The sequence below is a fragment of the Lotus japonicus genome, chromosome 1 (genome assembly GCF_012489685.1).
Source record: "Lotus japonicus ecotype B-129 chromosome 1, LjGifu_v1.2".
Lineage (NCBI taxonomy): Eukaryota > Viridiplantae > Streptophyta > Magnoliopsida > Fabales > Fabaceae > Lotus > Lotus japonicus.
The window spans coordinates 109,532,034-109,668,279 of NC_080041.1; the positions used below are offsets into that span (position 1 = coordinate 109,532,034).

General features: G+C 35.0%; 9 protein-coding genes and 2 long non-coding RNA genes across 37 annotated transcripts in view; 4 read left to right on the forward strand and 7 right to left on the reverse strand.

Annotated features, from left to right (window-relative positions):
• LOC130729112 (endoglucanase 24-like) overlaps positions 1–3,367 on the reverse strand; it is a 4,050-nt gene extending 683 nt beyond the window's left edge. Inside the window, exons 1-4 of the mRNA XM_057580744.1 lie at positions 2,770–3,367; positions 1,412–1,711; positions 693–854; positions 1–293 (exon numbers count right to left, since the gene is read on the reverse strand). The exon at positions 1–293 is cut by the window's left edge and continues 683 nt beyond it. Coding sequence (XP_057436727.1) covers positions 1–293; positions 693–854; positions 1,412–1,711; positions 2,770–3,192 — 1,178 coding nt within the window. The 5' untranslated portion in view covers positions 3,193–3,367. The remainder of the gene's footprint in view (positions 294–692; positions 855–1,411; positions 1,712–2,769) is intronic.
• A 25,120-nt stretch (positions 3,368–28,487) lies between these two features.
• LOC130718756 (protein FAR1-RELATED SEQUENCE 5-like) lies at positions 28,488–32,117 on the reverse strand. The gene is made up of 4 exons (XM_057569381.1): positions 32,096–32,117; positions 31,177–31,241; positions 28,671–31,088; positions 28,488–28,541 (listed from the first exon to the last, which is right to left on the reverse strand). Exons 1-4 carry the CDS (start codon positions 32,115–32,117, stop codon positions 28,488–28,490), a joined length of 2,559 nt encoding a protein of 852 aa, XP_057425364.1.
• A 560-nt stretch (positions 32,118–32,677) lies between these two features.
• On the reverse strand, positions 32,678–44,978 carry LOC130729113 (zinc finger CCCH domain-containing protein 19). Its single transcript, XM_057580745.1, has 10 exons — positions 43,817–44,978; positions 43,636–43,715; positions 42,342–42,526; positions 40,208–41,132; positions 39,982–40,109; positions 39,369–39,428; positions 39,236–39,286; positions 36,618–36,688; positions 34,980–35,134; positions 32,678–34,896 (listed from the first exon to the last, which is right to left on the reverse strand). The coding sequence occupies exons 1-10, from the start codon at positions 44,725–44,727 to the stop codon at positions 32,939–32,941; spliced, it is 4,524 nt and encodes a 1,507-aa protein (XP_057436728.1). The 5' UTR covers positions 44,728–44,978; the 3' UTR covers positions 32,678–32,938.
• A 6,438-nt stretch (positions 44,979–51,416) lies between these two features.
• Positions 51,417–52,457, reverse strand: LOC130729115 (uncharacterized). Its single transcript, XR_009015870.1, has 3 exons — positions 52,332–52,457; positions 51,864–51,962; positions 51,417–51,573 (listed from the first exon to the last, which is right to left on the reverse strand). It is a non-coding gene; the product is annotated as an uncharacterized LOC130729115 (long non-coding RNA).
• A 4,428-nt stretch (positions 52,458–56,885) lies between these two features.
• On the reverse strand, positions 56,886–59,615 carry LOC130729114 (codeine O-demethylase-like). The gene is made up of 4 exons (XM_057580746.1): positions 59,318–59,615; positions 58,724–58,971; positions 57,914–58,241; positions 56,886–57,406 (listed from the first exon to the last, which is right to left on the reverse strand). The coding sequence occupies exons 1-4, from the start codon at positions 59,576–59,578 to the stop codon at positions 57,155–57,157; spliced, it is 1,089 nt and encodes a 362-aa protein (XP_057436729.1). The 5' UTR covers positions 59,579–59,615; the 3' UTR covers positions 56,886–57,154.
• Positions 59,616–67,588: 7,973 nt separating this feature from the next.
• Positions 67,589–69,712, forward strand: LOC130718765 (uncharacterized). The gene has a single exon (XM_057569393.1). The coding sequence runs from the start codon at positions 67,589–67,591 to the stop codon at positions 69,710–69,712; it is 2,124 nt and encodes a 707-aa protein (XP_057425376.1).
• A 5,665-nt stretch (positions 69,713–75,377) lies between these two features.
• LOC130732418 (uncharacterized) lies at positions 75,378–76,409 on the forward strand. Its single transcript, XM_057584470.1, has 2 exons — positions 75,378–75,477; positions 75,650–76,409. Exons 1-2 carry the CDS (start codon positions 75,421–75,423, stop codon positions 76,085–76,087), a joined length of 495 nt encoding a protein of 164 aa, XP_057440453.1. The 5' UTR covers positions 75,378–75,420; the 3' UTR covers positions 76,088–76,409.
• A 10,170-nt stretch (positions 76,410–86,579) lies between these two features.
• Positions 86,580–87,317, forward strand: LOC130718830 (uncharacterized). The gene has a single exon (XM_057569460.1). The coding sequence runs from the start codon at positions 86,580–86,582 to the stop codon at positions 87,315–87,317; it is 738 nt and encodes a 245-aa protein (XP_057425443.1).
• Positions 87,318–95,479: 8,162 nt separating this feature from the next.
• On the reverse strand, positions 95,480–98,407 carry LOC130729116 (protein SRG1-like). Its single transcript, XM_057580747.1, has 4 exons — positions 98,083–98,407; positions 97,525–97,772; positions 96,358–96,685; positions 95,480–95,943 (listed from the first exon to the last, which is right to left on the reverse strand). The coding sequence occupies exons 1-4, from the start codon at positions 98,338–98,340 to the stop codon at positions 95,701–95,703; spliced, it is 1,077 nt and encodes a 358-aa protein (XP_057436730.1). The 5' UTR covers positions 98,341–98,407; the 3' UTR covers positions 95,480–95,700.
• A 17,319-nt stretch (positions 98,408–115,726) lies between these two features.
• Positions 115,727–124,479, forward strand: LOC130729118 (uncharacterized). 27 transcript variants are annotated; one of them, XR_009015882.1, is made up of 12 exons: positions 115,732–116,964; positions 117,080–118,428; positions 118,950–119,799; positions 119,896–120,005; positions 120,202–120,321; positions 121,839–121,953; positions 122,091–122,288; positions 122,404–122,543; positions 122,768–123,165; positions 123,259–123,325; positions 123,809–123,867; positions 124,044–124,479. It is a non-coding gene; the product is annotated as an uncharacterized LOC130729118 (long non-coding RNA). The 27 variants fall into 27 exon arrangements; XR_009015886.1 differs by having other exon boundaries at positions 115,729–116,073; positions 116,897–116,964; positions 118,950–120,321; XR_009015889.1 differs by having other exon boundaries at positions 115,729–116,004; positions 116,897–116,964; positions 118,950–120,321.
• A 4,669-nt stretch (positions 124,480–129,148) lies between these two features.
• LOC130729117 (serpin-ZX-like) lies at positions 129,149–131,899 on the reverse strand. Its single transcript, XM_057580748.1, has 4 exons — positions 131,791–131,899; positions 130,981–131,382; positions 130,055–130,870; positions 129,149–129,633 (listed from the first exon to the last, which is right to left on the reverse strand). The coding sequence occupies exons 2-4, from the start codon at positions 131,362–131,364 to the stop codon at positions 129,508–129,510; spliced, it is 1,326 nt and encodes a 441-aa protein (XP_057436731.1). The 5' UTR covers positions 131,365–131,382; positions 131,791–131,899; the 3' UTR covers positions 129,149–129,507.
• Positions 131,900–136,246: the final 4,347 nt, after the last annotated feature.

Genomic DNA, 136,246 nt, shown 5'->3' on the forward strand with positions numbered 1-136,246 from the left:
CCTAAGATGTAATCAACTTGCTGTTTAGCACGTTGGCGAAGTGTTTGTGGACTAACAAGGACATTCCCACAATTGACGGTTTGTGAGGTGCGGGAAAGGTAATTTGCATACACCAATTGAAGGAAAACAATTGAAGTTGCGTGCTGTAAGTTGCTGCCTCCGGGCTTGTATATGAGCCCACCAGGAGAGTACTCTATGTGTGAACTTGATGATTCAGGTATCAATGTGCATAAGAAGCTCTCTGCTGAGGTCTTGTAAGATTCAAGAGAGTATACTTTCCCTTCTAAGACTTCCTGAAAATTAGATATCATCAGAAAGATGTAAAAAACTATCTCTTGTTTTTTTCTTCATAGACGTATGGTATTAATGTCAGTAGTACATATTTATTGTAATTAATATTGGAGTAAATGGAGCCATTAAATGAATAGTTGTTACTCTTTGAAATTGTAACAGTCACCAACATCCAAATATTCAAATGTATTTTATGTGGAGAGTAAGTAAAAAAAAAATATTCAGGAGCAAAACACTTCATCTTACTCTGTTTTTCATATAGTCCACCACTTTCAACAATTTTTTTTGGGTGTTTTTAGTCTATACCACCAAGAAAATGATGATGTGTATATATTGTATTCACATAAGTTTGTATGTTATTTAGAGTGGATGAATTGCATATATAGACAGGAAATGCTGACCTTGGAGACAAGAACATTAAGGCCAGCATGCTTGTTTTCCCAGCCAAACTCATTTATACTTTCTTCCGCACCCATCGTTTGGCCATTGCTTTGAATGTAATTGAGGAAATTGTCACCTTGTGTAGCCCTTCTTAACCATGCTGCTCCCCATAACAATTCGTCCTGTAATAGTGAAAGTTAATAACAGTTGACATGTCAAAAAAATCCAAATGAGTTCCAGCTTACATGAATTAATTGCTATGTACTATAACTCTATAAGACAAATACTCCTTGCACCCCTAATTTAGATAATGTATAACATTGTTAACAACTAACATGATATTTTATTTCCTAATTAAGGAATTGAATAATTTGATTTGATGGTGATTGATGCATAATCACATTCACATGCCATTTTGACACAGTCCCAAAACTCTTGAGATGCATCTCAGTTTAACTCTTTCATCAATGTGTCTTGTTCACGTGAATGAATCAGTTGATTAATTAATGTTGCTATGCATTAACTATGCTAAAAGTCTAAAGCAAATAGTGAAGAAAGGTATCATTGTCCATGTATCGTTTTCAACTTTTCATAGTCCCCTGAATTGTAATTTCAGAACTATATCCTCGGATGGTATGATTATTGATGTACAGTCCCATGTGATGACAATATGGAAAAAGAAAAAGGTATAGGTATCTAGAAATGGATGATTGAAAGCAAGCAAGGAATTAGTACTAACCTGGTATCCACCAAAATCACAATAAAAAGGGCAGACAGCATTGTGAACATCAGCATTGTCACTGTAGGCACCCCTATAGTTATCAGCGTATTGAAAGGCCTTAATAGCATTACGGAGCAAGGTCTCTGAATAACCGGGATCAGATGACTTGAATGCCATGGATGCAGCTGCCAGTGCAGCTGCAGTTTCGCCGGCGATATCAGAAGCAGGGTTGGGTGCATCAACCACATAAGCTGTCCTGCTTGTGTCCATGTCTTCAGGCCTCTCCCAACAGTTGTGGTCTGCAATTGGATCACCCACCTACATTGTTCATATCATAATCATAATATATTAGGATAAATAAATCATGTAAAATTAAAAGTAACATTTCAACTAATGTTAACATCTAATATTTAATTTATACGCATGAGAAGTATTATAATAAATAGATATAATTAATAATATAAAAAAGTCAATAATGTAATAAAATTATTAACAAATAATTAGTATTGCAATTAATAATATATTGATTCATCCACATCATTCCACCCACATTTTAAAAGAGATAAAATCAAATGTGAGATGTGATAGAAAAAAAAAATTGAATAAAAAATGAGTAAAAATGGATGTCAGAAAAAATTAAATGATGTGTAAATAAATTAAAACCTTTTCAAAAATAATAATTATACTTAGACATAATGCCAACACAAACACCTCCCAATTTTTTCTCTTCTCTTTTCATTTCGTCCCCAGATATTTTTCCTCCTATAAACAATGTAATGATTGGATAAAATATGTGATGATGTGCACATCCTCATTCAGTTAGTAACGAATCACAAACAATTTCAAAAAAAAAAATCACAAACCAATGGTGAAAAAAAGAAAATGTAAAGTCACGGCATGTTCATGATGAATCAACTGAAAAAAATTGAATGTAGAAAATGGCAAACCAATGCAGGACAGTTACATTTCATATTTTCATTCAACACTACAAAAGTGCTCACCACAGCATTGGAATTACGCGTAGAAATATAAAATATTAGAAGAAATAATATAATATTAGATCAAATATTCCCAATTAAACAATATAAAATGATAAATGTGGTAATGAAAAACATTATTTATTTTTTGGTGCTAATGAAAAACATGAATCATTTTATATATCATTAATTAAAAAATTGATTCCATTGATAACACGAGTGAAAAGTCGAAAGCCCCCGTGACCCATCGATTCTTTCCTTTTCTTCATTACTTGCAAACAAACAACCACCCACAGCACTTCAAGTTCAATCACTAGTACTAATTAAGCAAATTAACAATGGATTAATTAGCATAAATTAATTAAATTAGGATAAGTGATTTTTGATTTGGTTAATTACCTGAACGAAGATGCGGTTGGGATGAGAAATGGTTTTGAGCAAATAATCAGTACTCCAACGAATAGCCACCAATGCGTTTCTAAGCTCTTGAGGAGGCATTATATCTCCGAATTCAATGACGCTCCACGACAGCATTGTCGTGGAAAACGCCATCGGAAACCCGAATTTGACGTTATCACCGGCGTCGTAGTAACCGCCGGTGAGGTCGACTTTGTGAGTCCAACCGTCGCTGAGTCCGGAATTCCCCCGCCAGTTCATCCTCTGGTCCTGCGGCAGAAACCCCGATCGCTGCCCCTCGAAGAAGAGGATCGCCTTGGACAATGCATCACCGTAATCGTGCCTACCGGCGGTGGTATGAAAAGTGAGCAGGGACAGGAAAAACGTGATGATGCAGAGGAGAAAAGTGCACTTGAGGAGTGCCATTAATTTGGTTGAATGAAGATGATGATGAATCTTAGTAGCCAGTGGAGAGAGTTGGAGTTATTTATAACGTAAAGAGAGAGAAGAGAAGAGAGAGTGAGTCACGGGGTGAAAGACTTGAAAGCGAAGTTTTAAAGAGAAAACAAACACAGCACAAGCACAGCACAGAAAGAGAGATAGAGAGGAGGGTGACGGTTAATATAGTGAGTGGATTAATGCTAACCTTAACAACACTCAATTTCACACCTGTATATATACCCCTTTTATTTATGTTTTGATTATCATATTACCTCATACATTGCCTAAGGATAAATATGAGAGCTTTTATTAACTTTTTAAAACCAATATATTAATTCATTTCATTACTGTTTTCTTAGTAAATTTGGTTGGTTGACTTAAAAGACAACTGGATTGGATAAATGTGGGTGTAATTATATTCTGCTGTAACTATTTATTGCGTCAACAGAATTGGATAGCAAATTTTTTGTTTATTGTCCTATTTTATTTATCACGTATAAAATTTATTATGAGTGAGGAGCTAAATTATAACTTATCCTGATAAGATAGGATAACTAATTTTTGAGTATTGACTTTTTGTAATTTCAGTGTTCATGCTACCTCATACATTGACTAAGATGAGGGATATGAGGTTTTACTAACTTTTTAAACCAATTTATTATTTATTTGCTTTATGGAACGTATTTTATCTTTTTTTCATTTATTAGTTCCACAAGGACGGAATACTTATAAAATATCATTTAATGCTTTCTTAGAAAACTAAGTAGACAAATATATAAAACAATTTTTTTCTTCTAAGTGCACAGCTAATAAAGAACAAATGTAGTAATTAATTTCATTACAATGTTTCTTAATAAATGTAATTATATCCTATTGTAATCCGTTATTTGTTACGCTAGGATAATACAATTTTGAATCTTATCATGAGATGAGAGCTGGATTAGAACTTACCATATCAATATAAGACAACTAATTTACAAATAATAATTAAATCATTATCTATATTTTTTACAATTTATAATATATTAATTAGTAAGTTTAAAAATATTAATTTTAATAATATATTAGTTCTATTATGTATCAATTGCAAGTTGATATTGTCACGTTAAAATTATTTAATTACATATATAAATTAAATTACAACATAATTAATTTATAAACGGTGAAAATATTAATTTTACTCTTATAAAAATATTTTTTTCGTTATCGCTAACATTATTCAGTTACTAATATTTCAATAATAAAAATAAACTAATTATTCACTAATATTAAAATAGATTTGTAACAAAAAATTAATAAAATAGACTAATCACATATAAATATTGACTTAATAATAATATTCTCTTATCATTTACTACTACTTACTAGGATGACAACTCCAAAAAAGCGGACTTCTATATTAAAAAAACTCATTCGTGAGAATTTTTGGAAAAAAGAGGGGATATTGGAAGCTATTTCTCTACAAATATAATTTTTATAATTTAAATATAGAATATTTTTAAATTTAATTTAATTTTATTATTTTTCACTTGCTACTATTAAGTCAAAATCAATTGATGACCAACATAATTTTAATTTAAATAAACTAATCAATAAAATATAATAAAATTTTTCTGCTAATTTTAAAAACATAAACTCATATATAAAAATGGAAAAAATAAATATAATAATTTAATTAATTATTTAAAAAATTAAATTTTGAAAATCTAAATTTATTTCATAAAAAAAATCATTAATTTCTCATTCAATGTATCATATTATGTCGTCATCGTGTCCACTCAAACACCGAGTATAATAATTAATAAGAGTGCATCATATTCTTATCCTAACTCGTCATCATTGAATTTTCTATCTTATCATGTTCTTATCATATCCACTAAACAAATCATAAGTCTAGCTCCTTACTAGATTCTAAAAGTAGTATTCATTATTATTCCCCCTTTATTCATTATATTTTTGCGATTGCAATATTTTAATTACCACTAATAACTAATACTTTCTCCACTACTCAATACATTAGTTAATACACACTAAACTTAAATGTAGAATTTTTAAAACTAATCAATTAATTAATCTCTTTAGTGTACATGTTTTCTTAGCGTGCATTTATATTTTTATGGATCGAGTTCAAAGCGGACTCAATTCAAGTCAACTTGTAAAAAAAAAATCTACGTGGTAAATTTTAACATCTCCATTTATCTTCTGAGATATGTAACATTACGTTTGTATTGGCTCCAAGCAAAAACAACATACACTTAATCACCATAATTGTTAGAAAAGATAAACCTATAATTAAGGGATGGAGGAGTTAAAAAAAGTGTGAAAGTGACTATTACTGGTATTTTTTAAGCAAGTGAGTCTGTCAGTAAGGTCACATGCGAACAACACCTCACCTGCGTGAGTGAGTGCAAAATGCTGATGCTTGAGCATTAGAGAAGTAACAAACAAATGTGGGGCTTTTGTTTCTCGTGGGTCCATTTCTATTCCTTTTCTTTTTTTTATGTTTTTTTTTAATTTGTGAGGGTTTGATTCTCAAACAGTAGTAATCTAGTATTTTTGTAAAAAAAAAAAGTAATTAATCTAGTATTTTCTTAATTAAAATTAAAACGAGAATCTTGAATGCACACAAAAAATTAAGCATATAGGGTGTCACTTTGACTAGCTTGCTTACTTGGTTTTCTTACTTCAACTCCGATGAGCTGGTAAAACTGACGTCTAACTTGTTTTGTTTTATGTACTGCATTCAGTCAGTTTTGCACATATTGCATGCACACAAAGTGTGAAATGTGTTGATCAGTTTTGCAAAAAGTTCATCCACATCGTCATCCTAGTGGCAAAAAATGCCTAGAATGGTATGTCTTATTTTAAATATTAATTTAGTAATAATAAAAATGATGATGACATTTTATTTTCCTCATTCTAATGAGTTACTATGATTCATAAATATTTAAATAGTATAGACATGCACACATATTATTTTTTCTCTTTATCTCTCATTTTTTATCACATTGTTGAACCAAGATTTTAAGGCCACAATTGTCGACACCAGTGTTAGAAGGACTATTCTTCGACAGGAAGAACCATGACGGAGCTCGAAGCCCAGTAGGCAACACTTCCCTCCAAAGTCAGGGGAACAAAGGAAAATTCGACAAACCAGCAAACGCGACGAAGGAGGCAGTTACCAAGTGGTGGGCAATTATCAGCACGTGCGCATACCCACGATGCCACAAACAGCGGTGGTTACCCACGACTCAAGGCTACCCACGTCGCAAACAAACCGATCAAAGACACGTGCGCAAAGCCACCGGCTAAACGTGGGGTAAGGCGCCAAAATTCAAACCCACGAAGCCATCATGCATTGAAGAAAAAAACCGCCAAGAACGTGGAGGAAGAAACAACACTATAAATAGAAGAAGCAGCAGCAGAAAGAGGGGTTCCAACTCAAACTCTGAAAATTCACCAAAAAGCTCTAAATGTCCGCGTCAATGAGACTCAAGGAGCAAAACGTGATGATGGAGGATGATAGCAATTCCGCAAGTGTACGGATTGATCGAAGTAATACAAAAGATTGTCGAACCACAGAGATAGTTGTTCATCAATTGCTTCTAAGAGTTTTGTGTTCAGAATGTGAAAAATAAAGCAATATAAGTTTGAGGGTTTGTTGTGTTTAACACACTTGTGATGAAGAGCAAGAATTATAATTCAGATAAAGAAGTACCCTGGACAAAGCTCCACTTAGTCCAATTATGGTTCTCAAATCAAATTCTTATATGAAGTTCAGAATCCTTATCCATGATGTTATAGCCTCTACCTCTACTTGTTAATTCCTTAATCAAGTAAATCATTCAATTTCATTTGCCAAACCTAATGCCTTAGTGCCTAGTCAATTCAATTGAAGAATGAAGTTTATAAGTTCAGGCCAACACAATAAGTTTCTACCCTTATTCCTAAGTGATAGCAAACAAATCAATCTAATCTCAAGTCCCTTAATCCTCACCAACTTCCATTGTGCAAGAAGAAAGCAAAACACTTGTGTGCACTCAAGAGAATATTGATTCAGAGAAAAGATACATGGAAAAGAAACTTTATTCATATAAGAAAATAAGAAGTTTAAACCATAATCAGAACTAAGGTTCACTTCACCCAAAGTACAAAGAGAAACTAGCCAAGCATGGCTAGGGAATTCATAATGCAAACTAAATGAACAAAAACCTGAAAGAAGAGGGCCAAGAAGCCTCCCACAAGCTCCAAGGAACTAAAACTCTAAGTTTTGTTCAAAAAAGTACAAGATACCTAAAAGAAATAACAAAATCCCTATTTATAGAGTTTCCAGCGGTAATCCACGCATGTGCGGGGTCTCCACCACGCACATGCGTGTAGGATCACGCGCTTACCACTACGCCAAAACCAATTGGTGTTAGTGAGGGCGCAACGTTATTTCTTATAGCGTAGCAGACAGCGCCCCGTTTCGAATGCTACCTGCAGGCAGGATGCTGGCCCACCTGGACCCAACAATCCCCCCCCCCCAGCACCTGCCAGCCAAACTAGCTGCACAGCATGCCTTCCGTGGGATTCGAACACGGGACCTGGCTCTGATACCACTTGTAGGATCACGCGCTTACCACTACGCCAAAACCAATTGGTGTTAGTGAGGGCGCAACGTTATTTCTTATAGCGTAGCAGACAGCGCCCCGTTTCGAATGCTACCTGCAGGCAGGATGCTGGCCCACCTGGACCCAACAATGCGTGGGCAAGACGCTCAAAATCGCACAATTCGTAGCATCAGATTTTGCCACCACGCATGTGCGGGGTCTCCACCACGCACATGCGTGGCCAATCTGTCAATTTTCAGCTTTTAAGTCTGTTTACCACGCATGTGCGTGGCCATAACGGCGCACATGCGTGGTCTTCACGTTCCAGCCCCTTCCTCATACAGAACCACCACGCATGTGCGTGGCCTGAGGGGCGCACATGCGTGGTCTTCAGCAGTTTTTCAGCAGCTTTGTAACCTCCTTTTCAACAATCATCATTGCTCATTATTTTGCCTTCAACCATCATCATTAGCCATCAAGAGTCTATCAAACCTGAAAAGCATCTCAAAAACTCTATGATAACAACCATGTAACTCCTGAAAACTTCTCATTAATGGATATTTCCTCAATCCCACATTCAATCCAGCAAACAAAAACCCCCAAAAGCTCATCAACACTCATGAATTCAAAGGACTTCAGCTCAAAACTGACCATAGGAATTACTCTCTAACTAAACTAATAAAAAGACTAAATAAATTGATTAAAAACACCTAAACTAATGCAGATGCAATTATGAAATAAAAAGGGACTCAACTTGACTTAAAACTCAATAAAGGACTCAAAAAGGAAAAGAAAGAAACAAGAAGGACTCGATAAACATAGAATAAACCTCGGGTCATCAGAGGAGTATGTTGCAGAACCAACACTTTAGTTTCCTTGCATTTCAGCTTGTTGATCTCCAGTTCTTTTGTGTAGTTTGTTTTGTCGAAATCTGCGGTTCACGTAGTTTTCATGTTATTTTAGTTTATTTGACTGTTTTGTAATTGACTCATGTTTAATGAAATCTAGTTTCACCCGAGTTGCTCTTTGTTGTCGAAAACACAGTCATTCACACACAACACTTTGGCAAAGCGTTTTCTCAAAAGGACTCTGAAATCTAAACTTCCTTTAGTCGAACTAAGAGGATATTTGTTTACCAAAAATCCGTGTAAACACACATCACATATTACATTTATTATTTTTTCTTCTCTATTCATCTCCCTCTAAGTGTCTACTACTAATAAATGTGTCTGAATCATAATTTTTTAATATATCAGGGAGGGATATGTAATGTGTTGAAATTGTTGTGTAAAAATTGGTATTACTAGTAATTTTTCTTATTGTTTCGAGTTTAACTCTTACCTACGGTTAGGGTTATATTTATTTACACAATCATTTCATGTCACATGAGCTTAAACAATTACACAATTTATTATTTTATTTTATTATAGTTTTCTTTTTGATGTGGTGCACAATCATTTAGATGTCACTATAAAAGAAAAGAAAGTTACACTAAGTGAAAGTGCACAAACATAATTTACTATTTTAACTGAGGATATTGGGAATTTTAGATCAAGTTATAGCCAGATGGGTTTAGTTTGAGGATTGAGATTCGGGCTTGCGTGGCTTGCAGATTCTTCGGTGAGAGAGTGGGGGTTTGCAAGTGAATGTGAATAGAGAGGAACTTTTTGAAGTGGTTATTGAATTGGAATTTATTTTTTTATGTTCAAGACTTAATTGGAAGTTGAGAAGGTAGTGGAATAGTGGATTGATTCCAAAAAGATACATGGTTAAGGACAAAAGAATAAATAATATACCTATCTCTCTATTCAAGCTAGTGAAAAGAGACACACAGTGCTCATTTTTTTTCTTTATCTTGTTATTTAATACATATGCATCAAGCCTGATTGGTTAATTTACACTAAAATAACTATTAGTGAGAATAAAAGGCACTGGCCTCATAAAATTGGGGGGAATTGGTTCTTGCCATTCGGTGCCTGCACTCAAAGAATTCTATCCTCCTGCTTTAACATTCCTTCAATCTTTAAATATTGGCCGCAAATTGGATAAATTATGTACCATTACTAAAGATCTCGTGAATAACACATAGTATATCTTAATTTTTAATTTTTGTTATTATAACTCATATATATTTTAAAATGAACTACAATATAACAAACACATTTTGATTATATAGTCGATGAGTGACTATGGATTTAATTATACTTTTAGCAACCCATTATTAAGTACATTTATAATTCAAATTATATCTGATCGTGTATTCTGTATTCTTTTTGGCCTGGCCTGACCTAGCCTACTACAGGCCCAGGTCGTCAGGGCAGGCCAGGTTAAATTGGTCAATAGATAAGGCTTAAGATTTTTTAAAAGCCTATTTAGTTAAAAAGGTTAGACTCTTCTCTAAGTTTATCTATAACCCTACTCTTTAGGTTTAGATTTTCTGTAAATTTGACAATTATTATTGGAGATATATTTTATTGTCTTGATAAAGTATTCTCTCAACTAGAAGTTGTAATCTCTCATCCTACGATCAACGCATTAAACAGTAGGGTATTGACCAATAAGTTTTTGTCCATTCATAAGAGTGGGGAATCAAACCCTTATCACTTGATTAAGGGAATCACTTGATTAAGGGACGAAGCGCTGAACCACGCACTTTAACTACTACATATTGAAGAGTAGATTATGAATTTATTATTTTCTTTGTTCTCATAATAAACTCACATTCAATATTCTTTCTTCTCCAATTGGAATTGGATTGTGTGTATCACAAACCAACAACGAAAATGAGATTATCATATACATATTACGAGTTTAACCAATTCAACATGTGATTCATTGGTTCGACCACTAACACATTATCCCAAGTGGTATGACCGAGCCAAATACCGATTCTAAACAATGGATAGAATTACTAAAGTAGATATTATATCAAAAAAAAAAACTTGTCTGCTATGTCACACATTTTTATCAACCAATAGGCGTCTGAATTGTAAAGTTACACAAGAACGGGGTTAGCTAGTTCCAGTATTTTAAAAAATTATATTTAAAAAAATCATTTTTGGTTTTTTAACAAGAGAAAATTATTCATCACCCAGAATCCACCCACCACCATCACCACATGCCCAGGTCAGGCCAAGCCAAATTGGTAAATAGGTAAGGCTTAGAATTTTTGAAAAACCTATTTAGTTAAAAATGTTAGGCTCAAGCCATCCAATAAGTCTTATAAGCCTTATAGGCTAGCCTATTTAAGTAAGTATGATTAGCATTTTTATGGTACATTGTAAGTATGATTAGTATAAATATATTTTACCATTGATGATGTCTATATATTAGAAATTTATCATAATATCTTGATATTATATACTTATTGACAATTTTATATATTTAAGCAAATTGACTAATATAATGATTAAGTATATATAGAAATAGATATATGACGTCTTTAAATACCTTAAGTGTGATTTTAAATTGGCTCTCCAACTCTAAAAAACCAACATAATCTCGTTTGGTTTCATCTCTACCTAATAGCTTATAATTTTATAAGTTTGGTTGTTGAAAAAATTATTTTAGTATAATTTAACTCTTTAGCTTATAAGTTTGATAGCTTCTTTATAGATAAGTTTGTTAGCAAACGTAAACTCTTGTTGTTAAACGGGCCTTTAAATAAGCTACCATGTCAGACCATGCTTTCGGGAATGTCATGCCAGGCTCGAAAAAAAGCCTTTGACAGGCCACAAACCAGACTCAGGCCTTAAGATTTTTAAATAGGCTAGGCCTATTTACGCAAAGCCTACCTGGGCCCAGTCTATTCCCACCCCTAATCACCAACTTATCTCCATTACCCATAACCCACCACCAACCTCCCCCCCCCCCCACATCATCGATCTCCATGCCACCCCCAACCCACCCACCGTCATCACCCATAACCCATCCACCACCATCACCAACCTCTCTCCACGCCACCACTAACCAAGAACCCACCACCATCACCCAAAAATACCACCAACACCAACCTCTCCACGCCCCAACCCACCCACCATCATCATCCAATCATTTATTCCCCTTCATCAAAAAAAAAAAATAACAATAAAAAGGAAGCACGAATCTGCAAAGAGAAATTTGTTGTTCTTCTCTCTATCGTCACTCTTTCTCGCTTTTGATCTCTCTGTTCCCAGGGTTCATGATTCCGACCATGGGTGGAGGAGGATTCTTAGTTGGGTGTTGTGGCCAAATCAAAGGTTGAGAGAAGGAAGGAAAGGAGACTTTGATTTAGTGGTTAGAGATTTCAGATTGAGTAAAGAAAAGGTGGTGGCAGTGGGTTCTAGAGGAAGAGGAGATGACAGCGACGCAAGACTTTGAAGAGGTGGCGGCGGTCGCGATTTGGGATCAAAAGTGAGACAGGGGTGCTAGGGTTTTAGATGATAAAGGAAGTAGTGATGGAGATGGTGGTGTCGCGGTTTGGCTTTGAAGGATGAGGTGGAGGACAATGGCTGTGGGAGAAGAGAGGAAGAACAATGAACATGAACCAAAATATTAACTTAATTTAAAAAAATAAAAAATAAAAAACGAAAAACTCACACTAGGAGTTAAAAGAGGGTTGTGCGGTTTTGCCTACCGTGGGTCAGTTTGTAACTGACCCACCGTGGTGCAGTTTTATTGTGATCGTTCGATTGGAGTTAAAATGATCCAACGGTTAATGTGTGCCACCGGTTAATGGAGATAATGAGATTTTGGAAACTAACATTTATTTGCAATCTGAGACTAAGTTGAAGGTGAAATGCCTGATGGGTTCCCTTCCCTTTCCCTTTTTTCCAGATGTTTCCATACTTGTCCTCCGAATTACTTGTTGTCCTCTCAAAATCGTCATCTGGGTATTTGATTGCAGTTGACCGGCGCTCACGTTCGCCGTCGTTCCCGCCGTTCTGTTTCACAAACGTCTCGAACCCTAAACGGGTTCTCCATCTGTGACAAATGATAGAGCTTTGCTGATGCCAACCGTCGCTAATCCATTCCAACCTCTTAAAAAATTGTCGATTCAGTCAGAATCATAGCCACGAGCATGAATATTGTGGAGTAAAGTGAAGGGACTCTCGCAGGAGGTACTGTGCATTCCCTGCGTTATATGTAGCAGTTGTATGTTGCCCAGATCTGTTAAAATGATTGGGGAATTTAGGTTGTAGGTTATTCATTCAAATGGGCAAGTAAATTGTGTGTTTTTCATGCGATCCTTTTGTATTTAGAGTTGAGTTAGCCTGAGAGTTGATATTGAGAGTTATCTTGTTGTTGAAGGTTGTAACTTTGAGGCTTTTAACTGGGAACCAATTTATGGTAATGGGTCAATAGGCCTGAGGAATTTCACTACATCAGTAGGTTGATGCTATAGAGTTTGAATGTACATTGCAGTAGATGAGATCCTGAGAAAGCACAGAACTATTTGCTTCATATGAGCCATGGTTTGTTGCCATGAATTCGAATTTATAAACAATTATTGTCCTTATGATGCCAATAATGTTACTAATATTACTTGTTGTTGATTTAGAAGGCAATTAAATTGTTTTTGTTGATATATTACAAAATAGAATGGGAAGTACAAAGTAGCAGAAGTACAATGCCTCTTATTGTTGATTCATATTGGATCTGCTATGAAGATTTGATGAAGAGCAAGTTCTACATTTTCCTAAGTGAGTTTGATGTTGCAAGAGCCAGGTTGGAAGCCGCCCCATAGATTGTGGAAGCAAGATCCAGTGAGTGTTTTGTTGAATTGAAAATGAATTTTGTTTGAAGAACAGGTGAAGGACATGCATTAGTTGAGTTGAACCAAATTCTGGGTAATATTTGGAGCCAAATTTTGGACACAAATTCTGTTGCTTGAATGGGACACAATAATAAGAGTTAATCTGTCCCCCTCTCCCTAAAGAGGTTTTTTGCAAACCTGTACATGTAATTGGAAACTATATTGAAGAACAAATTGTAGTAGTTGTGCTTAATAAACTTTATGTTAAGGGTTAATCCCCTTCACCTGCTTCGTTAATCTTTTTAAAGAAATGAGAGTGATTTTGTCTATATAGGGTGAAGGATTTGGAGTAAGAAACGGCCTTATGATGAGATCTAAGATAAGAATTGGTGTTACACACACCTATCGTGTCGTGCACAAGTTTTGCCTATTTTTTAGAACTCCCGATCCCCATTCTTACCCCATAATTTCCATTGTACCCAGGAAGAAAATTATATCAATTGTACCTCAGTGCAGAGGAACCCAGTTATATGTAATCAATTTTAGTAGGTAATAAGAAATTAATCGTGCAAACCGTTAATAAGAAAACCAAGTAATAGCATGCAACTTTGGTAGATGAAAATAAGCTGCAAAGTTGTTGAAAAAAAATCCTCATGTGCTGCCTCCCCAAACATGTTAATTGTAAATGACCAATATATAGAAAATAGTAATAGAAAATGAACCCCTTTAACAAAGCCCATTAACAATGGTTTAGTTTAAGAAACTGATCTGCATTGGGTGAAAATAAGATTGGATAGTTGTAAGGGGAAAAGCAGGTTTGTGCTTTGCTCAAAAGCAGCAAGTAGTTAAAATACAAAAATCTACAATACTTGAACATAGAGTTACATATTAAACAGCCCTTGAACACATAAAGTAGTATTTCATTTTGCAAAGTGGTAGTATTTGTAGTTCAAACCACAATTATAAATTCATCCGGCATACTCAAAACGAACAATTGAATTATTTTGCACAAAAGTGAAGAACAGTTTATCCCCTACAGACAGCTTTAAAGCCTTGCACAGCCCATGCCATCCCTGAGTTAAATAGGCTTCATGCTTGTTTCTCTTAGCTCGACGAAGGTTACAATCTTCAACCAAATCTGTGTTCAGAACCCTCACTGTTAACCTTGTCTGTCCACTTTGTGCCAGTTGCTCTACCACCGGTGCCGGTAAAAACTGCATGGAAAAAATGTCATTTTTTAATATCAGCAGAACCCGATAAAGGCCATGAAGACAAGGAAAATTGATTAGTGCGACGCCTGAAAATAGAAAATGAAAATAATGGAAATATGATTATTGTGATGCACTTACCAAAGGGTCCCTACCCTCAACTATCCTTCGTGTTACCACCTTATCCCAATTTATGCCTCCACCGTTAGGAGGTGCCACGTCTTCATTAACAAGTTGTTCCGGTTCAGAATCTGAATCGAGGTTAATTACTTCTGGTACTGTGCCATGCTGCTTTGGGTATTCTATCTCTCTTTCATCCTTGCCAAGTATGCGGAAGTAAAAAGTTAGTGGTTCTACATACTTAAACTTAACATATGATTTTCCTTTCAATGAGTAATATTGACCAAAGTCTTCAAAACCTTTGATAAATGCAGGTTTGTCTTTCTTAAATCCCACGGTCACTTGCACAGCAAATCCAGTTGGGTCAATGGCAAAAGCATTATCACGACCAGCAATTACATCCTCCCAATATGAATAAAACCTTCTACTAAGGTATACAAAGTCCTACAACCAGCATGGAAGCACAAAATTTCAGTGGAGGGGTCAAAATGCGCAATGATATAAAACATTATTCATACAATATATCATGTATCTCATAAAAACAATTAAATCAATGTACGAACACTGCTTTGTTTTTTTAAATTAAGATATGGCTCTCTATGTTCACAATTTAAGATTGTAAAAGGAATACAAGGATGAATTTAGTGTCATCAATGATGTTACTCAAGTAAACTTTACGAAAACAACAGTATTTACATTTCATTTATTTAGTAAAGATAGATAGTACTATGGTTTATTCTCTTTTTTACTATAACTGGCATATGTTAATCAAGTAAAGTATATGCACATGAAGTTACATTAATTTGCAAACATGTACTACCAACACAGGCACTACTACCATTAATCCTCTGGTTCAAGTGAAAAGTGAAAGCCCTGGTATAAAAAAAAAGAGAGAACTTCAATTGTTTTCATGGTAACTAAGTAATCAAATGTTGTATTTATGTGTTGATGTGGGCTTCTGTTGATGTGTGGGTATTACATGGAAGTAAATATTTACATTAATTCATCAAATTCAATGGGTATAATCCAGGACAACTTATAGTGTGTAGTCAGATAGGGCACAGGGCAACTCATATTTATATGTAGGGTAAAATTAACTAATTTGTTGAATTGGGCGGGGGGTGCTTTCGGCTGTTTTGAATAGGGGTTGTATTTTTTGGGAAGGCCGAATAGAATATATATGTAAATAAATAGGTGAGGGGACCACAATGGGTGCCTTGTCCCAGTAACAAACAGAAAAAGCATACCAGAACAACAAATAAACATGTAGAACATGTTGAAAAAAGGACAAAGCATACCAGACCCAAAATAATGCATGGAATATACCTGATTTGGTTTCCATATCACTCCAAATTGGTCGCTGTATGCAGGTTCAGGTCCAGTGCGTGGAGTTCCCATCTACTGTGATGATGCTTTGCTTTTCTGCATAAAAAGGACAAATAAATAAATAACAGGTCATATGAATGTAGTTTTGTTCTGGTATAGTAATTTAAAACCTGGATACAAATTCAATCAACACAGAACGAGCAATTACGACGAGTACCTGAAATAACAAAAGCAAAGGTGTCTGGAAATTGTTGCGGTAAAGTGCGAAAATGGTTCCGGTTAGGTCGGAGCCCTTCGCATGAAGTGGTTTTATGGTTGGGAGGTAGAAGACAGCTTAAGCACTACGGTAGAACAAAGGGGGACAAACGGAGGAAGAGAGAACACAGAAATGCAGATGAAGAAGTTGAAGAGAGGAAGGTGAGCAACATCGGCGGCTAGGGTTAAGAAAGAAGACAGGATGTTTGGTTTTATATCTGGTGAGCTAACCTAGTCATGTTAGTGTTAGAACCGGGTGGACCCGGTCTAGTCCCTGAATTTCCCTTTTTAAACCGGTTTGAACGGTATTCTGATTTAAATTTCATTATGTAATTTAAATATTAATTCAATCTCAATTTAATTAATTAATTTTGTTTTATATATTAATGTAATTGAACATTTAATGTTTTGTTATAGATATTATTTACAATGATTTTTAGTTGTACCATTTATTAGTATTATAATTTAAATTGAAATAAGGAACCAACGGGTGGTTGGTTAAAGTGGTACATGGTTTATTCCCCTTAAGCAAGGTCTCGGGTTCGAGTCTTGTGGATGGAAAAAATCTCCGCTGGGAGAGTTAGCCCCACCATGATGTGGATGTTCCCGGCTCGAACAGGATTGCCTCCGAAGGAGGACACCTATCTTACACAAAAAAAAAAATTTGAAATAAGGTGAAAATAAGTAGTGTATTGATGTATATGTATACAAATGTGATATGGGCCCCATTTTTATAAGAATTTGAAATTTTTTACAATTAGTTATAAATGTAAAATTTATTTTAATATATATTTTTATTAATGTAAAAGTAGTAAATTTAAAATATTATTATTATTATTCAAAATTTGTTCTCAAGTTATAATTAATATTTAAAACTTAATAAATATTAAAAATTATTTTAAAATATGGGAAATTGAAAAGTTTTTATTTTAACGTAGGAAATTGAAAAGTTTAACAATTAATAATTAATATAATGAATAATAAAGTAGATGTAGTTTAATTTTTTAGTTTTGTATTTTATTATCTAATGTATTTAATACAAATGTAAGGTAATCAATGCAAAAAAGTTCAAGTCTCCTTTACATATATATATATAGATATAGATATAGATATAGATAAAGATAGATAGATATTTTTTTTTGGGAAAACCAAATATATATATATATATATAATTACTTTGGGAAATAAGAGCCCCAAGTACAATATAGATAGATATATATTGATAGAAATTTTTTTATTTTAAAAGTATTTTATCTAAATTATTTATTAATAAATATTACTTTTTTGTTTTGATTTTTTAAATTTGTCAAATGCAAAGCTCAAGTTAATTTTAAGTCTATGAATGTTGTTATTTAATACTCCCTCCGTTCCCTATTATAAGTCACATTTTTTGAAAAATTTTTGTTACAAAATATAAGTCACTTTCTAATATCAAGGAAGCATTAAATAATTTTTTCCAAGTTCACCCTCATATTTAATATGAAAGAGATGATAAACTTTAGAAGTATTAACTTGGAGAGAGAAAATCATAGGAAAGTAAATAAGGGTAATTTAGGAAAGTAAATCATTTTTTTTTACAAATTTATTACTAATAACTACTTTTCTTAATCTAAGAGAATTGGTTATTTGTGACTTATATATAGGAACGGAGGGAGTATAAGTAGTTGAATAGGTTTTTATAATACAATTTTTTTCAGTTTTAAGTTTATTAAATTTTTATTTTTTAATGTATTTAATATAAAAATACTTAGCTCAAGTTAACTTTACTAATATATATAGATATAGATAGTTAGATTTTTTTTTTTGGAAAAACCAAATATATATATATATAAATAATTACTTTGGGAAATAAGAGCTAGTATCATGTTAGTGATGCTGATCATGAACCAGGATAGGTGGAAGTGCAGTCAAGTACGGTGGAAGTATCTTTCCGCTCTCCGAAGCACATGTCGAGACCTAGTATCATGTCAGTGATGCTGATCATGAACCAGGACATGTGGAAGTGCAGTCAAGTACGGTGGAAGTATCTTTCCGCTCTCTGAAGCACATGTCGAGAGCTAGTATCATGTTAGTGATGCTGATCATGAACCAGGACAGGTGGAAGTGCAGTCAAGTACGGTGGAAGTATCTTTCCGCTCTCCGAAGCACATGTCGAGAGCTAGTATCATGTTAGTGATGCTGATCATGAACCAGGACAGGTGGAAGTGCAGTCAAGTACGGTGGAAGTATCTTTCCGCTCTCCGAAGCACATGTCGAGAGCTAGTATCATGTTAGTGATGCTGATCATGAACCAGGACAGGTGGAAGTGCAGTCAAGTACGGTGGAAGTATCTTTCCGCTCTCCGAAGCACATGTCGAGACCTAGTATCATGTTAGTGATACTGATCATGAACCAGGACAGGTGGAAGTGCAGTCAAGTACGGTGGAAGTATCTTTCCGCTCTCCGAAGCACATGTCGAGAGCTAGTATCATGTTAGTGATGCTGATCATGAACCAGGACAGGTGGAAGTGCAGTCAAGTACGGTGGAAGTATCTTTCCGCTCTCCGAAGCACATGTCGAGAGCTAGTATCATGTTAGTGACGCACTGCTCAGTCGCTAGTATTATATTGCCACACCTCTCACGTGTCGTCCACCTCTATTTTCTCTCTATTTCTCTTTTCTCTATCAATCAAATCATATTTCACATCTTTACTTTCTCTCTATTTCATTCATATCTCTCTCCTCCTCCACCTCTTTATGTAGATCATCTTAGAGGTTTGTACATAATATTATTCATAAAGTATGGTTGAAGTAGTTTTCTACTATAAAAATCACATATTTAAGTTGTGTAATTTTAGTAGACCACTTACTTTGACCGGTTATAATAAGTCCACACAATTTATTGTATTTTTTAAATATGATAAAAATGTTATTATATAATAATTTTAAATAATTGAATGTTATTGACTCGTTATAATAAGTTAAAACAAGTGGTGTAAAATTATACCTCTTAAAAAGATGTATACAATTGTTGTCACCTATTTTTAAAAGTAACAATTGTGATAAACTGATAATGATTTTGAAATTAATCCACAGGTTGTAAGCCCAGGTTTCGTTAGGGAATTAATATAGTGGTTAATATGCAACTAAAGGCATGTAACTAAGTTTGAAGTCACGCATGTCCCAATTGTTAAGTATGCAGTATTTTTAAATTTGTAACTAAGGGATTGCAACTTAGTTTAGCAAACGCAGGTCTCACATGTCCATCCCATCTATGTCAATCTTCCTGTCCCCTTTTACGTGATATGTCGGGTTGGCAGTATGTCAGGACTTGACGAGAGACGCGATTCAGTAGCAGAAAGATTGCAAAAATCTGGCGGGAGTGAAGGAAAGAGATGATTACTTCAAATAGAAGCTTTGGGGGACGGAATTGCAGGTGGGTGATATTACAAAAAAGAATAACTAACAAAATATCCCAACGTTTACACTATACTATATTGGGGAAATGTGACAACGGTCACTATTGAAGTCACAGACGAGGTGACTATACGGCACCTTCCACCTTGTTCACTGAAGCTAGGAACTGTACGAGGGTCTTAAAAAAGTCTTCTAAAATGATATGCATTCAGTATATAACCCGTGGCCCACACCAAAGCATCACACCTTCATCAGTATTATCAATTGGTCGAGTTTATATTGTAATAGGCAAATAATTTGATAATAATTTTATGAGTAATGTTTAATACACACCTCTCTTTTGAGGTGGAGAGGTGGAAGGGTGAGAGAGATAGGAATAAAAGAAAAAGTAAGAGAGAGAAAATATGAGATGTGATAGATGATAAGATGAGAGTGATAGAAATAAAAAGAGGTGGAAATGAAGTGTTTAAAAAATGTGTTATGTAGATATCATTACTCATAATTTTATCAACCAAAATGATTCATGAACCACTAATTAGTGAAAACACTTTATTTACACCTTTTATTTTTTTCTATCTCTTTCTACGAGTCACATCACATCATATATTACACTCTATATCACTTTTTAAACACTTTATTTCCACCTCTGTTTATTTGTATCTCTTTCTTCTTATAATCTATCACATCTCATACTTTTTCTCTCTTACTTTTTCTTTTCTTCCTATCTCTCTCATCCTTCTACCTCGTCCACCTCAAGAAGAGGTGTCAACACAACATTATTCGTGGTTGGTTTAGAGGTTTAGGCATTATTCATTGGTTAATGAATCATTTTATTAATTTTATTCTAGAAGGTATATGCACATGTTTTTAAAGAATGTTGAATGCAGCATGGTATGTAAGCCCATTTACGGATAAAACACATATATAATAAATAAATTGTGAAATCCAATACTCTCAAATATTCTTCATTAGGGTTACCATTTTAGACTCTTTTAGACTGCCTCATGGAAGCTACAGTTGAACAATTAGAATGTGCCAGTTGAATGACTTTGGAGTCAATAAAGTAGATGCACATCATTGAGTACATATGGAAATAAATTTGAGTACACATGGAGATGACAATATAATATGAAAATGGGAATTTTGTGTTGTCAGAAAGACCAAATGGTTCACGTGCCACATTCCATCATTTGGATTATAATGCATGAATGCTTATTTGAAAGGTGGTTGAGAGAATCAGACAAAGTTTAATGGCTAAGTTTAATTGACATATCTTCATATTTAATAATATAAGGTTTACCCACCAACCTCAGTGCAAATGCAATAATATCCAACGCTGTAGTATATTTACGTGATCTATATCATTCATTTTCTCCCTGCGTTTTATATCAGATCTCCTGTGTAATTCAAAGAGAGCTACTTGCATATCATGGCTGGAAAGAACAAATGCTATGTTGTCTACAGAGGAAGGAATGCTGGGATTTACAAAGATTGGATTGACTGCCAGGAACAGGTTGTTCGTTTTAGTGGATGTGCGTATGAAGGTTTCAACAATTTCGAGGAAGCAGAAGCTGCGTGGTTAAAGTTTTCATCTGCTGCAAATGGAGAAGACGACTTCGAGCCAATGGAACCACCGCCGGTGGTAGGACTGCCAGAGGCTGAAGCGTGGATTGCAGGTGGGGGTCCAAGTTCAAGTAACAACATCCCTTTCGCAGCTCTTTCATTGAATGGTAATGTGTGCCCTTACATTTGTGCATGTTTTTAAGTTCATTGTCTGCACACAGTCCATGACCAATGCTATATCTTTCATGTTCAAATTTGTGTTTCCTTTTTACTAGATGAAAGCATGAATGACGAGTTTGATGTCTGGGATGAGGTGGATGTCACGGGCCCAGAAGACTATGTTGTTCAATTTAGCCTTGAAGCTTTGCTTGTAAACGTTTGTCAGGCCATGGAGCTACCTCCACCTGTGTGGGGACTGTGTGACACAAAACAATTTGCAGGAGTTGCTCACCACAGGTACACTGTTGCTGTGGCGAGAGGAAGGTTATACAGGCCTACAATGGTGACTGGAAAGTACAACATTGCACATGAAGATGCTCGCGATAGTGCAGCGAAGCTCATGCTCAAAATATTGCTTGATCAGTCAGGAAAGCGGGTAAAAGACTACAACTACCATGCATTGGATGCCATTCTCAGCGAGTTGAAGGTGAAGGAAATGCAAATTGAAGAATATAAAGTGGACCAGCAAGAGAAGGACAAGCAAATGGCAAACATGGCTGCTCAGTCGGTTAAGAAGGACGAACAGATCACCATAATGGCTGAAGAGATCGCACTTCTTGAGCACAAGGTTAGAGCAATGAAGGGGGTCCTGGGATGAGCTCTGTATGGTGTGTGTGCAACCAAACAAGGTGGTCAGTTTGTAATATTGTTAAACCTATTATCCTAGATAGTTAGGTGTCATCTTACAAGCTGTAATTGTGATAGGTGTATCCCTGATGATGGATGGTGCATGTGTTTTTAATTCTCTTAGTTATGCTTCATGAACGTTTAAGTTAGGACCTAAGTTAGGACCTTTTCATCAATTCTGTGTATGTTCTGTTTGACTATATGTGAGTTCTGGGTAGCCTAACCATTGCTCCAGTGTGTTTAATCCGTGTAGTGTAATATATACGTGTGTTATTAAACTGTTTGCTTCCAGTTATGATGAGTACTTCAAAATAGAGTTTTCCCTAGCAGGGTTCATCACAACTGCATGAAGATATGCATTCAATGTGGACTTGCAAAGGCACTAATTAATCTATTTAATAATACACAAATATTTGCATATTAGTTTGGCAAAAATAAAACTCTTTTGAAGGTTCATACTTTAGAATGCTATTGTGTGCTATTGCCAAATATTACTTTGTGTGCTAATGAAAATTATGGAATGGTTATCTATGTGATCCCACATTTTTTAAGCCATACTACAGTAACTACACTACCTAAGTGCCTTAAATGAGAATGGTCTTAAATACGCTGAACAAAATTAAAGTAGAATTAATATATATATATATACTTAATATATACACTATGAGTAGAATACGTATGATTTGTAAAAAGCATTTCTAATCAAAGGATTACTCCGATTCAAAATAAAAGCATTCATAAAATGATGAGAATAACTCAAACCATTAATTTAATTTTTTTTTAAATAATGTAAAACAAGATAAATTACTTTAAGACTATCCGGCATTTCCCTGTGTAGGGTTGGCCATCAACTAAGATTTATTGACCTCAGGGTGGTCCGAACTCGACTTATAGTGATGTGAGAGTTAAATGTAGAACCTGAAGGTAGTTGTGTCAACCCTTAATACACTATGAGTAGAATCCGTATTATTTGTTAGAAGCATTTCTATTCAACGGATTACTCCTATTCAAAATAAAAGCATTCATAATATTATGAGATAAAAGATTACTCCTGTTCGACTTATAGTGAGGTGAGAGTTAAACCTATAACCTAAAATTAGTTGTGTCTAACCCTAAACCAAAGCAATCAATTATATATAGCTACCAGCCAGGACAAAAACAATTACCAAAGCAATCAAATATATATAGCTAATCAAGGTTCTAACTTGTTAGTGAATGAAACTTTCAATATAATTAAGCATGTAAGGACCGAACAATAAACCCTTAATTTCAAGACTACTAAATGATATTTATGCAAAACTACTAACATTACATAAACATATTATTTGACATGTGAGTATTGTTATTAGATACAAAAGCTTATTAAAATGATTTTCCAAAGTACTCGTCAGTGAATCAACACCTAGCACTAATAGTAGGCCTCTAATAGTAAGTTCATAACATATTAACTATGGACATAATGGACATAAAAACCCATGTTGGCAGCTCCTGATTGGATGTTGGGAAGATAATGGGTGATATGTAGCCTTGATATGTGTTATGTAGGACATAAACTCACCATGGGTCATAAAAAGATGGCATTGGGTTATCCTACACCGCCTGGTACATGATGATGGGCAGCCAAAATGTCTCCTTGATACCAATTAGAGCAGGGGCATTAAATGCTTAATGGAGATATCTAAGTAAATTAATATAATATCTAATATCTCATTCGTGTGAGTATGAGCTGATGATGACATAATAAAATATTGTTTTGTTTCAAAGCCAAATAGAGGGTTACCATAAAGAGAGGCTCACCACCTTCATACAACATTCACCGTTACTGCAACTTTCCTGCTTCAATCGCTACTGCTCATGGTATACCTCTCACGCTCAGATTCCATGGAAACCTATGAAATGGGGATGGGATCCAACGACCAGGACATGGACGTGGGTTGGGGGTAAGCCATTTTTTACTCACACACTGATATACAAAGCTGGAACATGCTACACCATGCGTTCATGAGCTTACAGCGTCATCTATCAACCTTTTTTTTGCAGTATTCCTCCCCCAAATGATGAACCTAACGATGATAACCTTGAAATGGATGCTACTCCCATGAACCAACCGAGTGTAAGAAATCTTTACCAGTTCCTTATGGCTTTATGGTCTATTATGTATATACCAACACCATTCAGATATGCAAACTTGCTGTACATGTATAAATGGAAACACACAAACATAGTAAGAGTTTGGGTTCTCTTTATGTGCAGAACAAGTCATCCCCGGTCGTTGGAAATGGAGATGAAACTGCGCCTGAGCATACTGTTGAAAACCCTCCACCAACTCTTATTGCGGAGATGATTCAGGTGAATACACAACGTTAATGTTCATTTCATAAAAATATAGTTTGTGCTCCTTATTTGGGTTGCATATTTGACTTATTTATTAAACACTACCTTTATGTATTTGTCACAGAATCTAAATAGAAGGATGATAGATATAGAAGATGTAACCATGGAGACTATGACCATCACGAGGTCCATTCAGGATGCTCTTGAGGACCACATCTTCAAAACCGAACAGGATGTCAAACATGGACCTGGTAACTGTACCAAGTGTGGTGTCAAATTTAACAACGTTGGGGATGGGAGGAGGGCAAACATGCTGGCTGAAGATGTGACCCCTGCAACTGCTAAAACGAAAACAAAGTTTCCCAAAATCAACATTGTGGTTTCTGATAGCTCTGAGGATCAGCCAAAAGTGCAACTCGGTGGTTCTGTTACACATGGGAAGTCCGGTGAACTCAACTTCTGCAAGAGAGCCGCCAAAACCGTCCCCATACCTGACCCTTATTTTAGTGAAGTGGAGAACTTGGATGGAGCAAAGTCATGGAGAAAAATTTCTAGAGGCGTTGAAATAAGGGTACATTCTACACCGTTCCTCTATTTTTCAATCACTTGCTGTACATATAACATTTATAAATAGTGAAATCTAAATAATGTTTTATTTTTAACTAATTGTATGTCAAAGACACCTGGAGACCATGAAGCTGGACTAGATGCCCATCACATAACTAGAAAGTTGACCTTCACTCCCCTAAGAGAAGGTGCAGGCACATCATCAAAGCTCCAAAGGACTGCCACCACAATCAACATATCAGAGGCCAAACCACAAGGCAAGTCATCTAAGGGAAAAGGTTTGGCTGGGGAAGAGAGTGGAAGGAAAGGAAAGAATCAAATGACCACCCTACCAAAGGTCAAATTATATTAAAAGTCAAACTCTTTTTATGAATTATAGGTTAAATGAAAATATTGCACTGTAACCATATTGAAGTTTAATATAAAAATTATGCTTCATATTTGAACAGTATGTAAGGTGCAAATTCAAGCCAACATCTGATATGAAACTAACCTTAGGGAGCTGCAAACATGTGCTTATATATTCAGTCCCGATAAGTCTCCTAGGTACGATTTAGCCATCATGTAAAGAGTATTGTTAATTACACTTCTTTACAAAATACTGTAATTTAATTTGATATGTAATTAAATGTAATGTGATATAACTTGTTGTCAGTGAGAGCCTTTTCAAGTTAGGAAACACCACATATGTCAGAAGAGACTTTGATTGCTTGAGCCCTCCGAAAATTGTGGGAGAGGAGGTGCGTGGTCGCAATAATGCTTTCTAATTACTTTATTAAGGTGACACTCAATGAAGGCATTGAAACAATTTTATATGACTCTAACATTTGACCTCCTTGTTTAGGTGATCAACATGAGTGCTCTAGCCATAACATGGCATCAGCAGAACAAGGAAATCGATAGCATCTGGTGCCTGCCACCTTCTTTTGCGGTAAAAGATCCTACCCTTCAATTCCATTACGATTATACATGATATAATTTATTTCGACTACTTTCACTTAGTATTGCTATCGAGTATTTTTAGGTTGCTACTATTTAACTGAGTTTGGGTTTCTTTCAACCAATTAATAAAAGCGTATAATAGGAATTTTGTATTGATGATCCAGGAGGACATCGGTATGGGTACTGAAATAGAAGCTCTAACTGACAAATATGCCCTGTCATGGATGCACCCTTTCGAAAACCTTTCCCATGTAAGCTGCGTGGTCTCCATTTGGTTTACATATTCTCAAGTTGTATATAAGGTTTTTCATATGTTTACAGTTTCTTTTTGTGTTTGTTGAATGTTACAGGTTTATGTCCCTATTGAAGAGTTAGGCAGCCATTGGCATCTTATGGTAGTAGCTGTGAAGGAGCGTAAGATCTACAAGTTTGACTCTAACGCAAGCATACATTTGACTAGAGGCAGGGAAGACACATATAAGGCCGTGGTGGGTGTTAGCATATTTAAATGTTTGGCCTAACATTAATAATTTAAAGGATTTATAGTGTATGTCAATCTTCTAAACTAACTTCATGAATTTTGTATTTGCAGGCTAGGGCTCTTAGTGGAATTCTACAAACAGTGTACTACCCTGCAGACTACTTGAAGGGTGCAACAAACTGGGGAGATTGGCCTATTATAGAGGCCAGAGGAATCCCTAATTGTGGATCAAGGTTTGTGACAATTGCATGGTTATAAAATGCTTCATGTTAAGGTTGCACATGATGATACTTGTTTGAAAGTTCCTTTCCATTGTGCAGCGAGGATTCTGCTTTGTGGGTGCTATCTTGGATGAACATGGAAATTTACTTTACACCGAATGTTGTTGGAGTGGTAAACTCTGCGCAAACCCACTTATAATAAACGAAATGCATGGAAACTTCACTTATTGAAGTTGGTATTGATGTTGTTTTGAATTGTTTGCAGTTGAAGGAGAGGATGATTAGGATGAGGGTCGGTTTGAAAGTGATCACAGGTGAGCATAACGAACTCAGGGATGAAGTCCAAACAGGAGCGGATCTGCACTGGATGCACATGATGCTCACCAGCACCGTTTGAGGGAGAAGCCATGAGCAGCAAATGTGCACAGTGAATGCTTAAATGACTATATTTTGAACTGCTGTATATATAACTATGTTTGCAGTACTAGCCATGTAATTGTCATGGATTGTGTGATAAACATCGTGGTACTAGGATGAAATGCTGCCCCACATAATTTGCTCTCTGCTTGAGTGTACTCGCATTTATGGAGCCATGGGATGTGTAAATTTTGTTGTCTACCCAGAAAAACCAGAAACATGTGTGGGGCAGAAATTTTGTAAAGCTTTAAGTCGCCTAGAGTAAGTTGTTGTATGGGAAATTACCACTGTGATTTGCTGCCATAGGTTGGGATGTAGTCTATTTCATGATGATGATCCTTTTGTGTAAGACACTTGCTATGTATAATTATGTTTAATTACGTGTTGATGTACTAAGTATGTTTATGAACATGCATTTCTTTTGTGGAACTTGCTGCCAACTGTATGGAATTCACGTGGCCACCATTTTGATATTTATAAGTTACCAATGTGAATTAGCCTGAAAGTCAATTATTTACTTAAAGCATTCTGAAAAAAAGGTTCATATTACATAAATAACCCAATTATGTACTCGACATCCAAACCAAAAGACACAAATCAACAAGAGCAATACAGACCCATAATGCAATAGAGATGTATAGTGTACTGCCAATGGCAAAACCACCATGCAAATAACCTTTTTCCTAGTGTACTGCCAATGTACTGTAGGAGCAATGGAATAAATTCACCAACATTTTCCTACAACACGACTCACTACCCTGTAAGAACCACAACATGCCATACAAATCAAAACTGCAAAATTTGACACCAGTGTTCAAACAAGAGGAGATACAGAGTTGTCTTCAACATCATAAACATGTAAATGTACCAAAATTCAGACCAAGGATATAGTATCAAGTCCCCCAAATCCTGAATTCACTAGACTACATTTCATTCAAAGTTCTTCATTCATAGAAAGAAGAAAAAATCCACCCACTTCATCACATAGAAATATTATAGAATGACTGAAACTAGCCACTGAAACTGCATGAACAAAGGAAACATTGAATGCCTCCCAAAATATTTTTCATAAACAGTTGCTAAATCACAAAGTGTACGGTTATAACCGGTTGAACACATACATTACATACAGAGCCTAAATACAGTTTAATGGCTGTAAAACTACCAACACCATTTTCAGGACTGTTGTCAACTTTAAATAAGATTCTAATTAAGGTTTTACAAAACAAGAGGATGCTTAAAGAATATCCATCCAAGTTAGGACTTTTGGACGCGCAGTTAATCTTCCTCTGGCAAACCACCATAATCAACAAAACCCGCAACAAATAAATTCTGCATAAATAAATCAAAGATTAATCATCCATAATGCTATTGCACAATTACTTAGACTTTTGAGGTAAAATTATAACAATTGAAACGTACCTGTTATAATCACTAAGTCACAAAATCTGAACTGCCAACCTCATTGCCAGGATGATTATTAGATGTCCCAGCATGGGAAGTGTCAACACCATGACGACCGCCAGTCAGGCCTTGAGGACATGACTTTTTGTTGTGTCCAGCCACCTTACATCGACTACATTTATTCGGGCGCCTGCCTTTCGCCTTTGACGGGCGTGTAATATCATCTCTAACAGCTGGTGTAGGCTTGCCCAGCCGGACAGAACCCACCCCGCCAACAGCACCATTAGGAGGAGCTGAAAATTCATACTTCAATTTTAAAAATTGAACACGCTTAGCAATCATGGCTCGGGTCTCATGAATCTCTTCATCATTTACTAGAGATAAATTGCACATATAGTGACAATGATCCACCATAGACGAGTATTGACACAAATTGTGAGAATCCCAATACAATGTGTCATCATTAAATGCAGCCCGAATTCCATGCTTTGCAGATTTGGTCCACCTATCAAGCACCAGACACTTGGGCATTTCCCTAATACCCAAATACACCAGCACAGCAACTAGATGATCACAGGGAAGCCCATGGGTCTCCATCTTATAACATGAACAAGTAAATTGAACGGTGGATTCATGATATGACACATGCCAAGTTTTGTCCTTTGCAGGATAGTTTGTCACTATGTAATTTGTGCATGTCATATTTTCCTCAAAGCCTAACACAATCATTGTTCCAAGCCTTTCAAGTACCATCCTGAATTTTAAAAATACACCCTTAGTAAACTGGGCTGCAGTAGACTTCTCTAAGTCTCTAACTTTTGTTTTCGGCACAATTTTCCCATACGAAGAGTTAAAGTCAGACTCTATTTCCTTATACCGCAGATAGTTCAAACAACGATGAAAGTGCTGTACAAATTCAGTAAGGTTATAACGCTTTTTCACAAACTTACCAATCTGAGAATGCAATGCTTCACATCGGGATGTTGTCCTAAATCCAGCAAAGAACCGACCCTTCATGTGTGCGGCAGCCCACATCATCCTCCTTTCATATAATTCCTGAACCCAAACATTTTCTTCAAGCCTAAACTTTGCAACAATCGCAGCCCATTGATCTTCAAACTCAGACACATCAAACTCCGTAAACATGCATTTCCTTAGCTCAGTAATGAATTCAGGTATATGCACATGTTTTCTAGCATTATCAAGGATGTGCCATGCACATAATCTATGGTGGGCATTTGGATACACTTGCTTTATGGCCGCTTTCATTGCTCTGTCACCATCAGTAATAACAGACATAGGTGCTTTTCCTTTCATAGCTTCTAAAAACCTCTCAAGTAACCACACATACGTTTCTATCTTCTCATTCGAAACCAGAGCAGTAGCAAAAATTGTGCTTTTGTTGTGATGATTGACTCCACAAAATACAACAAAGGGGCATTTGTATCGATTCTTTCCATACGTGGCATCAAAGGCGACAACATCACCAAATATTTGATAGTTTAGCTGACTTATCCCATCACTCCAGAAAAGGCGATCAAGATTTCCATCTTCATTAGCAATGTGCCGACAATACAGTAATGGATCTTTGCTTCCCATCCCACGAATATAACTTATTGCAAATTCCGCATCACTTTTCGATGGCTCATCCTTCTTCTTCTTTCTCCTCTGTCTTCCTTGAACATTGTACATATTTTCTTTCGAAAATCTAACCTTTTGAAATACCCCAGTTTGGTTGGCAAATGTGCTGTGGATATGAGGAGTACTTACACCAGCCCGTGACATGTTGTTCATATGCAGAATATCTGACTCATTCATTTTCCTGTGGGCTGCTATCATGCCACACATTTTATCCTCTTCCAACACATGATTATGCACATCGGTAAACAGTTTTGCATACCACCGACCATTTGAAGTATCCACATGTACCCGGAATTTCGCCGTGCACCCACACCTGAAATCTGACCTTGGTTCACGCTGACGCTTATCCATAGTCAAACCCCTGTCTTCACGCAAGCCTTCTTTATGACAAACGAAATTGCGCTGTATAAGTAATCCCTCCTTGTTGTGAATCTTTCTGCTTTTCCTCACGGCAAACCCATTTACTCGTCCATACCAGTGGTAGAAAAGATAAGCCACCTCACTATCCAGAAACTCATAATTCATCAAGTCAAGGGGAACCAACTGTTTTAGATCAATGCCAAGTATATCTTGCAAGTTATCAATCTTCACCATACCTTGAACAGCATTAGGCAATGACACATTTATGTCCTCAACATCGGCGTTATCATCTTCTTCAGCATCACTGTTCATCTCATCTCCATAACCATAGAAATGATCTGACAAATTTGAGGAATCTGAATCACTGTATGGTGACTCATTCATATCAGGCTGGTCATAATCTGAGTATTGATCCTCTTCATTATAATCTGACCCGTACTGTGTACCATCATCAGTTGTCATTTCATCATTGCCCTGTAGATAAATACCGTAGATTGGTTGAATAATCATCAAGTTTAAATTAAGGCTTTATCACTCAATACACAACATCAACTTAACAAACCTGAATTGAATTTTCTTCATCACTCAAATCCATTCCTCCTCTAATGCCCTTTTCAAAACCACTCCCTGTTAGGAAACAGAATATATGTCATCAGCAGATTCCCAAAAGCTTTGAACAGCAACAGTTATTTCCACTACTTAGTAAACATAATTGGAATCTTTAGTTGGACTACAATAGGGTAAATGTATCAGGGGACTGTAATGCTATATATAAATAAATAAAAATACACCAATAAACAGTAACAGAAAAAATTGTTTATTTGGTTTCAAGTAAGACTAAACATAGATATTTATAACAAAAATAAAGCCACAAATAAGAACCCAACAAACCCTAAACATGGAAACACAAACAAGACATTGCAGTTTTAATAACGAATGCTAAATTGTCAAAAGGGGACCCTTATACACTGATACATCATAAGCCCAATTCATTTAATTCACTTGTTAAACAACATATTGGGGATTTCAGACTGGGGGGTTTTCAGGATTGTCAGGGTTATGAATTTGATCATCAATAAGCAATCAGGGGCACAAATGTGTTGACACAAATGTTGCTTAATCTACAGAAAGATGCATCACAGAGACACAAATGCCTGGACTGGGGTTTCGGGAACGACAATATGCACATCAACATCTAATTCAAATTAGGGCTTTTCTTAAACATCAATAACTTCAAATTAGTTTCAAATTGCAATCATTAACTTCAACTAGCAATCAATCGTACAAGACAATAATAAACAAGTACATACCCAGATTTATCCTTCGACGCGATTACTGGCTCGGTGCCTCCTCCACTTCGACAAACGCACAACCCACGCAACCGACTGTGTTTCTCACCGACGAAATCTCTGACAAAGCCGTCGTTACACGAGGACACAACCTAAGAACGATCGATTTTTTCCACCATCAAGAACAAAAACCAGCAAGATCAGAAGCTTTCATTTTCGTCTGAGCTGAGAGGTATTTTCACTTTTGTTTTAAGCTGAGGTATTTTGACTTCTATTTTGCCTTTTATTGTTGTTTTATTTAATGATAATGTGGTTACTTTAAGACAAGGAGACCTAATCAGACAACTGTGGGGTGAAATGCAAAATTAGTGTTTTATGACCGGTCAACACACTTTATCAACCTACAACAACAGGTCAAGTCAAACTGCACCACCGTGGGTCAGTTAGAAAACATCCCACGGTAGGCGCAGCCGGGTTGTGCACATTCGCACTAGTTTTTCTTTATGTACCGTAGGGCGACCCCGCCAAAACGCAAGTATCTGGTGACTTTGATAAACTTCCGGTAACAAAACTCCAAACATAAGTAATATTAACTGAAAAAGTTACCAAACACATCGAAGAAACTTGAGTTAAGGAAACTTAAGTTTAAAACAAACAGCAAGGTTGACCAAAAAGGTATTATCTTCTAACAACATAGTTTATTACTCCTAATCATTTCCCGCACCAAGATTAAGCATTGAAAAATGGAAAATTTGAACAAATAAAAAACAACTATAACCTCAACTTTGTTTCGCCATTATTATTCTAAAGTCTTCTCAACTTCTGCAAGGCTGTAACTAAATCCCCTGAAAGTCAACTCCAAGTTACTCAGGAATACAAGGCCAAAAAAAGGTAATTAATCCAGAAAAATAACTGAGATGCTACAATGCACAAGTTCTACACACATGACGCATCATTGTAAAATGTTAAGCCATGCAATGGGAAAATACTGTACAGTAAGAGATGTTTCCCTGCAACTACTTGGCCCTACAACTCTTAATTGTGTATATAATAACAGGAAGCCCCTTTCTTGCAACGTCCACTCTCATGAAACCTGCAGACTCCTCTTTGTCCCCCGCCAGGAGGCCTGGAAGAACCCCCTCCTCTACCTCCGCCGCCGCCAAATGATGACTGCCTGTTCCAAGATTTACCTCCATAGCCAGAATCTCCACCATGGACACCACGATCACCTTGGTTGGGGATGCCTGGATTACCAGCTGATGCACCCCAACCAGGATTGGCACTTCCAGGTGCAAGCCCTTGACCAGGCACAACCCAACCTGCATTTGCATTTACATGTGGAAGTCCTTGACCAGGAGCAACCCAGCCAGCTGCATTAACTGGAGGTTGCCCTTGAGTAGGAACAGCCCATCCTGGATTTGCATTTCCAGGCACTGGCACTTGTGCAGGCATCGTCCAGTTTACGTTCATATTGCCAGGTAGAGCCCCACCCCAGCCAGTATTCTGATTTCCTGGCATGCCCATGCCCCAAGGTATATTTGGTGGTGCTGCTGCCGCTGCAATGTTTGGTTGACTACTTGAAGTTGGTGGTCTCCAAGGCTCAGGTGTGGTCATACCCGGGAAGCCAGGCATGGGTAAATTCCCAGCTGGATTTCCTGAGGTAAATGAGGCAGAGTTCTGGAAAGATGAAACATCACCCCAAGGGCCATGAGAAGCTGGTTGGACAGGCATGGTAGTAGAATTATTTGGTTCTACCATTTGAGATGGAGCACTACCCCAGGCCTGTTGTTCTGGCTTTGGAACTAACGCAGAACCCCACCCTTGAGCTTGAGCTTGAGCTTGAGCATGAGAGTTATGGCTACTCATAACCTGGTTTTGCATATTTGCACCTGCAGGCAGAACATGAGCCACCGCTGTTGCCTGAGGATGTACTTGAGTTGTACCTGTAGAGCTTAACATCCCCTGTTCTGATTTAGAAATTGAAGTCATACCAGGTTGTGAACTTGAACCATTTTCTGCATTTTGGGCAATCTTCTGTGGAAGCATTACCATGGAGGCTTGCACACCTTCACGACCACCTGAAAATGAATTTCCTGAGAGAGACCCGGCCAACTGGACAGGTGTTGGTGACCATTGATTTTCAAAAGCCTGCCCCTTAGTCCCACCTGGAGTAGTCTGGGGAGTAGGCGAAGGAAGATTGGTTGATTCATTTCTAACACCGGCATCAGAACCCCAACCATTTCCAGGATTCATGGGGACCTCAACTGCCAATTGAGAAGTTCTACTTGCCAAAGAACCTAGAGTACTATTTTGTGCTGCCAAATGAGACTTCCCAGAGTATGAGGCTGAGTAATGTAAATCATGCACTGCTTGAGCCATAGGAGGAGTTTTGTTCACCATTGATGGTTCCTTTGAAAACTTCCCTGCTAAGGCATCTTTTAAGAGTATAGATTCGTCTTGTTTCTCAGCGGCTTTCCAAATCTTCAAATCAGCTGGGAAGTACCCAGTGTTATTCCATTTGCGAAGCTGCACAATGGAAAACGGTCCTTGAACTTTTCCAGATGGATCCTGATAATGCCACATCTTTTCAGTTTCATTAATTTTCACATCTGGGGGAGCTGTTCCGGTGGAAGATGGTGCTGCAGAAGCTTCTAACAAAGCAGTAGAAAAAGATTCAGATGTTACCAATGGCTGGGTGTTTTTAGCACCACTCTCGAAGCTTGAAGATTGTTTTTGCCTCTCCCAACTACTAGAGAGCTGTGATTCCCTATCTCTTCCCTGGTGCAATTGAGCATCATTTAGTGCCTCACTAGCAATAGAAGCATCATCACCTTTGATTGAAAACCCCTTACTAGACAAATTTCTGCTCAGTTCCTGATTCACATTAGAATAACTCCTCGTTCCACTCCAAGAATCACTTGAACCACTTCTAGGAGAAGCAATTTCTCTCCCCCTCCTTCCAAATGCAGACCCTCTAGGTTTCATATAGTTATCTGCAGGGATAGAAATGAAATTATTATCAATTATTAGAAAAAAAAACAAAAAAATAGTTAAATTCAAACTGTATTAGTACTACCTTGTCTTTTATCCTCCATTTCATCTTCATCTTCTTCAGACTCATAACTTGGATCCATTTTTGGATCCACGTGTATTTCTGGAATTTCCTCCAATCTACGTTGTCGTTCTTCAGGTGTTTTCAGAAGCTGCAATTTCTCGACACATTCTCTGAGCGTGAGAGGAAGTTATGGATCAACATTAAATAGTACTGAATACTTAGGCAATTTCAAATATCGCAAAAAAATAAAATGGCAATTATTCATCTCAGCCCCAAGACTGGTGTTAGATAACATGAAAATCATCAATGAAAAATCTGTCTTTTAATATGCACAGAAACTGTTAAAATTACTACACAAGCCTAAAAACATTACTGAAATAACTTTCTAGCTACAGATGAATTTTGCCCAGCAATCTATTTAATCAACTAAATGCGATCATATGATCCCTAAGCATATTTAAAACACCATACGCAATTGGGTAAACAATTTTATTTATTTGTGGTCACGCTTCAACAAAAAGGGCCCCGCGCTGGTATAAGGCAGTTGACATTTTAAAATTCATACATGAACTTTTTCATGATAAGGAGAAATTTTTTAGTACTCCTATAATATCTGCTCCTTGTATAACTACCTTTGATTAACAGTTTTCTTCTGTTTTACACTGAAGAAAAAGTAAATAAGGGGAAGGCCATACAAAGGCTAGGTGTCATTGTAACAATGAGAGGAGATTGTACTATTGATAGAACACCAGTTGGAAATATATTGAAATAAGATTAAATCCCACCAAATTGCAGAAATTACAGCAATCACGAGGTGTCCCAGAGTCCTATGACTCCTACAGAGGGTATTTTCTACCCAAACTTAACAGCACATTTTTTCACACATCACAATCCATATAAGCTGACAAATAACTGCCCTAGCTGCTATCATAAACTCCCCATAACTGCAATCATAGCAATTATTAACAACACACGCAACTATCACACACAACTATAACCTACATTCCTAATACACATTTAGCTATTGATTCCCACATCAACTATATAGGAACACTGGAAGAAAAAAAACCATCACTAGAAGCAGGAAATGCAAAAAGTAACTTCAAGGCTTATAAGGAGTGAATTATTGGAAATCAACCCTGCTGAGGCGCTAAACAACTCTGACTAAGACTACAACTGAGTTGTTGGTAAGTGGACAGCATAACCTATTTATAAGATGTATGTGCAGTTGATATATGACAAATTCAATATTCTCAGGTTAGATATGTTAAGAATAAGTTCACAAGTTTAAATTTTCCATACATAGCTCTCAAATATATAATCTAGGTTTCCAAGAATTTCAGAAATCAGAGTGAAACTGGCCAGACACATCTCAAAAGATTTTCAAGAAGATCATATTTTAAGAATTATCAATACCCATCCCAATTCATATGGAGCTGTAGCAACTATAAATTGATAAAAAGGATCTAACAGAAACAATCCATAGATTTCTATTCCATATCCTGATAATGTAATAGCTGCATGTTGCCAAAACAAATCAACTTAGGGTGCATAGAAATCCAACTATATCAAGGAAACAAAAAGCAATAAGCACCAAAACACTGCAAGTGCCAGATAGATGTGTATCGTATTTAAGTTTTCCTGAAGAAAAAAGGATATTCTTTTCTGCGCCCTTTCTCACTAGCTCTATCACGAAGATGACTTAACCGCACTGTCTCTGTTTCTAGCCACTGAAATAGAAAAATGAACATTTGAATTAGATGACAATAACCAAAAAATGGGTTATAAATTTCATATGAAAAGTATTTTATTTTAAGAGTGATGGCTATTGAATCAAGATTTGAATCGTGAATCGGAAGGCATATTTTCCAAATCATGAATCAAAGCTTTTTATGCTTCGTAAGATACATGATACAAAAGAATGAAGTTATAAATGGAAACATAAGATGATATATCATATAATAAATCTTAAAATGATACAAGATCCAAGCCATAAATCAAAATATGAAGAAAAATAGTGGGCGCTTGCACAAAGTTTAACAAGAAAAGTAGAAAATATCAATAAGTACAAAATGGAAATTATTTTCCTACTTATTCAGATCCTAGTAAATAATAATAATCTGACTAATTGAATAATTCATCATCCCCCCAAGGTTAACACCAGTGTTGTTAATGGCGCAATGGCGGATAGCGTTGTGTAGCGGCAAGCCCAAAAAGCGCTATAGCATGTAGCGCTATGGCCGCTACGCTGTCGAAGGAGGAGAAGGAAGGAGGAAGAAGGAGGCTGGAAGGAGGAGGAAACAGTGTTTCATCGAGAAAAAAAAGGAGGAGATAGCAGAAGCTCCAGGTTGAAGAAGGATGACCTAATGTAATGGTAAGAGAACCCCAAAATGCCCTTAAAAAGTTTGACCTAATGAATAAAACGGGGTAATTTGGGGTTTTGCTTGGATGCGTAGGGTTTTTAATTGCAGAGGCTCCCGAGAGTGAAACACAACGTTTCATTAAATGGTAGGAAAACCCCAAAATGCTCTTAAAAAGTTTAACCTAATGACATAGCTTGCTCTTGACAACCCTGGTTAACGCCCGCAACAATGACAAAAAGTGCACAACAGCAGGAAATAAATATCACCGTAGGAAACACGTTCTTAGTAGATTGAGAGAAGTCTCAAGAAGCTAATGCTGTTAATGGCAGATGGCGGATCACAACAAAGCAAAAAACCCGCCATATTTGACAAATAATTATGGCGGATTATGGTGGGATATCGGCCATGGAAGAGAGCCAAAAACCATCCATGAGATCCCACAATGGCAGATATTTGACTGGGAGAAGCACTGCAGGCGTTTGGTCCAATTCTTGTTGGATCCTAACATAGCCTGGCTCCATGGCCCCCCCATATAGATAGAATGAAAAATGATCTTCTCCCCTCCACTATAATTAATATAAGAAATCCGAAAGGAATTTTCAATTCCAAAGGATTACCCTTTTGTTTGAGCAGGGGGCTTCATGTCCTGTGTTGACAAAGATCAGATAGGATCCAGCTGTGATCCTCGATCTCTTCCTTAATATTGATCAACGTTCTATTGATATTTCAATTGAAGATCGAGTCAAGGGAGAATGCTGCTTTAAAAAAGAAACTCATAAATAAAGAGAAAACTAATTCCATGAATTAGGAGACCTAATCGGAGCCCCAAATCCATCTCTCATTAGCGAAAGCTACCTACCTAGTTTTGCTGAAGCTCTGCTAGGGGGACCAGAACCGTTAAAAAAACAAAGGAGACATTTCTTTGGTGGGCTAGAACTGTCATGAATCGATAGTAGTGAGGACCAAAGTAGGGTTTGATTTTTATGAGAAGATGACATGGGTCTGCTGGAAGAATATTAGTTGCCTATTTCTGACTTTTTTTTATTAAAAACTATAAAAAAAAGCCCAAAAAAACACCAGAAACCTATACAGGTCACGCAACCCGACCCAACTAAGGTGCAATCTGCACGCAACTTGGAATAATAAGATTCAGCAGCGAATCATGAATCCCTAGGATTCAGCTCCGATTCGGAGATACAAATTGAGATTCGTGTTCATTTTAGATTCACACAGCGATACATATAGCTGCCTCAAGAATTTGTACCTTGTGATATGTATCGTAAGAAACTGATACTAGTAAATTATTGGGAAATAAAATGGGGATTTATTGATAACATAACGAGAAATTAAATTAACAATTTAAACTAAATGGGTTATCAATTAACTTTCAATGTGAAATAATCCTTCATTGGCTTCCAAAGCAGAAATGTCATAGTAAAAGAGTTAATATTATGAACAAAAGTTTCCTGAATACCATTCAAAGCATTGACAGATTATAACCAGAGATGACAAATGGATTTTTTTAACTACGCTTAGAATATAATGCCCCATCTCCCATATGTGATTAGACACTAACTGAAGGAATGTAATCAGACAGAAGCCAATATAATTCATAAGAGTTAAGACTTCCGTCAAAAAGGAAAATTCACCTATCAATTTAACCCTTGTTAAATAGGAAATGAATTGATCAATCTAATTTGCATTAACATTTCTACTGAAGACTTTACATCAATAAAATTTTATTAGTCAATGGAAGGTAAGTTCGTCACAAATTTCACATTATTTCCTTCAATAAATAAATAAAATCCAAGTAACAAGGACAAACTGTAATAAATTACAAATTTTGTAAGACGTAAATGTAGATACCTAATGAGGATTGAGGAATCAGTAAAGGTATATAGAGAAACAACTCACATCTTTTACTCTAACTGCCTGAAGTGTCAATGCTTTATCCTGAATGTCACCCTGCATGTACAAACGTGTGTCCTCAGTGCAAACTAAGACATTTGAGGCCTAAAAGTATGATTTTATTGAAACACATAATTACCACAGTCAGCCGACTTATGAGCCCGCACTTTATGCTTTGACGGAGACGCTTGCATTCATCCTAACAAAAAAAAAATCAATATATTATGCAAGAAAATACATTAATCTAAAGCATAAGTTTAAATTGTATAAATCATCAATGATGAGAAAATTTAAAATACAAAAATAATTTATTTTCAACATCATAGGATTAAGAGTAAACCCTTAAATTAGTTAGCCAAGACTATCCACAAAAGTCCTCCACAGATTTGTTGTTACTAAATTAGTCCCCCAAAAATATAAAATGTCACCACATTTGTCCTTATAGCCGGCTAAAGTGTTCGCATAAGATTAGGTATCTTTGAGGGGCTAATTGGGTCAAAAAATATTAGAGGATACTATAGTGACTGCAAGTCCCAAGCTGCCTTCAGATTGTTTTTTGAGCAATTGATTTAATCAGTAAGGGGTGAAGTTGATTACCAAAAGATAATCTAAGATGCACATTTTCACTGTAAGTTTTAATGGAGGGGAAATACTAATTTCAAAAGGAATTACTGTGAAAATCAACTTTCACCGAATATCAAGACAAAAAGGAGGGAGACAAAATGCAAAACAAAAATGCTGTGTTGAATCACCTCTGTGAACTCCTGATTTGAGATAATATCGATAGATACAATCTCTGTCTTGTTTAAATTTAAGATTTCTAGCATGATATCTGTCATCCTTTTGCCAACTTTATATGGCTCTGGTGCTTTGCATGTACCTGACCATGAAAAAAATTAAAAAGAAAACCATAGTGCAAAGTTTATTTTATATTGCATACAACGACAGAGTGAAACTTAATGTTTTCCAAGTATTTACCTACAACCTGAACCAGCCTATACAAGTCTTGCTTCTGAGCACTACCAGAAATTCTTATTCTCACAAAAGAACCAACAGCTTTATCCTGAAAATTTTCTGTATCTTCAAGTAGATCTTCCACCAAATTACGTCTTAGATAAATTAAACTAATATTATGATTATCAATGGCTGCATAATCATCAATATTAGAATGAAGTCCTCTCTCATCACCCTTTTTACGACTTCTACGTTTCTTATCTTTTCCAGATTTCAGATATGAATCTACATTGCCATCACCTTCCAAATGACTAACTTCTGTATCAACAACACTCCCCTGTAGATCTTCAGCCTGAGAATCCTCTTTTAGAAGGAAATGGGATTCAAGAAGCTTTAACATTTCAAAATGTCCAACTCTTGGTTTACCAAACAAATTCTGAAGCCTTACATCACAAATGATTTGACTTTTTCGGCGAGGATCTCTGAGCTTATTTCTTTTAATATACTCTAGCAAAAGAGCCTGTACATCAAACTGAGACAGAACAGATATATCTCCATCTCTCATGTGCATAACAAACTCCAAAAGCTCCCTTGAAGCCCACTCAAAGCTTTCATCTGCAGATGGTCTGTCAGCACCAAGCACTGTTACTGCACTGTATGAACTACCTTCTTTGGAACGGGACTTCGCCTTTTTCTTGGCCTTTCTTTTTTTAGAACGACTCAAATCTACTTTCTCATAGGAGCTATCCGAATCGGACCCTCTATCATTACTGGCATCAAAAAGTTCATCTCGTGATTCCTCTTTAGAAAGGAGCATATCAGATCCCTTCCAAGGGTTTTTAGCTTGAATGACTTCATCATAAGTTAAAGAAAGCTTTCCTTTTAGATCAATGTAGTAGTCCTTGAAAAGATACTCCCAGCTATTTTTGTCATCAAAATCAACTTGTCCCTGCACAAGTATGAAAAAAAATCAAATGTAGTCAAAAGTAGGTTCCCCTGATAAAGGCCAATATGGTCACAAACTTGCATTTATTTTATAGTAGTCTCATTTATTTGATAGTTACTCTATTTGTAGTTATTGTTAGTGAGGGATAATTTGATGTATTCGAAAAGGATGAAGCTTATTTGGATGCAAAAAGCAAAATGAAAGAGAAGCCTTGCAATAATCATTTACAAAATAGTTCTCACTTCTTCATCAAGAATCTAGACTATTTCTTTTCTGGGAAGGGAAAAACATTTAGGCACTCTTTAGAAGCAGAAGCACCACTATTTTTCCCTCAAACTTAATTCTGCAAGCTGAAAAGTAATTCTGGCATCATCTTGTGTTGTTAGGCAAACGAAAGCCAAAATTACGCTGTGCCTGAAAAATGCCTGCTATGTTGGGATTGACACGACTAGTCAACAAAGTTACTTCTCATTCATCCAAATTTATTCTGCTCCATCAATAACTCTCCCAAATTTCACCTAAAGAATCAATATTTTTCACTAGCATGTGTTTTTTAACTTGCCACCTCTATATATTGTTTAGCTTGGCAACTTCTAGTGTTAAGTATTGGCAAGTTAGTAAGATAGGCAGTTCATAATATTTTGTTAAAAGGTAAAACCTACAATTATATCTCCTTCCTGCCCCCCTTCTGTGAGAAATACAAAACAAAGGCTAAAAGTGGTTCCAAGAGGACACATCATTCAGGCAGCTTTCCTTCATTTCTTCATTTTTTAAAAGACTGATCCATTGTAAGTTTGTATCATATCCATACATAGAGCGGCTAGCATTTGATCAATTGAAACGGGCATGTGGCAAGAATGTGAATTGAATACTAAATCAACTGGCTAGAAAGTAGTTGTGTATCTGTTGGTGTGTAGAGAGAGAGAGACAGAGTAGTGAACAAGATGCCATAATCATGACACATCTCATCATATTGAAGAAGATACCCTAGACTAACTGAAGCACAACAGACACCACCTCAAAAGAAGTTAGCAACAAGATAAGTAAATATACAAACTTTACAAACCACAACCAGTACTACCTCAAAACTGACTGAAGCACTGCAGAAGAACACTTCATCATTCCGAAACACACATACACTTACATCATTTTAGAATAACATTTTTACAAGAAAGCATATGACAAGAAAAAAGGGTAGGGACAGAAGACTACCATGTTGTTCCCCTGCTCATTCTGTTCAATCAACGTTACAGTTCTCATGCATGTCTCACAAAAGCCCTTGTTCCCCCTAACACATAGGATAGCAGCATCTTTGATACAACCCTTGCACAAAGAGAATGTACATGTATAGCACATATAGTAAGCATTCTTCTCACAGATGCTGCAAAGATGCCAACCTGGGATCATAATTATCAAAGATACGGAAAGTCAGATACAGGAAAACAATGTAAATATTATTATGTTTTCGCAGACTGAATAGCTTGCCATTCAGAAGAGAAATAAAATAAGCATGCACCTTTGTTAAAGAGAATTGAGGGCAAGGTGGATTCCCAAGGGAGGTGATATATTTGGATGTATCATTATGAAAGAATAAGGACAACAGTTGATCTATTAGGTAGTAAGTTATAAGAGAATAGTAAGATAAATAGGGTGAAATCAGAATAGAGGCATTCATTCTACAGTTTATAGCTTTTGATCTAAAAGTAGAGATCCTTTGTGAAGGGGAAACCCTTGGGCAGAATTCTATTCTCCCTTCCTGTTCAGTTCCAAGAAACAGTTTTTTTTCACCTTTTGGTTCTTTCCAGCAATTTTTCATTTCTCTCTCCAGGGAACCTAATAAGAGGTGATTTTGGTTCTATTGGTAATCGGTTCTTCAAAGCGTAACAACTTTAAAGGCAGGGATGATCATGTCACAAACTACCAAACTGGTGTAAAGAAGATATTCGGAATAGATAGTAAGCGAAGAAACTGACCACAGATGCTATTGGAAAAATAAAATGTTATTTTACTCCGGAAACTTCAATGTCACAAAGGTGGATCAAATGGAAGACAGTCTACCTAAAAGGCTAGAGGAAGGCCTAAAAACAGTAAGAGAGACCATTTGATATGATTCACAGTTCCATTAAGAAAACTTCAACCTAAATTATTTTACTAAATATTTTTTTTATAGAACTCAATACAATAGATCTATATAGGCAACCACACACAGTACGATAATGCTTTCACTCTCTTCAAGTACTATCAACTTTTCAAGTAGCCATCTTCAAACCACCCAGAGAAATTTGGGCATTTTAAATATGTTGAAGCCACTTCCAACATTCAAATCATACACATTACCTACATGTCATTGTTACTCAAACTGACTCTGAATTTTATCTCAACATTGAGACTGGAGCACAGACATCGAAAAGTAAAAAATGAAGTTGAACAAACCCACAAAAGAAGTAACCAAATGATGATGATGATGATGAAAAGAACATATACAACACAGAATGAGGAAGCATACCACAATTCCATTTTCCCTTGGCTCGAAAGAAGGCCTCATCACGATTAATGCATGAAGGATGGTAAGCCTTGGGGCATCCCCTAATGAACAAAAAAAAAAGGGCAATGAATTTTCCAAACAAGCATAATAATGGATACAGTTATAAATCTTATTTTCAGGCGCATAATGATCCCAGTCTCACCTCCGGTCACAAAGCACAAGCTCGCCCCCATCGAAGCAAATGAAACAAACGTCCTCTTCCATCTTTTTCTTCAATGAAACTCTTCCTGTAGACTTAGGATTCTTCCCACTCCCACGCTTCCTCTTCCCACCACTAACACTCACGCTCTGCTCCTCCATCGCATCAATCTCCTCGACCTCGGTGAACTCTGTAGCCTCTGCAGCACCACCATCAACACCAGCTTCTTCTTCTTCTTCTTGTACTTCTTCCTCGTCTCCTTCTTCTTCTTCTCCTTCTTGCTGCTCTTCTTCTTCTCCATCTTCTTCTAGCTGTTCCTCTTCTTCTCCTTCTACCAGTTGCTGCTCTTCTTCGTCTCCTTCTGCTTCTCCTTCTTGTTGATGTTCTTCTTCTCCTTGTTGTGGCTCTACTTCATCTCCTTCTTCTTCTTCACCTTGTTGCTGTTCTTCTCCTTCTCCTCCCAGCTGTTCTTCTTCTTCTTCTTCCATCAAAGCAGCTTCAATAGCCTCCTCGTCCCTGACCTGCTCCTCCCCAATAGCCAAATTGGCTTCCTCTTCCACCCTTCCAGTCTCCACAGCCATGGAATCATCCACATCCACATCGGTTCCTTCATTCCCCTTATCCTCCTCAATTTCATCTTCCATCTCCACGCCAGCCCCATCCAACGGAGAGCCATCACGCGCCGCGTCCACCACTAGCATTTCACCACCCTCACCGGACACAGCAGCAGCCGCCTCATCCATCATCGCATCGGCGGCAACCACTTCAGCAGCAACCGCGGTCTCCTCGTCATTATTCTCTCCGGCGATCACAGGCTCGGCATTGGTGGAGAGGAGTGGAGGTTCATCGGAGTGTTGTTGATGGAGTGAAGGAGGAGATTCGTTGGGGGAAGGTTCTTCGTCTTCAACGTCCATTTGGGGGAATTGAAATCCCTAGGAATTGGAATTGAGAGATTGAATAATTAAATTGCAGTTACAGTTGAAGAGAAGAGAAGAGAAAGGGTGGGGTGGGGTTTGGTGTGGTGCTTGCTTATGCCTTACAGTGCTCGTCTCTTCTCTTGTTTCGGTGTTGGGTGTGTAATGATGTCTCTACCGAAGAGAAAAGAGAAAAAACGAACCAAACTGCTATTCGTTCTCGTTCAGTGCTGAGAATGACGAACAATGTTTGTTTGTTTTGTTTTGAAGGTTGTGCCCTAGTGTGGTCACTCAGCCTCAGACCACCCCACCTCTATTTTATGGGCCTGCTGGGCTTTCAACCAGGGAGATCCATTTTTCACCTCATATTTCACACAGCCATAGTTTTGTTTCAGTTTTGTTATCAGCCCATAAAATATTGATCATAGTCCAAAAATATATATTGACCAAAAACAAAATATGTAATTAAAATAACAATCAAATTGTCAAACAAATAGGGCTTGAGTTGAATTTTAAATTTTTTTTTTACCTCGCAAAGATAAATTGTACCATTCAGGAATTGATCCCTGGACCTCCTAAACTCAACACATATATCTTCTAACTCTTATTACTTGGGTTGTCATTCGGGAACAATTTTAATATTTTTTTTTGGTAATAAACGGAAAACTAAACGAAGCTAAAGAAGAATATCCTGACACAGCAGGGGCACAATATCCGGCAGAGGTAACCGCCACACCTTCCATTGACAGCGGAGTCTAGTAGCAACTAGTGTTTTTTACCCGCGCGTTGCACGGGAAATATGTCTATTTTATTTGATACATTAATTAATACTTTGATTATTAAAAATATATTAAACAACGAATGAAATAAAAAAGTCAGAATTGATGAGTAGAGTGGACATAAAGACTTCTCTTCTAAGCCCGATTGAGACCAAGAGGAACTCGTTTCACATTCTTCGTAAATATGAAGACGATAACGCAAATCATAGATATAAGGAATTATCAACATATTAATCTTAAAAAAATTAATGTGATAGTAGCACAAATCAAGATTGTGTAAGATATATCATAATGTATAACATTATTGTGTTTATTCCAACAAAGTAGGGATGACAATGGGTAGGTACTATAATATCATCTCCATACCCGCGTTTTTAAAAATTACATGTACCCGTCTCTATACTCACGTGGATAGCAACTCGAAGCTCTCCACCTTTAGACAATTCAATGTCATTACAGGAAGCTATCCATCTTTGCCAAAATCTAAATCTATATGGATGACAATGGGTCTCAAAATCATAGGGTACCCGCAAAAAATACCCACTATGGGTAGGGTAAAAACCCGCTAAATGGGTATGAGGTTGAGTATAGATAATTACCCGCAAAAAATAGTGGGTATGGGTGCGGGTATGGGCACTATAGTACCCAATCGGCCCATATCCGCAAACATATGTTATCATTATTATTATAATAATTATTATTATTATTATAATAATAATTAATAATAATTATTATTATTATTATTATTATTAGGCTTAATTGCACTTTTCATCCCTCATGTTAGACTCTTGTGCAATTTTGATCCCCTTTGTTTAAAATGAGCAATTTTGGTACACCAAAGATCAAAACGTGACAATTAAGTCTTTCTGTTAGCTTCCGTCAAACTGTTAACAGAAATTGATGATGTGTCAAGTATATTAATATTTTATTACCATTTTAATATTTATTTTTCTTTTATTTTTAATAATACTTACAAGTCATCATCTTCTCCTTCCTTCACTCTCTCTATACTCTATCTCACCCCATCTCCTTAGCCCGGCCACTCTCACCACCGCCCCTCCTCCTCCAACTCCTCCTCCTTAGCATCATCAAGGCTAGCCACTTTCACCAACAAATTGATACCAACATCAAGGCCACTAATAAGAAGAGAAAATAGAAAAGAAACTCAGATCAACAACAAAATTCATTGTCCAGTTTATTTTCAGAAAAATCAGATCGACATCAACAGTTAAAGATGCAGGCTGAGATTCAAAACAAACACAAAAATCCTAGTTTCTTTCCAACCGCAAAACCCCCCAATCTCTACTCCTCTCCTCCTTTATCCTCTGATTCCTCTCCTCCCTCTTCACCATCGCCTCCCTCAACCATCAACACAAATTCTGGATGTCGAAATTGAACTCGAGCAGGTTGTTGGAGAGAAAGATAGAAGTGAGAGTTTCAATCATCTCCCCCGTCACCCAAATGTTCTAGGTGCCGGAACCTCGCAAGGGTGGTGGAACCGCTTCAGATCACTCAAACCCTCACCACAACCTCCTTCGCTGCCCTTTGCCACGGAGCCGACACAACCTCCACCGATCCAAGCCCAGAAACACCAGCCTCCACGATCCAGGCCCGGAAACGTCGGTGTTCCACCGACAACAACTGCAGAAACAAAACCCCCAAAACTCAATCCAAACTGAAGATGAAGAAGATGAACAGGTGAGAGGGAGGGAGAATTGAAGAAGAAGACAACCTCCATACCCTTCCCCTCTCGATCCCATGCAAAAGCATCCAGATCTAAACCAGAGATAAAGAAGAAGGCGTTGAAGACGAACAGATCTGCAACGCTCGACCCAGATCCGCTGGGAACCACCGTTAGAAGGGGGAGTCGTGGAGGAGGGGGAAGAGGGAAAGGATTTTGTGGAAAGGTAGGGGGAATATGATGGAAGGCACATATGGAGTCATGGAGGTGAAATGGTGGTCTGATGATGGAGTCATGAAGGTGGTGGTGGAAGAACGTGATGATGGAGTCATGAAGGTGATGGAGGCAGCAATATAATTTAGGGATTTTCAATTTTGTAATTAAGGTTTTAATTAGTTTTTCTTTTCTTCCTGAAAATGGGTTTTAATTAGTAAGTTTTAATTATATTCTGTTTATAAAAATTATGTCAGCCAAGTGGAGTTCACATCAATTAATGAGGATCCATGTCATAAGATGAGCGCCACGTAGGATAATTCCGTTTAAAATTGGACGGAGGTTAACAGAAGGACTCAATTGTCACATTTTGTTCTTTCGTGTACTAAAATTGCTCGTTTTAAACAAAGGGGGTCAAAATTGCACAAGAGTCTAACATCAGGGACGAAAAGTGCAATTAAGCCTTATTATTATTATTATTATTATTATTATTTGGGAATATATTAATAAATTAACTTAAGTTATAGCTTTCAAACTCACTCCTTTTAAAAAAAAGTTTGGGATATATTAATTAATACTCTAAAAATAAATAATAAATAAATTAAGATAAAATTAAGAAATAAACCACCTAAATCCTAATCAAATCTAAAATTTAAAAATGTATTTTTTTTACTCTAAAAATAAATCAAAAATAAATTAAGATAAAATCAAGAAATAAACAACATAAATCCTAATCAAATCTAAAATTTTAAAATGTATTTTTTTATGAGAATTAATCTGATAATGACACGTGTTATTTTTTTTTCCAATTAGTGAATATTCTGCACCCTAGAAGATTTTCTTTTCCTCAATCCTTTTGCTTTTGATTAAGAAGAGAAAAGCAGGAATCCTTGAAGCATATGACATCTTACAATTAGTTGAAGAACAAAATCAATTCATGAAGAAGATTGAAACAGAAACCCAAAATGAAGTCTTGAATAACAAAATACCCTCCTTCACCAATTTGAAAGGACTGTGGTGAAAGAATTGTATTTAGTTTATTTGTGAATCTTGGGGTGGAACCCTTGTGAAACAAAAAATCAAAGGCACATTTCAGTTAAGAGAAACAAAAAATGTTGTATTGCCCCATATGTGCGCACCCCAACAAATTATCTATATATGTGAGAAAAAAACAAAATAATTCTCCCACCCAAAATAATTGTGGTTACTTCACCAATAAATTTATACTAACAATCAATTTAAATTGAACTTAAGGAAATATATAGAGTAAAGTAAGATAAGTCACCCAATTGGCATACTAAAACATGAGAATATGCAAAACTAATGAGTTTGAGGAAAACATGAACCAACCTTAAGAATGGGCTAAACATACTCATGAAGATTAAATGTGAGCTCTTCATATGCTTTCATCAATTTGACTGACCTGTGCATCATTAAAAAAATTAGTAAGTTGTGCATCATTCACATACAGTGCAAATAGTATGCTTATACACACAGCTCAAACATGATGAATAAAAACGGGCAAAATTTGAGAAATGAATATAAATTCAGGCTATCCTAAGTTTCGTAAATTTCTATAAATTATACCAAAATCTGGTTTAAAATGGCTTCACAGGCATGAATTTCTACAAACTATACTAAAATCTGGTTTAAAAAAATACAAAAGCGGAAGAAGAACAATAGAAAAAACATTACATCAGAATCAAAACATTACGTCTTCAACAATGATTCATTAAAGGGTCTATGCAAAAATTTGTAAACTTTTGGATCAAAACACACTAAATATGTGAAATTTAAGAATCCAGGATTGAATTACGAACAAAGGATAAACTGAAATGGCACAAACCATCAATCACAACATGATAAACTCTTCTTCACGTAACATCATCATACGGCATACCTCTGTCCTGATCGCGACATGTGGCAGAGGTAGAAATAGCAGCTATCAAATCTCTGCGTGTCCATGGTAGCTTTGTGGACCCTCAGCACCAAATCAACTCTGTTTTCTTAGAATTAGCATTAAATAAATAATAAGATAAATTAATATAAAATCAAGAAATAAACAACCTAAATCCTAATCAAATCTAAACTTTAAAAAGGTAATAAATAAAGATAGATAAAAACTACCAAAATCTAGCAAATCACAATAAAAAACTCATAAAATCCTGAATTTAATAAAAATATGAAAATTCAATAAAAATACCATAAAAATTCATTTATACTCTAAAAGTAACTCAAAAATAAAATAAAATATTTCATGAAATTAAAATTAAATAAATAATAAATAAGGATAGATAAAAACTATTAGAATCTAGCAAATCACAATAAAAACTCATAAAATCCTGCATCAATTAAAAATCCGAAAATTCAATAAAAATTAATTATTATACTCTATAAATAAATGTAAAATAAAATAAAATATTTTCTAGAAGTAAAATTAAATAAATAATAAGATAAATTAAAATAAAATTAATAAATAAACAACCTAAATCTCAATCAAATATAATATTAAAAAATGTATTAAATAAAGATAGATAAAAACTAACAAAATCTAGCAAATCACAATAAAAACTCATAAAATCCCGAATTAATAAAAAATTCAAAAATTCAATAAAAATTAATCAATATATTCTAAAAATAAATTTAAAATAAATTAAAAGACCAAATCTTATCTTTTAAAATAATATCAATCAATTATTTTAGAATATATAAAATTAAAACATATATCAATTGAAAATTATATCTTCTAAAATAATATCAATTAATTAGGTTAGAATATATAAAATTAAAACATATATCAATTGAAAATTATATCCTCTAACAAATTGACACATGGAATAATTTTTATGAGAATTAATCTGGTGCTGACACGTCACTAAGAATTAATCTGGTGCTTACACGTCACTATGGAAGTTCTTCTTTTCTAATATACTAGTGTTTTTTTTACCCGTGCGTTGCACGGGGAATATATTTATTGTATTTGATACATCGATCATATTTTAAATTATAAAAAAATTTAAGATACTAAAAATGTAAGAAAAATCTTAATGAAACAGATGATAAACACATATTAATCATGGAAATAAAAAGAATGTGTCTATTGTATTTGATACATCGATCATATTTTAAATTATAAAAAATTTAACATACTAAGAATGTAAGAACAATTATAATAAAGCAGATGATAAACACATATTAATCATGAGAAAAAAAGAATGTGATAGTAGCACAAATTAGGGTTGTGAAAGATAAATCATAAAATATGACATCATTTTGTTTATTTGAAGTCATAAAATAGCAATATATCAGATTTTGTACAAAATTTACGAACCTTAAACCGACAAAAATAATTTTGCATAGATTTCAAATTAGCCAACATAGATTTGTTTTGGCAATAAATTTTAGGTGCAGAAATTTCTCCTCTCCATTTATAACCGAATGCATTCAGTTGGTATCCCATTTGATTTTATTTGAAATTTAACATAATATCAATCAATTAGTTTAGAATATAATGATTGTTTAAAAAAATATAGTGATACTTTTTATATAAAATAAAATCTCACGTTACATATACATAAAGAAATCTCTAAAGTTGAAAAGAAGATTTTAATATTTTATGAAAAAGTTTCTCATATTTAAAATTTTTAAATGAGTCAACATAGATTTGTTTTGGTAATAAATTTTTGGTGCAGAAATTTCTCCTCTCCATTTATAACTGAATGCATTCGGTTGGTATCTCATTTGATTTTATTTGTAATTTAACACAATATTAGAGTATAATGATTGTTTAAAAAAATATAATGACACTTTTTATATAAAACAATATGTCACGTTACATATGCATAAAAAAATCTCTAAAGTTAAAAAGAAGATTTTAAAATTTTCAGTGTAACACATGTCAAAATAGGAGAAGGATTTACTTATACATAAGTGGTAACACCTTGAAACATCATTACAACAAACATTGATCTTTGCATGCTTTTTTTTGCCACAATTTATCAAGAAGTGTGGTCCTTTAGAGCTGTATAGTAGCCACCAACTGTATTTAGAATAACACATTTTATACTATTCTTGGTGTAGAACTCATGCTCCATTTCTTGCAAATCCATCACATATCATCAATTATCGTCATGCTTCTTTGGTAGTTGGGAGCATCAATGTATTTCTTTTACTCTACAACATTGGGAATGATATTAAATTGTGCAAGATGATGCATCTGTTATAGAAAAAAAATGCAAAACCAAATTGCAAACCAAGCAAGAGCTTACATTGCACATGTGAGATGGACAAAATAGATTGAGAGGAACAATGAAATAATGTTTAGGTAGTGGAAAACAATTGAATTACCAAAAAAAAGGGTGAGCAGCAGACATGCAAGTCCATAAAACCCGGATAAGAGTTAATAATCTTTTTATACTAAGCAATCAGAATGTGTGAAGGCTATAATAAATGTCTTCCCTTACCTAAAATTGGGATGAGAAGTGATGTCCATAGAGCTCAGCAAAGTCCCTATCCTCATTATATGAACCAAGAACTGTTCATTCTGCCACCAATCTTATATCCTAACCCCATTTCACATCAGATCAGGAATTGCAGTAAAAAAATGGAGACGAAAAGTATAATGAACCACATGCTGGAAAAGTTATTTATTTGATCAGATTAATAATTCTAAGATCCAAAAGCAACACAAATCAGTAGTTATAAATTTATCAGCAAGAAATGAGATAGCAAGAGCAAAGGCCATAAATTGGTGAATGAAAATAAGGAAATTTTATATGATTCATTCTCCTTATCCACATTCCCTTTCCATTCAGCTCATTAACTGTGTTAAGGCTTGCTTCCCACTAAGCAAAAGTTCAAATATCAGTTATGAAGCCAAACTAAATGTAACTTATGAGTTATAAAGATGCAGCTATGAGTACAACTGATACCCATGGATGTGACAGGTATAAAGATGCAGTTCCCGGACCATAACCCCAAACATTCTTGAGCCAAATAGGAAACTGCCTGAAAATCAAATAGAATTAGACCTTTAGTTAAGCAAATTTATAATTTTAACCCATGTACTAATTGAAAAAAAGCTTCCACTATTGAGATAGTAAAGCAAAATAAAAGAGACTATATCTATGTCTAAAAGCGATTTACAATTGACAACAAAAAAACCTATTAATTAATAAGAAAAATAGCAAAATCTGGAATTGAAAGCAATCATATGAATAAGTATCTTACCTAAATCTCATTTCTGTATCTAGGATCATGGGTCAAATTTGTTGGACGTCCCATCTTCTGAAAGAGTTTCTCTGCCTTCATGATGCTGACATTGTAGGTGAAGTTTTGACAGCCAAAACTGGAAGATAATGATGCAATTAAATAAACTTGCAATGGGAAGGATAAAAGCATGTAAGTCTTCTGTCAATTGGCCGATAAAGAACATTCAGAATAAGGGTTGCATAAGAGAAAACATCACAACATTAGTTTATTTAAGAGATATGGAAGCATCACAGAGACCACCAACAAATACTAAAGCATATATGAAATTAAACAAAACAATCACAAAATAGGGAACAATGAACAAATTAAGAGAAAATTAAAGGACATGGCTTTTAGGAATTGAATCAACACTACCAAATATAGTGCTCACTAATTAGGTCAATCAAATTCAGCAACAAAAAAACCTTTAGGAAGCGAAGCATAAACATTTATGTCAAACACTTACACAATTATCAACTTACTCAATTATCAACACCACATTAAGCAAGTTGCATACTCGAGTAATCTTCCTCATTTTTCCTCCATGTCAACCGGTTCACAGTAGAGACATGTAGGGGAGGAGATGACTGATGCAGTATTAGTAAGGAGCAATTTAGGTAAATCTTAGATAATTAAGCCAAATCTTTTAAGATTTTAATATTTTATGAAAAAGTTTCTCAAATTTAAAATTAAATTTAAAAAATTGGTTTCAAGATTTGTTATGGAAATAAATTTTAGGTAAAAAAAAGTTTATTTTTAGAGTATTAATTAAATTTTTTTTTTTTGAATTTTCGGATTTTTATTTAATTAAGGATTTTATGAGTTTTTATTGTGATTTGGTAGTTTTTATTAATTAATTTTTAAGGTATTTTTATTGAATTTTTAGTTTTTTAATCTTTTTAAATTTTATGAATTTTTTTTTTCAGATATTAATAATCTATTTAAATCATGATGAAATAAATTTAGTAAGGAGTAATCTAGGTAAATCTTAGATAATTAGGAAAAATCTTTTAAATCAAATCTAAAATTTAAAAAGCTACTAAATAAAGATAGATAAAAACTACAAAAATCTAGAAATCACAATAAAAACTCATAAAATCTTGAATTAATTAAAAATCCAAAAATTCAATAAAAATACCATAAAAATTAACTAATACTCTAAAAATAAATAATAAGATAAATTAAGATAAAATCCTGAAATAAACAACCTAAATCCTAATCAAATCTAAAATTTAAAAAGGTACTAAATAAATATAGATAAAAACTATCAAAATCTAGCAAATCACAATAAAAACTCATAAAATCTTGAATTAATTAAAAATCCGAAAATTCAATAAAAATACCATAAAAATTAATTAATACTCTAAAAATAAATCAAAAATAAATTAAGATAAAATCAAGAATTAAACAACCTAAATTCTGATCAAATCTAAAATTTATAAATGTATTTTTTTATGCAAATTAACCTGAAAATGACACGTGGAATTTTTTTCTGAGAATTAACGTGAAAATGACACGTCACTAAATCTGCCTAATAGAAGTTCTTTTTTTCTAATATATATTGATATAAAATTTAAAAATACACTAAATAAATATAGATAAAAACTATCAAAATCTAACAAATCACAATAAAAACTCATAAAATCCGGAATTAATTAAAAATCCGAAAATTCAATAAAAATAACATAAAAAACAAATAATACTCTAAAAATAAATAATAATATAAATTAAGATAAAATACATAAATAAACAACATAAATCCTAATCAAATCTAAAATTTAAAAATGTACTAAATAAAAATAGATAAAAACTATCAAAATCTAGCAAATCACAATAAAAACTCATAAAATCCGGAATTAATTAAAAATCCGAAAATTCAATAAAAATACCGTAAAAATTAATTAATACTCTAAAAATAAATCAAAAATAAATTAAGATAAAATCAAGAAATAAAAAACCTAAATCCTAATCAAATCTAAAATTTAAAAATGTATTTTTTTATTAAGGAGAAATAAGGTAAGGAAAAATCAGGGCACATGTGGCAAGTGGGGCCAAGGAGAAAGAGCTTACATGTAATATATTATGTGAGAATTAATCTGGGAGCGACACGTCACTAACTTGGCCTGTGAGAGCGACACGTCATGCTAGAAGTTGTTCTTTTCTAATATATATAGATATTGATTCTAGCTAAAGCGTCAGCTACTGAGTTCCGGTCGCGAGAGATATGCGAAACTGTGACCTCCCAATTACCACGAATAAGCTCACGAACTTGCTAGATCACGTCTCGTTGCCAATACTGGTCAACCTCCTGCACACCCGTCACCAAGCCAACTAGTTCCATGCAATCCGATCGACAAGCCACCCTACGATATCCAAGATCCCAAACGAGCTTCAATCCCTCGTGAAGGGCACATCCCCAACTCCCCAGAAAGCTGCAAACCCCGTCAACCACCTGCCATCTCTATCCCTCAACACTCCTCCCCCACCAATCTCATGAGAGTCTTGGAGCCTGCTACCATCCGTGCACAACTCTACCATTCCGGCATCTAGAGCAGCGTTCCCTTGTTGCTCAGTGGACGTGGCGTGCTTCAATCTGCCTCACCTCTGAAATTCCACCACCACTATCTGGATTTTCCGCAGCACTACCTCGATCGGCCAATGATGGGATTCGAAAACTTTGTTGTTCCGCCAGGTCCAGAGGAGCCACATAATAGCACACAAGGCAGCGTGATCAGCATGTTGGAGGTGTCCCACCAGCCATGCTCTAAAGCTCAAGGATGGTGGCACGCGTGGTAACATCGAACTCAATATAATAACATATGATAATAACAATATTTTAAGTTTAAAGATATATAGGAAACCTTAGAATGACACACGGTTTAATTGTGAGTACTTTATTTGGCTAAACGTGAGTTTGAAAGTTTCATTCATAATCAAAGAGGACTGGATATCACATTTAGGTAGTATTTTGTAGATAAGAGGAAAGGAAATGGAATATCACATATGAGTTTCGTTAATTTTATGTCATGTTTATGGAATGGAACAAAACATAATGCCTTTAGAATGAGACACTTTGGTTTAGTGGAATAGCGTGAAATAGAAGGAACATAACATAGCACTTTCTTAAAACAAATACACTAAAAAATACCATAATTTATATTTGAAATATTTTGTATCCAAATCGTTTAAGATCACTTCTCAAAAGTGAAAAATACTTATTATATTTTTGAAGTAAAATCCCCTTGTTTCTTTTATTAGTATTTTCTTGTTATAATGTATTTAAAATGTAACAAAAGAGTTAATTCTTACCAACAAGGTGTAGTACAACGGTAGATAGTTAAGCTCCTTAAGCATCTAGATAATTTAGGGTTCGATCCATCAGCGGTGCATATGAAAAATCATTTGTGCCCCAGCTGTGGAGATACATTGGAAAACCCAAACAAGTAAATTCTTACCAAACTCTTACAATATACTTGTAACTTTTTGATTAACTAGAAACCATACCAATTAATACAGTGATAACTACAATTCAGAAAGCTAAATAAACAAGATGTCTACTTTTAAAATGACAATTTAGTTACAAATGCTATATTTGAAAAGTTTAAAAGCATTCTAAGTCCCTTAGAAGAGTCTATTTAAGTATACGTAAATGTCATTAAATTAAAAAAAGACTACTTAAATGGATTCATATTTTTGTATTGTAGTAGTTACTATTATGTTGAATTTTAATATGTGTTTAAACTACATATCTATTGGTGTATTTAAGGAATTAAACATTTTAACATGCATAAAAATTTGAGTCTAAAATTTAATCAAAATGTATTTATAGTATGGCACATTTAATTAATTTTTTATAAACTAACTTTTAAATAATTTTTTTAATTGCGAGTTTAATAACGTAGACCAAGTGTGATTAAATTCTTAACTTGCAGTGGTTACAACTGATTGTGAATTTGAATTGTTTATTCGCGGTGGTTTGAACCGCCCGTACATCATAACAGATATAGTTGCGGTTCTCCCGCAATTGCTAAAAACGACGTTAGGGGAACTTGTGGCGCAAGAAACAATGGCGGTGTAGTGTTTAGTCCCTGAAATTTCTTTACACGACTTTTTGTCCCTAAAAAAATATTATTTCATATTTGAAATAAGTCCTTAATGGTTAGTTGTTTGGAGCCTAAGGTATTTTCCTAGAACTCATTTTCATTATAGCTAGCCAATGTAATACTTCAAAGCTATACAAGGAGGAACGTCAAACAAGCGGGTTGGGTAAGGTAGATCAAAAAATACATGTCGAAGCCAAAAAAGGTAAGGTCGAATTTAATACAAAAAGCTAGATCAAACTCCTGCAATAGTGCAATTATATGTCATGACTAAATTATCATACAAATCAACATAAATTCAATTTGCACTATCACACTATGAGCTATAGCTTGGATGTATTATATAGTAACATATTTTATTTCATTTGCATTATGCTTTGGTGGACTAAGTTCCGAGAAGCATTCTACTTCATGTGAAGTTCAATCTTGGAAGCTTCAATTGGTCTTCTCCCTTGCTGGTAATAGTGGAAATAGATCCCAGAATAATCTTTCACTGGTCTGTATAATTCTGGCCCTGACTCGTTCACTAGCTTCTCCACTGGTTTTATCTCTTTTTCTGAATCCGGGACGTGGAACATAGCTAATGTGAGTCTTTCCTTTTCTGCATTTATCACTACTCTGTGTACTGGGCTCCGGAAAATTCCATTGCTCATGATCTGCATAACATGTCAAACAGGCTAAGATTACGTTTAGATAAACAATTTAATTAAGCGCTTATGACAATGAACATTCATAACACTTACTCATATTATAGTTTGAGAAACTTAATGAAATAAACTCAAAATAGTTTAAATGTAGGAATAAACAATTATTAGATAATCTGAGCAGCTTATGTAAATAAGACTAAAACATCTTATACGTAGATCATGAGCTAATTTCATAAGCTTACTCAAGCACTTGCATAAGTGATGATTTCAAAGAAACTCTTCCAAACACGGCCAAGTTATTTGCAGCAGCAAAGCTGGTGCATCAATTGCTAGCATGTTTGAATCAACTTTTAACAATTCCGACACCTAGAAACTACTAAGAGAAACTTCTTATATTGATTCTGGCAGCAGAATCAATTGTAGAATGGTTTCCAATCATACACTGCATTGACAAGTTTTCTCTTTGCGGGGTTTGTGTGTGCTTGAATTTAAGAATCTTTAGTTAATAGCCATTACCTCCATTTGATCACCAACATTAATCACGATAGCATCAGGGATGATTGGAACTTTGAACCAGTGATCATCTTTCAGCATTTGGAGGCCTTCTACCTCTTTATCTTGCAATACAAAAGTTATAGATGATCCATCAGCATGCGGCTTTAGGCCGAGAACATGATCAGGCATAGGACATGGAGGGTAGTAGTTGAGTCTCAGAAACATTTTATATTTTTCTCCACATTCCTTTAGGAAGCAGTCCTCTTCCAAGTTCAATGAATTTGCCATGGTCTTCAAAGTTACTTCAGTTAGCAGCTTTAGTTTTTTGGTATACTCAAATATAGTACTCCTGCATTGAGACGTCCAATGAGATTAACAACATGGTTTGTGTACAAAACATAGACCGATAGCATGTTTGCATCAACTTCTCATCCCTCAGAATCAACTCTGAAAGCTAGAAACTAATGACAGAAGCTTCTCCCCAAAATTGATTTTGACTCCATAATCCATTATAGAAGGATTTTCAAATAAGCACTAAATACTCATGCCATGAAAAATGATGAAATTGCTTATTTATTGTCCGAAAAATGATAACATTTCAAAATTACAAAATGGTTTATGGTTACTTTAAGTAAGTATCTTATCTCGTCAACTCAAACGGTCACTATGTACCACCGCGTTATCAAGTGCACTCACCACCGCGCACAATCGAATCGGAGAATCTCTCTACTCAGATTCTGGAAGAGTTGTATCAAAAACAGCAGAATTTTCTGGTGGAGCTATATTCATTTTAAGTATTATTGAGAACTTAGGGGTGACAATAATTTATACCTGAACTCATAGGGTTTTTGGGGCCAAACTTTGAAGTTCCTCTGGTCTTCAGGCTGCACCTTCAGGTATACTCTGTCAGTCCAATCAAGCCTTTGATTCTGTACAAGTATTTGATCATTTCCATACCCTTCAAGACCGTTTGGTTCCCTTGCATATTTTTGCTTTTCTTCCTTTGGAAGTTCAAAGAACTGCTTTGAAACTTCTCTCACCTTGTCAAGAAACGAACTTGGCATACCATGGTTTATTGCCTGAATAGCATTCCAATATGTACCAGAAAATTCATTTTTGGATTTGTGAAAATGCCTCTTATTTTATATTTACATTTCCATTTTATGATTTTGTCAATTATATAGGACAAATAGAGTATATACCCAGAGTAGAGATTGTGCATGTTTCTCTCCAATTAGGATCATAATAGGACAGATAAAGTATTCAAATAGAGATTAATCAGATTATACTTCTGAGTAAATAACCAATTTGATCATGAAAGTTATCAGTTCATGTCGCTCATGATTTGGTCTCTTTACTAATACCGTGAGACCAAATTGTGAGTGACATGAACTTTAACTAATGGAATACTATAGAGTCACAGACCTGAAAGCAGCCCCATGTAGAGAGTGCATAGTGAAGTTTTGCAAGCTCTTGTTGTTGTGCTGTGGATGGAGATGTGAGGAGGTGAAGGTCAACCACCGGAATACCCTCTGATTCTGATGGTAGAAGAGCATCTCGAAACCCAGCACCACCTTGCTCATGTATAAAACTTTTTGGCAGATTTTCAGGATTCAAGGCCAGCTCTTGGACAGTTTTTCCAAGTATCTGCACCTCCTCCGAAGCTAGAGATTGAGATTCTGCCATTGGTAATGAAGGTTCGGTCAGGGATTGAAAGATGTTAATGTGATTTACAAGTCAAAGAAATAAGTCACGAAGAATTTTAAAATAATATTAAAAAAATAATATGTGCATACCTCATTTTTCATCAATGTTTGCAGAACCAGAACGGACAACCGGAACCTTAGTTAGTTCGGTCTTCACCTATAACCGGCCATTAAAAAACCGGTGTAAACCCGGTAGAACCGGTCACAAACCGGTGTAAGACCGGTCTGAAAGATTCTCGTTACCATTCTTGGTTGCTCCACAGGAAATAGATGTTTGATTCTTTGGTTTCAAGTTAATTGTTTTTTTAAGGTCAAAAAGTTAAAACTTAAAAGTTTATCTACTATTTGGCTTAATTCCAGTTTGGGTCCCCGATGTTTCACAAATGTGCATTTTGCATCTCGTGTTTAAAATGTGCGGTCAAGCTCCCTGATGTATCTAAACCGTGAGATCGATGCACTTCCGTCTATATGCGTTTGGTTCCGTCTATTGACTAAACGGAGCTGCCTTCCAAAATCAAATGTCGTTTGTGTACAGAACACTTCTATTTGCACCACCCTCACTTTTTTCTTCTATTTACACCCCTTTTCTTCTATTCTCAGCACTGGATGTCGCTCTCCCCCTCTCCATCCTTTCATCCTCGCTCTAGATCTGATGGTTTTAGCACTTGCACTCTCGATCCCTTCGTTTCTCAAAAATCTTTCACTTTATCTATGATGGCTTTTCCCTATCCATACCACACGAAGCCCCATCTTCGTCAACCCCCAAACCCATATTAAACCCCACCAAGATCCATATCAGAGAAGAAAGGCGGTGGCTTGAGTGAGAGAGGGGAAAATTAGAGAACAAACTGTGGAATCTGTCTTCGAATATGCCTCCTCCGCACCCACCAACGTAGCCTTCACTCTTCTCCTCATAGATCTAAACGGCTTCATCTCTCTCGCCGGAGCTTCCTGGATCCAGATACATCAACACGGTTTGGATTGGAAGGTTGATAGTGAAGATGGAGAAACACGATGCAGTTTCTTAATTTAGTTGATTTTATTTTTTATTTTATAGTTTTATATCTTTTTTGTTTTTTTTTTAATTTCATTGTTTTATATCTTTTCTGCTTTTGTTTTTAATTTCATTCTCTTATTTCTTTTATATTTTTATGTTTTGATTTTTTTATGTGATAAAAAGGGTGCAAATAGCAAATAAGTATTAAAGTGGTGTCAATAGTAGGCCACATCAGCAAGTTCTGTTTAATGAAAGCAGCTTCCTTTGGTCAACAGATGTAACCAAACAAATATAGACGGAAGGGCATCGATCTCACGGTTTAGATAGACCAGGAAGCTAGACCGCACATTTTAAACACGAAGGATGCAGAACGCACATTTGTGAAACATCAGGGGCCCAAACTGGAATTAAGTCTACTATTTTTTATTTTTTGGTATATAATTTGGCTTAATTGCACTTTTCGTCCCTGATCTTAAGCCCTTGTGCAATTTTGATCCACTTTGTTTAAAAGGAGCAATTTTAGTACACTAAAGATTAAGATGTGACAATTAGGTCCTTCTGTTAGTTCTCTGTCAAATTCAAACGGAATATTCTGATCTAGTTACACCATCATAAATGACACATCAGAAAATAAAAAAATAAGAAAAATAATTTAAAAATCTAATTATCCCTAAAATCACTCTTGTATCATCTTCACCTTATCATCACGTTAAAAAGAAACTTCACCTTATCATCTTCATTATTCATCTTTCATTTGAAATCAAAACCCAAACATGAAATTGAAATCACCCTCTTCAGTTCAATGCATGAAATTTTTAACGCTCTTCATCTACCCTTTCATCCTCAACCTCCTCCCCCTTCATCTCTTTCCTCTGACAACCACAAAACACAGGAGGATTTGAAACCCACAAAACCTGGGAGCCACTGCGCCATCCTCCTCATCTCCATCTGTTGCCACCGCGTGTCCGCCATCTTTGAAAGCTCCCCCATCCAAACTCAAGCCCAGATCCACAGATCTGCGCCACCCCCTTACCTCCACAAATTCGGTACAGAAGATGGGTGTTGTGATGGGTTCAATGGAGATTGGGGGTTTTGTTGTTACCTCCACTCTCTGCTGAAGAAGATGGGGGTTTTGTTGTTGCCTCCACTCTCTGCTTAGGGTTTTCATCTGGATAGTAAAGCTTCAATATTGCTTCAATCCCTGCTTAGGATCTTCAAACTTGGACAATAGAGCGCTGGTTTCGAGTTTTTGGTTATGGATTCGCGTTTTTTGCTTCTGAATTCATCCCACAGATCCCACTCATTTTGGTTCTGGGCAGTGAGAGGGTGAAGGTTGAAGAAGAAGAAGAAAATGATCAGATGGATGGAGGTTGAAGAAGAAGAAGAAGAGAGTAGTGGTGAACGGGATGCCGTGAAGGAGGAGAAAGAAGAAGAATGAAGATGAAAATTAAAGAAGAAAAAGAAAAGGAAAATTAAAAGAAAAGGAATAAGAATTGGAGATAATTTATTTTTAAAAGAAAAGTATCTGAGATGGCATCCTAGTGGCACATACTGTGAGGTCCACGTCATTAATGAGGTCCACATAGATAACGTCTGTTAGCAATTTGACGGAAGGACCTAATTGTCACATTTTGATCTTTAATGTGCCAAAATTGCTCGTTTTAAATAAAGGGGATCAAAATTGCACAAGAGCCTAAGATAAGGGATGAAAAGTGCAATTAAGCCATATAATTTTTATTTTTTTGATAGGCAATAATTTTATATTGAAAAGAAGTACAATGGTACTTCAACCCAATACAAAAAGTGATAAAAGGAAAGAGAATAAACACGGGGGATGCAGAACGCACATTTGTGAAACATCAGGGGCCCAAACTGAAATTAAGCCTACTATTTTTTATTTTTTGGTATATATGATTATATATACATTTATATATTTAATAGTCAACAGTTCGGCCACTGTTTAACCCCGATCTGACCTGTCAACCATATACACTCCATTTCCATTCATTTTAATTTTTATCGCTCTTCTTTTATCATATATGACATCTCATACTTTTTTTCTCTAACTTTTTATTTTCTTTCTATCTCTCTCATCCTTCCACTATCTGAAAACAACATTATTCAATAATTTTAGACCAGAATCTTGATTTTGGTAAAGCTTAAAAAAGTTCACATTCCCCGGAGTGAATTTTTAATTTAAAATGTTTTATTCTCTTTCATTAAAAAGAATTATTCAAATAATATATTTTATAAATGTTATTATTTCAAATAATATATTTTATAAATGTTATTATTTCAAATGATACTGTTTTATAAATTAGATTTTTTTTTTCTTGTAGCAGGGTGGCTATCCCAAGCTTGTGGTACTTTTTTTCCTTACTGGGGTTTTTCCCACTGGGTTTACCCAGTAAGGTTTTAATGAGACTCTTGTTTGGGATTTAGTTATCAACCAAACACTTTTTTAAAAGATGTCTGGGAATAACATTCACATCATAATATCCCCGGGAATCCACTTACCCGGGCATGATTTTTGATAACTTGTAACAAACGCCCTGTTAAGTGCATGTATATCATTCTATCATATCACTTAGTTTATTGTAGGCTCGTCTACTTTTACTTCTAATTTCTATATTAGTATGTAGACATACAACTTAGCTTTCTTTATTTAGATTTTTGTTCCCTTGTAAGATAAAATCAAGGCATGTTTTTTGTTTTTTTGGGTGAGGGAGGGGGATTGACCAATTTTTTCCACTACAGAGTTCGAAGTCTGAACATGATAGATGTCTTTCCAACTCTTTACCATGTGAGCTACATGAGATTGACAAATCAAGTCATACTATTATCTATGTTATGACTCATACTTTTCATGATCTAGCTCATAGTCATTTGGCCACCATTGGACATAATCCACATCCTCAATTGATCCGAACATGTCAACTCAACCTGAACCACAGACCAAGAAAAAGGTCGACTTGGCCTAAGACCACAACTCGAACTACACTTCACCAACTCCATGAACCGGAACGACGAAGAGGAGCAACCGAGCAAGTATATATGTCAACAACTCAACGATATGGAGGAGTGAGCAAACCACTAGCTCAACGACAAAGCATGATGGAAGACGATAATCGTACCGCTAACACTACAATCTTGCTGAGCTAAGCCAACACAATCTTTATCACTATCTGCATCAATATATCATTTGATTTGATAGTGGTTACAACCCATTATACCCACTCTATTTAATTTTATTTAATAAATACAAATTAGAATCTCATATGAAGTCCATTTTCATTGTAACTAACCACTGTTGGGTATTAATAAATAAAATTTAATTAAAAACGACTAAACATAATTTTTGGACGAACTCACATTAGACTTATTCAATAATGAGTTTGCATGTTCAAAAAAAAAAAAAAAAATAATGAGTTTGCATTTCCATGGACTGAACCAGAAAAAATGGATGTGGGAGGTGAAAATGTAATTCATGTAGGTAGCATAAGCTTGACCAAAAATGTAGGTAGCATAAGTTTGACCAAAAATCAAAAGTTCTCTTTTTTCTTTGCTCTTGTTATAAAAAAAATAGTACAAAAAAATGATTTAAAGGGGCAAATACTACATTTGCCTCAGGGAGGGATTGCCCATTTTCGCGTAGGGAGCAATTGCCTCATTTTCGATACACTTGGCCGTCCTTGCATTTTTTTTTATGATGGTCCATGCATACCTCTAACGTAGTACAAAACATAGGCTTAATAAATTTAGTTTGAAATTTAAGACGACATAGTGACCACAAATACATGTCCAGGATCAATTAAAAATTACTCCTAGTTACGTTCTTTAACAACTGTCACCTTAAGTTGTGACACATATATTAAGAAATAACATTTATTATTTTTATTTTATTAAAATTGTTATCTAACTTCTTAATATACCATTTATCTATTATTAATTATAATATTTTAATGTTCCTACCACAGTACCACCATTAAGTTAATGATATAATTTGTAAAACATAATAATTGCTCTCTTGAATTTGTGAAAGTAAAAAAATATATATAAATAAGAAAAAAAAATCAAAATAGTAATAGATATATAGGAAAGTCATCCAACCACATAATACGTACAATGCTCATTACAGTCCTCCTCGTCCCTGACTTCACTACAAGAGATGAGTTAATTCGCAGCGACTTTTTCGCAACAACATTTTAATTGTTACTAAAAGTAGGTATATGGCAACAACATTTTCATTTTGTTGGCAAAAGTAATTTTTTTCCCGACAACACTAAAGTCGTTGCGAAAAATGCACTTATCCCAGCAACTTTAGTTGTCGTTGGGAAATAACATATTATTCGCAGCGACTTTTTCGCAACAACATTTAATTGTTACTAAAAGTAGCCATATGGCAGCAACATTTCCATTTTGTTGGCAAAAGTAATTTTTCTCCCGACAAAACTAAAGCCGTTGCGAAAAATGTACTTGTCCCAGCAACTTTAGTTGTCGTTGGGAAATAACATATCATTCACAACGACTTTTTCGTAACATCATTTTAATTGTTACTAAAAATAGGTATATGGCAGCAACATTTTCATGTTGTTGGCAAAAGTAATTTTTCCCCGACAATACTAATGTCGTTACGAAAAATGTACTTGTCCCAACAACTTTAGTTGTCGTTGGGAAATAATATATTATTCACAGCGACTTTTTCACAACAACTATTATTGTCGCTGCGAAAAGGTGGACATATATGCCAACGAATTCGTTAGTTGCTGGGAAAATATGTTTTTCCCAAGATAACTGTTGTCGCTGCGAAAGGATATGCATATCACAACAACTTGAAATGTTGTTGTTAAACAACCATTTAATTTCATAAATAAAAATTGAGTTTGTTATTTATTTGCATTAAAAAATTCTATTTAATATCAAATTTGAATTCAAAATATGAATATCATAATTTATTTGGTGTGAACATCTTATTTTACCTTACCTTTTTCTTTTCTTTTATTGTTAATTTATTAATTCTAAAAACTCAAAAAATCAAAATTCGAAAATAATAAAATAGAAAATGTAAAAAAAAGTCAAATTATGAAATAATTTAAAAAATCAGAAAGCTAAAAAATATGATTAAAAATAATAATTATTGTGCCCGTATGATAGCTCAAGTGGTAGGAGTTGGAGGACATATGAGTTGGGTAGGGGGAGATCTCGGGATCAAATCCTGGCAGGCGCAGTTTATCTTTCCGTTGTAACAAAAAAAATTACTAGAAAATAATAAAAGATTCTAAAAAATAATAATCAGATTAAAATTTGATAATTAACTGAATCTTGATAGATCTAGATAAATGTGATCGTGTTTCACCTAAAATTTAAAAATAAATCAAATTTTATCTGAAAATTTGAAAATAAATTAAAATCTTATCATATTAGGGAACAACCAAACCTAGGAGAATGATTATAAATAAATGAGCATTGATAGTGAAAAGACACATTCAGTGGAAAGTGGAAGAGCAATTGATCATCCCTTATGAGAGTTGGGGTTCCATCTTTGAACCTCAATTCAATAGAGTGTGAGAGCAACTGAGGGTAAGACAGTGAGAAATAGCTACGGAAGTTATCCGCTATTCAGAAGCTTCAAAGAAGATTGTTTGTTGTGTTTCAACCAAGTAAGCACTCATGCTCTCTTTATTTTTGTTTTGTGCTGTGAATTGATGTCATAAATTATAAATGCATATGATTTCGTGCCATTTTCATTATAATTTTAAATTGATTTGTATGCCTTCCAAATTTAATGCAGTCTAAATTTAAACTAGATTAATATATTTAAATTATCTCCTATTTATTTGATGTTTTAAGTTGGGCATTAATTAGGTTATTTGATTAAAAAATAAAATAAGGGTAAATTAAAAATAAAATAAGGGTAAATTACTAATTTTGTGGGTCCTTTAAAGGGGGGGGAGGGGGCGGAGGAGAATACAAACCAGAAAACAAAGAGAAACAAACACTATTTTTTTAGATAAGCCTTTAAAAATTATAAGATAAGTATAAATTTAGAAAAAAGAAGTACAAGTTTATTTTAAGAAGAAAAAGTCACGTGAGACTTCATTAGAAAATAAGGTTTTTTTTTTGGTACAACATTAGAAAATAAGATAAGCCTTTAGATTTTATTTTGGATTTTAGATAAGCCTTTAGATTAATAAGATAGGCTAACTGTAAGATGTAACAAACACTATTTTTTTTAAAAAAAATAGCACTAAAAATAATACTAAAAAATAACAAAGAGAAACAAACACTATTTTTTTAGATAAGCCTTTAAAAAATATAAGATAAGTATAAATTTTGAAAAAGAAGTATAAATTTATTTTAAAAAGAAAAAGTCACGTGAGACTTCATTAGAAAATAAGGTTTTTTTTTTGGTACAACATTAGAAAATAAGAAAAGCCTTTAGATTTTATTTTGGATTTTAGATAAGCATTTGGATTATAAGATAGGCTAATTTTAAGATATAACAAACACTATTTTATTTTATAAAAAATAGCACTAAAAATAATACTAAAAAAATCATAGACCACGTTTGCTGGTCTTTATCTTTGTCCCTTTATTTGGTATTGGTAATCCTATTTTATAGTATAATTTTTGTTTTTACTTGTGTCTATTTTAGATTCTGTTACTCTTAACTCAATCTCTTTTAGTTATTTTTTATTTATAATTTTATCTTACTTGTGAGAGTGTGTTCCCAAGACTATTTGTATCAATATACATATTTCTTCTTTAAAGAAAAATAAAACATTTAAGAAATAAAAAAACACAAAAAAAATATCATACTCCTTATAATAACATATTAACATATTATTTTGAAGTTAAGTTCATATACGAAACCCTAATTTCTCACTGTAACAAAAAAAATTCATTTGTTATAATTTTCTTTATAATATGTCTAATCCATTTTATTAACCAATACAACACATATTTTCTTTTAAATTTGTAGATACTGGGATCATGGATAAGCAGAATAGGGGATGGATAAAACTTAAGGACAGAACTTTGCCAGAGTACTTGAAAGGAATTGATGATTTTTTAAATTTTGCTTTCTCTGGATCGAAACCGAAAAGGTTCATTAGGTGCCCATGCTCTAAATGCAATAATTTTAATTATAAATCAAGAGATGATGTGATGCATGATTTACTAAAATGGGGATTTGAACCAAGTTATGAGCGTTGGGAGTATCATGGCGAAAGCTTAAGTGATGCATCATCTGATAATGACGCTGGCAACGATTGCGATGTTGATCTTGAAATAAGTGATAATTCTCAAACTTACTCCATGCTTCATGACATGCATCAATCACTTAACATGGATAGAGGTAATGTGTTTGATAATCCTGGGCCTAGCAGTATGAATGAGGAGCCTAATAAGGATGCTAAAAGGTTTTATGGATTGTTGAAAGATGCTGAGCAAAAACTTTATCCTGGTTGTCAAAAATTCTCCAAATTATCTTTTATTATGCGCCTTTTTCAAATGAAGTGTGTTTATGGATGGAGCAATAATTCATTTGATTCACTAATAAAACTACTCGTTGAAGCTTTAGCTGAAGGAAATGTTCTTCCCAACTCTATGTATGAGATTCAGAAGACTATTAGAGATCTTGGACTTGATTATGTCAAGATAGATGCTTGTGTCAATGATTGCATTCTGTTTAGAGGAGAAGAATATGAAAATCTGGATAAATGTCCAAAATGTGGGGAAAGTAGGTGGCAAGAAAATAAGAAGAAGAATGTTGTCCCCAATAAGGTAGTTCGATACTTCCCTATAAAACCAAGACTACAAAGATTATTTATGTCAAAACAAATTGCAGATGATATGAAATGGCATAAGAATAAAAGAGTTGATGATGGAGTTATGAGGCACCCGGCTGACTCATTAGCATGGAAACGTTTTGATGATAACCATGAACTTTTTGCTTCAGATCCTCGTAATGTAAGACTTGGCTTAGCATCTGATGGTTTCAACCCATTTGGTATTATGAGCACCAACTATAGTGTGTGGCCAGTTGTTTTAATTCCTTATAACTTGCCTCCTTGGTTGTGCATGAAACAACCAAATTTCATTTTAACTTTGCTTATTCCAGGCCCAAAAGGTCCTGGGATAGATATTGATGTTTATCTTCAGCCGCTAATTGATGACTTAAAAGATTTGTGGGATGAAGGTATTGAAACTTATGATGCATCATCGAGACAAAATTTTCAATTGCATGCAGCCTTATTGTGGACAATCAATGACTTTCCGGCTTATGCCATGCTATCTGGATGGAGCACTAAAGGAAAACTAGCTTGCCCTTGTTGTCATTCCGAAACCAGCTCTTGTCGTTTGAAATATGGTCACAAGCAATGCTACATGGGCCATCGTAGATTCTTACCTACTCAACACCCTTGGCGTATGAAAAAGAGCCCTTTTGATAACACACGAGAGTTAAGGATTGCACCTGAACCATTAACTGGAGATCAAGTGATTGCACAACTGGAGAGTCTTGAGCTGCTACCATTTGGAAAAGCTACAAGAAAAAGAAAAAGAACTACAAACGTAAATCATAATTGGAAGAAGAAAAGTATCTTTTTTGAATTACCTTATTGGAGAACAAATTTATTGAGGCATAACATAGATGTGATGCACGTGGAGAAAAATATTTGTGAAAGTGTTATTGGGACGTTGTTGGATCTAGAAGGCAAAATAAAAGATACAATAAAGTCTAGATTAGATTTGCAACGTATGGGACTCAAGAAGCAGCTTCATCCTATAAAGGTTGGGGATAAATATATGATTCCACCAGCACGTTACACGATGTCAAAGGAAGAAAAGATTAATTTTTGTCGTATCTTGAAGGATGTGAGGTTTCCTGATGCATATGCCTCAAATATAGGTCGTTGCGTAAATATAAATGAACTCAAGATTTCAGGACTTAAAAGTCATGATTATCATGTTATACTTGAGAGACTTCTTCCCCTTGCCATAAGAGGATTGCTTCCCAAGGATGCTTGTGATCCTTTGATTGAGTTGTCTTTATTCTTTGGTGATTTATGCTCTAAAGAGTTAGAATTAAATGAGCTGGATCGTTTACAGAATTAAATTGCAGTGACACTTTGTAAGCTGGAGCGAATCTTCCCACCGTCATTTTTTGATGTTATGGTTCATCTATCAATTCACTTGGCAAATGAAGCAAAAACTGGAGGTCCTGTTCAATATAGATGGATGTATCCTATTGAAAGGTTAGTTTAAATATTTTTGATATATAAATTCAAATATTTTAATTCTCAAATTTTTATATGTAATTTTTTTTGTTTATGGTTAGATTTTTGCGCGTTCTAAAGAGTTATGTGCGCAACAAAGCACGGCCAGAAGGTTCCATAGCAGAAGGCTATGTGTCTGAAGAGTGTATGACATTTTGTGCTCGATATTTGACCGACATGGATTCTAGATTAAATCGGCCAGATAGATATATGGACTATGCAAGTAATGAATCTGTTGGTTTGTCAGTGTTCAAAAGCAATGGTCGATCTATTGGAGGAGGTTCGTGGGAATGTATAAACTCTTCTGAACTTCAACAAGCTCATTTTTACATATTACAAAATTGTGAAGAAGTCAGACCTTGGATTGAGTAAGTGTCATCAGTCTAACTTTTATTCTTATTAGTAGTGACTATAATATATCTGAATTTCTAATTATTGTATATTCATAACAATTTTCAGAGAGCACATGACGAAGATAAAAAATGAAAGTCATAGAAACATAGAAAAGAGGCACAAGGAGCAATTCCCCAAATGGTTTGAAAATGAGGTAATAAGATGGATGTTTAACTTATACCTAAAGTTGTCGATAGAATTTTATATACTGTGATAATCATTTATATTTAGTTTTATATGGTATGATGGTTTTAACAAAACTTAAATGTAGGTTTTGCGATTACAACAATTGGGTGATGAGAGGATTAGTAAACAACTAGAAATATTATCAAAAGGGCCGGACTTTCGAGTGTTCAACCACAAAGGATACATTCTAAATGGCTTCAAGTTTCGTACAAAAGATGCTGAGAAACACCTAAAAACCCAAAACAGTGGTGTGATAGTGAAAGGGGATGAGTTAACCGGACATGTTGATTTTTATGGTGTGGTTAGAAAGATCACTGAAATAAGATATTTGAATAGCAACTTTGCTATACTATTTGAATGTGATTGGTTTGAGGCTCCTTCCGAAGGCCGAAATCAGGGCATGGGATATAGGAGAGATGAATATGGATTTATTAGTATAGATATGACAAAGTTATATTACAAAAGTGATCCATATATCTTGGCCTCTCAAGCTGGTTTGGTTTATTATGTAAAATACAGTGACAAGGAAAATTGGTATACGGTTGTTAAAGTCAAGCCAAGACATGTCTTTGACTTGCCAAATGTTGAAGTTGACGATGACTTGGAAGCATATCAACTAAATGAGTTGGGTGATACACATGGACAACTGAAAACACCATCAGTAAACCAAGATGAAGTTGTTTTAAATGAGGATGATGATGCACCATTAGTAAATCAAGACGATGAGGTTTTAAATAGGCATGATGTTGCAGGTCTATGCTTGGATGAAAGTATTATTGACAAGGAAGAAGAACAAAAAGAATTGGATGATGCAAGTGACTCAGATAGTGATGAAGAAGAATCTCATGCAAGCGAATATGATTTGTCTGAGAAAGAAGATTCTGACACAGAATAAAAGATACATTTTGGCCCTGAATTTTTTATTAGTTTTTGGTAAAGTTTAGAAGAAATATGTAAAATACCTATTTTTTATATTTTGTTGAATTTTAACACAAGTATTTATCCTTATAATTTCACATTAAATAGTGTCTGAGTTAATTAATTAATTTTAATCTTGACATATTTTATTTTTGACTTTTATTGACGTAAAATCTCTTTTTTCTCCGGTCAAAATCCTTAGAGACTGCGAGATCTCTGCTTTGTCTCCGGGTGGGGGCTGATTATGGCTTTGATATTCAGATTTGGGAGGTTGATGATGATTGGTTTTCATTGTACGCTACCACCATTTCTGATTGAGATTTCAATGTACCACCTTTCTTTTCAAAGTACACCTTTATACGTGAATTAATTTGATCTCAAAATTTATATCAGAATAACTCACAATTTTGAAATCGCAAAAAAAAATTGATAAACATAAAAAATTCATAAATGATTTCAAAATATATGAAGATTAGAAAAAAAAAATACAATTAGATAAATGATTTTAATCTACATCAACAATTGAAACTACTTTTCTATACCCAAGAGGGGTAGCTCAGTTGGCAACGCAGGTTGAGTGTATGGGAAGAACTTTCGGGTTCGATCCCCACGCAATACACTATGGGGAGGGTTGATGAACCTTAACTATGACTAAATCTCAAATTTGGCGACATCCAAAGTGTGACCGGGTAACGAATGTTTATAAACACTACTTTTTTATGCTATCTTTTACGTTAGTTTTATGTATTATTTGAAACAATCATATACTTTATTTTGTATTTGAATAGTAAATGCAATTGAAAAAAAATCAGTTTAAAGATTTTATTATATTTTATTAATAAATCTATCAATTACTTGATTAAGAACTATTATATTATTTTCAATGAACTTTATAAAGCATTTAATTTTATTTATTTTTCTTTAAAAAATTTATTTTCTTTTGAAATTATATCTATCAGTAACAGATTTTTTAAATTCTATTTATCAGCAACATATCTGAAATTCGTTCAAAAATTAAAGCAACAGATTTGAAATTCAAGCTTTTATGAAATTTCTAGAAGCAAATATTTACTAATTTTTTTGGCGCTACTTTTTAGCGCTCAATTTTTTACTTTCCCATTTTTGAGAAACTGTCTACAAGCACTAAACACGTATCTCATCATCTCCCTCATCGTGAATGGGTTTTTTTTCCTGGTTATGTTCAGAAGTTCTAAAATCACTCATATCATGAAGGAGTTTCACTTATTTCTCATACCAGCTCTTTGTTCCTAATCTCCCCATCGCTGCGTGTTTGTTTCTGAACGAAAGGGTTTTCTTTTGAAGCTGTGTTGCAAGCTATAGACTCTGTGTCTCCACAACAATAGAGGTCAGTAATTTTTAATTGTATGCTTTTGGGTGGCTATGTTATGTTTGCGGTTTCTCTTGTCCTGCGCCAACCTGCCCTATCTTGTTTGTTGTTCGCCTTTGTGTTCCTAAATTATATGCCTAATATGTTTCATCAGTCATATGGAGAAGTACATGAATTTGTCAGTTTTTTAATTGAAGAGAGCCACGAATTTGTGAGTGGGAACTGGGATGAAAAAAGGTGAGAAAGGAGATGGAGAGTTGCAGTCTGCCATGTCGCTACCCTAGGTCAAGCCGTCAAGCACACACGCACCAGCCACCGCCCACCAGTTCACCACCGTCCACCGGCCAAGCGGCCACCACCACCAGCCTCACCTATTTCTCTCGTAGTCTCTGTCTCACTCTCTTATGCGATTCATGCCCTTATGAGTGATGCCCTGGTTTTGAATTTTTCTTGCTCTCTCAGTCTTATGCAATTCATGCCCTGATGCCCTGGATTTGAATTTCCCTTGCTCTCTCTTATGTTTATGCAAAACGTGATCATTTTTCAGAAACAAAAGAAAGCAATTTTGAATTTTTGATGCTCTCACTACAGGAAGATGTCTGTATGAGGTGAGGGGGGATTTTAGTATCCCTGTACCTCAGGTTTGGTTCTCTGAGTTGTGAAATTTTGGCTTCTATTTGCTGTGTGCCAGGTGGTTTGGTGGTGTTGTTCCTTTGTGCGGTGCAGACTATTGAGCTTTCCTATCCCCATTGATAATCTTGGGGTTTTTGGTGGTAACTTGAGAATTTTGGGGGCTGTATTCTTTTGATCAATCTCTGATTTGGGGTTTTTTTCTGCTTCAATATCATTGGTGACCTTGTGCTAACATTGGAGAACTGTTGATTCGATTAAAGGTTACTAGCAGAAAATCCAACAACACAATACTGTTTTCAATAGGTGAAGAGGATTTTGTGGACTTCATTCTTAGGCGTATTCTGGTTGTGGCTTTGTGGGTTGCTTTATGCTTTTTGTGCAAGTTTTAATCTTGGCTATATATGCATGTCATTGGGGTTGGACTATGGTAGGATTTTGTTGGACTTCATTCTTACTGCCTGGGTTGATTGTTGAGGAGTAAATGGTTTAACTTATGTGGGAGGGTTTTTCCAATCTATTACTGCAAATCAATAAAAATTTTCTGTTGTCAAAAATAAAAATAAAAATGATTCATTGGCTTTTATGTAGTCTTTGCATTAGGTGGTCTCTCTTCTCTGATTTGTTGGCTATATGTGACTTGCTCTTTGCCCCTAGTCGTTTTAATGCCCAAGTAGGTTTGCTTTTTAGTTCACTTATTTAATATGCATATTTTTCTTTTATTTAGAAATGGCACCCCCAACTCAGGTAATGGATTCAACACATCCAAATTCTTCAAATGCTACTATGAGTCAACAACAAGGAGGTACTATAATTTTCTTTTCTTCAAAGTTTTTTTATTTTAATTTTATTTTCATTATAATATTTTTTATGTTCTTATCTTAAACTCTTATATTATGTTAGTGATAACTTTCTTTCCCCATTATTTGTGAAAATTCAATAGAGGGTTCAAGAACAAAAAAAGCTGGAAGAGGAAAAACAACTGGAACAAGTGTTACAAAAAAGAAAATGAAGAGTGCTACTGGAAAATTGCCCCTTTGTATTCCTCTTGACAAGATCGTGGCGGTTGGACCAGGAGCTCCAGATTTTGTTACTGAAATTTCTGTGCTTGTAAAAAAAAAGGCTCCTTTTAATGTCAAAGGGTGGAAAAAAGTTCCTGACACGGCAAAAGATCATATACTATCACAAGTTTTTGTAAATATCATTATTTAATTTATTTTTCTGTTTTCTTTTGTGTTAATACAATACTTACAATATATTTCATGTAATTGTTGGGTGCAGGATACTTTTGATATTGATCAAACGGAGCATAACAAAGAGGTTATTCTTAATACAGCAAAAAGACTCTATGGAAGCCATAGAGGTAAACTTCATGAACACTTTAAAAAGTATGAAACAAATGAGATGGCTTTGGAACATAAGCCTGATGAGATAAGTGAGGAAGATTGGGAGCACTTGGTAGATAAGTTTTCAAGTCCTACCTATAAGGTATGTTGGTATCATATTTATTGCAAATATAACTATAAGGTAGAAGTTGATAAAGCCATAAAGAAGTAGTTATTTATATTGGAGGGAAAAAAGAAAAAAGAAAAACCTACACTGCCCCCATACAGTCTTGTGGAACTTCACTACTGCTGACTGACAAGATTGATTTTGAGTATATTCTATTTTCTTTTTGAATATAGAAGTTCCTAATGCAAATATTATAAGTTAACTCAGCAACTGTACTATGCCTAATTTGGACTCCGATATAGAGTTTTCTTTAACGTATAACACTTCTACGTCTCTCATCTAAAAAAAAAGTTACTACAATAATTATACTTGTATTTTTTTCAGGAAATGAGTGCCAGGAACAAAGCAAATAAATCAAAACAAGTTATCAACCATAGATGTGGAAGGAAGTCATTTCAAGCTGTTAGCTATGATGCGGTAATACCAAAAACACTAAACTGTTTGAATATAAGTTGCTCATTGAATTAATAATTTATAGTGATTATTCTCTATGGCTATGAAAAAAAATTCAGAGAGATCCTGAAACTCAAAAGGAGCCCAATTATCAAGATTTATGGAGAATGACTCATACAAACAACAATGGAGAATGGGTAAATGAGGCTTCTAGGGAAGTTCATGTAAGACACTATTTATATGATTTATTATATAAATTCTTATTATGACTAGTTTCATGTGTGATGTTTTCTTTTAGCAAGCGTGCATGTTGTAGATGCATTGTAAGTTCAATCTCATCAATTTCATTTTTTAATCTTTTAATTATACTATGGTTTTACTTTTTATCTTTAATAGATGAAGGTTCAAGAAACTTCCATGAAGATGTTAGAACAAGCAGATGAGGAGGCTGAGAAAGATCCAATTATCAATGGTGCTTTTAAATCAGTTTTAGGGGAACGTTCATTTTATTGTCGTGGTCTTGGTGCTGGAATTCAACCAACAAAAGGAAAATCTACTGCAGCTTTACATGGACAATTAGTGAGCGAGCGAGAAAAGCGTCAGGGCATGGAAATGAAACTGGTAGAAGTTGAGACTCAACTTCAAGAAGAGCGTAGCAAGAGAGAAGAAATGGTTGCGCGCATTGAAGATAGTCAAAGGCAACTTGAAGAAAGGGAAAAACAATTTGAAGAAAAAGTAGAAAAGCAACTTGAGGAAAGAATGGAAAAGAAACTTGAGGAAAGGATGGCAGCCTTCTTTTTTAGATTCCACTCGGTAAGTAAGAATATCATTTAAGTGTACAACATTATGATGAGTTACTAAATTTATTTTCTAAGTTCTACTATTTTGCAATGTTGAACTTTTTATAAGTTGATGTTTTGAATATTTAATAGGCTGGACAATCTTCATGAGGTTGAAACTACTGAGAACAGGGTTGCACACATGTAAGTTATAATTACTTTTCCTAAGTTCTAGCATGCATTTTGTCGTCTAAAAAAAGTATGCATTTCTATTTTGTGTCTTCTAGGTTCTGCCCAAGCTCTGTTTTGTTTTTATGGCGTGGTTCATGAGTTTGGTTTTGCTTCTATCTAGGACAGAGTTTGGGTTTTCTCTATCAAGCTTCTTACCTTATATGTGTGTTGCCCAACTTATTGTTTTGACCTGCTTTTGTTTTAGCTTCTTTAATTGACCTGTAGCTTTCTTCTTTGCTTTGGGATTGTTACCCCCCTTTTATTTTATTTTTCTATTTGCTGTATTGATATCTGTTAGGGGTAACATCCCTTCTCTATCAACATATCCTTTTGATTCTTAAAAAAAGTATTAAACTATGTCAAATTTCCTAATTCTTTGGCAGACCTTTTAGCAAAGGGGGGTGGACAAAATCTTGCCTTTGCTGGAGTTCACTCCTCAATATCATGACTTGGTGTTTAATTCAGTTGTTGTTCCTACTCCTTGCTGCCTATTTTTTCTGGTTTGCTCTATACTGTAGACATGCCCTCTCATATAGTGCTCCTCAGCTTGTGAAGCTTTCAAGACTGCACTATCTTCTTGCTTTACATCTGTCAATTTGTTTGGTTATCACGTTTTGTACATGCTATAGTGTTGTACTCCGTGCCTTGTGATTATGTTCTGTTAGTTGCATATGGCTTTAAAAATGGGCTGTAGTTTTTCTTTATAAACTAGAAATGGATTATGCTATTTAGGTCCTGTAAGAGGGGCTGGTTGTGAGGCTTGTTATGTTGTTAGCTGATCCTGTTTTATTCCCCCTTCTTTGATTGTATTATCATTTCTTTTTTCTAAAATACAATTTGATTGTGTTAACTGCAGGTCAATTGGTGGTATTTCAACAACTTTATGATGACGTGCTCAACAATTTTAGACAAGAAGTTGATGTTGTGGTTATTTTTAGATTATATATAGGCTATGTAAATGTTATTTATCTATGTCTTTTATGACTCATTAAGCTATGTAAATGTTATTTATCTTATGCAACTATACTATGTTTGCTTTGTTAGTACTTTTGGTATTAACAATTTGAATAGTTTGGTTAATGAAATTAGCAGGTGTGATTAATATTAATTTTTAAAATATTTTCACTAAAATGAAATTTAATATTACTAATAACTCAAATAATAGTTGTCAAATAGTATCATATCGCCACAACTCTCGTTATTGATAAAGATAACTTATGACAACAATTTTGTTGGTTGAGAAAAGTAACTCAATGCGACGATTTAATTGTTGGGAAAATATTTCTTATAGCAACAACTTTAGTCGTTGAGAAAAATATGTTATATAACGACTTTATTTGTTGAGAAAAATACTTTTTGCAATGACTTTATTTGTTGAGAAAAATTACTTTTCGCAACAACTTGATTTGTTGGGTAAAAAACCTTTTTGCAGCGACTTTAGTTGCTAAGACATGTTCAATATAGCAGCGACATAAGTGGTTCCAACAAATAGTTTACAGCATCAATAAAGTTTTTCTATTGCAGCGACAATAGTCGTTGCGAAAACATAAACAAATGGCAGCGACCACAAATATCGTTGCAAAACTTTTCGCATCGGGACTATTCGTGACGACATGCAACGACATTTTTATCGCTGCGAAAAGTACTTTTCCCAACAACTTACGGATTTTCGCAGCGAAAATTGTCGCTGCGAAAAACCTTTTATGTTGTAGTGCTTGCTCCTCCCCAACATCCAAATTAGCTTCCTCTTCCACCCTCCCGGTCTCCACAGCCATGGAATCATCCACATCCATATCAGTTCATTCATTCCCCTCATCCTCCACCATTTCATCTTCCACGTCCACGCCAGCCCCGTCCAACGGAGAGCCATCACGCGCCTCGGCCACCACTAGCATTTCACCGCCCTCACCGGACACAGCAGCCGCCGCCGCCGCCTCATCCATCATCGCATCGGCGACAACCACTTCAGCAGCAACCGCGGTCTCCTCGTCATTATTCTCTCCGGCGATCACTGGCTCAGCATTGGTGGAGAGGAGTGGAAGTTCATCAGAGTGTTGTTGATGGAGTGAAGGAGGAGATTCGTTGGGGGAAGGTTCTTCGTCTTCAACGTCCATTTGGGGGAATTGAAATCCCTAGGAATTGGAATTGAGAGATTGAATAATTAAATTGCAGTTACAGTTGAAGAGAAGAGAAAGGGTGGGGTGGGGTTTGGTGTGGTGCTTGCTTATGCCTTACAGTGCTCGTCTCTTCTCTTGTTTCGGTGTTGGGTGTGTAATGATGTCTCTACCAAAGAGAAAAGAGAAAAAACGAACCAAACTGCTATTCGTTCTCATTCAGTGCTGAGAATGACGAACAATGTTTGTTTGTTTGGTTTTGAAGGTTGTGCCCTAGTGTGGTCACTCGGCCTCAGACCACCCCACCTCTATTTTATGGGCCTTTTGGGCTTTCAACCAGAGAGATCCATTTTTCAGCCCATATTACACAAGCCTCCACAAAAAAAGTCCAAAAAGTTAGTTTCGAGGGTTAGGGTTTCCCAGGTTTGGCGTTGACGCATTTTGAGAAACGCTGGTAACACTCTCTTTATTAAGCTAAACACGGGTTTGACTGTGAGTACTTTATTAAGCTAAACATGAACTTGAAAATTTCATTCATAATCAAGAGGGACAGAGATCTCATTTTTTTTATGCATGGGCAGGGCTAGCCCCAAGGACTAGAGATCACATTTAATAGAGTGTATGGTGGACTTATAAATTATATAAATATATAGTCTAAATTATATTTTTGTCTCGGATTTATGACCTTTGTGTGATTTGACTCTCCAACCGTTAAACCGAGCCAGTTTAGTCCATGAATTTTTAATTCGTGACAATTGAGTCTCCATACGGAAATCTCATACGTGGTCATCATAAATGACGTGACACTGTTAATGAGGCGACTAGGTTGTGATAAGTGATATTTTTACGTATATTTGAATATCATTTTATGCACTTATTTAACTTGTGTCATTCAATTTATATCATTTTAACCCTTAATTATTTAGGTTAGTTTACCTTATACATTGTTATAATGTAACAAAATATTATATTATGGTTGGAGGTCTGCATGAAAAAAGATAATTTGTTAGTGCATAGTTATTGAACTCTAATAATATCCATGTAACTTTTTTTTTGTCTTTTGGCCACCGGTCTCCATGGGGGAAAGAGGCCTCACGTGACTAATATGGCTCAGGATACGGTAGTGATGTTCCTGACCACAAAGGTATTATTTTTTACCTCAGAGATGATCGAATCCGGATCAGGAGCCTAGGCGAAATCCCTTAAGGAAATGCACATTCACCACTTGTGTCACCCCTTATAGTTCATGTAACTTATATTTAATTAACTAGAGACCATAACAATTAATATTGTAATAATTACCATAATTCATAGAGCTAAACGAACTAGATCTCTACTATTAAAAAGTGAAATTAGATATCTACTACTAATAACTATAAGTCAAATAGCTTGTGTCAGTATTGTCCGATTAGCCTTTGCAATATGATCTACAAAATCATGAGAAAGGTCATTGCTAACAGACTGAAGGGACACTTGGACGCCCTGGCGTCCCCAAACCAATGAAAATTTATTCCGGGTCGGCAAAGCTCGAATAATGTCATCATTGCTCATGATGTTTTTCATTCTATGCGGTACCTTAAGAGGAGAAAAGGTTGGGTAGTTGTGAAGATTGACATGGAGAAAGCCTATGATCGAGCTAGTTGGGGTTTCTTGCGGGATACTCTGATTGATATTGGACTGTCCAACAAGTTCTGAAATCGAATCCTTAGTTGTGTGTCCTCTAGCTCCTTTCAGGTAATGTTCAATGGAGAGAAAACTAAGAGGTTTTATCCCACTCGGGTATGAGGCAGGGGGACCCTTTGTCACCATATCTTTTTGTCCTCTGTATGGAGATATTGGCTCATTCGATTCAGCATGAGGTAGATTGCTCCCGCTGGAAGCCGACTCGTTTGTTAAAGGAGGGCCCTCGATCACTCATATCTTCTTTGTAGACAATATAATTCTGTTTAAAGATGCCACGATTCATCAGATGAAAGTTATTCATAAGTGCTTGAGCGACTTTTGCAATGCTTCGGGTCAGAAGGTTAACTTTGAGAAGTCTAAAATGTTGGTGTCCCGAAATGTCCTCCACCAGTTGGCAAGGAGCCTGAGCCAAGTGACAGAGATATGCCTTACTTCTAACCTAGGGAAATACCTCGGGGACCCATTGATTCATAAGAGACCAACAAAAGAGACTTATCAATTTATTTTGGACATTACAAATAGGTGTCTTGCTTCTTGGAAAGCTAATTGTCTTAGTTTTGCAGGTAGAGTTACTCTTACCAAGTCAGTAATTCAAGCACTTCCTCCTTATTGTATGCAGACAATGCTTCTTCCTAAAGGTGTGTGTCACCAGTTGGAGAAATCGTAGAGGGGCTTCATTTGGAGTGTTGAGAATGCTGTCAGGAGGATGAGATAAGTGAGTTGGGGGTGGTTTGTTCACCTAAGAATCACGGGGGCCTCGGGTTGCGCAGAATGGAAGAATTCAACTGAGGGTTACTCATGAAAATTGGGTGGGGTTTGATTACGAACCTCAGGCTCTTTGGGTTCTGTTTATACGTGGAAAATGTGGGTGTGATTCGGGGACACTGTCGGTGGTTAATCGCAGGAAGTTTGAGTCGGAAGCCTAGAAAGGGATTAGAAGAACTTGGGGATCAGTTATGAAGGAAACCAAGTGGAGCATTGGGGATGGGCGTATAATTTTATTTTTGAAAGACAGGTGGTTGAAATCACGAGTAGAGCTCCAATAGATTTCTTGTGCTCCGGTTCCATATGAGGTTCTAGATACTACGGTGGGAGAGTGCATTACTCTTGGGGTTGGATGGAATATGACCCTGTTCGAGCCGTTTATTCCCCCAACAATGGCACATGTGGTTTTCTTGACTAGGGAACCAGATTATTCTCGAGGACCAGATCTCCCGGTCTGGGCATTCACCACTGATGGCTCGTTCTCGACAAAAACTGCCTACGATTTGCTTATGGGTGGGGATAAGAGGAACACGTCTGAAGCTATTTTTTAAACCTTTTGGAGGTTAAAGGTGCACAACGAGTCCAGTATTTTGTTTGGAAACTTTTGAATATGGGAATATTGACTAATGTTGAGAGGTGCAGCAGGGGAATCGAAACGTCACAACTTTGCCCCTTGTGCTTGACGATGCCGGAGACAGCGCTACATTTGCTCAGGGACTGTATACGCGTCCTTCCCTTTTAGCAAAGGCTCTAGCGTGGTGTGAATTCATTACGTTTTTTCACCCCTGGTTTCGAGATTGGCTTGCTTTAAATTTGCAGGTTGGCTCGGGAAGGAGACGAGTGTCTCATTAGCCTCAGACTTCCGCTACAACGATGTAGGCTTTATGGCGCTGAATGAAGTTGTGTTCTAGAATGTACCGTCGGATTGTCATCGAGTTTGAGTATACATGCTAGCGGCGGTGGTAGATGTTCACCATAGGGATGTGGCAATGATGACCATTCCCCTGCAAAACTCTGGTTTTGCAATTCTTCTCCTCTTGGCAGCAGCGCATATTCACTTGGCGACGGGAATTCTAGGGACGTACTAGTGGTGCAAACTTGAGGAAGGTTGGTTGAAGTTTAACACGAACGGTGCGGTTAAGGCGGACAAATCAGCGGGGTGTGGGGGAGTTCTTTGTGATAGGAACGGTTCTTGGATTACAGGTTTCTGCAGCAATCTGGGGACCTTGAGTCCACTTCACACCGAGCTTACAACCATTCGAACAACTGTTGAAATCGTGATTGATATTACTTTTCCTCTTGTCATTATAGAGGTTGATTTATTGGAAGCCATTAACCAAATTAATGTAGATGTGTTGACTAACAATGTGTTTGTTTCAGGTGAAAATAAATGGAAGGGAAAATGGCTAGAAAATACATTGCACATGTGTGTAGGAGAGCAAGGAAAATGAGTGGGGAAGGAGAACTGTACATCAATAGGGCTGTGTGAGGTTTCCCACCACCTTTGGCATGAAAACAAGAGAGAGAGTGGCCATTGTGTTAGATTACTTGTTTAGCCACAATAATATCTTGAACTAGTTTAAATTTTAAATTACACATCCAACATTGCATTTTTATTAATAGCACTCTAAACAGTAAAAATAATAATTTTGGGGAAAAATTAAAATAATCATAATTTATATTTAAATATTATATTTTTCTTAAAACAGATCATTGCCACAATTATATTATAATAAATCAATTAAAATTAAATTAATATTACTTTTCTAAATAAAGTATTCAAATATATAAGGGTAAATGGTAATATCTAATCTCTCTCATCTCATTCTTATAATTTTTTTATTACTTTTCCATTTGTTTTATCAAATCCAAACAACTTCAAAATCACTTCATTTTCCACTTATATTCTTTCCATTTATATTATTTTCACTTATATTTCTTCCACTCTTTTTCACTTCGACATCCAAACAGAGCATAAGGGCCCTTTCATGGAGATTGTTGAGGCTATCAGGAGTGGTATTAATTTCCATGGAGGCATGAGAGTTTGCTTTGTGTAGAGGGAAAGGGAGATGAACCGAGTTGTGAATTGGCTAGCAATTAAGTTCTGCTTTGGAGTTTCCGTTGGGCACCCATGTTGTCTTGTCCCTGTTTGGGGGATGCTACCGCTGGATGTCTTTGGACATGGATGAGGGCACCTCTTCTTGGCCTGTTGTAGCGCCTAGTGCCTAGTCTTTTCAGGGCTTAGCCCCGCCATGTAACCCAAAAAAAAGTCAATTTACTAAAAAATGCTACATTATGAACAATTTAAAAGCACTTTACGTTTCAATTCATTTTTAGGTAAGTTTTTTTTTTTAAATGTAATTAAGTTTGTTATTAAATAAATATTTTCAATTAAATAATTAACCATGTGTCCTCTTAATTAAATAAAATTATTTATTTCCATACTCCATAGAAGAAAGCAAACAATTGACTTTATATTGGCTTTATTTGATTTAATGTTTTTAACTAAAATATATTTGGTATAAAATTCAAATGATAAATTAATTAATTAATTTTAGACAAAAAAATTTAAAGAACCGATAGTTATTATTTGGTCCAGATTTCAGCCCATGCGAAATAACTTAAATTATTGTCTATTTCATTACCCATAATTTTAAGTTTTCAAGTTTATTAGTTAATGTATTACTAGACCAATGATGTTTTGACTCATTTTTAAGGTAAGTTTGTTATTAAATAAACAATGCTAATTAAATAATTGACTACGGGTCCTCTCAATTAAGTAAAATTATTTATATGCATAGAAGAAAGAAAACAATTTGATTTAATGTTTTAACTAAAAACACACATTCCGGTAAAAAATTCGTATGATAAAGAAGATATTCAAGGCAATTAATTCTTTATCATATATCCATATAGAAAGAAAACAATTGACTTTTTTTTTTAACGTGAAAACAATTGACTTTATATTGGTTTAATTTACTTTAATATTTTAACTAAGCATACATTCTGGTATAAAATTGGTATGATAAAGTATTAAACACCATGATATTACTACAATGGGTGGTGAAATCCCGATTTGCATCCTCTTTTGCGCCTATAAAAGAACCAGCTAATGGACTACTTTGTCAGAAGAAAATAATTAGGCAATCTTTGCTTTTGAATAATAGAAAACAACTTTTAAGATTTTGCAGGAGAAAAGTTGGAGACGTTGGCTGGAGAAGATCAATTTCGGTGAAATCCTCTACTGTAAGTCACAATTTTCAACAAAGATTATTGTTTGCTTTCAAGTTCAGGTTATCAATTCTTTGCATTTCCTTCAAATATGCTCCTATATATTATTATTTTGGTGGAGTTCTAATTAAATATTTTTAGAAGTATAAAATATATAAAACTATGATATAAAATATATAAAACTATGATAAATATGTCGTGCTATTTTCCACGGTATCTATCAGCCATTTTCGATAAAATTTTCTGCATAAGTTTATGCTATATGCTGTTTTTAGAATCTTTAAATGATTTTAAGGGAATATATAATTTAATTGTGAAAATTGGGAAGACAGTGGGAAGAACATTTTCAGTTATATTTATTTATGTTTAAGTTACATATTAAAAAACTCATACGGGAAGAAACATTTTGCATGAAAATGATTTCAAGTTGAAACTTAGAAAATGTTTTGTTATAATTTTAGTACTTTTCTCATAACTTTTAAATAATTTAAGAGTAGATATACATAAGAGTTATAATTTGATTGTAAATATAGGGCTCCCACGGGGATATAGAGAAAAATAAACATATTTAGTCTATATTTATTAATTATATAGTAAAAAGCTCCTACATGAGAAACATTTTGCATGAAAGTACTTTCAAGTTGAAACTAATAGAAAATGTTTTGTTATAATTTAGTAATTTTCTCATACTTTTTTAAATAATTTAAGAATAAATATACATAAGTATTTTTATTTGATTGGGAATATAGGGCTCCCACGAAGAATTAGAGAAGAATAAACATATTTAGTCTATATTTATTAATTATATAGTAAAAAGCTCCTGCATGAGGATCAATTTGCATGGAAATACTTTTAAGTTGAAACTAATAGAAAATATTTTAATACAATTTTAGTAAATTTTCCATACTTTTTAAATAATTTAGGAGTATATATACAGAAGCATTATAATTTGACTGTGGTAAAAGGGCTCCCACGAGGGATTAGAGAAGAATTATAATTAGAAGAATTATAATACAATTTTAGTAAATTTTAGTAAATTGTCCATACTTTTTAAATAATTTAGGAGTACATATACAGAAGCATTATAATTTGACTGTGGTAAAAGGGCTCCCACGAGGGATTAGAGAAGAATTATAATACAATTTTAATAAATTTTCCATACTTTTTAAATAATTTAGGAGTATATATACAGAAGCATTATAATTTGACTGTGGTAAAAGGGCTCCCACGAGGGATTAGAGAAGAATTAACATATTTAGTCTATATTTATTAATTATATAGTACAAAATTCCTACATGATGAACATTTTGCATGAAAATACTTTAAATTGAAACTAATAGAAAATGTTTTAATAAAATTTTAGTACTTTTTCCATACTTTTAAATAATTTTAAGAGTAGATATACGAAACCATTTTAATTTGATTGTGAAAACATAAATTCCACGGGAAAGAACATTTATTTTAAAATATTTTCAAGTTGAAAATAACAAACAATATAATTTTATAATTTTTTTCATAAGTTTAAATATATATATATATATATATGAAATTTTGACGACAATTAGAATAAATGAACATATATAGCTTATATTTTTTTATGTTTAAGTTTTACGATGAGAAAGTAAAATAAATTATTGAGTCGCTAAATTCAAGTTTTCTAAGCATCCAATCAGCATAACAATCTTACAACATAGATTAATACAGCTTCCAAATGAACAAGTTGTTGGAATAACTTATACATGAGAGAGAGAGAGAGAGAGAGAGAGAAATTTGTCATACAATTTATTATATTATTATATCATAAACAAATTAATCAAATAAAAAATAATATTTACATTTACTTTTCATTTATACAAAATAAATAATTCTATATATTAAAAGCAAATTATTATATACTTGGAAATATGTCCCCCGTGCATCGGCACGGGTATAAATACTAGTATTCATATAGAAAGAAAACAATTGACTTTTTTTTTGAACGTGAAAACAATTGACTTTATATTGGTTTAATTTACTTTAATATTTTAACTAAGCATACATTCTGGTATAAAATTGGTATGATAAAGTATTAAACACCATGATATTACTACAATGGGTGGTGAAATCCCGATTTGCATCCTCTTTTGCGCCTATAAAAGAACCAGCTAATGGACTACTTTGTCAGAAGAAAATAATTAGGCAATCTTTGCTTTTGAATAATAGAAAACAACTTTTAAGATTTTGCAGGAGAAAAGTTGGAGACGTTGGCTGGAGAAGATCAATTTCGGTGAAATCCTCTACTGTAAGTCACAATTTTCAACAAAGATTATTGTTTGCTTTCAAGTTCAGGTTATCAATTCTTTGCATTTCCTTCAAATATGCTCCTATATATTATTATTTTTTTATTTCTTCTTTCCTATAATTATAACTTTAAATCTTTACCGTTAATTCTTTTATTTATATATATATATATATATGAATCAACACATCGTTCTAAACTTTTAGAGTTTTCTGTCTGAAGCTCAAGCAATATCTTGCTCAACCATGACTTATTCAAGATTAGTGAACTGGGCAACGAGCAAGAGACGAAGCACTCGTAAAAGTTCTGCCATAAAAATGCTTCCAAGAGACTTATTAGTAGAGGTGGTTGCAATCGTGGCCTCACACTCATTTATTGACTTTCACACCATCAAAATGTGTTGCAAGGATTTTCTAAACGCTGCTGAAGATAGCTATGTTTGGCGAAAAGTTTCTTTAGACACGTTCTCATTAATCCAATGGCTTCCTAATGACAAAGCATCATCATTCTTGAATCGCTGCAAGGAATGTGGCAATTTGGAGAGTTTGTTCAGACAAGGGCTGCGAGAATATTTTAATTATCCAAATGCAAAGACCGGCGGTCTTAGGATCTTAAAGATAGCTGCTCAAAAGGGGCATAAGGAAGCAAAATATGTATGTGGTATGATTTCATTATGCTCTGAAGATGATGACTTGAGAAAACAAGGATTTGAGTATATGCGTTTTATGAGGGAGTACAAGTGTGTTGTAGACTCCAGAAAGAAAGTGAAACAATTATTGAACTCTATGTGGAAAAATAATCAAACATTGTTGAGGCGCAACCAAAGCCCTATATGCAAATCCAAGAGCACATGCAAAGGGTGGAGAGTGAAGACAGGAAGATGGGTATTGCTAGATGACGATGATGATGACATTGACTCGTGTGAATATTGTCGATGGGACTATGAGTTAGAGTTTTTCTATCGGTTGCTAAATGTTAATTAGTTAATAGTTTCTTATAATTATCAGAATTAGTTTTTAATTTGTGCAATCAGTTTTATTCTCAGCTATAAGAAGACAATATATTCAATCTGAAATTAATGTGTAATCGTGTATTGTTTAGCTTTGCCATGATTAATATACCTCATTATCTTTATTTTTCTTAGTAATAAATATCATAGTAAAAATGTAAAATTCACATGATTTGTAAATATTATTATGCTTCGTAGTCCTAATCCAACCGTTTGCAAACCACAAATGTTCTGGCAGTAGTAACAGAGCATTTTTTTTTACATATGCAGTACTCTAATAGAGCAAAATCTATATATATTAGAAAAGAACAACTTCTAGCATGACGTGTCGCTCTCACAGGCCAAGTTAGTGACGTGTCGCTCCGAGATTAATTCTCACTTAATTATTTACACGTCAGCTTTTCCACCTATTAATTCTCATTTAATAATTTACACATCAGCTTTTCCACCTTAGCCCTATTTGCCACATTAAATTTTAGATTTGATTAGGATTTAGGTTGTTTATTTCTTGATTTAATCTTAATTTATTTTTAATTTATTTTTAGAGCATTAATTAATTTTTATGGTATTTTTATTGAATTTTCGGATTTTTAATTAATTCAGAATTTTATGAGTTTTTATTGTGATTTGCTAGATTTTGATAGTTTTTATCTATATTTATTTAGTACCTTTTTAAATTTTAGATTTGATTAGGATTTAGGTTGTTTGTTTTTATGTATCTTTGTTAAATAGTTTCTGTTAAAAAAATCTTCCTAAAAAATATTGTTTTTTATATAGAGTATCAATATCAATCTATATTAGAAAATAAAAAGGGTTAGAAGAGCAAAAAAAACCTTCATACGTTCTCTATCTCCAAATACTCACACAATTTTCTCTATTTCTCCCTTCTTCATCTCAACCATGGCAAACCTCAAATCATATATGCTTAAAAAACAACATGGACCTTCACTTCAATTAAAATTTTCATTATAAATTTATCCCCATCACAATTGAGAATTTTTTTTTATGGTTACCGAGGGAAATCACAATTGAGATTTGAAAGTGCATGTTCTTCAAACTCAAAAACGAGTTTCTCACTTCTTGCTTCAGCCTCTTTGTTCCAGGTATGTAAAAAACAATGCTTTGTGGCTTTGTAGACTAAGAATTGTTATCACTCAAAAGTCAAAGGCATATCATTTTCCTCATATCTCTGGTAGTCCTTCTTCTTCAATTTTAATGATTCTTTCATGTAGTTCTAGAAGTGTCTTTTGTTCGCCAAATCATGTTTTAACCCATTCTATGTTTCATTATTATTGTTTTGTAATGTTTATGTATTAATGTGTTTGTTGATAAAAAAAAATTAACATTGATAGATGAACATCCCATTTATTTATTTTTCATTGTTATGTATGTTATTTCAACATTTATCTGTTCTCACTGGTCATGAAAGGTGAATTGTTTTCCATCTGTTCTCACTTTTTAAGGGGGGATTAAAAGTTTCTTTGATGTTGTAAGCTTATGAATTAGGCTAACCAGATCTTACTATAGTGTGTTATCCAAATCTTAAGGTTAATGGCCATAAGTACGTACTTTAATTTGAGGCATGTACTACTAACAAAGATTGAGATATAGGTGCATTTGAATGTATGTGAACATTTATACAAACATAGTCTTAGTGACTAACATAAGCAAGGTGAGATCAATAAAAAAAAATATTGTGCATATAAAATAAAAATCAGAAAAATTCACTAAAAATACCATAAAATTTAATTAATACTCTAGAAATAAATTAAAAATAAATTAAGATAAAATCAAGAAATAAACAATCTAAATCCTAATCAAATCTAAAATTTAAAAAGGTATTTTTTATGAGAATATAATTAACTTGAGATCAATAAAAAAATATTGTGCATATAAAACAATAGAAAATATATATTTTTTTTATTAATCCAGGTATGTGGAAAAGTAGTGTGATTCATTTCACCTTGCAATTTAGATTTTTTCATAGTTTTGGTGGGATTCTTCTACAACTCATTTCCAAAACAAATCTATCTTGGCTAATTTGAAAATTTTAAATCTATATTGATTTATGAAATTTATAAGATTTTGTTTCTCTGATAAATGAGAATCCATTGAGTAAGATGATTTGCATATAAGTCTGCTCTGAAACCTAAAATCGGTTGTTGTTTGTATTTGCGTATAATTTTCAATTGTAAGTTTTAATTTTAAAGTACTATAATGCTATCTACGTGAGATTTTGTTTTATATAAAAAGTATCATTATACTTTTTTTATACAATCATTATATTCTAAACTAATTAAGTGATATTATTTTAATAGAATAAATTTAATATAATTAACTTTAGTATTATTTTCAAAATTTAAAGAGTGTATATTTATATAAGTATATAACTATAATAATTTGATAGTAAGAAAAGTACGAGGAATACAAAATATTAATACATATGGACTATAAAATTATGACCTGAGTTTATTAGTGCTAACAAATTAGAGTTACGAGATCTCACGGGGAGAAACATTTTACATGAAAATGAAAATTTGTACGAGTTAAAAAAAATAAAATTCATTTTCTATAACTTAAGTGTATTTTTAATAATTTAAAAAATAATTATATATTTATGTATTGTTATATATCTAAAACACAAAAACATTACCCTTTATGCAACACGAGTATACATCTTCACAAACAAAATTCAGTTATACCTCACATGCAAAAATTAAAGCTTTTGGTTTATTAACTTCAGTGTTTTTCAAAATTTGTGCTCTTTAAATATCTACATCGTTATTATGATTATTCTTATATTCTTAGCATCTTAAATATTTATAATTTAAAATATGAATCGATATATCAAATACAATAGACATATTCCCCGTGCAACGCGCGGATAAAAAAGCACTAGTATCAAATCAATCGATAAAATATTTTTCGTAAACAACTAGAGCATAATTTCCAAAAGAAGGAAAATATAAAATTCTTCTCACATAAAATGTAGTAAAATATCTTAAAGAATATACTATTGATATTCCTAAATTTACAATATATAATATCTGATGGATTGAGCCGTCAAAAAAAAAAGATCTGATGGATTGAGTGTACTGATTAACTACAGGGTAATCATCAAAAGTAAGAAATATCCATTAAGAAAATAATTTTGTTAATATATTAAATATATAATAAAAAATAAATGAGGATGACAGTAACTAATTTAAAATGCTTCCAAAAGAACAAAATTCAAAAATGAGAATTCCATTATTCTATTTGAATAAAATATTTTGTAAATTAAAAAATTAATTATTTCATCTAAAAAATAAATTTTATCATTTAATAAATTTAATTTTAATTTATTTAAATATATTTTATTTTATATTAAATATTAATTATTATATGTAACTTTACTTTAAAAAGTATACTTTTAGTGTATATGTGTAAAATGTTATTTATTTATTTTTATAATAATTTATTATAAATGCATATTTAAAATTAAAAAATAAATTGTGCACTGCACGTGCACTGTGCGGCCTAAAATACTAACTTATATATTTTTTAATGAATTATTAATACTTTAAATTAATAATTATCAAATATGTAATATTAAGTATCATAATATATGTATATATTATATTATATTCATATATTATGATACTTAATATTATAATGGATGACCTCTTTGAGACTTGGGTACTCTTTTTCCTTACCTAGGATTTTTCCCACAGGGTTTTTCCTAGGAAGGTTTTAATGAGGCCCTATCTCAAAGTCTTTTTGTGGTCATAGGGAGGGGTTTCATTTGTACTCTTTAGAGGAGCAGGTTTTGTTCAGATTGAAGAATCTTCTTGCTTAGCCTAAATTATGGCAATCAATAATATGAGATTATGAGTTATGTTGTCAAAAAAAAAAAGTATCATAATATATGTTCAATTTTTTTATTGAAAAAATAATCTATAAATGCTTAATCAATATTTTCTCTATTAAATTTTATAATTTATTTAATCAATAATTTTAGTACTTGAAATATATAAGTATTTTATACATAAATAAATTTTAAAATCAATGTCCTTATGTTACATGAGTTTATTTATATTTTAAATTGTGATGTTTTCTAAAAGTTGTTTTCAAAATTTATGTAAAACTTATTACACTAGTTTTATGACCAAGTGCTTACCACTTTCTGTAACCACTCATGGCAAGAGGATTAGTTACTGTTGTCGGCAGTAGATACCCTAGTTTGCACCAAAAAGAATGTGTCAAGAATTAAAATATGGCTTAAATACTCTGTAGGTCCCTGAAATTGTACCCCGTATCAAAATAAGTCCCTGAAAATTTTTTTTTCCGATTCCGGGTCCCTAGAAAAATTTGTTTGATCAAAATAAGTCCCTACGCCGGAGAAGACAGTGGTTGCCTCCTCATTGTTTCCACAAACCATGAAATAACATGTTTAAAACACTCCTAGACCTTCATATATCTGATCTGGGCGAAGAAATCGCAAGAAACAAAGCTAAAACGAAGAAACCGAGAAGCTCCATAAATTCCGGCGAGAAGAAATCAACTTGCGACTGGCCTTTTCTCTTCAACTGTGACGAACCAGCCCACGAGACCACCACCACTGAGTTCCTGAGGACGAGACGAAGCCGGCCCAACACCCTGGTCGTAGCGCCGCCATGACCGCCGTCGTCAACCACCGTCTTCTCCGGCGTAGGGACTTATTCTGATTAAAAAAACAATTCCAAGGATCTGGAATCGGAAAAAAAAATTTCAGGGACTTATTTTGATACGGGGTACAATTTCAGGGACCCCTAGAGTATTTAAGCCTTAAAATATTTATCAAATATCAAACACAATAAAATTCTTAAAGATACTTCCTATTTGGAAAGATAATTTTTTTTTGACAAAAAAAAATGATAAGAAATGTTTAACTTGCCGAAACGAAATATAAGAAATATAAAATGATTGTGTGTTTTCATGATTTTAGAAATAAAGATGCTTGAAGCAATATCGCCCAATCAGCCTCTGTAATGTGGTGTACAAAATTATGACGAAGGCATTGGCAAACAGGTTGAAACCGCTACTGAATTCATTGATATCTCCAAAGCAATGTAGCTTTGATCCTGGTAGACATAGCTCCGACAATATTGTTATAGCCCAGGAGGTGTTCCACTCCATGAGGACCATCAAGGTTGATCTTGAAGAGGCTTATGACCGAATAAGCTGGGATTTTATCTATGAAACTTTGTCAGAGGTGGGGTTCAATCAGAATTTTTGTAATTTACTGATTAGTTGTGTTAGTTTGTGCTCTTTCCAGGTCCTCTTCAATGGCTCAAAAACAACACCCTTCATCCCTTCCCGTGGCATCAGACAAGGTGATCCAATCTCTCCTTACTTGTTTGTCATGTGCATGGAGCGCCTGGCTCATCTCATCCAGAAAGAGGTAGTGAGTGGTGCTTGGAAACCAGTGTGTTGAGACGTGGGGGGCCACAAATATCCCACCTTTTCTTTGCGGATGACTTGCTCCTATTTGGTGAAGCTTCTAGTGAGCAGATTAAGGTGATGAGATCCTGTTTGGAGAACTTCTGCATAGCTTCAGGTCAGAAAGTTAGTTTGGAGAAGTCTCGGTTATTAGTTTCCCACAATGTGCACCATGTCAGGGCATCACAATTGAGTTCAGAGGCTTGCATCTCCCTCACATCAGACCTAGGTAAATACTAAATACCTAGGTGTTCCACTCCTCCATCGGCGGACGAATAGGGAAACCTATGATTTTCTTCTACGAAATTCCCAACAGAGGTTAGCCTCTTGGAAGGCGACATCGTTAAGCTTTGCTGGGAGAGTGACTTTAACTCAGTCAGTGGTAGCATCCCTTCCTACCTATTGCATGCAAACCATGCTGCTCCTTAAGTATGTGTCCAACAAATTAGAAAATGATCAACGTCGTTTTATTTGGGGGGCTGATGAGGGGGGGCGAAGCTATAGCCAGGTAGCGTGGAACAAATTTTGCTCACCAAAGATGGAGGGAGGTCTCGGTTTGAAGCATATGCATGAATTCAACAAAGCTCTCTTCATGAAGATCAACTGGGGCCTTGTTCATGAACCTGATGCTCTATGGGCCCGTGTTCTTCGCCATAAATATGGTTGTGGGGATAACGCTTTGCCTATAGTTAATCATCGAGCTTCTGAATCCTCTATTTGGAATGAGGTTCGCAATACATGGGAGGATTTCTCATGTGGGATAAGATGGCAGATTGGTGATGGGAAGACAGTACAATTATGGCAGGATCGGTGGCTCGCGTCTGGCATATTGCTAGCGGAAGTGGTGGTTCAGCCTATTCCACTGGAGTCAGCGAACCTTGTGGTGGCAGCTTTCTATGGAACCAATGGCAATTATGACACTGTTGGCTTTGTTAATTTGGTTCCGAATGTGGTGTTCTAGGAAATTATAGCCTCCTTACCTCGTCGTATTTCTTCAGCTCCAGACCTACCGGTTTGGGGGAGAACCGCGACTGGGATTTACACCACCGCTTCAGCCTATGAGCTTTTGACTGAGCATTTGCAGGACACAGGGCCAGACCCATTGTGGCGTCTGCTGTGGCGTTGGAAAGGAACCTCGCGTGTCAAGATGTTCCTATGGAAGGTTCTCAATAATGGTCTCATGGTAAACCAGAAACGTTTCCATAATCTCTTGGCCGAGAGTGATCTTTGTCCTCTTTGTGGAACATGGTGTGAATCCATGTTGCATGCTCTGCGTGATTGTCCTGTGATCAAGCCTGTTTGGATCGTGTCTTTGCCTGGTGGTATGGGCTCAACCTTCTTCTCTGTGGATCTCCAAGGTTGGGTGACATGGAACATGAAAGGGGGTTTACAAGGTTGGGATAAGAATGCTTGGACACGACGTTTCACTATCAGTACCTATTGCATTTGGCGCATGAGGAATGATGTTGTCTTCAACAATGCTAGGTGGGATCACGCACAGGTTCAAGGGTGGATAAATGCAAGTCTTTGTGAGGATGATCTAGCTCTGCTTGATGATACCACGGGACCAACGAGTAGTCATAATGCAGGTTGACTTTTCCCTGCAGTTGGTTGGATAAAAGTCAATGTCGATGGGTCGGTATGGATGAATGGAGCGTCAGCGTGTAGGGGAGTGGCTCGTGACAGTTCTGGCAGATGGATCCAAGGTTTTTGCAAACAGCTAGGCACATCCAATCCGCTATTCGCGGAGCTCTGGGCCATTCGTACAGCAGTGGAAATGCTAGGAGCCCTTAAGCAGCCAAGAGTGGTGATAGAATGTGACTCAGCAGAGGCATTAGCAGCAGTAAACTCGACGAGTACTGGTACTCTGATTAATCCGTACCGTGAGCTGGTCCAAGCTATTCACAATGCAGTCCCATAGGGGATAGAAGTCAAGTTTAGCCCGGTTCTGAGAGAAGCAAATTCCTCTGCGGATTGTCTTGCAAAATCGGCACATGTGTTTGGTTTTGGTACTCATGTGTTACATTCTCCCTTAATGGAGTGTCGTAGTATTTTGATCCAGGATGTGGAAGATGCATTAGCTGCTCTTCATGCTCTTGTAGGCTAGCGTTCTTTCGATTTTCGGGGTCATGCCCCTCCATGTAACAAAAAAATAAAAATAAAATAAAGATGCTGACTCACTGTGAGATTTATAATTGTTCGTAAATTTCGCTTCTTACTCAATAGCAATTCTCATTTGGAAATTTCATTATTTTTTCAAATAAACTGTGTTACAAATAGTTTCCTCCTTTGAAGCAGCCCAAATAGTTCAGATTCCAGTGTTGAGTACTGTTGCGGAGGATGTGCTAGTGTTGGCAGCGAATGAGGCTCGGATTTTCAGTGTTTAATCAGCTGGGGAAGCTTCAAATTCTTTTTTTTGTTGATAATGAAAACTTCAAATTCTTCCTTGCCAAGCACACTTCATAAAGGTGTTCAATGCCTGATCTCGTGCCCAAGGTGCGAAGGTGTAGAGATATCGTTAGAGCTTGTGATCAGGGATTGTAATTGGTGCAGGGTGTTGGTTTGGTCAGCACTTGGTTTTCTTGGAACCAAATTCATAATCAGAGTCTTCCAGAGTGGATTGCTGATATTATTCATATGAAGAAAAAATGTAATTTACCATACAGAGAATACATGTTGAATCACAAAAAGAGAAGGTCGAATTTAATACAAAAGCTAGATCAAACTCCATATACTACTGCAATTATGTATCTCATGGCTAAATTATCATACAAATCAACATAAATTCTGAATTCAATTTGCACTAGCAGCCATATCTTGGATGTTTTGGTAACATTTTATTTCATTTTCATTATGCTTTGGTGGACAATTAAATTCCGAGAAGTATTCTACTTCATTTAAAGTTCAATCTTGGAAGCTTCAATTGGTCTTCTCCCTTGCTGGTAATACTGGAAATAGAGCCCAACATAATCTTTCACCGGTCTGTATAATTTTGGCCTTGACTCATTCACTAGCTTCTCCACTGGTTTTATCACTTTCTCTGAATCCGGGATGTGGAACATAGCTAATGTGAGCCTCTCCTTTTCTGCATTTACCACTACTCTGTGTACTGGGCTCTGGAAAATTCCATTGCTCATTATCTGCAAATCATGCCACATTGACTAAGGGTGCGTTTGGTTAAAGAATTTAATTAAACGCTAATGACAATAAGCTCTTATCACATAAATGCTTATTCATAAGTTATTTCTTAAAACCTATTGAAATAAACTCAAAGTAACTTATAAGTAAATATAAGTGTTATTCATAAATAAGCTAATCCGAGCAGCTTATGAAACTAAGTCTAAAACAACTAATAGGTTGATATTATATCATGAGCTATTTTCATAAGCTTGCCCAAATACTAGCATAAACACTTCTACTATAAGATAATTTCAGATAAACTCTTCCACACGCAATCCATGTTATTGTAACTGCTGTATAAAATGCATTGGAAAATTCTCTCTGCTGTTCTTGTGTGTGCCTGAATGTTAGAATCTTTAGTTAACATTCATTACCTCTATTTGATCACCAACATTAATCACGAGAGCATCAGGGATGATTGGAACTTTGAACCAATGATTATCTTTGAGGATTTGGAGACCTTCTACCTCTTTGTCTTGCAACAGGAAAGTTATGGATGATCCATCAGCATGAGGCTTCACACCGAGAACATGGTCAGGCATGGGACATGCAGGGTAGTAGTTGAGTCTCAGAAACATTGTATCTTTCTCTCCACATTCCTTCACGAAGCAGTCCTCTTCCAAGTTCAATGAATTTGCAATGGCCTTCAAAGTTACTTCAGTTAGCAGCTTTAGATTTTTGGTATACTCAAATATAGTACTCCTGCATTGAGACATCCAGTGAGATCAACAATACGGTTTGCGTAAAGGTACATAGATTGATAGCTTGTTTGGATCAACTTCTCTACCCTTAAAATTAATTCTAAAAGCCAGAAATTACTCACAGAAGCCTTTCTCCAAAATTCATTTTGAATCCAAAATCAATTGAAGCCATGAAAAATGATGAAATTGCTTATCTATTGCCCGAAAAAATGATAACATTTCAAAATTAGAAATAGTTCACGGTTATTTAAGAATCTCATCTCGTCAGCCTGGCGGCCGCTCAAGCAACCATCATCCTGGTCCTGGTCGGTCCAAGAGGCTCACAACCTAGTGAACGCCAAGTTCATTGGCCAGGTCGACCAAATGCTAAACTTTCACTCGCCTCACCAATTAGCTGAACAAATGGCTAAGTTGTTGGTTACTGATTCAAGATCACTAATCACTAAAGCAAGGCTAACACCATGAAAGTCAGCTATACCACAACTCGGAAAAGGTCAAACACTCTTATTACTGTTCACTTCAAACTCTATAAGTATTCAATGTAAGTCACAACATTGTCATAGTTGCTTTCACTTTGCTCTTATGGACTGAGAGCATTCTCTGTAAAATCTATTGTTAACTTGAGCATTGGAGTGTCTTTTATAGGTACCTCCCCCGTGATGGACTCGTTGTGCACCATTGTGTGAGCTGCACCACCACACATGATCGAAGAATCTCTTTGCTCAAATTCTGGAAGAACGGTATTAAAAACAGCAGAATCTTCTGGTGGAGCTATATTCATTTTATTAGTTACTTCATGTTTAAGAATATTGAGTACTTAGGTGTGACAAGAATTTATACCTGAACTCATTGGGTTTTTGGGGCCAAACTTTGAGGTTCCTCTGGTCTTCAGGCTGCACCTTCAGGTACACTCTGTCAGTCCAATCAAGCCTTTGATTCTGTATAAGTATTTGATCATTTCCATACCCTTCAAGACCGTTTGGTTCCCTTGCATATTTTTGCTTTTCTTCCTTTGGAAGATCAAAGAACTGCTTTGAAACTTCTCTCACCTTGTCGAGAAACGAGCTTGGCATACCATGGTTTATTGCCTGAATCCCACAAAATAATAGAGAATATCATTCCAACATGTACCAGAAATAAATAAATTGAGAATATCATTTTTGGATTTGTGAAAATGCCTCTTTATTTCATATTTAATTACATTTCTATTCTATGATTCTGTCAATTATATAGGACAAATAGAACCCAGAGTAGAGATTATGTATGTTTCTCTACCATTCGAATCATACTAGGACAGATAAAGTATTCAAATAGAGATTATACTTCTGAAAGTTCATGTGTTGACCAAATCCTAAGTGACATGAACTTTTACTAATAGAACACTATAGAGTCACAGACCTGAAAGCAGCCCCATGTAGAGAGTGCATAGTGGAGTTTTGCAAGCTCTTGTTGTGCCGTGGATGGAGATGTGAGGAGGTGAAGGTCAACCACCGGAATACCCTCTGATTCAGATGGTAGAAGAGCATCTCGAAATCCAGCACCACCTTGCTCGTGTATATAACTTTTTGGCAGATTTTCAGGATTCAGGGCCAGCTCTTGAACAGTTTTTCCAAGTATCTGCAACTCCACCGAAGCTAGAGATTGAGATTCTGCCATTAGTAATGAAGGTTCGGTCGGGGATTGAAAGATGTTAATGTGATTTACAAATTGAGGTCAAAGAAATAAAGTTAGGAAGAACTTTAAAAATGGATATGTTTACCCCTCATTTTTTTATACACTTCATTTTTATACATTTTAGTTTTTATTTCTATTCTTTTATCATATATCACATCTTATACCTTTTTTTCTCTAATTTTTTCTTTTCTTCTCATCTCTCATCCTTCCCCCTACCTGAAAACAACATTATTCAATAATTTTTAGACCAGAATCTTGATTTTGGTACAACTTAAAAAAATTCACTTTCCCCGAAGTGATTTTTAATTTAAAATATTTTATTCTCTTTTCAAAAGGGGTTTGTTCCCTTTGGAAACTTGTACTTTAAAATATACCTACACCTGAAGCTACACCCACATGCATACATACATCTACATCTACACTCACACCTAAGCCTACACCTACATGCATACCCTCACCAACACCTTAGCCTGCACCTACATCTAAAGCATCACCGACATGTATCCATACACCTATACCTATACTTATGCCTACACCCACACCTACACCTCAACCTACATTGAAGTTACAAACAACGATCGAGGAGTATAATGATTATGATCCCTGTAAAACCACTTTTTTATTTCCTTTGTAATCTTAACTTTTTAATGCAATTTTCCTTTTCTTTCAATTAACTTTTGTTCTTTCATTAAAACAGCTATGTGCTAGTTTAAACCGTGTGATGTGCAACAATGAGCGCAAAGATTATAGACTTTAACTTGAATTTGAAATTGAATGAATAAGAGATGAAATTCTTGTCGCAGTCTGGAATCCTAGAGCACTGTGCGTTGTACATCGCACAATTTAAACTAACACTTTGATTTTTTCAATAAAAAAAAAAGCAAAGTGAAAGAAAAGAAAAAATGCATTGAAAAGTTAAGACCACAAAAAAAAATTAATTAGGATTTAGGTTTTAGGGCATTTACGATCTACATTCTATGTCATGATTAACCCAGCCCTACGAGAGTACTTCTGGACTCACTTTGTTCATCATCGTTTTACGATCTACATTCTATGCCATGATTAATCCAGTCCCGCAAGCACCATCCTTAGCCAAATAATTAGCAACCGCGTTGCCCTCACGAAGAATGTGATCAAACCTCACAACCGAATCCTTACTCAGCAACTCAGGAACCAATCCGAAAACCGCAGCATAAGCATGAAACCTCCTCCCACAACCGTGCTCCAAGAGCGATAAGGCATGCCGCGAGTAAGAGAAAACCACAATTCGACGGAACCCACGCTCCCAACAAAGGCAAAGCCCATAGAGAATGGACAACAACTCCGCCTTTAGGATCTTTAAGACTCCAAATAAATGATGTATCTAGCCTTTGAACTTAACAATATAACTAATAATAGAATAAAAATTATTAAATAATAAATAAAAATTACATAAAATCTTAACATCAACCATTCATCTTAATCATCATCTTCTATGAGTCAGAAACAAGAAGTACAAGCTTGAGGGAGGGGTTAATTGATGAGGTGTTTATGATTTTTATTGATGAAGAAGTCAAGAAAGGATTAGTATATAGCTCATGAAGATGCAACATTATTAGTGTTCGGGAGAGTCACCGCGAGGATACATGGGTAAAGGTCAAGAGGAGACACTAAGGAGATCTTGGACACCACATCTTAACCTAAAATTTGAAGACAATAGGTTTATGAGTTCATCGCATCTCCTTTTAAATCCTTCCTCTTACCCTGACTTCCCCGATGTGAAACTTGACTCTAACACTTGATTCCAACAATTAGCTTTATTATGCTATGATGGTTCTTTAGCTTTATAGTTCTTTCCTCTAAGGTTTGGCAATAGGTGTTGGCTTGACGTCTTTGATGCCTTGATAGATATAATCTTGTTATTTTTCACTTCTTAAGGACAATATATATAGTGCAAAGCAAACTAGAAAAATTCGGTGCAGGTTTTTTTTTTATAGGCAAATGTTAGTTGTTAGGAATATTAGTAAATTACTCTCTCCCCCGGATTCGAACTCGGAACCCTTCACCCTCACCCCACCCAACCCTTATGTCTCTAACTCCTTTGGCATCACATTTATTGCGAAATGGAAGTTGTTGTAAATTCAATTTCCAACTTTCCAATTTCACATTCACTAATTCTTATAGGAGTTGTCTAAATGACATATAGTAAAGTTTGGGTTAAATAACTCATCATCTAATCACATTTAAGATAAATGAGTTGGAAATAAATTAATAAATAAAATATAGAAATTCCAACTCACTTATCTTCAATGTGATTGGATGATGGTTATTTAACCCAAACTTTATCATTGATCATTTAGACAACTCCATTTTTATATAGTAAAATATCAAATTATTACAAAAGTAAGACTTATTACACTTTAGGTCCCTACTATCAGTTAAAAAGCGTTTTAAAATGAATATAATAATGTTTTCTTATAGTTATAAAGCGTTTTATAAATGAAATCATGTTGAGGAAGAGTTGCACGTGGTGCTTAGTTCGCGCGACGAGATGAGATGAATGAATCCCAAATTAAATGCCACGTAGGAAAGTTGATGTGTTAAAATTGAACAAATTATTAAATTCAATTTTTAATGGGTGTAGTAGCACTACAAAATTTCTCATGTTGAAACTGTTGCTGCAAATTAAGGTGCAAAAGTATATATACAAATAATATTTGTCTTAGATTAGTGCATTTCAAAAAAAAACATTGGTAAACCTTTTTTTGAAAAGAACATTAGTGAACCTGCCCAAGTGCCAATCATCAATTTTCATTTTTATGTGAAAAAATCGAGTGATAGTTGACACTCGATGATAATGGCTACATATATATATATATATATATATATATATATATATATATTGTTGTTCATTCTACGAGCAAGAATTGCAAGGAGAGGTGTGGACCCATTAAGTGTAATCATATTCATAAGTTTGTTAATAATAAGTTCCCATTATTTACCGATTGTGGTGTGACTTGTGTGAGTTTGTTGCTGCAATTGATACCACATGGAGAGAATTACATTAAATATTGGTAAATTCTATAATATTTAGAATTTTTTAGTGTGATACTCGCATAAGTGTGTAAACCTTCGTGTTTGTCATTATAGGTTTATTTAAAGTCATTATGTAACCCTCAGAGTTAATAATTCTTACGTTGTTTTCCGATGAATAAAAAAAAAGTTCTTACGCTGTGTAAACCGAGTCGCATTTATTATTGCCGAAACCTCCCAACCATCAATTCACCTCACTTTTCATGGTATTGTGGCAATCACACACTCGAGTTGAGTACTATATGAAGGACAACTTAATAAATAATGATTATAATAAATAATAATTCAATCACACAATATGCAATATGTATTTTATCAATACATATATCATTTCAGATACTAATGCATCTTTTTTTTTTTGAACTAGATACTAATGCATCTTAATCTAACTTAAATGTACCACAACAAATACTTTTAATATTTAGTGCTAGAGAATTGCATTAAATACAAATACACTATGCCCTATCCGCCTATGGATACAAATACACACCAACCAAAATTGTATTTAAAGAGTATTAATATATAGTTATATACACACTTTACTCTCTTTTTTCATCTTATTTTTATTTATTTATTTTTATCTCTTTAGACTTCTTATCATATCACTCGAGGGGGAGAGGAAGACTTGGGTCTCATTGGCTCTGGACAAATATGGGATGCGGCGAAACTTACTGTCTTTGCCCACTAGAGGTGGTTCGATAGTTTGACAGGCTATTCAGAAAACAAAGGAGATTCTCAAAGTGAGTTTTTTTTTTTAAGTTGGGAGATGGCTCTTATTCTTTTTGGTTTCATGAGTGGTTGGGAAATTTCAAACTTTGCAATGCAGTTGAGGTGATGATATTCACGACGTCGATTTCATTGTACGCGATGTGATTTCTGGTGGTGCTTGGAACTTGGCCAGCCTCTATTTGAATCTCCCGCTGGATATTAAAGAGTTAATCATGGCACGTGGTTGTAGGCTTAATGCTCAGGTGCCTGACTGTATGGTGTGGAATTCTGATTCCTCTGGTGTGTACAATGCTCGTTATGGTTATCGGTGGTTGTTGTAGGAGCGTCGGACCCAAGCGGTGTTCGATCAGGTTATCCCTTCTACACCAGACTGGAATTGGATTTGGCGGCTTAAGGGACCGTTCAAAATCCTCTTCCTGGTCTGTTTGTGTTGTCACAATAGTAAATCATTTAAGGTTTCATCGGCACATGACGACTTCTCCTTTGTGTTTCCGCTGCAATCTTTATCCAGAAACAGTTTTGCATTGCTTGAGGGACTGTCGGTTCGCTCGCAGGATTTGGCACTGGTTGGGGCTCAATTCGCGTCATGCAGCTTTTAGCTTGGGGGGACCTCGCGATTGGCTTAGGCGGAAGCAGCGACATTATCTGCCATTTGGGGGCATTTGGACTGCTTCGAACAGGGCTGTTTGAAAAGAAGAAGAGAGAAAACTAACGCGTGGAATCGTAAAATAGTTTTTGTATCTTTTTCACTAAATCATAAAGTGTACATAGTGCACCTTATATTGTAGCACAAAGAGATAGCAGCTAACAGCTGTCAAAACAAAATCTTTTGGATCAGAAACATGAATTTTAGTGAAATTATACTACCTAAATCAATTCTGCTTAAAGGTATCCAAACATAAATCATGTCATTTAAACTCACGTTACGATATTTAATTATGGTCAAGTCCACCTCTCGTTTGACCCAATTCTGCTAACGGTAATCCAAACACACAAATTGAGACACATGGTTTCGATTTCTCCTTCTCTATGACACATGATTTGTTGATACCCGTTAAGTAAAAAAAATTATTATTATTTAAATTGCAAGAATTGATCATAAAAGCTTGATTTTGTTATAAAAGTAAAATAAATTAAAATTTTGAGACAATATTTGTTTCTTATTTGGATTTCGTTAATTTAATTTAATGCTTATATTTGAAGTTGGGCCACAGTAACATTTGTGTTTCTTGCGTCGTCTCTAGCCGTTCTCTTCTCAGTTTCTCCCCTTAATTGTCTTTTTTCTTTGCTCAATCACTTCAATGGTTTATGAGTTTCACCGTTTCTTTTCATCAAGTTTTTGAAATTATTTCCTCAATTTGGTCGTTTATTAGTTCAATTTAAGGTCAGATTTTGAGCCACATGATCTTTGGTTGATTTTGTCACGGATATGAGTTTGCAATTTTGATAGGAGTGGCTTTTCTGGGGAAGCTATGATTTGTAAAAGTATGTTCTTGAGGGAGGGGGTTATTAGTTTCATTGATAAAAAAAAATTAATGTATTAAAACCCATGAATTTAGTTTATATATATATATATATATATTCCCCATGTATACAAACATGTTCTCCATTTTTCTTCCAACCCCCCCCCCCCCCCCCGGTTGATGACGTCATATGGTAGGTTTTGCATTTTTTTCAATCCTCTCTAAGGTTTGGCAATGGGTGTTGGCAGGGCCGGCCCAACACTAAATGAGGCCTAAAGCCAAATTTAAAGTGAAGATTTTTTATCTAAATTTTTTTTATTTAACATGTCTTATTTACAAAAATATGGGGTATTTTCTTTTTATTTGAGGCCTTATTTACAATAATATGAGGCCTTTATTTACTTAGTAAAACTTTTTTTTTTGAGGCCTAAAGCCCTTGCTTGGGTCGCTTGGCCCTTGGGCCGGCCCTGGGTGTTGGCTTGACATCGTTGATGCCTTGATAGATAATCTTATTATTTTTCTTCACTTCTTAATTTTTTTTTTGATAAGCAAAATAATTATATTGATGAGAAGTATAAGGGGTACTTCAACCCAATACAAGAAGGAAAGGAAAGAAAAAGAGGAAAAAATAACCGAACAACTTATACAACGCGATAGCAGAAACCTTTCCTAGTAGATTAGCCCATCACCCACCACCTCCAATGGAGAAAGATTAAGGAACTCATGCCTCATTAAAACCTTACCAGGAAAAACCCCCTTGGGAAAACCTGGTGAAGGAAAAGAGTACATGAATTCAATAATCAAGACGTGGTCTCCAAGGAGGGCTATACAAACAAATCAAAGATCAAGAATCTCATACCCAACACACTGACTTCAAACAAGCGCCTCCGCCAAGAAACAAAATCAGACCCACCAACCCAAAATTACAAGCATATCTCAGCACCATGTCTTCTTAGTCCCTGCATAATGCTCACAAGCAATAACCCAAATAACCATTCTATCAACCTGGTAGCCTTTAAAAAATCAATTTGCCAAGGTGATAATTCTCACAACTATACATCCAGTAGCTTGCAACACAACACCCTTCAAAATTGAAGCCAACTTGTACAGTATAACGCTGCCCCTTCAATTGTATGAACTTGACACCAAATATGAAATGCTCTCCCACGCAGCCATAGAATAAACATGCTGTAACATCAGGAACGTAAATACTCCCCTCGCAAGCAGCATTAGAATTAGTAGAACAATCCATTCCTCACAAAGACTGAAGACAAATTCGCGGATTTGATTTCCACTCAAACCAAGAGTAGGAAAAAACAGTCTTTCGAGCTGTTAGCCATTGCCACGATTTAAACTGAACCTGCTCCAGAACTTTGGCTTTATCCACCTCTCCTCCATTAAAAATAACTCTATTACGCATACACCATAGTGACCAAACTACTCCCAACCAGATTGCAATTACACCTAATTTTTTAGCTTTATCACTCCCAATTGAGGCAAATTGCAGTAAATGGACCTCTGGATCAGTAACCTGGGCTGTGGATATATCCAGCCAAGCGTAGCAGTCATACCATATCAGCAGTACAGTAGGGCACGTAAAAAGCAAGTGAGAGCACGACTCCTCCACCAGGCCACACAACAGACAAAGAGCTTCAGCAGCAGTAAGAATTACTTGTCTCTTAAGCAAATTATCCCGAGTTTGGATTCGGCCTAGCATTACTCGCCAAGCAAATGCCTTTATGTTTGAAGGAGCTGGCGCTGCCCATAGCCAAGAGAAGACAGGACCTGGCTCACCTAGACTTTGTCCCTGCAAAAAAACATAAGAAGAATTAACTGAATAAGAGCCACCCCCATCCAAGTCCCACCTCCAACTATCATGCTTGTTTTCTGTTAATTGTACAGCTCGCAAAGCCTCCAATAACTCCCCATACCATCCCACCTCTCTCCCTTGCAAACTCCTTCTCCATCGGAATGACCACCGCCACACCCCATTCTCCCAACAGCCCATATTCTTCACTCATTCTCGTTTCTGACAAGATAAATTATACAAGTGTCTAAATCGAGACTTCAAACATCCAGTTCCTAACCAGTTTTCTGTCCAAAACATAGTCTGATTACCATCATGGACAGTTTTATGCAGGTTATGCTCAAACCAAGGCCACCCTTCTTCCAAACGAGTGGACTGAACCTCCTTCCACCATGATGATTCACCGCACGAGCTACAATTTGCCTTGACCACACGACACCAAAGGCTATCTGGTTCCGTTAAGAACCGCTAATTCCATTTCCTTAGTAGTGCAGTATTGAATAACCTCCAATCCTTTATGCCCAACCCACCATGATCCTTTGGTTTACAAACCTCCGACCATTTTACCCAGTTAATTTTATTATCCGCTTCAACTCCCCCCACAAAAATCTCCGCATGATTCCAGTACAGATCGTAAGCATGCCTACTGGAATTTTAAAAAAGGATAGAAAAGATAACGGTAAGGCAGATAAGATACTCCGAATAAGACGTAGCCTACCGCCAAAGGATATATGTTTCTGCTTCCACGAAGAAAGTCGTCATCTCATCTTCTTGATGACTGAATCCCACAGTGCCAAGCTCTTCAGTCTCCCCCCCACTGGGATTCCCAAATACACAAAGGGAATTGCCATTAATTTGCAATGAAGAATAGCTGCAAACTGCCCTAAACAGTCCTGGTTCGTTGCCACCCCTGCCAACTTACTCTTATGAAAATTGACTTTGAGACCGGAAATAACTTCGAAGCATCTCAATATACAGTGAAAAGCAAACTAGAAAATTTTGGGGCATGGCAAGTAAATCTCTCTGTTTTTGGCATCACATTTATTGCAAAATGAGATGAGTGAATTACAAATGCCACATAGGAAAGATGATATGTTAAAATTATGTTAAATTGTACAAATTAAATGTCAATTTTTTAATGGGTACGTACATGTAGATAGTGGCAGAGACAATTAGTAGCCCAATTTACTAAATAAGTTGACCTACTAATTTAGGCCAAAATTAGTGTTGAGGTCTATAATTACCTAATTGCTGAAGGTGTGAAAAACGACTAGAAGGGGGGGTTGAATAGCGTTTTCAATATAAAAACTTTCCCCTTAAGATTTAAAGTAAATCTTTTCGGTTTCTCTAAGATAGATGGTGCAGCGGATAAAGATAGAGAGAAGAGAGAAGCACACAAGTATTTTATCCTGGTTCACTTGATAAATCCCTCAAGCTAATCCAGTCCACCCGTTAAGGTGATTTCTTCCTTCTTAGAATGAAGGCAATCCACTAATCAGATAATTGTTACAACTGCACTTGAAACCTACAAGTGACTAACAATACACTGACTTAGCTATCACTAAGATTCACTCTCTTAGTCTTCTCTAGGATCCGATCAACCTTGATCTCCTAAAGGAATCACCACTAAGATTCACTCTCTTAGTCTTCTTAAGGATACTGACCTACCCGGTCCCTTAAGGAAAATCAAACAACTGTTTGAGGTTGGTGTTTACAAAGGTTTGCTTCTAAATAAGCTGAGTGTAAACCAAATAAGAATAGATGAAGAAAGTAGAGGCTTGAATCTTTTCTTGTATTGCAGCTCTTGATTTCTCTCTTAGTCTTTCTTCTTTTCTTCAGCCTTTTATAGTCCAAGGTGCAAAGGATATTTCTGTTGAGAGAATATGACCGTTGGAGGGCATTTCTGGAACTTCCAGAACCTGCTGTGGCTGAACCTTGGTAGGTAGGCATTTCAGAATAGTACACTGCTCTTGTACTTCTCGATAGAGACATTTGCCTTTAACCATTGACTTCTGATCAGAGTTATGCTTCGTGTTGAAACTTGTGAAGCTTGGTGATCAGAGTCAGAGGGATGCTTGGATCCTCTGACCTTCGTAACTTCTGCTTCTGGACCTTCAGAGCTTCTGAACCTTCAGAGCCTCTGGTCCCTCAGAGCTTCTGGTCTTCAGATCTTCTGATCCTCAGATCTTCTGATCCTCTGATCTTCTGATCCTCTGATCCTCTGATCCTCAGATCCTCTGATCTTCAGATCCTCTGATCTTCAGAACTTCTGACGAATATATCTTCTGGTGTCAGAATCAGAACCTGTTTGTCAAAACACTCAAGACAAACATTAGAGTATCATAGTTGTTCATCCACAAATAAATACTTGTTATCATCAAAACATAGAGTTGTACCACATGACCAAATCTTGATCTTACAATTGCGACGGTGGTGTTGAGGACGATGACAATCGTGACAACGATGGTGGTGAAGGAGGTTGCAATGGTGGCAACAGTGGATCGAGGTCATGGTACGGGTGGTGCAAGCGTCTGTGATAGTGGTGCGGCAGCAACGGTGGTGACATAGATGGAACTAGGAAAGTTAGTGTGGGGGTGAAAGATAATTTATTTTTAATTATTAATGATGATTATATTAAAGCCACAAGAGTTGCTTATGAGTTATGATACTTTGCAACAAATAATGGGGAAAGACAAATTGCACTATTACAGATAATTAATGTGCAAGTGCAATTCCAAAATAGTAACTTTAAACACAACATAACGAAAGTAGTAAATCATAAAGTATATGTTTGTTTGCTTATAAATAAATAAACTCACTTGCAAACAAAAAACCAAGGAAGTTGAAATCTTTAGTCATGATGACATATGACATATTGAAGTTGAAAGTTCAAAATGGGTAATGTGGAGTATTGTGAAGGTAGTGGAGCTAACGGCAAATGATTGTGAAGTTGAAAGTCTTCCGTGGTTCAGTTACAAAATGAACCACGGTGGTGCAGTTCAATTATTTCATTGTGAAGACACAAATACCCCTAATTACTAATAAAATTCCATTTTTCTCCCTTTATCCTTTCCCCTCTGCCTCAACCGCTAACAACAGAGATCTGGTGGCATGAGTTTTTTCGTTTCCCCTTTCTCTGCTTCCCTCCTCCACCTTTCCCATTCTTTGCCTTCCTCCTCCTCCTCTATCTCTTCCTTCCCTTTTCAAAATTTCCTGCGAGATCTGTCACCGAAAGATCTGTGATTATTCACATGCATCCACAATAATCATCAAATTATTGCCTCAAGTTCCTCTTTTGCCTCTTCTGCTACACCAATTTCTTCTTTCCCTTCCTCAAGATTGCACCTTTACACTCTCATAGTCATAGGAAACCCATTCCCCTCCATCGTTTTTGGCATGTGGGGACAGGTAGGTGGATGTGGGATGGAGAAGGGGGTTGGGGTGCGATGGGGGGAGGAGGGGGAGAGGAAGAAGGGTAGGAATGGGGGTGTATGAACACAGTCTGAGAAGCTGTAAAGATCAGGGATGGGTCAGACATGGTGGTGCGGTGGATGTGGGTGGAGAGAAAAGGAAAAAGGAAAATAAACAGGAGAAAGAAAAGGGTGTTTATGTAAATGTTCATTTAAAATTAATTATATCTGTGCCGTTTATTATTTTAATATTATATCGAACGGTTGAAAATAAACTGCACCACGGTGCCAAACCAAATGATCATCAATCAACGAGAAAAATATTGTTCCGCGCGTGGCATACAATCGAGGAGAGAGGCACGAGGAAAAAAAACTAATTGTCAGATCACGTGTGGTGTGGGGTAGCTTGCGATTGGAGTGGTAATGTTCGTTGTGAACATTCTCTTCACCTCTTTTTCTTTGCACTCTCTATGCTATAGCCCTATGGATACAAATACAGAGACCAACCAAAATTGTATTTAAAGAGTATTGATATATATACACAGTTTACTCTTTTTTCCATTTTATTTTTATTTTTATCTCTTGACTTTTTTTATATCACTTATTTTTCATTTTTGAGTAAAGTAGAGGTAAAATTAATTTGTGAACAAAACCATTTGCCATTTAAATCATTTCAAATAAATTTCTGCCATCATATATATTTTCCCCATACAAACTTTAGTTTCAATATAAAATGATTAAGGTGCGTGTGAGTTGTGACACCACCTAGTCAATTAACAGTGGATTGGTACCTTTGTAAAGGGTTGGCACCCGTCGTGCCTCTTTTATATAAATTCATTATTTACCAAAAAAATTAACAATCAGTAAGTATATATATATATATAAATATATAATATAAAATTAATATGATCAAGGTATTTTTTATTAAATTAAACATTAAATTTCCTTTATATATATTGTTATATATATGTATAATTAATTACTAACTTTTCTCGAGCTTTGTACCCAAAAAAATTTACTCGAGTTAGGCAAGCAAATAAGTAACGTTTATCGCGTGCATTTCCTTCCTATAAATTGACATCCTTCACTTCTTCAACGTAACAACTTACGGATTCTCAGTTTAAATTTCTCTCGTTCATGGTTCAAATTAATGAATGAGAAAGGTACCCATTCAGTGTCCGAGCGCCGGCGGCGCGCGAGAGACTCCGGATCTAAGAGCAGGTCGGGTCACGACGTTGGCACTGAGAGAGTCGTAGATCTGGGCAGAGAGATCAGAGAAGCACGAAGGTGGGTCGCGTGACAAAGGAGGGTGTGTCAGTGTTGCAACACGACAGTGAAGCTAGGATGAAAGCACGAAGGCGTAGGGGTCGCGACGGGTTGGTGTGAGACAAGGTCAAACCTTCCACAAGAGAGAGGAAATAAAAAAAAAATTGAAAATTAGGTTTGTATTAGAATTTAGTCTGATACCATGTCAGAATGAGTGCCTTTCTCATTAATTTGGAATGAATATAAATACAAACTGTAACGTCAATAACGTGAACTCAATTATCCCAATTATTACCACCATAATTAAAGTAATATACACAAAGAATAATATCTGCGAATATCATATTCTAACAATACCTTTATACCACGCATTTTGTGACGGTTTTTGACCGCCACTAAAATTTGTGACGGTCAAAACCTGTCACTAAATGTGTGGTATAATGGTGTTTAGCATTGTGCCTTGGCTTGACATGACATTCTTCTACTCTTTTCGTTTCAAAATAACTGTCCACTTTTGAGCTTTTAAGCAATGCAATCATTTTTGTTAAAACTCATAAAACAAATATATATCAACTTTCCTATTTTACATTTTAAACTTTATTCTTATATCTTTTCATTCATTATTCTAATAGGGATGCTACAAGGGAAAACATGCACTCTTAAAATTATAAGTGGAAAGTTATTAGTTATTATTATGAAACAAAAATTTCCCTTAAAATAGTTTTTTTTTAAAGACTTAAAATAGTTTTTTTTTTAAATGACTTAAAATAGTTATTTGAAACGGGAGTATATACATACTCTAAAAGATGTAGTAATCAATTGTTTTGTATGATATCGTGTCTCCCTGGTATGACGCGTGTCCACGTGGTTGAGTGAAAAAGTAGGAAACACCATAAGGTCACGTTTTTTTTCATTTCGGAACGATAAATTGATTCCAATCTTGTTTTTTCTTTTTCATGTAAATAATCGTTAATTATAGAATTCCATTGAATCGATCTCACTCGTCAACAAAATGGTCAATAGAAATAGTTTTTATATATATGGCCTTAGTCACTGGAACATTTACTTAGGCTCCTTTGCACTTAATTTTAGTCTATGTGTGTTTTGAAAATTTTAAATATTAAAATTACATTTTTTATTTTATAAATCTAACTTCGGGTTTTTTCTATTTTAAAAAGTTGTTGTCAACTTTGTTATTTCACAACAATCATTATAATTATTAATTTTGTAAATTCAAAATATTGGGTGGTAACGACGACAAGATAATGTATGAGCCAGGTAGCAATATCGGCAGAAGTTGATATTACCTAATCGAGACGGTGGTGATTAGGATAATGACAATAGAGGAGGTTTGCGACAATGACAATATTGGAGAGTGGTGATAGTAGTGAAAGTCGTGATGGTAATGAAGGTGGTTAATTGTGGTGGCAATGAAAGGTGGTTGGTGAATGCTGCCAGATGGTGGTAGCAACGAAGGTTGTATTGGTGGTCGTGGCAGCACAATAGTGATGATGGAGGCGCCGGGCAATGACAGTGGTGAAGTTACATTGGTAACTATGGTGGAAGTGAAAGACAATTTATCTTTTAAGTATTAATGGTGATTAGATTAAAGTCACAATGTTTTTTTTTAACGAAAGTCACAATGTTAACTTAATTATGATACTTGCAACAAAATAATTATAAAAGAGAAAAAATATAAAAAAAACTTCCACAACTGTGTCGCCCCATTTATCCGCATGTATGCGAGAAAAGTTTATCACGTGGACCCCATGGTCCATTTTCCATTCCATGCAGATTTTGGTTCCATCCAAACATGGAATGAAGGTAGTGGAGTGAGGTAACAGCTAGCAAATGATGAACAATTAAAAAAAGATTCTCGAGGAGAGAGGCATGAGTAACTAACTAATTTTTTTTTTTAACGGAGTAACTAACTATTTGTGAGATCACGTGGGGTAGCTGGTGATTGGTAACGTTCGTTCGTTGTGAACATTCTTCTCTTCACCTCTAAAAGCATTTATATCTATCTTCTTTTTATTTCTTTGCACTGCTTATGCTATGGATACAAAGTACACACCGGTAACGATGGTGACGAGGTAACCTTGATCATATTTTCACCACACATACAAACTTTATTATCAAGGGTTAATACTCTATTTAATCCACATGTTTACGTTTGATCCTTGATCGGAAAAAAATAGAGCGATAAGGCTAGATCTTTGCTTAAATTGGACGACATTTGTATATGTTTAGTCCTACCTAAGATCGGAGCTCCAATAAGGATGTCAAGTGACAAGTCGGAGCTAGCTGACGTGTTGTGCCACATGTTTATATAATTAGTTTTTATTTTACACAAAGACAATTAAAATAAAAAATTTACAAAAAATAAAACAATAAAACAAGGTTATGTTGATCCGAAGTTTTTAATTGTTAACATGAGTATAAGAATTTATTAATCTTGGTGTCCGTAGCATATTCAGAAGGTTATTGCTTCCATTGTAACAAAAAAAAATTCACAAGGTTATGCATGCTTTTAAACACATTATATTTCAGTATGTGTTTTCAAAGGCAATAAAATGCATATAATTAATAATGTTCATAACTTTTATGCTTGCTACTTAAATGAAATTCCTTTTTTTCTCTTCCAGGAAGCAGTATTATTTACTAATCAGTAGCATTTTATGGAAGGATAAATAAAAGATAGATATGAATTTGAATTTGAGCAACTCGTGGTGAGGACTCACCGACTCAGAACAATTGAGTAACTCGTCGAAGCGAGGGAACACGCGAAGCGTGAGGTACAAACGAGCGCTCATTTCATTTGTGATTTCTCCTTCTCCCTCCTGTTTCCCACAGACCCACACTATATAAACAAACCCCCTTTCTTCTTCTTCATCACTCTCTCATTCCAAATTCAAATTCACAATTATCTCCGTCTCTGAGCTCTCTTCTTCACTTCATCCATAGCCACCATGGCTGCGACGCTGAAGTAAGCGAGCTTCTTCTTGTTGCTGTTTCTTCTTCCATTCACAGTTTCTATTCTACCTTGCCGATGAGTTTTCCTTAACCATTTCCCTTTTGATTTTCCAGATTTGAGGACCTCTCGCTCGACGATGTCGACAAACGTCAGTTTTCTTAGCTTCATTTTCTGTATTCGATTCACAAGAAACGTAATCGGATTGTGAAATCTCTGTTGTTCTAGTACGTGTGTTTTTTTTCTTCAATTTCATTTTCTTTGAATTTGCATCACAGTGATCCATGCCGGAGATGAGGAGAAGGTTCAGGACGCAGGGATAAACACCTGCAATGGCTTGATGAAGCAGGTTTGAAAACGTCACTTAATTCTCAATCCTCTGTTTCAGAGCTCTCTTAGATTTACTCTGCAATTCTAACTTAATTCTCAATCCTCTGTTTCAGAGCTCTCTGTTTCAGAGCTGCGACTTGCCGCTTGATGTCGAGCCAGAGGACATCAGCAATCGTAAGTTCCCCTTAGCTTCGTCTTCTAGATCGATTCAGTTCTGCAACGTTTTTTTCATCGATTTAATTTTCTGTGAGAGTTTTCATCGGAGGCACTTTGTTTTTTCTTTGAATACACTTATTTGATTTTATACTCTGTCTGTTCACTGAGCAACGAGTGAGTTTAATTTGCGAAGCAAAATCATGTCATCGTTTGATACTTGGAAAACTGAAAACAATTTGTCATTGATTCGTGACATCGCAGTGATTTTGCAAGGCTTTCATGGCAGAGATGGGAAGAAGCTTGAGGACGCTGGCTTAATGGAACAGGTTAAATTTTAAATACACTTCATAGTTAATGCAATGGATTCGTACTGTAACGTAACCAAAGGTTTATGGGAGGCCTATTAGAGATAATAAGTAATTCAGATTTCTTATAATTTAGATAGTTAGTTTGTTTGTTAGTGATTGTTAGAATAAGCAGTTGGCTTTCTTGTATTTTATTATTTTATTCAGTTGCCAACTTGCCATGCATTGATGAGCCGAGCCATGTCAGCTAAAGTTAAAACACATGTATTTTATTATTTTATTCAGTTGCCATTGAGGAGCCGGGCCATGTCAGCTAAAGTTAAAATCAGGAACAGAAACAGAAGAAGGATTGAAAGGGCAAAGAAGGATGAGGTGGTGCCTCGCGTTAGAACCCGAGCAATCATAATTGGCATGTCTTACCCACGTGATCCGGTGAATGAAGGGAGACTGCCGAAGATTATGGAGGAGGTGCATAAGATGTTTAGCATTGCAAAGTGCAAGTTCAAGATCCCATCCGAAGAAATACTTATTTTATGTGATAAAGGATCATTCCTGCGTCCAAACGGGAGAAGAATTCAGGATTCTATCACAGAGATGTTGGACACGGCACCAAGAGGCTCAGAAATGTTCTTATACGTAGCTGGCCATGCAAACAATGGAAAAAGTGGGCGTCATGACCCCCCTTCAGCTTCCATTGTCCCCACCAAGGGTGATATTATACCTCGTAAGAACATTTATAATCATGACATTCACTAAATTATATTATATTTTATTTTTACAATTCTCAATAATGTCACATGATCTATATTATTTTATTAATTTTTACTCAAACCCAACAACTTCATAGTTTATATAAATTGCAAGTTTTATTTAAACCTTTTACATTAAGTAAGAATAAATGTAGATGCTCTAAGTGAATTGTTATGAACATTGTATAATAATTTATTTTTGGTGTGTTTTAATTAACTTATTTCAGTTTTTTTTTTAAATATAGTAAGCTTTTGGAATGGACTCTTGGAAAAGGTACCGGCCCAAGCAACTTTGACAGTTATTTTTAACACTTGTTACTCGGGAAGTTTCTGTGCCAATGCCCGGACTCGCAACCGGAATGGAGGACAGATGGTCGTGATAACAGCATGCAGGCGTAATGAGACCACTGTAGATGGAGAATTTTTTTTCCGAGCCCTTTATCCTCGACTCCAGAATGCCGATAAAATGAGCATTGAAGACATCTACCTAAGGCTGAAGGAGGAGATGAAGAACTATGATGGGACTCACCCTCTGTTGTAATAATTACTCAAGGAGTAATAATTACATAGTGTTCCAAAATGACAAGTGTGTTGATCTTGCATTGAATGGATTGGAATGAAAGTCCCACATAGAAAGTGGAGCAAATTTCCAAAGCATTTATATACCATTAAATGTCAACCATTCAACAAAGAGACAAAGTGAGGATATAGTGCCACATGTGCATGATTTGGTGGTCCCAAGCTTTTATGTCACATGTTCCATTCACACCACCCCTCGCCGGTGTCGACACCGGCGTGGGCGTAGAGGCGCTAGTGGCGGCTTGTAGACGGCACGACACTTGAGGCACTTTAGCACGCGGCGACGGCGACGCGGTTGCCGTAACGACCGCTTGTTTTTGCTCGTTTTGAATTGGAAAATTGCGACTGTTGGGAACAGATATATCTGTTGGTAACAGACACAATATATGAAGGGTCGCAACCTTATACATTGTTCTGTTTTTTGTCTATAAATACAGTGCATATTCAGAGTTCAAAACACACACAATCATATCCTCTGTTTTCCAGAAATCCACTTCCCTTCATTTCGAGTTGATTATCCTGGGTATTCTTGCATCCAAACTCTAAGATGAAATCAGAGAGTGCTTGAAATACTTTAAGGAAAGTGATTACCATCACGATCAAGCCTATTTTTCTAACACCCTCAGCTTTATTGCCCACCAGAGAGCATGAAACCTGATGCCCGACTCGTCGGGATAAAGAAGAAATAGATCTAGGTGTTTTACAGTTTGGGCCTCCTTGTTTATGGCCGTTTCTATTTTGTTTTTTGATGAAATATTATGGTTGCATGCGAACGGAATTGGGTCAGATTATCCAGTTTATGTTAACGAGTTTGTGTCCCTTTTCTGGCCCTCTGATTCCGGTCCCTAGATTTCACTGAATTGTTTCCCAAATTCAAAGTTCTGATATGCTTTTACTTACAATTTTCAATTCTATTTTGTCTACTAGTTTCTAGCATCTAATTTTACTGACTTATGGCTGTAGTCTACAATATTTTGCTGTTAATTTTGCTGATAATACTCTGTAACTATGTGTAATCTGTTCAATTTTCTTTGTTTTCTAGATTTCTAGATGTGTAGATTCTATCTGACTCATAATCATATACCCACAATTTGTTTTTTTGTCTTTTATCCTACTTTGTTAGCCTTGCCAGAACTACTGCGCTATATCATACTTAGAATCTCAGCTAGCATTATTAATTGTACCCACACTGAATTTGTGTCCGAGTTCATTATACCCCCAATTTTTCATTTTTTCAATTTCCAATTTAACAATTTAAGAACAATTTATATAAAGCTTGAGCTGAAGCAATCCCTACATACATTACGAGTTATTTTAAACTTACTGAGGGCTGTATCTCACTTTTGCAAAAATAGCTTCAGACTAGAACTAGGGAAGATAGCTGACTTTTGGATGTGATTAGTGAAGGATTTCGCTTGTGTACCAGACATTTACCATTTTAGAGTAGCATTCAATTTTGTGGATTAGAACAATAAAAAATTACTTCTTTTAAGTCTCTTATGTTATTGTTAAGATCATCATCTTTGTGTCTCTACTGAGTAGAGTTTTACATGATACATATAAGTGTGAACTATTTTAGTATGTTGTATTAAACATGTAAAGAATATTAGAAACTATTTCTCAATAATATAATTTTCATTCACATCACACCATTCACATTCACCCAATTCTCACATTCATTCACACTGTTCTGTGTTGCAGAATAGTTTAGAAAACCTTTTCAGGCTCTTGCATTTCTTGGGGCCTGAACCTTGGTGCAGCTGGGCAATGTATGGCGCAAAAAAAAAATTGATCTGTTTTAAAATGAAATATCTTTAGTTTGAAGAATCAGTGCTTACTTTGATAGTTGTATCGCTGATACATTTGTATTTTTCTTCTGTGTAGGTGGCACAATCTGGTTCAAAGGCCTTATGAGATGAATGATCCAAGAGCCCTGAAATTGGTCAAGGGCATTTTGAAGACATTGATGTTAAGGAGAACGAAGGAAACCAAGGATAAACATGGAAGGTTGCGAGTCATTTTCACTTCACATGAACTGTGACTCTTTTGCAATATCTTCTATGATAATACCAATTTCGACAATGTTTCTTCAGGCCTATGCTTGTCCTGCCACCAATTTCTCCTAATTAATTACTTTACTTTCTGAATGGAGAAGCTTTCATTTGATACCTTTTGTTCCTTTCTCATTTTCTTATGTTCCTTATCAGCCAACTCTGTTGTGCTCGATCATTGTGGTAGAATCAATCTATGATTCAATGCATCTCCAATGTGAACCTGCCACATATATTTCATTTCACATGAAATTCCCTCTAGGAGACTAGGACTCCGTGTGTCTTTTGCTCCATTAGAAACGGAATGTAGCTTCAAAATTGGTCAATCTTGAAATGTAACCTATGCAGCCTTTGTTACAGAGCAGCTTCATGCTGCAACATTCAAGCCATTTTCCTAAAAAACTCAATTACTGAATATCCTATTTTTATATTGCACTGCCGGTCCAAAACCGTTTTATGGTACATACACTTCTTCCTATCAATGCTATACTTAAAATACTCGAAGCTTGATTTGAATAGTTAGAGTTGGTGTGAACAGTGACCACTATTTTTTGTCATCTAATAAGTCCAGATTGCCCTTACAAATTCTGGGATTGCAGATTATCAGTATTTTCATTTTCTGTTTGTATTTTTAATAATTCAGAAACAGTTATCGAGTGTCAGTTGGTGAAACTTAACACGCATTTATGATATATCTTCTTAATTTATGCCTGTTTCCATTTTGTGCTTATTCTAGAAAATTGCCTCTACAGTGAATTTAGTTGTTTTGTTAGCATCCTTTTGTTTTCTGAAATCTAAAACATGATGTGTGCATGCCTGCCCGAGTTGTTTTCAAAATTTCCAAGGATTTCCCATATGTATAGATTGAATGCTTTGATTCCATATAAGCTTGAGATACTACCTTTAGTTGTTTTGCTTTAATCTTAATTTTTAGTCTTAGATATGTTTTTAGAACCAGGCTCCTGCGAAAACGAGAATTGCATTCTATTCACACATAGAACCTTCATTTCAGATTTTATTCTCTTTAGTATTTTTTTCAGAAATTATCTGCATATTATTTTGAAGAAACTTTGGGGGTACATTGAGATGGCTTAAGTATCTCAGGCCCAACATCAAGCATGGAGATTTCACAGATGAGGAAGCCAGAATCATTTGCAGCCCCTATGTTAACATAGGAAGCAGGTACAACACTTTAAATGCAACCATAAGCATTAGTTTTCAGCATTTCTTACCATGAAACTAATGATCTTTTCCCCACTTTATGCTTCATCATTTTCATGCTCCAAAGACACTCAAAGTCTCTATCTACCAATTATCTGAAAGAGAAAAAATGCAATAACTAGAAAGAAAACATGATTGGTATTTAGAATCTGCCTACACTGGGACATCACTTTCCACATGCATGCCAAGTTTAGATCCAACACGCCACCATCCACTTAGGGCATGTGTAGCCTTGGAAACTGGTTCAAAAACACGGTGAACCTAAAATCATGGCAAATAAAGAGACAGTCCGAATCACAGAAGCAATTTCTTATTTTCTTTTAGCTTTTACTTCTGTAGTCCACCATGATTTTGTATGTGTTCACTGTGATTTTCAAACAAGTTTCAGAGCATGTTATTATTTATGTCTAATTGAGGCCTAAGTTTTGTTTGTCCATGAGTGGAAAGTTAACTTTATAAGCTTCAATAACATTGATTTGCAGGTGGTCAATTATATGCTCAGTTGCCAGGCAGGACAGACAATGATATCAAGAATTACTGGAACACCAAGTGATCATGAGTATAATTTTTCCAAGAGTCCAATATGCGATACTACTACAACCCTGTGAGAGAGAGCTTGCTAATGTTTGGAAGTGAAGGAAGTTGCAGTTCCTCTGATGGGAGCTTCCATTCCAACAAGGAGATCAAGCAAGAATAAATGGGTACTTATAACCAGAGGCACATGTCAAGTGGGTTTGATCATGAGTATAATAATAGCAATAGCTTAATGGTTAGTTATGGAAGCATTAATAATGGTTGTGAAAATGTTAACCACCATTATGCAGAAAATTCAAGGGGAGGTGGTGCTTCTTTTGTTTTTGTGGTTTAGGACTATTAGAGTTTTGTTTGACCTGAAATGGGGCTCTATTTATTTTTGTCTTCAGAAGCTGTTAATGTGAAATGATATGATGAATATAAGTTGTTGACTCTCAATATCTATCTATCTACTCTACTATTACTTAAGGCAGAACCTCATGTTACTATTCCTAAGAGACCTCAAATCCTGGCCATTGATTTCACTTTCTAATCCAAGGGCTAAGAAACTGAATTTGGCCATTTGATTTCAATTCTCAATCTCAACCGTCCATCTTCTTACCAGCCTCCTTTTTCCTGATTTATTTTATTTTTTTGCATTCATGTAATGGGCTCCATACTGCACATGTGAGTTACCCAACACTAGACCCACTTCCTCTTGGTCATGTCGCGTGTATTTCATCCAACACAACTCAGCTTTTCCTATCCATTGCCATCAACTCAGCGTTCGTTGGTCTTTGCTCTGTTGGTGTGTGCATTGTGAGTCGTAGAAGTTCCTAAAACTGGAGTTGATCCTGTTTTTGAATTCATTGTTTTGAGTTATAGAAATGGCTGAATTGTCTGTGTCTGTTTCAGTAGCTATAATCTGCTGTATAAATAGGGGATGCTTGTGTGTGTTGCAATGAGTAATGTTTCTAGGAAGATTTTGAATAAGGGCAGCAACTTCTTTGATTCTACAGGGCCAGGTAAATACTATTCTTGTCATATATTTGATTACTTCCTCATTTCATTGTCACAACTCATAGTTTTTTCTTATTACAACTTATAACAATTAAACAAAGATGGACTTTGAAGGCGAAACCAACCCCCAATCCTTCATATACAGTTGCTATTGCACACTTTTTCCAATCATTTGAAATCATTTTTAAATATATGCACAAGGTTGGTGTTTGTTTCATTCAAAAATTGATAGAAGAGGACTTCTATGCCATGAGGAGGAAGAGACTACAAGCTGTGTGCAAGAAACATGGCATCCCTGCTAAATTGAAGAACAAATAAATGGTGGACAAGCTTTCCTTGACTTTTAAGCTCCTTATTAGTATACCCTTTTCTTCAAGTTTAGTTTTTTCCCCCTTTTCTTTTGTCTGTTTTGATTGTTTATGATGATCTATGTTATGATAATCTGATAGTTTATAGATTTGGTTGTTGAGCTTTTTTTGTGGCTCATTTGTTTTCTTTATAAATTTTCTCCTTCCTTGCTTTTTCTAATCCTGTTTTTTATTGGATTCGAAGATGTTAGCTTGAAATTTACCCCAAACTTATTAGCTTATGCCATTATTTAATTATTTCACAACATGAATGTCTGCTATAATTTAAATTTAGTAGTGATATTAATTAAATTAGCGAAGAACCAAAGCCCTTTGATGGTGTGTAGGGTGCTATACTTGAAGCCTATAGTTGGAACGGAACACTAAAATCTTCGAGGACAAATCCTTGTGATGGTATCTTTTATGGTGTAATGGTTTTCTTATCTTTGTAAGTGAATAATTTGGTGTATTTTTACCTGACTATGTTAGGGTCAAAAGAGGACAAATCATAAGCTTGAAAGTGTATTGGATAACAAAATGTTATGAAGGCTAAATCTTTAAGAGACATTGCCACGAAGAAATAGAGTTGGAGTTGAATCTTTGTGCAATATGTATATAAGGATGAAACCCTTTGGAATGATATAAGTATGATAATATTTCAGTTTCATCATGTGTCTCATAAATTAACTGAGAAATTAGCTAAAGGAGACTTAGGAGGTTCGGACATGTTCATGTGAGAGCAAGGAGTCATGCTTACATATTTATCTCAAATTTATTTTCTACATTCAAGCTGGTAAACCAACCCATTGGTCCTCATTTTGGCCATCCATTCGAGTGACTTGCTTTTCTGGATCACATGTGTCTCATAAACTTTTGCCTAATAACAATTCTCACCCTCTATGTTCAGTAGATTACCTTTAGTCTTTTCTTTGCCTTTGTGACATGATATGAATTATGTGTTTAAGATTACAAAAAATTTAAGAGATACACTGGCATGTTAAGTTTTTGTGTGTCAAACTTCACTTTGTCTATATGGTTCAGAAGGGTGAAGTCACGATGGATTATTTGCAATCAGCGAAGGAAAATGAATAAGTAGGAGCCCCTTAAACACCAGTCAAAAGTGATAGTATGTAGAAGGGAGTCATTTATAGAAGCTCTTCCCTGTACATAAAACGCTAGGTGTATAAATTTGGTTCAAGCAAAAAGGTTACATATGTTTTAGGCAGGTTTAATGTTGATGGCAGTAACTGTCTAGCTACATGATTGATGAAAGAATGTTATTATCTTTATGTGCTTATGTATTTAATTTAGACGTTGATGTTACTGCTAGCTGTATATTTCATGATCTTGAGGATTTTCTTCTTTGTTTTATTAATCTTTATGTCATATGCTTTGACCTACTGATTTTTTCCTCTCTATGTTGCTACAATAGTTTTAACAATAATATTGAAGGATGCATGGTGTTCTTTTAATTTTGTCTTTCTCGAGTAGATTAAAGGATGCATGGTCAAAAGAGGATACTCTGGAATCAAGAGATTTACCTGCAAACAGTATTGGTCATGTTTATTATGCATGCTCTGTGGTTAATTTCGAAGTAGTATCAAAGGTACTTGGCAGATAAATTAGATTTTGAGAAATACATAATCTTTAAATTTAAATTTTCACATATTATAGGTTCTGCTTTGTTGGTCATAGACACTGGCCTAATGGGTCCCAATTACTCCATTTCCGCAACTTCTGTAGCAGCAAATTACTGCTTTTATGCAGCTGCTAATCATACCAGAAGAGGGGAAGCAGATGTTATGGTGGTTGGTGGGGCTGAAGCTTCAATTATTAGTGTTGGAGGCTTTATTGCTTGCAGGGCTTTGTCTCAGAGGAATGAAGACCTCAAGAAGGCTTCAAGACCATGGTTTTGTCCTGGATGAAGGCTCTGGTGCGCTGGTAGAACCTCAAACCCAAAATTTTCTTTAGTATATCTAAGTATTATATATATCTTTCATTTACCTAATGAAATTCCAAAGCCTAACGACTTTTGATTTTCTATCACTGAGAACAGGTAATGGAGAGCTTGGAGAGTGCAACAAAAAGGAGAGCCAAAATAATTGCAAAATATATGGAGGGTGCCATAACGTGTGATGCTGGTCACATGACAAATCCAAGGTCTGATGGACTGAAGTTGGGGTTTCTCCTGTAGAGGTAAGAAATAAAAATCTAAAAGTTTTTCAGTCTCTTAGTATAAGTCACTTTAAAATATCAATGTGACATTAAATACTTTTTCCTAAGTTTACCCTTTTACATATAACGCTTATCACTAAATTTTGTTAGTTTTTTCATAGGAGGTAGTTTAAAAAAATTAACATCATTTTCTTATTTAAGACTATCAAATGTGTGCGAATTAGTTACGTGTAACTTATAAATAGGAACTGAGAGGAAGTAATAGCAAGCAACCAGGATCAAAATTGGCACATTCCTCTAAAACAAGTTCAGATTCTCATGTTCATGTAAAAGCTGATGAATCCTGCTTTGTTCAGGTGACCTATATCAATGCTCATGCCACTTCAACACTAGCAGGTGACTTGGCTGAGGTTAATGCAATCAAACAAGTTTGTATGGACACATCATAATCGAAAATGAATGCCACTAAGTTAAGAAATTTGTTACTTTTTTAAATATTTCAGAATAGCATCCTCTTTTTGACCTTTAATCTTGTGATTACATCCTGGCTTCAGTCAATGATTGGTCATGGTCTTGAGGCTTCTGGTGGTTTGTAAGCTAGGAAATAACAACTGGGTGGTTGCATCAAACTATTAATCAAGATGTACTTTCCTCAGCCTGAAACTCATCCTATTAATCAAATATGTTCTATTTTGTTGATTCCCTTTTATAGCTTAATTTACTCATTTTTCCTCAGAACTTGACGGATGATGTTACAATTGACACAGTCTCTAACGTCAAGAAGCAGCCTGAAGTTAATGTTGGTGTGTACCATATCTATTTGTGAAAATTGTGGTAACAATGTAAAAACCAATGTTTCTGATCTTTAGTGTACTTTCTGCAGCTTTCTCAAATTCATTTGGGTTTGGTGGACCAAATTCAGCTATCTCCAACTATATCCATGGAAAACCCCTTTCTTTTATATATCTAATTAATGTTACTTTTATCTTTTGACTTTCTTTTTATAAATTTTTGTTTTTTGGCTCTGTTTTTATGCTCCTTGGGCTCTGCCAATTTTCTCAATTCAGAAGTCTTCCTCAAGGGCTGCCAATTTTCTTGATTGCTTTAATGATGTGCAGTTATGGATAAAGGAAATTTATTCATTCTCTTATATCTGAAATCATTCATTTGAATGCAAAGTTATGAATGAAAGAGATGCTGTTCTCCCATTTCTCATCTCCCCAATTTGTTAATTTTAGTTTAACTTGACGTTTTTTTATTGACTCTCTTCTTCTCTTTGGTTGCAGTTCTTGCTCAAGAATGATTAATGGTGTCTATTATCAAATTCCAAAAGTTATAAGTGGTGGTATTACATATTGAAGTTTTTTGCTTCATTTTAGCTAGAATTTTGTCCTTACATGACATCTATTATTCCTTACATACATTACTTCTCATTTTTATTTTCTGGTTGCTGATGACTACTTTGATTCTCTCAAGTCTCTCTGAATCTCTTAAATTCTTAATTTGAAATTTCCTTTGTAGGATGGCTATGTGGATTATGTCATGGCGTTTGGAGGATCCAAGGATCTCTGGCTGTTTCTAGAGGAATTGGAGATGGGCACATGAAACAATGGGTGATAGCAGAACATGAGACCAGAGTTCTTCTTCTTAGAATTGAGGCTCGACATGACTTTTTAATCTTAGATTCGGATGCATTATGGGGAAAGGTGCAGGACTTGATCAATTCATTGTACTAACATCAATCGGTAGTTTCCTTTTGAAAGTTAAGAACATGCTTTATGCAACGAGGTTTTCATACAATATTTTTAGTGGTGGCAGCAAAAAATAAAATATTGCTTTTTGGAAGGGCCCCGCACACTATTCATACGAGACAATTTTTTATCAATCAGCAAAAAATAAAATATTGTTTTTTTTTATGTATGATGATTGATAAAAAAAATAGTTTAATTTTGATGTACCGACAGTGTAAAGTTTAGATTTCAAAAATTTGTCATGTTAGTCAATTTAATTAAATTAAAAATCTATCTTTCTCATATTTAAGAAATCTAATTGGTTAACAGTGTAAAAAAAATCACACCATTAGTGCATCAAACTTTTTCTCAAAAAATATCATGTTATTTGTGTTACTAATTATAAATAGTTTAGTTATGTTTGGTTCTAGATTAAAATATCTCTTGACTTATCATTTTATCATTTGTGCATTTCCAATTGTAACATTATTGTTGTGTTATAATTATATTTCCAATTGTATCATTTGTGCATTTCCTCCATCAGTTCCTCACGTTAATCGTTTTTCTCTTCCACGGCACCAAGCTTCAGCGCCTCTCATCCTCTCACTGTACTTTTTCATCATCTCAGTGATTCTATTGGTATCCAACGACCACAAGTGCAGGTTTAATTCTATTTGTATCCAACAAGCCAAATCTTGTAACAGTGTTACAATTCACAAATGTCATACAAAGGTTCCATTAAAAATACAAATGTCACAAGTTTTCTATTATATAAATTATAACAATTTGAAATTGACATGGTTAAGATCTAAACAAATTGAAATTCAAGCATGAGCCATCTCTTTCGCTTTGCAGTGGATGTGGACTTTCAGATGGGGTGTGCGGCTAGGGCAAGGAGGGGTCACATGGAGTTTATTACCTTATAATATCAGCCCTTCTATTTTAATATAATCCAACGGTTAAGAGTGAGAGTAGGTTTTTTAATTGACTCCTGGAGTTAATATATCCCTCCTCTATTAAAAAAGTGAAGCAATGCAAAATACATCTATTTTATATCTATTAAAGTTAATAATCGGTTTATCGTCACCAATGTATTTCGTGAGCTCGCTTGATCTGAACTTCCATGTGGTTGAGGGCAAGAGCTCATTTTCCTGTGATAGCATTTTCTTACCCAGATTGCTTGTTGTTTCACATAAATGAAAAATCTTTCTTTTTTTATTTTTTATTTTCCAGAGTTTGGCTTGAAATTTTTTTATGGCAACGGAAATGGAGATAAGAGAAGGAAAGAAGGAAGTATTGATTTCTATGGAGGGATAATTAAAAAATCCCTCCCTCTTTTTTTATTATCATGCTTTCTCCATTGTGCCAAATAGTCTCTCCCAGAGATTCATTGAGTCTTCAACACACGAATAATAAAAAACGAAAATCCCCCAGTTCACCCATCGGGGGCAGAGGCATGACATGAGCAGTATATAATTAAATTAAACTTTAAATATTTTTGTATTATATCCGGTATCTTATTTTTTTGAACGTTTTTTATATCCGGTATCTAATTATAGAAAGGGTGTGTTAGATTTGGCAGCCTAATGTTTTCCCATAAAGTAAGAAAAAAGATTTGGGCCCCAACAAAAGGTTTTGGCACCACACTTTAAAATAGAAATTGCGTATGCTCTAGGTGGAGTTGTTTACCAGAATTTTTAAACTCAGAACACATTGTTTTTCTTAACAATGTGAGATTTGAAACTCAAAACACGTTTCCGGTTACATAAATTCTTTCAAAAAAATGAAATCCCGGATTGAATTTAGTGTTCCGAGATTCAAATCCTAGATTTATAAAGAAGCTTTGTGTTATGTGTTTTAAAACCTGGAATAAGTGAGTTGGATTAAGAACCCGAAACGATGGAATCACTGGCAAAGAGGGAAACACTTGAGATAACAACGGGTCAGGCTCGGGCTCAGATTTCTGGTAAGAAGCTAATCCCTACCAAAGAGTTTCAGCCCTGAACAAGAGAAAAAGAGGGAAGAATAGAGAGAAAAGGGTTGAGAGAAAGAGACTAGGGTTAGGAATTTTCAATTCATTATTCATTCATCATTATTGGAGGGGAAGTACAAATATATATTAGTAATTCTAGACCTAGACTTCAGATGAGCCTCACAAATGGGCCTAATAATAATAATGGAACGTTCTACCATTAAAATAAAATAAAACATAATAAAATAGTAAAATGCATAAGCTAAACTAAATGGGCCTTATTTAGTAAAATTGGCATACTAATCATCTCTCTACCAGTTTCACCCTTTGAACCCAATCCCGTCGGGTAAACTCATACCTGAACCCGCTTCTTTTTTACCATGGAAACTCATATGATTTAGTATAAACAAAATTCTACATATATATTAAGACCAAAGTTGTGCATAAACATTTGTAAGATAAATCATTTAATAAAAAGATCATTTTGTCTATAGATAATGGATACAAAACAATACCTATGACCATAACTTCATTACTATATGTACGTATACAACGACATTTTTGTAGTTTTATATGTATCAGGCGGGTTTGATCGGGTTCGGGTGCACGTTTAATTAATACCAAACTCAAACCCGAAAAGATTGGGTTCGGGTTTTACCCACCAAATTGGGTCGGGTTCGGGCGGATACCTGCAGGTGCGATTTTAATTGTCATCCCTAGGAAACACCAATATCATCAAATTTAAATTAAATACCCTCTGAACGAAGTAAGGGGCTAAGCTCTTACCCTGGAAAAGAACGACATAAGAGAAGAAAATTGCAAGGAAGAAGACAAAAATTTATTTCATTCAAGGCTGCTGAGCAGTAGTAACACTTATAGGAAGATAAGTGCAATCAGATTACTCTTCCAGGATATTTTCCTCTTGTAAAAAAAAAAAGTCTCCCTAGTGTTTGGGCTTCTTAGCGGTAAGCTTGGGCCTAGTATTGGCTGGCTCGTTACCAGAATTACTCCATATCATCTGGTGGCCCGGTGGACAGGAGGTGCAGCCTTCGGGTGGGAAATGATGATGGGATTATTTGGGAATGAGGGGTACTTTTTGGGATTTGGAAAAATTGAGTGGGGTGTTAAAACTTGTTGGGGTATTAAATCTAACACCCTTATAGAAAATATAACTCATCAAATTTTTGCGTTTAAGTAGTACCAATTTTGGTATTTGAGAGCAAGCAAGTGAGTAGTGAAACTTGCTTTGGTAGTGAGAGTGGAGAGAAGAGAAATGGCTCCCAAAGGTTTCATCATAAATTTGTCTTTGTTATCCCTTCTGGGTCCTTCGGCACAAGATGTTCAAAACACTGGCAATGCTCGTTTGGTCGTCAGAATATGATAAGATATGACAGGATAGTAATCACATCATGTTGTTATTTGTTGTTTCTTGCACCAGCAGGATAGGATAACACTATCCTATCTCATATCCTATCTTGTTCATCATGTGTAAAAGTTATCCTGAGAGGGGAGATAAGATAGAACATGATAGGATATCAGTTATATATTTTCTTTCAGTATATTAACTCCAAATTAATTTATTTTCTCATTATATAATTTATAATTTATAATAACATTAATTAATAAATATAAAAATATTAATTTAACTAAAATAAAATACAAAATTATTATTCATAAATAGTGAAATAGACTACTCACTTGCAAATATTGATTTATTAATAGTAATAGACTAATTTAATATTTTCATCTTTATTATTTAGAAATTATTTATCTACTTATATAATAATTTAAATATAAATTACTTTTGAAATAATATTATTTTTAATTTAGTTAATTTTTATTATTTATCACGTGTCACAATTAAGTGAAAACCAATTGGTTACAAATATTTTTTTAAATAGTAATAGACTAATTTTCTATTTTCATCTCCTATTATTTAAGATTATTTATCTACTTATATAATAATTTTTAATTTAAATATAAATAATTTTGAAATAATAATATTCTTAATTTAGTTAACTTTTATTTTGTGGCCACGGTTAATGACTTGCAAGAGAATGATGGGCTAAATGTTGATTCTGTGAAATTGTGTACCGACAGTAGTATGGTTCAAGGTTTGCAAGTGATCGGTGGTGGTGGTGTGTTGAGGGAAAAGGATGGTCGATGGGTGACCGGATTTGCCGGGTTTTGGGGATATGGTGATGTATTGACAGCAGAGTTACGTGCTTTTTATGAATGACTAAAACTGGTTTGGGAACTCGGGTATCGCAAACTGGTTTGTTGCTCGGATTGCATGGAGCTTGTCGACGTGGTATGTGTTCGGAGCCAGTGGACCAATATTGGCAGCGTGATGACATTCAGAGAATTCGTGAGTTCCTTCGTCGTGATTGGCAAGTAACAGTTCACCATATACCTCGGGAACGGAATATGGTTGCGGATGCTTTGGCTAAATTCGCTACCAGAGTGTGTTGTCAGTGGAAGGTTTGGAAAATTTCACCTGCAGATATTGTTCCCCTGCTGTGTCAGGATGTTCTTCTTTAGTTTTGTTTAATCTTCCGTATGTAACAAAAAAAGAAGTATACTTTTACTGTTAATTATCACGTGTCACAACTAAGTGAAAACCAATTGGTTAATTGCATAATTTTATTTAAAATATAGGCTATCTTCAAAACAATAAAATCGGCTAATTAATAAAATTTAAATTAATTTTAGTTATTTTAAAATATACTCATTCATGAAAATGTATAAAAAAATTAAATTTAATAGAATGATCAATTTTTAAATGTATTTTTTATTCAAATATAAATTTGATACATTTTTCTTTATCGTATCATGTCCTTATCATGTGCACCCCAAACACATGATAGGATAAGAGTCTATCATGCTCTTATCATATCATGTTACTATCATGTTCACATATCATATCCTATCCCAAATGGAGTAATAAATAAATAGTTTCCCATTCATGCATACATGAAGAACGGGGAAATTCACCAACATTCACAAACGACAAGTCCAATAGACATGAAGCACCAGTAACATGTAATTGCAATAAAAGAGCCAATAAAAAAATCTAATCCGCCAACAATTTAAGGGCATCAGAAATAGTAACAATGCATAAGCATAAGATATACCAACCTACAAACTACTTCAAATATAAAATTAAAATTTCAGAACGCAGGTTTCATTCAACCCACCAATAAAAAATAAGCTTTAACCTAGTTGAAAAGCCTTGCTAAAATTCTTCCTCCTCCTCATTCTTTACTTTACTTGACCTCTTCCTCTATGGTGGAGCCTCAAGCTTATCATCATCGTCATCACCTTCATCTTCATCCTCCGATTGAAGATCCGAATCAAATCTAGTATAATCACTAAAATCATAATCAGTAGACTCTTTCTCACTCTCCTCCTGCAAACATTGGATGTATTAGAGTAACAAAAATGTCAAAAACATAGTGAATGAGAATTATACTTGCAGTACATTGACAATACAATAACAGAGCAACACAATAGGTATAGATGACCAAAGTTTTATATTCAATCTCACTTAAAGAAGGCAATTATGTAAGGCATATTCTTCGGTTCTTTTAGCGGAAATGATAAACTTGATTGTGTTCCACTGATTCACATACAAACATCACAAGGCAGAATTGCAGAAAATTAAAGTAATAAATAGTAAATACTGTGCCAATAAGGACCTGGTCCATTATATGATGCACATCCCATGTGAAAAGAATTGTAACTTTCTCCATGTGGTTGGCACTTGGCACCAATAGGACAACAAGAACAGCTCTAATCACAAAATACAATCAGATATTGAAATTGCTAACCTCGGTGGCTGCTGCTCCATCAAGAGGATTGAGCACCTGCCCAACAAAGAGGATTGTTCCAGTAAAATCTTCTCTGACCAAGAAGAGGAAAGGGTGCTCAGCTTTGAAGTCTATACCAGCCGGAATCGAAGGCCGACATCTCAGGGCCCCAACCATAGCAGTGGCCGCTGCAGCTGTAGTGCCTTTTTCATTCACCTCAATGAAAGCAGTGTGAAATATGCTGTCCACGTATAATTTATCCAAAGGAGAGTTCACCTCCACCATTTTTGTAAAATCCGCATCACATGAAGAGAAAGGAGAAACCACTCCCAGCTCCTTCAGCACATGAGAAGCTTCAAGTTCAAAAGAAAGCTTAAATTTTGGAATCCTAAAGAGACCTATTCGTGCTTTTTTCCGAGGAAACTTGCCTTTCAAGAAACCAGATTCTGAAGTCAACTTTTCAATCAAAGTTGGCAATCCATCTTTTGCATCTGGAAGGAAAATGTACATGGAGAATCTGCGCTTTTTATCTCTACCTTGTTTATAAGAAAGACGGAGGACTTTGAAACCATCAAAAGCGCTAATATACTTAAACTGCTCCTTCTCCTTGCTTCTCATGAAGGGAAGCGTGACTGAGGTGCCATTAAGGAGGTAAAATTTATCACGGAAGGTTCTTGAAGCATCAAATTCGTGTTTCCACGCCCCCTTGAAGTACAATGCATTTGCAAAGATGAGCCTGGTTGACTGGTCTGCTGTCCCGGAAGGAAGAAGCTCTGTAATGAGGCCCTTGGTCTCTTTTTCAACCCACAAATTCACATCATGGCGCACTTGCTCACCCTTTAAAACCAAAACCAAGCACATCAAAATCAAAATCAAAATCAAAATTAATTAATCTTGTTTTTTCATAAGATAGAAGGATATGTTCCTGCAAAAGTGATAGTAGGTACCTTGGTCTGAAAATCAACTGAATCCAGAGTGGACTTGTAATGAGTAGCCACAAGTTGTTTAAAAGAATGGGTAAGGGAAAACGACTTATCAGTCCACATTCCATTGACAAAAGCAACGACATCGGAATCGGAGAGCACAACGGAGAGAAGTTGAGAGAAGAAAGTGTTGAGATGATTGGTGGAGTTAGATCGGAGGAAGGAAAGAAGCTGGTCGAGTGTGGAGCCATTGGAACCAGCAGCCATGACGCTAAGAACAAGGTGGAGAGAGAAGGGTGAAAAGATGAGGTTCTTGTCCTGATATTCTTGTTTTGAGAATAATTTCTTCGTGATGCTGAGAGCAACGTCTGTTTGGCATCTCATTGATTTTGATTTTCGGAGATCCATTTTTGTTTGCTCTAACTCCTAAACAATAAGTCAAGTCAGTGATTCAAAATTGCATAATAATAATAACAATAATAATAGTAATAGTAATATCGTGAACAGCAAGTGCCTTGAAGTCTTGAACAACTAAACCATCAGCAATCAAACTACCAAATTTAAACTCAGCAACCATCAACATGATCAACAATAATCAGTACCTAATCTGAACGAAGAAATACACACATACACACATAACACATACACACTAACACACATAACAGTGATAACACACATACTGACACACACACACATACATACATCTCACACCTTCGGAAATAATTAGGGAAATAACGAAAAACAGTTTCACGAAAAAGAAACACGTAATTAGGGTAATCAAATGAAAAACGCACAGTGCAGTGATTCAACATCGAGTAAAGATGAGGGGAGAACCTGAAAAGGGAACGGCTAGAGCAGCAGAGAGACAAAGAGACGACGCACGAAACTCACGCGTGAACCAACTTTATATATTTAACAAAATCAAAATAAAAAACAAATCTAGGAGAATGTTTTATTTTCTTTTATGATCAATTCTTACAATTTAAAATCAATACTGGATATCATTTAAATTAAGTCAATATTTGTAACTAAAAAACAATTAAGTGAATATTATTTTTTCCTTTTTATGATTTTTTTTTTAACTTTGATTATCTTACGTTAAACTTTGCAATAGTGGCTTGGGTTATCATGTTGTGGTGGGTTTAAATCTGGCATGCAACCCTAACAACCAAAATCTTTTAAATTCATAAATGTTAGATTAAGAAGCTAATAATTTTCCAAAAAAAAGATAATATTGTTTTGATTATTTTTATTTTTATATTATAATCACATCTATCTATCTATCTATCTAATAATATACTAAATGAAGGTTTTTTTTCTAGAAGGTTTTGACACGTGTCGCCCCCATATCATCCCAATAACAAATATACAAATTTTGTTTTTCAATATTAAATCTGCATGTTTTTCAATATTAAATCTGCATTAAAAAACAAATAAAGTTTTTGTTCAATATTAAATCTGCATTAAAAAAAACAAATAAAGATTAAAACAATAAAGATTTCAAAGTAAATCAGTTTTTGTTCAATATTAAATCTGCATTAAAAAAACAAATAAAGATTAAAAAAATAAATATTTCAAAGCAAATCAAAATCTGCATTAAAAAACAAATAAAGATTAAAAACTGTCTTTTTTTTTTCAATATTAAATCTGCATTAAAAAACAAATAAAGATTTTGTTCAGTATTAAATCTGAATTAAAAAAATAAAGATTTCAAAACAAATCAAAATCTGCATTAAAAAACAAATAAAGATTAAAAACTGTTTTTTTTTTAAACCATCCATATCAGATAAAGATTTCTAAAACAAATCAAAATGTGCATTGAAAAAAAAAGACTAAAAACTGTAAAAAAAAACCATCCGTAAAGATTAAAAACTGTTTAAAAAAACCGTATAAAATAAAGATTTCTAAAACACAACTATCCGTATACATCATGCACCTTTTCTTTTCCAAATCATGCATACACTGATACGTAGATTGTAGAATTTTTTGAAATAATCTATTTTTTAATGAAATCATGCACTTTTTTTTTTCAAATCATGCATACACTGATCCGTAGATTGTAGAACTTTTTTAAATAATCTATTTTTTTAATGAAATCATGCACTTTTTTTTTTCCAAAAACTATCCGTATACATATTTGAATACATATTTTAAATTAAAAACAAAACCCACTACCCACCTAAAACAAACCAAATGAAAGATTTTGATTTGTTTTTGTAAGATTTTGATTTTGATTTTGATTTGTTTGTCTACCCAGGGGCTATTTATACTACGTGAGACTAAAATATCATATTTTTCATTCACATTGTTAGTGACTTCATAGCTAAACACACCATGAATTCTAAGGTGGAATCTATCTCTAGAATCAAGCTAACCTCCAATGGAAATATTGGGAAGATAGTTGTCAGAATAATACGCCTATGGAGGTCCCCAACGCAAAAGATCCTAAACAACCTGACTTTAGGGTGACAAAATTCAAGCTACGGTCTGGAGTAGCCACGTTGCAAAATTTGAGTCATCATTGAAAGAGGGATTTTGCTACGAGATCAGGGGGGTCAGTTTCGCACTACAAATCGGAATATAACAAAAGACACCCGTGCCTTGCACGGGTAATTCCACTAGTAAATTAAATTAGCTTGAATTTTAGGTTTTTTTCCCTCCTCGTATGTCATGGTCTCCATCGGTGCTTCCGCACTAGCCAGCGTCACTCTACCTTCCTAGTCGCATCCTTGGTAGGTGCAAGCACCAACCACCCTGCAAGCTACGACTACAACCACCACCACCTTCCATCACCATCTTTCATTGAATCAATCTTCATCTTGGCTACCTCATAAAGGAAATGTTATTACATACTAGCAATAAACTTAAGAACATAATCAACCAAACAAAGTCGATCATAAAAGATCAAATTATATTTGATTTTATTGAAAATGAAACGAAACGAACCCATTGCAAGTTGATCCAGTAGATAAAAATGAACAACCTTATTGTTTTAGCCAACTGAAATGTTCATATAGCTCAATATCTTCCTGAGCGGCTTAGAGGACTTATAACAAAATGAATGTCTAGTTAGAATAGTTAAAGTGAGATTTATTTTATCCAACTAATAATTGAGCGAAACAAAGTTAACTAATTCATTAAACAATCAAAAAGCTCCTTTGGTAAATGAATTGGTTAATGAATTTAAGCTCCTTTGCTCATTCCCTCACGGCCCAAATTCTCATATACATTCTCCTTCCTCACCTTGTTCCTCACTCTATCCATTGACGGATCCACCACCCTTTTCTCTTCCCATCACTGCCCTGAAGCTCGCCATTGTTGCCCAACTCTCTGTCACAGGTGCACCTCAAATTAGTTTTTCAAAGTTGGGCCCGCACTGTCGCACTTTCAAAGTGCGTAAAGGACACATTCTGAAAGTGTGTTAGTGTCATACTCTAAAGTCATCCTCCTCTATCCAACATAGGCGCCACATCAATTAAAATGGGCACGTCAGCACAAAACGTTAAGAAATTAAGGAAAAAATCAAAATTGCTAACGGAGGTAAACGTGTGGGATTAAAACTACAATTTTTTTTGTTTGAGACTAAAATTACGCAAATGGTATCCATGGGAACCAAAAGTGCAATTAAGCCTAAAAGTTAATTATATGCATCTACCCACAGCAAAACTGCTTCTTCATGTTCATGGTTACACAACATTGGAGAGAGCTAGCTAGAAAATACACTACTGAAAATAGAATAAATCAGAACAGAAAAATCCTTTATTCCTAGAACTTGACATGATTTATAAGCATATTAGCCATTTGACTTAACTATTAGAGTGTTCTCTTTCTTAAGATTCTTTTGACGTTGGTCCTCAATATTTCGGATTCATAGTGTAAGCATTGATCCTTGGAGATAAGAAAAAGGATAATGGATGTTTTAGCTTAGGAGCTAAATTTGTAACCATTAGCAGCAACAACATTAAAAATCAGTGGTTTCTCTTCTCATGATGATAGTATACCGGCTAAAAGTTCTCGTGACCCTGCGAGGTTTCTGGGTACGCGTTGCCTTATCTCTTCAAAAGCACACAATGTTTCTGAGTCCAAACCTCCAACAAACTACAAAAATAAAGCCAAAATAAGTTTGACAGTGTAATAAATGAAATGGTGGCATTTAGCTTATATATTAAAGATATTTGAATTGTGTCCATTTGTGAAATATTTTTTAGTGCAATGCCAATGGTGCAGACCAAAATTTTCAGAGCCATTTCAGTAAGTTAACAATCTTAATTTTTATATGCATTGAACAACACTCTCAGCCTCAGGTAGTTGTAAACCACCTACTCATCTTCCGATCCATCAAACACGATTTGTACTTTTGATATATAGTACTAACAAATTAGGATAGTTCAGGTTTTGATTTAGGTAAATTATGTGGTACCCTGAAATTCTTTTGGGTACGGTGCCCTGACTAGATGAAATTGTGAAATTGAAGGGCAGAGAAAGAGAAAAGATTAGACCTTTTAACTTTTGTTGGAATCTTAGACGTCATGCCGGTTGTTGTAGCTCTTTTAAGTCAGAAACTAGTGGTGGAAGTGAAATTGTATACGAAGAAAGAACAAGAGAGTTATCGACCACAATAAGGGTGAGATATGGAAATTAGTGTCTGACGAACGACAAGATAATGTGATAATCTATTAAAATGCTCATGAATGATTATGCCAGAGGCTTTTAGAAGTTAAAAAAATTAGAGATAAAGAGATTTTACATCATTTAAGGTACCGTACCCTCATTTAAATTAAGGTACCACAGCAAGCACCGTAAGGAAATCCAAAATGATGATGAAAAGCCTGCAGAGAGTAGCTACAAAGTTTACCTGATGGGGCGATGGGCTCTATACGCAAAATGGACTCCCTGAAGAAGAAGAGAATCTTGACTAGATTCTCTGTCTGAATTCCGAATGGATTCAAGCTCCATTGTCAATCTTTTCATGTACATCGTGACCAGAGTCATCGAAGCCTGCTTTATCTGCATAGAGCATAGTGGTGTGTTACTCATCAACTCAAGTTTTACAGTGGAGTAAATTTAGCATGAATTTGGATGTTTTTTCCTATGAATTCACAAATTTAACAAAATTCTTTTTTCTTTCAAAAAATGCACCCATTATTGAAGTCCTTAATAGATTTACATGCAAACAGGTTTTGATAAAACAACCTTGATTGAGATCATAGTGCTGGATGGACAGGATGGTCATCTCTTATAGTTGTAGGTGATCAGCTACAATATAACACAAGGGTTTGAACATGAAGTG

Excerpts from the sequence above, each read along its gene's own strand:
- LOC130718765 (XM_057569393.1), top strand. The coding sequence starts at position 67,589 with ATGGATAAGCAGAATAGGGGATGGATAAAACTTAAGGACAGAACTTTG.
- LOC130729116 (XM_057580747.1), bottom strand. The coding sequence starts at position 98,340 with ATGGCAGAATCTCAATCTCTAGCTTCGGTGGAGTTGCAGATACTTGGA. Across the intron at positions 97,773-98,082 it reads CTACATGGGGCTGCTTTCAG|GCAATAAACCATGGTATGCC; the intron begins GTCTGTGACTCT and ends TGTGGGATTCAG. Across the intron at positions 96,686-97,524 it reads CAAAAACCCAATGAGTTCAG|GAGTACTATATTTGAGTATA; the intron begins GTATAAATTCTT and ends GTCTCAATGCAG.
- LOC130729117 (XM_057580748.1), bottom strand. The coding sequence starts at position 131,364 with ATGGATCTCCGAAAATCAAAATCAATGAGATGCCAAACAGACGTTGCT. Across the intron at positions 130,871-130,980 it reads CAGTTGATTTTCAGACCAAG|GGTGAGCAAGTGCGCCATGA; the intron begins GTACCTACTATC and ends TTGGTTTTAAAG. Across the intron at positions 129,634-130,054 it reads ATGGAGCAGCAGCCACCGAG|GAGGAGAGTGAGAAAGAGTC; the intron begins GTTAGCAATTTC and ends CAATGTTTGCAG.
- LOC130732418 (XM_057584470.1), top strand. The coding sequence starts at position 75,421 with ATGACTCATACAAACAACAATGGAGAATGGGTAAATGAGGCTTCTAGG. Across the intron at positions 75,478-75,649 it reads AGGCTTCTAGGGAAGTTCAT|ATGAAGGTTCAAGAAACTTC; the intron begins GTAAGACACTAT and ends TATCTTTAATAG.
- LOC130729113 (XM_057580745.1), bottom strand. The coding sequence starts at position 44,727 with ATGGACGTTGAAGACGAAGAACCTTCCCCCAACGAATCTCCTCCTTCA. Across the intron at positions 39,429-39,981 it reads CAAATCAGGAGTTCACAGAG|GATGAATGCAAGCGTCTCCG; the intron begins GTGATTCAACAC and ends TTTTTTTGTTAG. Across the intron at positions 34,897-34,979 it reads AATGGAGGATAAAAGACAAG|ATAACTATATGAAACCTAGA; the intron begins GTAGTACTAATA and ends CTATCCCTGCAG.
- LOC130718756 (XM_057569381.1), bottom strand. The coding sequence starts at position 32,117 with ATGAAAGCTTCTGATCTTGCTG. Across the intron at positions 31,089-31,176 it reads ATGAAGAAAATTCAATTCAG|GGCAATGATGAAATGACAAC; the intron begins GTTTGTTAAGTT and ends ATTTATCTACAG. Across the intron at positions 28,542-28,670 it reads ATAATCATCCTGGCAATGAG|AATTTATTTGTTGCGGGTTT; the intron begins GTTGGCAGTTCA and ends TTATTTATGCAG.
- LOC130718830 (XM_057569460.1), top strand. The coding sequence starts at position 86,580 with ATGACTTATTCAAGATTAGTGAACTGGGCAACGAGCAAGAGACGAAGC.
- LOC130729114 (XM_057580746.1), bottom strand. The coding sequence starts at position 59,578 with ATGGCAGAATCTCAATCTCTAGCTTCGGAGGAGGTGCAGATACTTGGA. Across the intron at positions 58,972-59,317 it reads CTACATGGGGCTGCTTTCAG|GCAATAAACCATGGTATGCC; the intron begins GTCTGTGACTCT and ends AATGCTATTCAG. Across the intron at positions 57,407-57,913 it reads ATGTTGGTGATCAAATGGAG|ATCATGAGCAATGGAATTTT; the intron begins GTAATGGCTATT and ends CATGTTATGCAG.